This window comes from Protopterus annectens, chromosome 2.part1 (genome assembly GCF_019279795.1).
Source record: "Protopterus annectens isolate FY-2018-M chromosome 2.part1, PAN1.0, whole genome shotgun sequence".
Lineage (NCBI taxonomy): Eukaryota > Metazoa > Chordata > Ceratodontiformes > Protopteridae > Protopterus > Protopterus annectens.
Genome location: NC_056729.1, coordinates 229,959,373 through 230,103,551, shown reverse-complemented (window position 1 = coordinate 230,103,551; position 144,179 = coordinate 229,959,373).

Genomic DNA, 144,179 nt, shown 5'->3' with positions numbered 1-144,179 from the left:
AATGACTGAAACTTCATTTCATTGACACTTCATTTGACTGACAGTTCATTTGCCTGACAATTAGTACTGGCAGTGTCTAGAGCACTGCAAGGCAAGTAAAAGGAATGTGTCCTTTTCCCCACTGTAGTGCAACCCTGGAATTAGTATATATAGTTAGGGGGTGGGGGCACAGCCCCCCACAGTGGGGGGTGTTGGGTGTGCAGCCCCCTACTTACTTTGGTTTTACTAAACAATATAAAACCAAAAGCAGAGAATATAACATGAAACTAAGTGGGGGGCTATGCCCCCCCCACACTCCAGTGTGGGGGACTGTGCCCTCCACCCCCACAATTATATATACTAACTCCAGGGTCGCACTACAGTGGGGAAAAGGACATAGACACTGCCAGTACTAATTGTCAGTAAATTAACTGTCAGTCAAATGAAGTGTCAGTGAAATGAAGTTTCAGTCATTTGGTCTCAGTCAAATGAGTGTCAGTCAAATGAGGTTTCAGTCAAATGAAGGTAACCCACAGTAACACATTGCACTTTCCTCCCACTTTCAGCTGTCCATGTACTGTGGCAGTTATCCTGCAGCCAGTGCTGCAAGACATAGTCTGTAAGCATGTTTTTTACTTAGGACAAATGACAGACAACAAATGTTGTCCATAGTCCAGCACTAACACAGTGGTGTGGTTTGGACTTGTATATTGCCACATCATGTATGTGCAACAGAACAACATGTCATTACCAATGTGTTCTGGATGAGAGTTGTCATGATGTCTCATTGGCATGATGTAGTACTGTATGCCACACGCTGGCAGTTCTAATGCCATGTGGGATCATATACAGGTATAACATGTATGTGTGCAGTCCTCATTTTCTGACTGCATTAAAGAGCAATGTAGCATTAATCCATACAAAGTGGTACAGATAATTTAGTCTTTAACAGTGCAATACACCATGTTTGCTGTATCTTAAATTTCAAAATCCATTACTTATTCACATAACTTTACATCTTCCACAAACAGTTGCTGACATTAACTGATTGTACATGTCTACACATAGTCAGATCCATACTAACATACAATTGTACCTTAGACATGAGCATTTATTAACTTATGCTTGTGTGCTTTAAAGATGTGCACATGATTGTCCTTTCTCAGTATTGAGCAGGATGGGAGACATACACCTCCTTTTGTTTATTCAACATTTGATTGACAGTATATTTGTATGTGATGGAAATTCTTATCTTGCTTTCCTATGCATGTTGATGTTACGTAGTTAGCTGTGTATGTGTGTTTTATAAGTGGCCAGATCTGTAGACATCAGAAATTATTCTCCCCATGTGGCATACATTTTCCATTTGTTTAATTTAATTTGATTTGGTTTCTACTGCACCCTATGCACTGTACACATGCATCTGCGGTGTATCAACTTATCTTGCCTTTCTTTTCTATAATGTGGGCTCATGTTGTCCACATACCTTCCACCTTCATATTTCAGTATTATATTTTGCATTTATCTTTGCCTTGTTACAATTGTTGGTCTTCATCATGTATTAGTTTGCTGACATGTTGAACATGTGCCAGATATATGGCCATTTTATGATGTGATGCAGGACAGCTGCACACAAGTCACTGGCTACTGCTCACAATGCATCCTTGTCTCATTATACTTGTGTGTTTACCAGTGTACATTGTTTACATTCATGTGCACAGCCTGATATGTTTGTTAAGCTGTAGTGAAACATTTTTGGAGACATTCTTACATGCTATTGGTGTGTGCATATGCATTGACCTTGATTTCATGTATATTTCACTTAGGCCACTGACGGTCATACATACACATCTACATCTCTATATTGCCTTTGAAATGGCATATGTTTGTAACAGGATTATATTATTTTATCAAGTCTTTGGAAACTCAGACTGATATGTTTGAGACCATATGATCGAGTTTCCAAAAATTCACAAAGGAAAACAAAAAATCTACCCACACACCACCTGCAAATTATATATACCAAACTCTGAGATCACAATACAGTGGGGAAAAGGGTAAATTCCCCGATCCCCACTCTACTGGTGTTTACATAGAACTGCTTCAAAGGGAAACTACCCTTTTCCCACTTGGGTGCTATCTCAGTGTTTGTATATATAATTTGTAGTGGGTATGGGGGCACAGCCTCCAACATGGGAGAATGCAGGGGGACTTATCCCCCTACAGTACAGAAAAGTAGATTTGTTTTTGTTTTTCTTTTTTTTTTTTTTTTATTTTGAGTTTCTGAAAACTCAGAGAAATAATATAAACGTCTGTGTAACATATATGCATTCCATTACATATTTGTTTGGGTTGGGTATACCTATTTGTGTATGCAGTAGTCATTTTGTTGCTTTTTCTGCAGTACTTCAGTTTGGCACTCTGCTTGGCTGTTTGCCTTTCCATGCATGGTTGCAGGTTTGGTTCTGTCTTATGCTGGTATTATCTAGCATTGTTAGACCTGCATTTTCTCCTCTGTGATGGGCCATGGCTTACACCTGCACTGCTGACAGACTACTTGGATATGTGTTTATTTATCCAATGTGTACTGTGATCCCTATTTATTACCCTAAAACACACATCTACCATTAGTTGTACACATCCAGGTATGACTGTCACACAGTTTGCAACATGTGGTAGTGGATAGGTAGATATGCTTTTCTGTATTTCATCATGCAATGAGCCATATGTGAAACTTACCTACTCTTATTGTTTTTTTTTTCAACCTATGTCTGTCATGTGTTGTGATAGTTGTTCTATGAGTATTACTGCTGTGATGTCCTTCTACTCCTCTTTCCCTATTTTTACCTTTCCTTTGATTCTTAAAAAAACAAAACAAATGGGGCCTATTCCCACAAAAAAAATGCCCTTGCCCCTCTGACATTCGCTCACCTTTTCCTGTTCTAACATCCCTCTTGTGTGTTCCTCTTCTTCATTTATACTCAAATCTTTTCTATTTCCCACTTTCCTGGGATGTGTGCATTATTTGTATTCCCCACACGAGTCGCAAAACCACTGTTAACAAATTTTAGTTGCGGTGATGTGGCCGGAATTGCCCTTTACCTTTAATTTTTTTTTATTAGAAATTTTACGGACTTCATCAGAATGCTTAAGTGCAAGAAGGCATATTTCATTAGTATGCAAATTATGGTGACATCCGTAGTTGTCTCTGAGCTTACTACGCACTCGCGTACCTCTCAACTGTACAGATTTTTGCAGAATGCCCAGATTTTTGCCTCGTATTATGAGTCTGTTTCTCATAAATTTGTGGTTTTCTAGCAAATCATTGAGAGTTGAAGTCAGAAAATAATGACAGATATTTGAGTTTCAGACTTTCCACCCTTCAGAAAATTCATGCTAATAAAAATCCTGTTCTTCTATCAATTTTCTAAGTTTGTAAGGGCAATATTTAAAAAGTGTCACTATTTTTGGGCCTTTCTCCCCCTATTATTGATGTCTTTATCCAGATTTCTTTCTCTAAGAAGTTGAAAGGTATGCTACACAGATTGCTGATAATATGTATTACAAACAGCATAGACATTTGAAGCAAGTATATTTTGTTAGTAAATATGTTTTGGAAATATCAATAGTTGTTTGTAATGTTTCTGGACAACTGTCTGGAAATATGTATTATGAATGCCCTGCAGCTCACATTGGGATAGTTGGCATTTTTTTTTCATCATAATGGAGTCAGTTATATTCCATAGCTGTCCTTAACCTTACTGGACAGATTCTGCTATACATATACATATACATATACATATACACACACACACACACACACACACACACACACACACACACACACACACACACACACACACAGATATGTATATGTGTGTGTGTGTGTGTGTGTGTGTGTGTGTGTGTGTGTGTATATATATACATATATATATATATATATATATATATATATATATATATATATATATATATATATATATAAAGAGAGAGAGAGAGAGTTATAGATATAGATATGTAAATATATATGTATATTTTATGTATGTATAACTATAAATCTTCCTGTAACTTTGTTAATGTTCATTGAGCTTTGGCAACCATTTCTTATTACTTACAGATTACTTGCGGGTTTGTTTAGTGCACTTTTGCTACTGCAGTATCATTTGAGTGCTGAGCTATTTTGAGTTTATTGTAGTACTTTTACATATTATAACTTTGCTACTGTGATACTCACTTGTGTGCTGAGTATTCTGAATTTATTGTGGTATATTTACATATTACAATGCTACTGACAAGCTTTGTGCCGATATTGGTGTAATAAGCTGAAATCCATGAACTTTACAGAATCTGACCTATAGTGTCCACAATGTACTTAATGTGATACTGCTCTGAATAATGTCTGTCACATAAATGTGATAATACCATTCACATCAGCTATTAATAGTACCGATGCACTGCATGACTTTTGTAGACTATTTTCAGTATCCTCCAGAAAGTGAAATATTCAGAGAAATGAGAAAAGCATGCACCACTTATTGTAAATACATACATCTAAATACATAATAACTCACAAATCGTTATATTAACATAATTTCCCTCATTTTTCTTCTTTGGATTATCTTAACCAATAATCTACATTCCATTACTATACTAATATAAACTATTGGCAACAGATAAATTTAATGCATGAGTTTACACAATAGACACCCATAAAAAGTGTTTCCTATAAAGAAAGGATGTTTTTCTGTTGTTTATATATAAACATTGGAACATTATTTTGCTTATCACAGTGTGCATCTCATCAAAATTAAGAGGCTTAAGCCACCTCCATGAGATAATTGCTTATATTGAACCAAGAAGAATGTAATAATATTATATAACATTTTTTCTGCATAGGATCATAGGATCATAGGAGGTTACTAGGCTTTTGGCCCTGAGGCTCTTATGAACCTAGCCAAGAGTTTAGGCCCTGTTTAGACAAATCAGCACCTAATGTTCCTGTCCAGCAGGGACTCAGGTGGAATCTCAGGGGTATATTTTGTTTTTCCAATCCAGTTATCCAGGTTGTACTTAAAAAGGGATAATGAGGTACTCTGCTTGACGTGGAGAGGGAGTTTATTTCACAGATGGAAGAGTCTCTGGGACACAAATCTGTCCTGCCAACAAGTCCTATTGACATCACAGACCAAGTTGAGTTGTGCGTATGGGTTCCTCGAGTGAAGCTTGACTTATGGATATGCAGCAGTGCCATCAAGGTGGGGTCTTTGTTGCTTTGTATGCCAGACAGAGGGCACCTCTGAGGAGTCTTTATGAAACTGAGTAGAGGGACAGGGCTTGTAGCCTATCTGTGTAGGGTAGATGCTTGAGGCCCTGGATTCTCTTGTTGAGGAACCTCTGTGATCTCTCCAGCTGCTGCATGTGCTTTGCGAGGTACATGCTGAATGAGGCATTGTACTCAATAATTCGCCTTATAAGAGAAGAATACAGGGATGTTATGATTGCTTTGTTGCTGGATGAGATACCCTTACTTATGAGGTGGGTCATGTAGAAAGCTTTCAGTACAATGAAAGCAACATGGTCATCAAAACTCAGGTTGCTATCAACCTGGGTGCCCCAATCCCTCACTACTGATTGTGTACTTAGGACATTGTTACTAATGTGGTAATATGTGGGGATGTCACTCTCCCCAAAGTGTATGATGATGCATTTTTGGCATTCAGCTTGAGGCCATGTTATTGGCACCAATCATTCGTTTGGGTGAGACCCTCTTGGAGGACGTCCACATCACTTGGGGAATAGATGTCTGTGCCCAGCTTGCAGTCATCTGTAAACTTGGTCAGCCATAACCTACTGGTTTTGGCCTGCACCTCAGAGAAGTATATCTTGAATAACAGAGGCCCCAAGACCGACTCCTGGGGTACACCATTTTTTAAGGGTCTACGGCTTAAGGTGGCTTCCCCTATTTTGATTAGGTGGATTATAATAGTGAGACAGTTTGCTACCTATCTGATAACATATGGATGGATGTCTAGTTGAGAGAGTTTATCTACTTTGCCTGATTGGGGAATAGTGTCGGAGGCTTTGGCCAGGTCAAGGTAGGCAGTGTGCACTGTCTTCCCCTCGTCCATGGCTTTGGTGACTGTCTCAAAGAAGTTGACCAGATTTAACAGACATGACTTCCCCTTGATAAAGCCAAACTGTGTGGGGTTGAATGTTTGGAGGTTGTTAATATCCCTGTTAATGAGGTCCATGATAATCCATTCCTAGGCCTTGCAGATCAGGCTAGTTAGGCTGATGGGTCTATAATTTCCTGGATTGGTGGATGTTCCACCTTTGTCTAAAGGGATGACAGTGGCTATCCTCCACTTGGCTGGGACAAAGCTGTTATTCAGGCTCTGGTTGAATAGGGTGCCTAATGGTGCTGCAAGTTCCTGCCTGAGTTCATGTAGAATGCAGCCTGTGATGGTATCGGGTCCCATGGAGGCTGTATTTTTTGCCTTTGAGAGGGCAGTGATGACCTCATCCCTAGAGATAAGGGGTAGGGGCAGGTACTGGGGATGTCCTTATTTACTGATGGGGGAACAGAGGGGATAAGTTTTCACTGAATATGTCAGCCAATAGATTGGCTATATCTACAGCATTTGTGTATGCGGTGTCCTCTACCACCAGTTCTGAACAGATCTGGCTGCATCCTTTGAGATTGCGGTCATATGTGAAGAAGGCCTTATGATTGTCTCTAGTAGATGTGGCCAATTTGGACTCAAAGTTGGCTTTAGAGGATTTCACTAGTACTCTTATTTGCTTGCTCAGGCTAAGGAGAGATTGCTTCCAACTGGGCACCTGCTCCTTCTTGGTCCTGGATGGCATTTTTTTTTCCTTTTGTTATATAGTTTATTTATCACAGATGTCCACCAGATAGGTTTACTCTTCCTTGCGGAGGATGAATTTGTCCTGTCAGGTATTCCTGATTCCATGCATCTATATAAATACTCATATAGTACTTTGGTGTAGATTTGGACATAGGTGCCAGTTACTACAGTGGGATAGTGGGCTGTGAACCTGTTTATACCACCCTCAGGAGGTTGTAATCAGCTTTGGAGAAGTATTTTTGTTTGACCCTAGCTATGGGGGGGGGGGTCAGGGCAGATGGTGACTTTGAAAGTGACCACGTTGTGGTTGGATCTTACCAGGGAGAATGATACTGTAGGGGTGATGCAGTGGTTACTCATGTTGGTTAATGCCAAGTCCAAGATGTTATCACCTCTTGTGGGGGTATCGACTAGCTGTTCCAAGGCATTTGCACTGATAAAATCAAGGAATCTCTGGGCATTTGTGCTCTGGCATGAGTAATTTTTCCAGTCTATGGTTGGGTAATTAAAGTCACCCAGGATCAGGGTAAAGGGTTGAATCTTGATAGATGTGAAGAGGTTCAGATAGGTGGAGTGGGCATCTTGAGTCAAATTTGGGGGCCTGTACCTAGCTATAATTTGAATAAGGGTCTTGTCGATGGTTAACTGCACCTGGAGTGTTTCCTGTGCATCATACTGTTTGACCAGCCTGGGGTGTGTATTCCTTTAATATATATTGAAACTCCACCTCCTTTGGCTTTGCTGCACACAGTTTGGGGTCTGAATGTGTGACAGGATGAGTAACTAGGTAAGGCTGGGGTGCTCTCTGCAGCTTTGAACCAGGTTTCGGTGACTGCACAACTGTCAACATCATCCAGAGTTAAGAATCCTTGCAAAGAGCGCAGTTTCATGTTCAGACTCCTAGCGTTTAGCAGCATGATCTTTAATTAGTGTTTTGTTGAAATTTCTGTGTTGGCAGTATCATCCTCATGACTTTTCCTAAAAAAGGCACTATGAGGGAGGCAAGAGCCTTTGCCACAAGCCTGAAGCCCAGATGAGACAGATGAAGACCATCTCTGGCAAAGCATCATGGTCTGTCGATCATATCTTCCCAAGGATGTCAGGTACTGCATCCCCCTGGAATGACACCAGAAACTAAGCCAATTGTTAAAAGTCAATCATTTTCTGTTTGTATGGAGGCATCATTCTGGGTGACGGTAGAATGCTGCTTAAGGCTAGGGACATACCTGCCTGGGATACATATTCAGTGAGCTCAATCATGTCTTTCATCATATAATCTAGGTAGGTACGTTTCAAGTCATTCACGCCAACATGGACTATAACAGAGTCATAACAGTACCTGTTGTTGAAAGACCTGAGTACATGTGTAATATGGCAAATTCTGGCACCTGACAAACAACTAAGCATGACTTTCTCCTTATCCAGCCTGGTGAGAGGCACATCTGTGTGTCTCACAATGGAGTCTCCTATGACTAATATGTTGGGCCTTAGTGCTTGCAAGACACTGGTGTGTGGACTATGCATGGTATGTGGTGTGGAGGATTGTGGGGTTCTGATGTGTTTTTGCCTCTGAGGTGTCTTTTGTTTGGGTTTGATTTTCCTGAGAACCTCCAGATATGTGGGTGTGTGTTGTGTACTTGTGGATGGTGTTTGAGGTGTAGTGATTGTGTTGAGAACCTTCTCAGTGCCAGATATACTGGCTTATGAAGGAGAGACCATAGACTCTAGCTTCTTTATGTAATTGCATCTCCCACAAATTGTGTTCCTAGGTGGTAGTAGTAGATGGTTGTCCATGCACATGAGGCAGTTGCTATACTGTCTCAGGATGCCCATATCAATTGGGCTGGTAGGAGAAACAGTAGGAAATTGTCCATCCATATTTGTCAGAACCTGAGGAAGACAGGCTTGGAAGAGCTAAGGGGTAGGCCTAAAGCTTAAGTGCTTAAACCAAAACTAAGAGGCTTAGATTAACACTTAAAATGTAAATGGCTAAAAGCAAGCAGTAATAAATGCAGCAGAGAAGATACAATTAAACACTTTAAAGAAAAAGTAGCAGAAAAACCAAGATGAAGTAATAGAGTAGGAGGAGGAAACACAAATACTGTAAAAGCAGCTGAATAAAGTTTTTTTTTAGTAAAGTGGAAAGGGAGAAAGGAGGAACAGAAGATAATTCAAGGTTAAGAAAGTAAGGGGGTGGTCTTCCCAAATGTTCTCTCTGTATTAGGTAGAATGAACTAATGACACTGGACTGAGAGCAATGTCCCAGATCAAATTTACAGTAGGGGTGGGCAACTGCAAAGCCACCAAGTATAAGACAAAGACACCAATAGAGAGTGAGGTTTGAAAACTATGCTGCAGCTACTAGCTACACTATTTTAGGCCAAAAACACTACAGAAATGTTTAGCACAGCAGAAAAACAACAATGAGATACTAAATGAAAGTTTTAAACAGATAAAGGAGCAATGAGATTCTACAGAATGTTATTAATTGCAAACAAATCAGTTATATGATACACTCCTTGGCAAGAAATCAGGAACAAACAAACAGATGCTTAACAAATGGAAACAATTTCCATTTAATACCTTTCACAAAATGAAACTAACTAAAAAAAGCTTTACAAGCCATGTGACAGTAACAAAGTGATTTAACAGGCCCTGTGAGGCAGACAATTTCAGTACAACAGTACAGATTCATTTATAGCAATAAAATACAGTACAAAGTAAGCAGCAGACAATAAAAAGTGCTATAAATGGTTAGAGTAAACAATAACTAGTAAAAAGAAGCAAAAAAAAAAAAAAACAGGATACTTATTGTTATATATCACAGATGAGAGTTGTGGTCAGTGGCCCACCACTGTTCAGCTCAGTTTGAATAAACAGAAATCCTGTCAAAGGTAGGGCTTAAATACCAGAAGGTACAACCTAAAACAACTTAAAAAAAGCTCAGAAGAGCCAGCGAGTGCTTACTCCAAGCCTTAGACCAGACAATCTTTACCAGCCAGTGGCCAATCAACACATTCCTCTCTCTAAAGTGAAGAAAGGCTTCTGCTAATCCAAGATGGCCTGGAATATGTGCTCAGAACAAACAGCCACTGTAAACAAACAACCAGGCCCCGAGACAGCAAACCTGAACTGGGTTATGCTACAGCTACTAGCTACACTATTTTAGGCAGAAAACACTACAGAAATGTTTATCACAGCAGAGACACTAAATGAAAGTTTTAAACAGATAAAGGAGCAAGGAGACTCTAGAGAATGTTTTTACCTGTGAAAAAAATCAGTAATATGACATACTCCTTGTCAGGAAATCAGAACAAGCAATCAGATGCTTAACAAATGGAGAAATTTTCCAGTTAGTACCTTTCACACAGTAGTCGATCACACTTTGACATATCAAAATGTTTTGTATTAAAGACATATCTATCAAGAACAAATGGAAAAACTCAGAATCAAAATTAGCTGTAACCAACTTAGGGCCCAGAAGCTCTTGTGACTTCTTTCTCCACAAGCCAAGTTTGCTATAGGCAAAGACATCTTGCTTGCACAACTAGAATATGGCCTACCTTTGGTTACCACCATTTCTACAAAAAGCTCAACCACCCTAAAAGACCCTTCAAATAAAATGTTGTGGTTCATCACCAACTTCCCATCACATGAACATCACTACCTCACACTATGCTTACCAGTACAAGCCACAACCAATATCCTCCTAGATTGGTGTTCTGTACAAACTGCTCTACCATGACACCCATTCTGCAGTTACTATGAAATTTATCACAACCACCTAGTCTATAACTTCCAAAGTCAAGCTAGAAGTGGCCCCACACCCCAAGCTACAGCTGTCATACTGTGCAGTTTGATTACAGCTTCTGTAGTCTCTGTACTGAACTTTGGCAGTCTCTCCAGCTTGTTCTTAGTAAGATGATAAGATGTTCTATTTTCTGGCTGGAGTTTAAGGAGTATCTTAAAAACAATATAGATATATATATCTATCTATCTATCTATATATATATATATATATATATATATATATATACAAATGCATTAATGCAGGAAATATCACATAATCTAACAATTCCCCTCTCTTTGATAATCTTCTTTAAACATTGCTTCCTCTATTCCTCAGTCTATCTCTTGACTTTGCTTTTTGTCAATATGTATACAGCTTTATCAGCTGCATACATATTGTTTCCTTATCTTGTTAACCCCTGAGTACATGAAATCCCATTACAATACTTTGTTACTTATTCTTTTGAACTGTAGCCGTATTGCTTGTAACCCAAGCTGCCCCTGTAATTGTCCATGGTTTTAATCAGTATTCCACCCCTGTAGACAAAATATAGATAAAATAAAAAAATAACAATATAGAAAAACTGCATCATGTAACATACCTGCTGTAACAGCAGAAAATAAGAACAATGAAAATTGAATAGCCACAGTCAAAAATCAATGACCTCCATCAAAAAAAAAAAAAAAAAAAAAACTTTGTCAGAGTCAAACAAGTAACAGTCTAAGGCTCAGCTGAATATCAGTGCCTATGCTCTTGGAATAGTCAGGCAAAATTATTATTTATAATAATATATCTCAAAGTGACTAGCTCATTCCTAGTTTCTTCAGGAGTATCAGACAGTATTAGAGTATTGTTCCATACAATTTTGTGTTTAGTGAGAGAAAGAATAGATAGATAGATAGATAGATAGATAGATAGATAGATAGATAGATAGATAGATAGATAATCTTAACCACAAAACAATCTGTAATGGGTAAAATGTCTGCCTCCTCTTAAAACTTGCTTTAGGCAGATATACAGAACTAGAAACAGTGAAATCTTCTACATTAATCTTTTTTCACTTATCCACTTGAAATAAGTATTTCATTTGTGTTATTATATAAGAATAATATATCTCACTGGTGCAAAAATGAAATTTAATAAGGGCAACCCTCATTTTATCATACAATTGCCACTTACTTACCACATGTTGCCATACACTTAATGTATAGTGTTTCTTTCTATCTCAAACAGTAAATATGGTGGCTTTAAAAACAACTTCATGAATAAATAAAAGGACAACCTCAAGATTCTGGGATACCTATACATTTCAGATTCTTCTATCATGCCCTCACTTGAAGTCAAAAAGTTTCACTTTACAGGAATTACATTCTGTGTATAAAAATCTATAACAGAGTACGATCTTATATTATTTATGCATTTAAAGAATGAAAAAGCTGCTTTATTTCACGTTGTTGGGCAACAAACATTTTGTTCCAGGTCAGCAGTTGTTTGATCCTAGTCCACCACCGTACTCATTGAATTCTGCTGCTTATCAAGCTCAATGTCCAATAAATGGGGACCCTTTATCTTTTGTGTCAAAACACAGGCTCATCAGTGAATCTACCTGCGGTGGCTCACCTCGAGGCACAAGCCCAGCTTCAGAACTATTAGAAATAAAACTGTCATCAGATGAATAGTACAACATTTATTTAGAAACCAGAATGACGGTAGGTATCTTCACTCCTGTCACATTTCAGCCTGGTCTTTTGAAACTGAAATAACAAACTCATTAGAATAATCCTGAATCTGACCTCCTTCTCAAACTATAGACATCAGTAATTTTTGGTACATTATTTACATTTTCATCTTCAGCAACATCATCTATGGAGGCTGTTAGCATTTCAAGGAGCTTAATGATATCTGGAAAAATAAAGGTTTGCCTTTTAACTTCTACTGTCTATGGTGTTTCAAAGTATGAGCTCAAAGTTGACCAACAATGAACCTTCAGTCTCATGTAGTGCTACACAGCCACAATAGGTAGAATAGGTAGAATCAATTCAATGAAGCAAAATAAAATATAACAAACACAGCAATAGTAGATCTTAAAAAATGTCATGAACATGCACTGCTTTTTCTGCAGAATTAAACCAGACACCGGATCTATTCCCAACAATGCATGGCATGATGACTTACATGCCAAGCACGTGATCCCTGAATACTTTCTAAGTTAAATCTCCAGATTCGCTACCAAGGCAAAATCCTCCTCCCATCACTGCACCTCCCTACACTCTTTAAATTGGCTTGAACACCCTAATCAACTTGACTTCCTCCAAGTCATCACAGCCCACAAATTATTATTCCAACCTACTAGCTGTGTTGCATTACCTAATATCCTACAACCATATACCCCCCCTTAGACCCCTTAGATCTACTCACCAAAACCTTATAATCGTCCAAAAACCCAAGCGCCCAGCTGGTCAGTTTCTACTCTCCTTTTCCCTAGCCAAAAAATGGAATGTCCTGCCCTCTACTCTGAGGACCTGTGACAATCCACACACCTTCAAAACACAACTTCATTCTTACCTGTTTCTTCACAGGAAATGTAACTGCACTCTTCAACTCATACCTCCCAAGCTCTGCTCCTCCTTCTCTCCTGGCTAACCTTCATACCTTCCTAATTTCTCTCATATACTTAGATTATAAATGTAACTAAACAGTAACATCCAGCCATTATGCTGTATGCCTGTCTTTCTCTTGAAAAATGTTTAATAGTTTTGCTGTCTTTACTGGATGATACCTGTTTTGACTGTAATACTACCTGTTGATTGTTATACTACCTGTTGAGTGCAATGCAAATATTTTTCTTGTAATTCTCTATGTAATGTAACTTTGTATTGCGGAGCTTTTCTCCCCGGGCCTCCACTAAAAATGGGCTCTCGAGCCCAGTGGACCTCCCCGGTCACCAATCTGGAATAAATAATAAATAAATAAATAAATTGTACTATTAGACTGGTAGTATGCATGTTATTCTCTTTTTGACATGTAACCGTAAAATGCATGATTTGCTCCAGGACAAGTCACACACAATGTCTATTCTCTGTAATTATGTAATGTACCTGTACAAGCCATGCTTTACTATAACTATGATATGGTATGAATCCATAAGCACAAGCATCCTTCTGCTTCCTTTCATCATGGTGTGTGTGTGTGTGTGTGTGTGTGTGTGTGTGTGTGTGTGTGTGTGTGTGTGTGTGTGTGTGTGTCGCACTGTATGTGTAACACATTTTGTTTAAATTTTATGAACATCTCAAAACTCCAAAGAACTGCAGGATCTTAGGTCTTTTATGTTATGATGTGGCTTTTTCCACTTTCTTAAACCTGTGCTAAAGTCATTAACATCTTACCTGCATTTTGTGTCTCTGTCATACTTTGTATACATGCTGTCTTCCTGTCTGTCTGTCTTGCAGCTCTGTTGATTTTAGTCCAATTGTCACAGACCCATTCTTTCTGATGTTTTAATTTATTTTATTTATTTGACATTTGATTACCAGGAAAGACCAACTGGGCTGAGAAGCCTATTTTCAGTGGAGGCCCAGGGAGAAAAGCTCCAACACACAGAGAAAAAAGAAATGAACAAAAAATAAGCTTTTATATAATTAACAAAAGAAACAAAACACAAAAGGATTATTTTGCAATGATCAAAACCCATGTGCATACATTTTCCATGTGTAGGCATATCTAAGCATATAAAAAACAGAGACTTATACAGAGAGGATCAGCTTGAATGTTTACATGTACTACATGTTATGTTACATATCACTTTATTTCCTTTATAAGAAAACTTGTAGCACTTTCTGTTTTATTCTGTTTCGTATTGTAGAGTGAATCAAAGTTTTAGTGAAATTTCCCACATGCACTGCATGCCTACAACGCGGCACTTGGCAGATGGATATTGTTGTCACTTTTTTTTTAGTTTCTACTCCTTGTGATCCATTTATTTAATATTTATTTTGATCTTGCCCACTTCATTATGGTTTATGGTGATTTATCAAGGGTTAACCACAATGCTCATGAAACTGATGCAATTAAATATACCTTTGTGATTTGTTCATGATTGCTGTGATCTGCTGCTAAATTTAAATTTCTATTTGCTATCACCTGTATGATTTCCATGAATTTCCCCATATGAGATCTTCCAATGTATTAATTCTAATGTTCTTGCAAATATGGCTATGGCCTTAATTCTGTCCACCTCTTTATATTTTTATCAGTCTACTATCTACAACATTTTCTATGCTTATAATGCATTCTAAGCAGAAATCGAATTGCACTATCTTTTCTGCTTTGGCTGTTCTTAGATTTTGTGAGAAAATCAAGGTGCCTTGAATCCCCTAAACTTTGTTCTTGAGAAAACTATAACTCTTGCAATCAAGAAGACAAAAAATGAGTTTTGCATGCTAGTACAGAAAAGACTGTGGATCAAATTCAGAAAAGTTACAGTGAGATGTACAAGGGGTGTACACCTTATAGTAACGAGTTCCAGTTCAGAGACAGCTATGACCCAGCGCTTTAACAGAAAGATTTGCAGCATCACAATGGCTAGTCTCTGCAACTATGTTAAATGTTAATGAGGCATTGCAAGAGAGTGGCCAATGCTTTATCCCAGAAATGCCTGTGTTAAAGAATTTACATGACTGAGTGATTCATAGACTCACTTGGCTGTCTAAGGTATCTCATTTGCCCATTTTAATAAACACAGCCGAAAGCTCATATTTACCCTTCACATTAGAGGTAAGTGCCAGAAGTTTAGAGGATGGGTAGCATTAGGTGTCTGTGCACATGTGTGAGTGACGGGCTGCCTGAGATGTCGCAGGATGGTCGGGTTAGTTAGCTGGTAGGTTTGTTTTTTCTGTGTGCATGTGTATGTATATATTTATGCGTGTGTGTGTGTGTGTGTGTGTGTGTGTGTGTGTGTGTGTGTGTGTGTGTGTGTGTGTGTGTGAGTGCATATGCGTGTGAGTGCATATATATGTGTGTGTGCATGTGTGTGTCTGTTTGTGTGTATATGTGTGGGTGAATGATTGAACGTGTCTTTGAGTATGATGGGGGATGGGTGCCTGGGAATGTGTGTCTATGCATTAATGTCTGAATGTGTGTGTGTGTGTGTGTGTGTGTGTGTGTGTGTGTGTGTGTGTGTGTGTGTGTGTGTGTGTGTGTGTGTGTGTGTGTGTGTGTGAAAGATTGTGTCACTGAGTATGATGGGACATGAGGGGTTATGAATGTGTCTATGCATTAATGTGTGTGTGTGTATGTGCGTGTGTGTGTGTGTGTGTGTGTGTGTGTGTGTGTGTGTGTGTGTGTGTGTGTGTGTGTGTGAGTGAGTGTGTGTGTGTGTGAAAGATTGTGTCTTTGAGTATGATGGGAAATGAGGGGTTATGAATGTGTGTCTATGCATTAATGTGTGAATGTGTGTGAGTGTGTGTGTGTATATGTGTTTTTGTGTGTGTGTGTGTGTGTGTGTGTGTGTGTATGTGTGTGTGTTTGAGTGTGTGTGTGTCTGTGTGTGTGTGCATGTGTATTCATGTGTGTACGTGTAGGTAAAAGATCGTGTCCTTGAGTATAATGGGGGATCGGGGAGATATGAATATGTATCTATGCATTAATTTGTGAATGTGTGTGTGCGTGTGTATGTGAGTGAGTGTGTGTGTGTGTGTGTGTGTGTGTGTGTGTGTGTGTGTGTGTGTGTGTGTGTGTGTGTGTGTGTGTGTGTGTGTGTGATGGAGTGTAATTCTTCAATGCACTAAAATATTCAAATGGTGCACCCTTGCATCTTAAACAAGTATATTAGTCAACTACACCATAACAACAGACCGATAATCCTGTACATAATTTCCTAAGTCTTAAAAATATAATTAATTAAAAGGGGAAAACAGTTAAATTTAACTGGGAGGGGGCTTCAAAACCCTCCACCCTTGTCACAGAGAGCAGAGGCTAACCCCTACACTATCTCATCAGTTAGAAGATCAAATCTTTCTTATATAATAAGACAAATGAAACACTTATTTCTGTCATTATTCAATAACTACAACAGTTCATGACTAATGAGGGAAAGGGCACCTATAACAGGCAAAAGCACTAGAGTGCTGTAAAATCAGGGACACAGTTGAGAGGGACATGTGCGTCCTTGTGGGGGGAGGCTTCATGATAAAGCTAGGATGAGTAGTAGGGAAAACATGGGAGAATTTTTTTTTTTAATATGGCTTGTTGTCATTTAAAAAGTTAATAGAACAACGGACCTAGCATCACAAGGCAATTTATGAAAAGTAATGATAGTAAAGCTCTAATGTCTGGCATTCTTAACTAATTTTAATAATTTGAGATTTACATGTGCAGGGAAAAAGCATAAGAAGAGCATCAGAGACATTCTGTCAGCTAAAGAATAGGTAAGAGATATGCCGCTGTTGTTTGTGTTCGAATGTGTGTATGTGTGTGGGACAGTGAATGGAGGGATGCCTAAACCAACACAATGCATGGGCTGCCAGAGAGTACCACAGCAAAGTGATTATTACCACATGTGATAGTTAAAGACAACTCATAGGTGATGCGGCCTTTCCTCATTGCTACTAAAGTGTCTCTGATTCTCATGTTTCTGTATCATGTAAAAGGTCTCTTTGCCACCATTCTTACTACCAGCAGTGGAGTTCTTTCTGAATTCCTGGGTATATTTCTTTAAGTAAATGAAAGCTACACTTGCACTGAAAAATCTTATATTATTTTCTTTTCTTAAAACTGATACATTACTTTACTAATTGTTTAATTGAACAAATATATTACACTATCTGCTGTTCCAAAAATGGCAAACTTTTCAGTGTAGTATATTAAACATAAGCTTGTGCTTTTTGCTTTGCTTTTTTGATTAAACATGTTATTACTTTTTAAATTGTTTAGCTGAATGCATATATAACACTTCACAAAAAATCCGCTGGACCACTGAGTTTCTTTGCACGGAAAGATTTTATTCAGATGAAGCCAATTTATTAAATAAAAATGCTTTTCGTCCAACAGTATCGTTGGACTTCTTCAGACAAAAGAAAAACATTTGAAACCATTCAAATCACGTTTAAATAACCTTCCTCATGTCACATGATTAACAAAAACATTTTTTAAAGTCATAAATACTTAAAAATATTTGAACTATTAATATAAAACTTTATAATTTAAAAACCGAACATATTATGTCAGCAGCAGCCAATTATATCTATGTCTTACAAGCATAATTGTTACGCAAAATGTATAAGCACAAAAATTAGATATGAAAAAATTAAAAGTAAAACTTAATAATGAGTGATGAACAAAAAATGAGAAATCACCCATTCGCCCATCTCTAAACCTAAAAGTAAACTAACTTTTTGCTCATATTTACATATTAATTTTAAAAGTATTATTGATCAATACACATGCCCCGGGATTCATGAACCTTGCGCCAGGTGCCAGCATAGCGTCAGCGTTATAAAGCCAAATATGGCCACCGAGCGATTCAGGTATGAAGCAATCCCACGTGCACTACCGGTCGCGGACCTGCACCGCCCGGCGTAGGTATGCTAATCACACTGTGTGCGGTATTGCACCATGCAAATGAAGGCAAATAGCGATCCACGAAGTGTGGCATGCGTAAGCGTAAGAACGGCAATGTAAACCAAAAACGGTTTACATTTACCCAAACATGACCAAGGAGTAACGGAAGGCTGTCAACGTCAGGTATCATACAGGTGCAATATGCCAATGGCGAAAGGCACGAGAATGTCCAAAGAAAACATGCACAAACTGTAAATAATGACAAAATGTCGTATGCGTAGAAACCACAGCAGAACCCCGGATATGTGTACAGAAGGTGCAAAGCAATGAAATAATATGACAATGTCCTAAAAGAGCTGTATAATACACATCAGCTGTACAGCCACCACACACCATAGTATGTATGGAAAGCCTCAACCCCAGCGCAAGGGTTGTCAAGGAGTGGTGGCAGTGTTCGCCGTAACCATGTATTAGTAGTCAATGCCATGCAAATGAGGCAGATAATAGTGAATCGCAAAAGCTGGCGCCGGTGTAAGGATGGAGCAAACGGCGCAGCGGGACTACACCGAGGAGTGGCCTACATGAGATACATGTCAATCGCAGAGGGGTGTGCCACTGTAGGAGGAAGCATATTGGAGGCCAGCAAACCTGGGCTGTACAATGCACATCACAGCAGCAGGACCGGCGTGTGAGGAAATAGATGCGCTGAGAGTACATAATGCGCGCACCGATGCATGTGCACGAGGATGACTACGTTCCCCAACCCAGTCATGTGATGGCCTCCCCGTCAACAACCACGGATATAGGAAGGTAATGCGGAGAATATGAGGAAATGCGGAAGCAGTATAATTGGAGCCGTAATGAGCAATCAACACCAATCAATCCAGGAAGGGCAAACGGCGGCAGTTGACAACTCTGCATGCAGACTCCTGCATAATGGGAAAGGGGAGGCATATGAATGCAAAGATAGTAGGGGATGTAGTAGAAATGCAAAGAGCAAAGAACCGAAATAGCACAGCCAAGTACAGAGGTAGCATAACTGCGGCTGCAGATAAAATGCATCATATGCCATGTGCCTGCAGGATGCAGTAATGTAAGATGCAAAGCTAAGCCAATGCAGGCAACTGTAATGTAACACTAAAGGCAATACCATTGCAGTTGCAACCGTAAAACACCGAAAATAATCCATGGATACGGCTGCACAGACACACCCAAAGACATCACCGGGTATACAGCACAACAGTATAAAGTGTGAATGCACACAACACACAGCGCGATTTCCCAAACACCGCACCGTAGGGTGTAAACACACGGGGAACTTTTAATATGCATATGGTGGGTGCAGCCGTGGCCGTGATGCATAGGTATGTGGCAGAGACAGATGGAGTTGCGGAGGACGGTGCCAACAACTACCGTAGGCCTCACAGGAGAAGGAGAGTGTTCAGACCAAGGGTGACCTACCAGGGGCTGCAAGACCTGGAGATAGTAGAGCACTACAGGGTGGACAGGGACACGTTACAGCAAATAGTGGAGCTGTGCCGGCCACGCCTGAGAACAAGAGACAACAGAGGGAGCCCATCCCAGTGGACACAAAGGTATGTGTGAGCTTGCGAATACTGGCTACAGGTACCTTTCAAAGGCCAACCGGGGATATAATGGGTATCTCACAGGCATCAGCATCTAGGGTACTACACCAGTTCCTGGATGCCATGTTACGACATGCCCATGAGTATATAAACTTCCCCAGATCTCAGGAGGAGTTGGCTAGCAATATGCGCCGCTTCCACCGTGTGGCACAATACCGGAGGTACTGGGTGCGATCGACTGTATGCACATAGAAATCAAGTCACCGCCCGGGAGCAGGGTAGACGCTACATAAACCACAAGGGATACCTCCATCAATTGCCAGGTCGTGTGCAATGCGCAGGGCATTATCATGGATGTGTGTGCTGGCAGCCCTGGAAGCTACCACGACTCCCATATCTGGCATGTCTCACAGCTGTATCAGATATTCGCCAGGGGACATCACACAAGGTCACCTTGTGGGGGATGCTGGCTATGCACTGGAGCCGTGGCTGATGACACCCATCAGAAATGCACACACACACATGCAAGAACGCCATAATGAGGCACACGCACAAACCAGAATAATCATAGAGCGTGTGTTTGGGATGTTGAAATCACAGTTCTGGTGCTTGGATACATCCGGTGGAGCCTTGCAGTACTCTCCAGGCACATGTGCCCACATATTCATAGTATGTTGTATGCTACACAATATGATTCTGTGGAAACAGCTGCTGCAGGGACATAATGGTGTAGGGCCACCAAGCCCGCCACAACTGCCAAGGCAAGCACAGGCACAGGGCGTTCAGTGCCATGAACACGCTATGCCAGCCCCAGTAGGTAGACAGAGGCGTACCCAATATGCCTACGCCCTGGCAAAGAGGGAACGCATAGCACATACTTTGACAGCGTAGGCCCCATGGACTGACACCTCCTTACCTGCACACACAGTGAAATGGACGCCACACAAACATGTCCGCCCGTAATGTGTACTGTATGGCCGGACCAATGTGTGACTCCAACAAAGGCACCACCCAAACACTGCACACCCAATAGCCAGCAGAGCATGGAACGCCAACACCTCATCACACGCCGGTTCTACAGCACACGGCGTAGCCGTATGCTGCCACTATCGCCGCAAGTCGACCACATATGTACTTATGTGCATACACAGATATGGAAATAGATATCAGTACACATGTAGAAATATATGTACACATACACAGATATAAAGTACAACAGGTTAATATGGAACCCAGGGATGCAAGTTCACAGATAAGCAAGGCGAAATCTCCACATAGTAAACATAGTGACCGACAACCCGATCATCCGGGAGGGTGGGCAGAGCAGGGAACGCCAGCCATGGAAATGTCAACCTGCATCAATACATATCCGCGTGTCGGGATGATCACCAGTCCACGGTACAGTAACGGGATATGTGCGTGTCATATCCATAGGATATGAGTGTGGACATGCGCCCGCCCGGCGATGCCAACGTAGGTATTGTGTGCAACCGTCGGTGCGAAAGCGGCAAGCATACCTGTTAAGTGTATATCATTATGAGGAACGTACCCCATTTGGGGTCTAAAACAGTTCATGTTCCTCGCAGTTCCTCAAAGTTCCACATTGCAAATGTCTGTCAAACATTCATTGTTAGGAATGTATTTAAATGACATCCTGGTAAATAGAAATTAATCATAGTAATTCATTAAAGGTTCTTCATTGTAAGTAAATCAGCATATTTTAACCATCCTATGACCTACTTAGCTGAAGTTGTTAGTATGCCATTAGTATGTGTTCCACATTATGCCCATTTGTTCCACATTAGTAATGTGTGTGTTCCTCATTTTGGAAATGGAAGGTTGAGAGCCATGGCGGCAATATGTGTATGTGTGAGGTGAGGTTGTCGTGTGCTCCGCTGTGTGTGTGTAATGTGTGTGCCACTGTAAAATGTGTATGTAGGTGACATGTCACAGGCGGAGTGTAATAACATGCGTAGGCATACAGTACATGAACCATAGGCGTATGTACAGCAGTACCCACAAAGTAGTACTGACATCTCCTCAGTGGCTATGCGCGTGGCGACGTAAAACGATGCAAAGCGGAAATGTCCCAGAATGTACCACAGGGCCATAGCCGACAGGAGATGCAAAGGACGCATGTACAAACCATGACCGTATGTATGGCGGCCATATGGTAGACTCAACACGATACGTCGGCAACGTTACACAGCATCAGGCATGTACGGCGAAAATCTGAATGTGCTATCCGGCACCGATCGTGAACACTTACGGTCCGTAAATACCGCTGTGTGTTCCACGACCGTTAAGTAAGCAAGCGGCACCGCGAATAGGAGGCTACGGTAGCATACAGGCCATCCCAAGTATAGGACCACAATCACCGTAACTATCAGTGACAAAATGCCAATGGATAGTAGGCACGGACGAACATCCGCAGATATATAACCGATATGAAGGAGGAATACGTGCAGGAAGCACACATGCAGGCGATACCGACACCACACGACATCAACAAAACAAACATTCCCAGAACAACAGACAGGTAACCTGCAGCTCCCAACCAGGGATGGAGGACACACACAAGCATATCTTGTATGTATAAATGCAAGACTCACACCCCGTACCTGTCACCCACATCCGCAGATATACCCCATCGCACATATCAAAGGGATAACAGCTAAAACCGTAGCAAAAACATACAGGCAGTCAATGACAGCGGCATACCCGCAACAAGCCGCATGGGAAACACTAGCAGCAGCTGATGCATCCTTGCATCCGTTGTGTACAGGAATATAACAGCTATGTTACACATCTGAATGCACAATGCCATCGACAGATGCCGCCAGGACACGGACACCCACATGTCGAACAGAATACCATACCCAACACACACAATCCACGGCTAACACCACAGCGTAATGTACCTGACACCACACATAGCGTATGCAGTCACACAAACATTATACAATACATACCATCCCCACGAAGGTAGTGCAAATAACTAACGGCCACACGAGGAATGAACCACGGCCTAGTTTCCTGGGTAACGTACGAATGGAGGAGGATCACCAGTGATATGCGCATAAGTACACACCGAGGAACAGCTATTGGCGTGATGAACCCACATGCCTCAGGTGACGACGAATACAAGGAAGACTCCCTGGATATTCAAACCGTATGTTCATAATGAACACAAACGCTATTGAAAGGAAATACTGAGAGGAAGATATTGACGAATACAGAAGCGAAAGCCGGAAAGGTATGTCGAACCCACGAGATGTACTGATGTGTAACGCATGATACGTATGACTAATCTGCACTGTATGTGAACGATGTGTGTAAGTAAAGATACCTGTCCATTAGGCAGAGAGTGGTGAAAGGTGGTTATGTAATGCTAAGCGGAGCATACCAACGACTGTGGACAACGTGTGCACAGCAGTGGGACAACATGTACACAGGCGCGATAACCCAAGGTCCGCCATAGGGATTCCAAACACAGAACAATGCCACCACCCGCCGATGCTGTCAGTGGATATCGAACAATGAAGCCCCAAAGCAGGGGATAGGCCATGTATGTATAGTGTCACAGCACACATGTGCATGGGCATATACCGTCGATGTCATACGGAATGTGCATGCGGCGTGCGTATCCACGCAGTAGGGTGACTATGTCAATTATGTGTAATGCAAAGCTGTCATGATGGATATGTTCAGAAATCATAGACAGTATCACAGGCATAGCATGCATGATGGAGGGATGGCCTAATGTTATGTACATAAACAAGATATGTATGGCCTGCACATATGGGACAGTGTAGTAGCAGAATAGGTACCCGAAATGGAGGAAACAGCAAGTAACCATGTCCAAACATTCTGTAGCAGGTGCAATGTGTGCCACAATGATGTCCGGCAGGGCCGTGTGTAAACACATGTGCAATGTACACAGTAGTGTCACCCCCCCATGGTAGTGTCCACTGAACGGCAGAAGTGGATGTCAACTGTATGTCTATACAGTACTTCCGCTGTGGTGGGACCATGGGTCTGTGTCACCCTACCAGCAAGGGAGCTATCACATGACTAGTGACACAGTGTGCCCCTGTGGGATGTGCACAGGACCTATGTCCCACAGCACGGTGTGTGTCCAGTCTGTGGATGTCACACAGACGCCCGGGCTGAGCAATGACATGCAGGATTGCTCCTCCCACCCTGCCCACTGCAAATGCCATGTAGGAGTACTACATGCATCAGTAATGCGGAGAACATGGCCCATGGCACAGTAGATTACACCCCTGTGTTAGTGGTATGCAGGTGAGTACAGATGTGTTACATGACTGTCATTTGCATATGTAAACTGTCTGAGTCGGGTAGACATCACAGCATGTCTATACTGAGACATGTAACGTTGTATCCATTGTGTAAGGTACACCACATATGTGTTATTGTAACACTGCCCGCGTGTACATGTGTGTATGGCACAGGTACAAGGGCACCCAAGGTATCAGCTAGACATACGGTCCAGAAATGCGTGGTCCTGCACATGTGTACCCACGCCATGGTGGAATATGGCAAGCACAGCACCATGTGGGGCATGTGTGTGTACAGCTACCATGTACAACGTGATATGCATGTATAGGGACAGTATCCATGTGATACACACTGCATGACTGTCACTATGCAAAGGTGATGTGTATGCACGATGTGTGATGTAACTGATGCAATGATATCAACATGATATATCTGCCACACTGACACCTGTATGGTCATTAGCAATATGAGTAGGATGAGCTAGAATGCTGCCAGGTATGTAGATGTGGTATATGTAGGCATGGACAATACTCTGTGACAGCAGGTAGTGTACGTATGCAAATAGTGAGCATGAGGGGCCACATGACTGAGGACTGTGCAATGTCACATGTCCCTGACTTGTAGTTAGCATGATATGCCTGCACCACTGTGTGACCTGTACAGGAGGCACATGGCGTAACATCCTGAGACATAGGGTACGATGTGATGCTGGATGTGTACTTTGGCAATAGCATAAAGTGGAATGGCGCTGAAGGGCAAAGAGCGGATCATGTCTGACGTGATACCCTCTGTACCACCCCAACCACCCATGCAATAGTATGACAGGGGGCCAGCATGGGATGTGGTGTGCTGTGGCACACAGAAGCCCAACAAGGGTGCCAGTAAAGGCATGCAGGTAGTCAATGAGTGTGTGAAGCATGTATGTCAGGATGTGGCCCAGTGCCATACTGAATGGCCCAGTCATGGGTGTACAAATGCAGCCCCATACGTGCAATGCAGTACCACCCATGTGTAGTGTGATAGATGTGGTAGTGTGGTGGTCAGGGTACACAACGTACATGAATGGGCTAGCAGTCAATGCAGTGTGCTGCTGCAGAGACATGTAACAGCCAGGTTGGCGGGATACAGCAACTACGGAGATTGGAGGTGACATTGGGACTGTGTTCCCGGACATAATATGTGCATGGCAGTACTATGTATGTGTCCACAGGGTTAATACAATGTCCAGCCAAGGATTGGAACCCTGTAGTGAGTGAGAGTGTGTATTGTTGGTAGGTACCCCATTGGCAGGCACGATGCCAGCAACATCTGTGTTGGCAATGCCTGCATGACTGTGGTATGCTGCATTGAATGTGGATGTAGTCAAACAGCAGAGACATACCACCACACTGCGTGAGGGCCCACACTGCAATGTCTGGCAGTCATGTGTAGGTAGCTAGCTGTGGAGTATGTGATGCACCATGAGGACACACCATGACTGTCAAGTGACACACCACACACAGGTGAACATAACTACCGTGCAACAGCCTGCACATGTGCCCATACAGCACGTGTGCATGAAACAGGAATACCACTGTGGCATCTGTGAAAAGGCCAGTACCACCATGTCTCTGTGTGGAATAGCATGGTCCCTACCAGTGTGTAAATGTAGCAGAAGTGCACTGTGATCAGTGTTGGCATAGGCACGTAGACTGTCCATCGTACGGGGTGCCATGCCATCAACTACCTCTGTCAGTGGATATCAGTAATACCGGCTGTAGAGTGTATGTACCATGCATGCTGCTATGGTTGTGTGTTTAGGGTGTGGCTAGCAGGGCTGAGAAGCATGGATGTTCAGCAAACAGAGGGTGTGTAGGCATAGCACACAGACACATGGAGGTTTGGTGCATGCCGAGGGTAGTGTAGGTATGGTATGTGTTGTGTAATGTGTCACCCAGCTATGCGTACTGCATGGCCAAGCATGTGTGGGTACATGGGAGTCCATACTAGGGAAGGGCGTGTTGCTGTCAATACATAGCAGTAGCAACTGTCCTAGGTGCAATGTACAGTATGCCAACACGACCAGCATGTAACCTGTGGTGTACAGTGTATTCACTGTCGCGTGTCACAATGTGCGTAGCGGTCACGAACATGGGTATCTGAACATGGATTACCTATGATGCAATGTGTCTTGGGAATATACAGTATGTGTGTAAATCACTGTGTGGTGTGGGAACCACCCACCCGTGTGTGTTGCAGTCCAGGTATGTGCCTGGGAGGTATGATCTGTGTACAATCAGGACTGGCAGATGTGCCGTGTAGGGCATGGAGGCAGGTCCCAGGCACTGCAGATAAATGACATGTGTGCTGTACTGTGTGTGCAGTGCTTGTGTACAGCACAGTGGAGGGTGTAAGCATTGTCACACATCACTGCATGCTGTGCCTACCTGTGACAGCCCTGCCGGAGACAGACATGTGACACCGCTGCACAGGCAGCATAGCATGTGAAGATGTACATGTGGGCTGCACACCTTAGGCAGATGTCCACAGGCCATGTGTGCCACGGTAGTGTGGTTGAACATGGCTATCAGACTGGACAAACACCACATGCCTGCATAACTACAGTATGACCATAGTCAACAGTCCCAGTGACAGAGTAGGCCAATGTACACTATCCCTGTGTGCAGACCACTGGCTACTGGACACCTGGCTAGACACACACCCGGAGGGTTAATTCACCATTGACCCATCACATGTCCCAGTCCATGTGGGCCGTACAATGTCATCACAGGGTGGTCACAATAGCAGGTGGCAAGGCAGACACGGTGTACCAGGTGATGTGTCATGTGCATATGTCGACTAGCACAGCCGTTCACATGTCTGCAACATACTGGTGCCGCGATGTATACTGTTACATGATGTATGGAACTGCACTGTCACCCACTACAGGGCCATCTGACACAGGTGTGTTGTGACAGGTGTAACCCATGTTTGCACAGGATACACACGCTGTTGTAGGCAGCCATGCTGGTGGCTACCAGTGATATATGCAGTGGTCATACAGACATACCGTACACAGTGTTCATGCAGGAATGTCCATTGTCGTGGATGATGTGCTGCTATGTGAATGTAGGTGTGTGTTGTGAATGTTACACATCCAGAAGACACCATCTGGTGCAGTCATGGTTGTCAACACCAGTACACACATCCACAGCAGTCAGAACCCAGTCCTGACAATGTGTGTCAGTCACCCTCGTACTGTGTGACATATGTGCACATGGCGGAACACCTCCCACTGTCATCTAAGCTGGCTACATGATGGCTGGAATGTGCTGTAGAAATGTACAATGCTGGTAGCCCATTGAAGTACCTGGAATCAGACACAGTACGCTATGTCAGCCATGTAAACCATGCACAACAATGACCGCCAACAGACACAAACAATGCATTGACACATGGAACATGTGCACATGACAACCCCAATGAGTTATGTTGCACATATTGATGTACAATTGTCATCTATGGCCATAGCATGGATGCAGACACACATACTCCACAGGTAGTACCATGTGATGTAGGTAGGGGGGCATTGCTCATGTACATGTCACAGTAGCTGTACAGACACATGTCCTGCATAGCCGTCATGTAGGGGTAGCTGTGGTATGTGACTGCTGGACATGCCCGTACAAATGACCATGTCTCACAGGAGATGTGTTATGTGTGTACCACATGTGACGTGCTGACAACAAGCTGTGATGTGTACGGCTGCTGGTGTACCTGTGTGACATTGTCTGTGATGGGTGCAAAGGCATATAGTATCGTACTGCATGCCCACAAGCCCCACATAGGTGCATAGCCTGAACATACAATACAAGGAGTGTGTGAGATGATAGCAACCCACAGGAGGAGATGGGTATGGACGGCAGCCCACAACCACATGTGTGTGTACAGTGTTCACGTCCACAACACATGAGCATCTGAGAGGCTAGTGTTACAGCTGTACAGGGTTGCATGCATATATGTTCAGCAACATCCCTGTGTGTCCCACCACTGGCCCGTGGACCAATGGACACCAACCAAATGTGCAGATATGAGATGTGCACAGCACATCACAGATGCCTACTGTAGAACAGGCTTACCGTGTAGACATGTGCACAGTAGGTCTCGCCAGCTGCAGTCAAACATGTAATGTGCTGAACCACACCAATAGTCCAGGCCATGCCACAGATGGACGTGCATGCATCTGTGTATGTATGGCTGTGAATGTCTCCGGCATAGCAATATAGCTGTGTCACCATTGTGAACAACAATATGAATGGGTTATATGTGTGAGGGGTGCGTCATACGTGTATGGTCTGATCGACGATACCATCAGTGACCCTGCTATGTGAACATCCCTGTCCCCATACATGGATACCTATGCTGTGCCCAACACCACATTCACAGAGGGAGGGATGGCGGTGTGTAGTGCAGCAGCAGACATGGGGGTGGCAGCAGGCACTGGATGTACACATATGTGGTACCCACATCAGTGCAGGTAACCATCCATGTGCATGGGATAGTGGTGTGTGTCCACATACAGCACTGTGTTGATCAATATCCCAGCACATAGCACCTGCCAGGGTTACAGTGTATGCATGGATGTGTGATACCTGCATGCACCAGACACACCCTCAGCAAGCAGCGTGCAGCATACCTCGCTTGAGGCCAGTGTCCACACCATGGCGATGGACATGTTGAATGTCCATATACACATAGCAATGACATATGGAATGGACAGCCACCCTGCCAATATCGTAAACCCCCAGGTGGATCACAACCCAGTGGCATGTATGTGGCATACCCTGCCATACCATGCAGACCTGCCCAGCAAGGCTGCATGAGCTATCACAGTCCTACATGGTGCAATGGACAAAAGGCACTCTCACTATCAACCATACACAGCAGTAATGTGGCGGTGATGCACCCTGTGGTGTCACAGGTGCTGTGTGATGCTCTGGACAATGTGTGTGTGTACATGCTATGCATGGCCTGTCCTGCTAATGTGTCATGGTTACACATTGCCCTATGTCTATCACATGTGCAACACAGGTGAGCTGTGGCAAGTTGTCCAACACCCGTACAGTGCTGTGTGGATGTACATGGCACAACACATGCATGTGCAGGTGTCCATGTGTATGTGTACAGTGCCACTGCTGACGTTCACAATGGCTACAGACGTGATGTGTACTGACATATACACAGCGTCCAGGTGAACAGCAGCACCGACGTAACATGGGGAGCTATGCCAGTGATATGGACACAGGTGCAGCCAGGTACACATGTCCACAGCTGGCTAACATCTACATGGTGCGTGTACAGTGTGATGGGGTGGAAAACAGATATGATGTGACACCCACTGCTCAATGGTGTGAAGCCAACACATCGGCTGTGTCACTGCCACGATGCCTTTCACAGATTACTGTGCAGATGTCATACTTGTCATAGCAATGTATCTCCAACAGTATGCCAGCACAGCAGTGTAAATGTGACCTGCCACCATCATTATGTCTTACAGATAATGCCACGATCGGCTTCCTGCATTCAGTCGACAGGAGGAGGAGGTGATCATACCATACCTCCATACTAATCATGACATGTTTAGTCATGTGCCACAGCAGGCACAGGAACGACAGGAGATGTGGGAGGAGATGTGCAGGAGGGTGAACAGCCTGGGCGGATACAACCGCACTTATCAGCAGATCCGCAGGCACTGCACAGACCTGATCCAGCATGCAAGACAGCGTGCTGCTGCAATCACCAGACAACAACGTGGGACAGGTGGTGGGCCACCAACCCAGCCCCCACTCACAGCCACGGAGGAGCTCCTGGCCAGTCTGGGGACACCCATGGAACAACACGCAGAAACCCATGCGTCCATCGTGGAGGTGGGTGTCTCCCGAACTATGAGCTTGGAGCTGCATGGTAAGTCAGGGTTGCATGTTTGTATGATAAGTGATGTGGGGGTGGGTGTCATAGTACAACACATAATATAGCAATACATGCCAGGTATATGGCCACACAAGACGCATACTACAGTATGCTATGTTGTGTTAGCAGACATGTGCATAGCACATGCTAACTCACAGATGCATGATGTGACATGCACACTGCTGACTGTGGCGATAGTAATGGATAATGTGTATACCTTTGTGTCATCCCTTTACAGGTACGTCTGGCGTGCCGCAAACACAAAGGTCTATTGCAGGTAAGTCTGTTGCTAGTCAAAGGCATGATATGGTGTATTGATATTCCCCATGTGTCCAGGCATGACATGCACACCTGTGTGTGCCCCAGTCACGGTATACAGGTTGCACCACCCGACACACACACCACCCATGTACAGTAGATACAACCGTTAGCGTAGAGTGGCATGACACCACACGACCTATTGGTGTGTTACGTGCATTCAGCTATGCATACAATGGTGTAGGTGTTCCACAATGGCTGCATGTGTAGTATGCATCGGTATGCCTCTGCAGTATGCACACAGTACCACATAGTGAGCTGTGATCTTGCCAGAGCACAGGTGTTACCAATGTGACCTATGCACCTGCATCGGGTGCACACGTTGTGACATGGCACATGCCATGTCCCATGCACGTGGATGTCTGGCTGCAACAGTTTCACACCATGACATGACCTATGCGTGACATAGCAGACATCCACACTGTCTGCATATCTGTAGGGAATGTGACACCTTACACTAGTATGGTTGTATGTCACATGGGCCACCACAGGGCCATGTGCACGATGTCCACCACACACAATTGTCAATGACCCAGACAGACAAGGCCATGGTTGATACCTACAGGCATGTTGCCACACAGTACATCCACAGTGGGTAGTCACCGTTGCACCCTGTACACACATAGTGGGCTCATCACTGTAGTGGCCCCCCTGGACATCCGATGTAGTACACCACTGACATGGAATGCCTCTCCACAGCTACTACAGGTGCCTCCAATATCCACCACATACGTGCTGCTGAGCGGCTGAACTGACTTACAGACATGGCAATGTGTCCAGGTCACGCATCACACAGAAACATAACTGTGTCCTGCTACTGTGCAGTGGCACAGTGCCCGCACTCCGCACTGTACAGCTATGTACACAGCTCACACCAACCGCACCTGCACAGACATCCCTGTTACCCATACATTGTATCTGTAGACTGTACACATAACACTGCACCATGACAGCCATAGTGATGTGGTGCATGCGGTGGGACACCATCGTCACATGTCCACATGATACCACACATGTATGCGGTGTACATGACATTGTGTCGGCAGACATGTGTACTGTCAACTCCGTGCCATACGGTGTATCACGGTGATGCATGCAAACTACCATGAATGTGTGTACTGCATGCCTACTAAAAGACACCTGCCTGTTGTACTGTTCCCACCAGGGCAGTGTGCATACTGCCACTAGGAATGTCTGGTCTACATTCACTGGTCTGTGGTGTGTGAATGCTGCATGCCACCTGCTTTATCACATGCATGATGTCTGTGTGTGTGTGTGTGTGTGTGTGTGTGTGTGTGTGTGTGTGTGTGTGTGTGTGTGTATTGTTACTGACGGTATGCCTTTGTATTGACAGGTGCTGTAGGTGAGTTCCCCTCCTGCGGTCCAGCTGATGCTAGTGTCCCCACAGATACTAGTGGTGATGACCATGTGCATGAGGCACAGGCAGGGTCGTCACAGGCACACACTGTGCCATTGGAGAACATCACACTTACGTCCCCTTCATCCCTGAACACAGTTCGGATGCCGACACATACCCCAACACCGTTGCCCATAGATGACGGTCAGTCAGCGTCTGTTGGCACCGAGCAGGAATGTGTGGTGGCTGCAGAAGGTGTGGGTACACACGATGTTGCCAGTGTAATGACTGGTGCAGTGCCACGCAGGCATGTGGCAGGTGCTGCTCGTAGGGGGAGCACCGCTAGACATACACCTGCCGTACAGGGTGCAGCAGCTGGTATAACCAGACGCATGTTCCAGACTGTAATGGCGGCGCAGGCATGTGCCGAACGGCAGAACCAGGAAGGGCAGAGGCTGCAGAGGTCTGCAATCCATTCCTTGAATGACAACATCCAGGCATTGGCGAATGCCCAAGAGCATCTTGCCGATGTTCTGGATAGGAGATTGGGTGAGATGGCTGGTATCCTCGACCGAGGCATGGCCATCCTTGAGCGTGGGCTGTCCATGCAGAAAAACCAGGTAGGGTGAGGCATAGGGCACGTGGGCGTAGGCCAGCAACACCACTTGGTGCAGGTCAGTGTGTGCGTGCCACCTCCCATGCCCACCCACACAGTGCTGGTAGCAGCAGCAGTGCAGCTGCTACTACACCGACCACACCAGGACAGAGCAGGCCACGTGGATGTGGCCCTGGACGGCCCCGGCGTGGGCACGTTTCCAGCGGACATGTGACATCGGAGAGTGGACTGTCTGTACCTACACCCGGTCGTGCCCGTGCGACCCCAGGCAGGCACGGGTCACGTCGCGCCAGGTGGACACAGTGAGCCATAACACCTGCACTGTACAGTCTGGGGCTGCCAAGCATACCCCGTGTAGGCATCACAGATGACTGAACTGTGTACACACAAACCCACACACATCAAACACGACTGTAGGGCTCCACCACACCCACATGCAATCTACACAGTCATGCCCACTCACTGCACAGGCCCTTACACACACACATGATGTCATCCATTGGTACAGCCCATGCCTGTGGCACACATATCACCCTGTGCATATGATGAAGTCTCTGACACATAACTGTGAGCTACACCATCAGTGCATGGTTATGCAAACATATTCTGATGCACAGGGTGGACAAGATAGTGAGAGGTGTATGTGATACCAGTGTCCGCATAGTACGTGATGTGTATGTTGTGGTGTGTGTGTATGGCTGGTGACAGGTGTGTATGTGATGTGGGTTGTGCACTGACATCATGCAGCAGACATACCATGCAGGACAGGTGCAGCATTCATTGATCTGTGTACACAGTATGCGTGGTGGTTACATGTGTAGCACCATGTTGGTTCAGTTAACCCGTATGACACTCGTGGTGTACTTGCATGTGCCTACTGGGAGCACAGTAATTAGTTCCCCATGCGTAGTCGTGGGGTACCCACAGGCATGTCTGGCAACATCAGCATAGCACAGGTACCCGCACCCGGCATGGACCCCTACATAGGAACATAGGCGCACATGTACATAATAGGGTATGTGCCCTACGACATGTGTGGACCTAGCATGACTGTGTGTGGCTGCTAACACCCCTCAGGATGGGGATGCCACATCCATCAGTCCCCAGTCCCTCGTCCAGCACTGACACACAGATGATGCCTGGCGCATAACTATATCCACACATCCACACGTCATTATTACTCCTGGATGAAGGCAGTCAGGGACTTTCCTTCACATGGGCTGGCACTCCTCTACGTGTTGTAGGGGGTCTCCGGCCATTGACCCTGTTCCCCCAGCACGTCACACTCATCTTTGTGGTGATGTGTGTGACAGTCGCTTCTGTGCCCGTGTTTGCCTGGAGCCTAGGAAGTGGAATATGCCCATGTCTCCCAGGTCAGACATGGCCGTGTATGCCAGGCACAGATCACCACAGAGCAGATGTGCTGTGAAGGTTTACAGCCGGAGTCCCCTTGGTCGTGCAGCTTGTGACACATGTCCTAGCACCGTCATCCCCGCCTTGTGTAACGTTTGCGGTCCTTCCGAGTGCTGCAGGCGTCATGTTAGCTACAGGCCAGATGTGCCATTGTACGCAGTCATTGCTCTGGTGTGTGATGTGTACAGGGGTACAATGAACACCCCTGATGTCGATGCAATTCCTTCCAGACCAGGAGGCCACAGTGGAATGTCTTCACACCCACATTGCCATTGTGTGTGTTGACAGAGGTTAACGACAGGTGTCATAGCCATTTCCATGAACATGTCCACCATCTGGAATGGCTTACCACCTACATGTGACATTGGGCCGAACATGTCCTTCACACTGGGTAGGTCTGCACCTTCTCTGGCATGTAGTAGCAGGCCATGGCTCTGGCACCAGTTATCCATGTCTATGATGCCCTAGGTGGATGTCCGTGTCACATGGGGTGTTGGGTATGGTGGCCGGTGCGTAGTCATCTGCATACCTTGTATGCCACAATCCCCCTATGATTGCATGCACATTGGAAGGTCGAATGCCATATGGCAGGGGGCCCAGGACTGAGCCCTGTGGGCCTCCACTGGAGACCAGATATGAGTGTGACAAGGCACCAGGAACAACAACCCTGTGTGGTGTGACCTCCAACCTTTCTGAGAAGCATCGGGTGACATATGTCCCCACATGTATGCTGGCGAGCCTTTCCATGATTCCCATGTGGAGTGTGCTCTGAACACTCCCACCAGGTCAGGGTACTGTGTGCAAACCCGCGTATCCCCATCAATGGCCTTGGTGACCACTCCAGACAGGACGAGCAGGTTCGGGAGGCAGGATCCGCCCTTGACTAAGTTGTTGTGGGTATGTTCCGGTATTGGCTGTCTGTATCCATGGGCACCTGTATGGACCTCCCCACAGCTTTGCAGACAAGGCTTGTCAAGCGGATAGGGTGTGGCTGTCTACAGTCCATAAGAGCACTACCCTGGCATAGTGGGACCACAGATGCCATATGCCATCCATTGGGGACATAGCCCATAGTAAGGCTAACATGACACAGTGGCCGCATGTGTGAGCCGAGGGCCTCAATGAGGATGGGTAGCACACAGCCAGGGACACCATCGGTGCCCATTGGTGCTGTGTCAACCGCCATAGAGATATGGGATCATTCCAGGCCATATGAGATGTTTGGGAGGCTACACTCTGGTGGGATGGATATGTCCCCTCTTGGGGGGGGTGGGATGTATGCATGGAACATGTCCGCTGGTTTGCAGACAATGTCTGTGGGTGCAGTGACCGTTGTACCATTCTGGACCATTTCCAGCCAAGTCTGTGTGCCCTCAACCATGTCCTTACCACAGTTAGGGAAGGCCCTATGGTTGTCTCATCTGCCCTCTGCAGTACCACTCCCAGCGGCCGTGGATGATTGTATGTGTGGCCGTATGGTGACGCCGGTATGAATGGGAGATGGTTTCCCTGGTACTGACATTGCTCTGTCATGGATTAGCTCCAACTGTTGATGTACAGCTAGTCAGTGGCTGGGGTCCACCACACCATGTGCCTACCTGTGGTGGACAAGGTCCTGATGTTATCATGTTTGCCTGTTGCAGACATGCATGTGGGTGCTCAGAGAAGGCATTCGTTAGGCGTTTGCTGGTCTGGCCTGTGTTCAACACTGGCATGGAGGACTTGTAGGGTACCACACTGGTCGTATGATGTGTGTGGTTTGTTGTGGAGAGGTCATCACTTAGGTCCCCCATGCCGGTGTTGCTTACAGGATGTGGATGACCACTGGATCCACTATACGGTCTGGCATCACCATTGAGGGCTGTACATCCTGTGTGGGGCATATCCTCACCATGTGTGATGGGCAGAACTGTCAGACATCCCCCCCTAGTATGTATGGTGCATGGCTGTTTAACAGTGGCCAGGTGTGAGAACACCTGGGACCGGTGGCGTAGTGTGTTGTGCCATGGGTAATGTTCCCAGTCTATGTATGGGTGGTTCATGTCACCCAATACGGTGCTGTTGTGAGAGCATGCCCACTCACCAGTGTCCTCAGGACATCTGTGCAGGTAGCCTGTGTTTGGGAGGGTTGTCTGTAGCATGCAACAAACTGTAGGCCAGTCCTACACATGGTTAATTGCACCTAGATATTTCCCGCTGCAACCATGTCTGTGGCATGGCCAGGTTGCTGTTGTGTGGCTGGACACACCGCGATCCACATTCCGCCACCCATGCCGTCGCACCATGTGTATGCATGTCTGCTCTGTGCCGACTCTAAGTGTCTGAGCATGGCCAGTAGGCAGCTGGCGGCCCACGTCTGTGGCATGGCCAGGTTTGTGTTGTGTGGCTGGACACACGACTGATTCCCGCCACCCATGCCGTCGCACCATGTGTATGCATGTCTGCTCTGTGCCGAGTCTAAGTGTCTGAGCATGCCCAGTAGGCAGTGATGTACTGATCAGTAGTTACTTGGTATTCCGACTGCAGCACTAACGTGTTACTGTACGGCGACCTTGGGATGGTAACAGGCTGCGTGACTGCGCACTCTGACCTAACTCCCGATCGGGCGCATTGCCTCTGCAAATGATACCACCCACGTAGGGGTATGCCTCCTGACAGCGCTCTGCTCAGTAAACTCGGTAGCGCGTTCTGTAAATGCTTCATACTGTAGTGTGTTCATGTAGATAGGCGTAGGTTCGACTCCCATCCCTTCCGTGTGTGTGTGTGTGTGTGTGTGTGTCTGTGTGTGCATGTGTCTCTGTGTGTGTGTGTTTCCAGCTGCCTCTGCGAATGAACATGCTTTTAGACGCTCCGCAACACATACCTTGGCTATTGCCAACTATTGTCTTGCGGGTGATGTCACCAGCCTACAAGTATGCCTCTGACAGCGCTCTGTTCAGTAAACTTGGTAGCGCGTTCTGTAAATGCTTCATACTGTAGTGAGTTCATGTAGATAGGCGTAGGTTCGTCTCCCATCCCTTCCGTGTGTGTGTGTGTGTTTCCAGCTGCCTCTGCGAATGAACATGCTTTTAGACGCTTCATAACACATACCTTGGCTATTGCCAACTATTGTCTTCGGGTGATGTCACCAGCCTACAAGTATGCCTCTGACAGCACTCTGTTCAGTAAACTCGGTAGCACGTTCTGTAAATGCTTCATACTGTAGTGAGTTCATGTAGATAGGCGTAGGTTAGTCTCCCGTCCCTTCCGTGTGTGTGTGTGTGTGTGTGTGTTTCCAGCTGCCTCTGCGAATGAACATGCTTTTAGGCTCCGCACATACCTTGGCTATTGCCAACTATTGTCTTCGGGTGATGTTACCAGCCTACAGTATGCCTCTGACAGCTCTGTTCAGTAAACTTCGGTAGCGTTCTGTAAATGCTTCATACTGTAGTGAGTTCATGTAGATAGGCGTAGGTTCGTCTCCCGTCCCTTCCATGTGTGTGTGTGTGTGTGTGTGTGTTTCCAGCTGCCTCTGTGAATGAACATGCTTTTAGACGCTCCGTAACACATACCTTGGCTATTGCCAACTATTGTCTTGCGGGTGATGTCACCAGCCTACAAGTATGCCTCTGACAGCGCTCTGTTCAGTAAACTCAGTAGAGCGTTCTGTAAATGCTTCATACTGTAGTGAGTTCATGTAGATAGGCATAGGTTCGTCTCCCGTCCCTTCCGTGTGTGTGTGTGTGTTTCCAGCTGCCTCTGCGAATGAACATGCTTTTAGGCTCCATAACACATACCCGTTCTGTAAATGCTTCATACTGTAGTGAGTTCATGTAGAAAGTAGGATTGTCTCCGTGTGTGTGTGTGTGTGTGTGTGTGTGTGTGTGTGTGTGTGTGTGTGTGTTTCCAACTGCCCCTGCGAATGAACATGCTTTTAGGCGCTCCAACACATACCTTGGCTATGCCAACTATTGTCTGCGGGTGATGTCACCAGCCTACAAGTATGCCTCTGACAGCTCTGTTCAGTAAACTCGGTAGCGTTCTGTAAATGCTTCATACTGTAGTGAGTTCATGTAGATAGGCGTAGGTTCGTCTCCCGTCCCTTCCGTGTGTGTGTGTGTGTGTTTCCAGCTGCCTCTGCGAATGAACATGCTTTTAGACACTCCGCAACACATACCTTGGCTGTTGCCAACTATTGTCTTGCGGGTGATGTCACCAGCCTACAAGTATGCCTCTGACAGTGCTCTGTTCAGTAAACTCGGTAGCGCGTTCTGTAAATGCTTCATACCGTATTGAGTTCATGTAGATAGGCGTAGGTTCGTCTCCCGTCCCTTCCGTGTGTGTGTGTGTGTTTCCATTGCTTTCACAACTTCTTCTGAAAAAGCAAAATCTTAAACTGTTCACAATCAACAATGTGATATTTAAAATCTTGTTAAGACTCACATTGTTGATTGTGAACATTCTTTTGCTTTTTCTGCAAACGTTAATGGAAACAACGTTGCATGTTTTAATAAACTGTTTAAATGTTACGATGACTTGTGTTGTGTTGAACTACGGGGACTATTCTTGCCGCAGGTTGCTGGTTTGTTTGTGTTTCATAGTACAATATCATGTAATACGTGTGTTCATAGTATGCTTTCTGTGATGTTGACGTGTGCGTTTCGTTAGCAGTGCGTCTGTGCTTTCTCTGCTGTGGCTACATGTTCATTGTTCGCATAGAAAGTGACAAATGGAAGTGTAAGGGTGGACATTTAAAGCTTGGATACCTCCATGTTATGTGTAAGTCTCACGGGGCCTACGGGTGATAGCGCATACATGTCTATGAAGAACCTTTGGATACCATATGTGACGTGTCGTGGACGAAATGTTTAAGTTGACTGTTCCATCTACCTATATGTGACATGGTTTGTGGCCATAGGGTGCCAGCAAGTCTTTCCTGTTCATTGGGTGTTTGCCATGGTCTATTGACATCAATCCTATTAATTCACCGAAGGATGTCTTTCATTGGTGGGAACGCCATTGTTTGACCATCGTATGTCATTCCCAGCCGACGTTGAGATTGTGCCATTGGTATGTTTACACAGGTCACCCATCTGTTCCACTGTATGGGCGTGTGATCCCCATTGATGTGCTGGCAGATTGAGTGCTGTATGCGCGGTATCTGCCCAGCGGTCTGGCTTTGTATGGGAGTGTCTACTGTAGTCCCTATCTGTATTTCCTGGGTTATGCCTTGCAACAGCTGTGGGATTCCCCAGGTTTGCAGCTATGGGTGCCATCTTGGCGTCGTTTGTCCATCCATGGGAACTGCCTACTGGACACTAGTATAGGGCTGTACACATTTCACAGCTGCATTCTGCATTTCCGGTGGATGATCGGCATTAGTGTGGAGTAACGTATGCCATGGCCACGTCCGCACATGGGGGACAACGAATCATCTGCCAATCCACACCGAGACCCATTTTGCATACCCACAATCCCATGTCTGCAACCCTCGACAGTACCCTTGCACCCTTCATGTGTGCGGAAATGGGATGTGACGCCGCGTGTATGGACGCAGCAACCTGGGGAGTCCTATTCATATGTCCTGCATTTCATGGACGGTTGTCATCACCCTTGAAGATGCTTGTGGTGCATATATCTACCTGTGCGTAGTCACGGCTGTCACCTCTTCTGGTTCACACGATCGCGGTATGCTGCCCACACTTATAAGGAGAAATTTTTGGGTCCTGCAATGGACACAGATGTGCATATGTAAAGTGTAGAACATGTTGGACTGTGTCCATTCGGCCAGTGGTTTTGACAGCCGTATGTTCCCCAGTCCCGGATGTCTGTCTGCCTACCCATATTATGTAGTGCTACGGAACCCGTGTCCTTCCACAAATTACCCATATGGTGTTACTGTAGTACTGCAGGTTGGCAACTGCTTTAAGTAATCCTCAGAGGTACCATTGTGAACTATCCGCCACTATATTGTCATTATAACACAGCCGGTACATGTAGAACCTATTTATTCATGACAGCATGTTATTTATGTGGGAACACCATATTTTAACCATAGTATGACCTTCTAGTTGGCGTTGTTGGTGTGCCATTAATATGTGTTCCACGGGTCGCCCGTTTGTTCCAGGGTGGGGAAGGGGGTGATCCCCACATATGCTAGCACCTTGGCTGCTGTATGCGCCGGGATTCGCGGCAGGATGGATGTCTACGGGTGTGTCTACTGTTGTTTCCATCTGTATTTCCTGTGTTATGCCTTACTACGGCTGTGTGATTCCACCAGGTTTGCTATTATGGGTGCCATCTTGTCCGTACATTTGTCCATCCTTGGGAAATGCCTACTGGACACTGGTGTAGGGCTGTACCCATTTCACAGCTGCATGTAGCATTCTCCGGTGGATGATTGTCAGTATTGGTGGGTGGTAAGGCATGTTCTGTACCCACATCCCTCCCACGGGGCGGGACAATGGATCATCTGCCAATCATCTCCAACACCCATTTCTGCATACCCACGATCCCATGGCTGCAACCCTCGACAGTACCCATAGCAAATCCTCCATGTGTGCTGGAATGGGATGTGGACGCACATCTGTGGACTCGACAATCTGTGGATTTCTGTGCATATGTCCCGCATTTCATGGACAGTTGTCATCAACCTTGAACACGCTGGCGGTGCATATGTAGCTGTGCCATAGTCACGGCTGTAGTTCATCTTGCTCTTCCGCTTGCACCCAGTTGGCGTTGCAAAAGGATAAATTTGTGGGTCCTACAATGGACACAAATGTGCATATGTAAAATGTAGAACATGTTGGGCTGTGTCCATCTGGCCAGTGGTTGTGACCGCTGCTGTATGTTCCCCACTCGCGGATGTCTGTTTGACTACACATATTATGTTGTGCTACGAAACCCATGTTCTACTACGATTAACCCAAATGGTATTGATGTAATGCTGCAGGTTGGCAAGTGCTTTAAGTAATCCTCAGAAGGCCCAGTAGGACATATATGCCACTGTATTGTCAATATAAAACAGACAGAACATGCATACCCTATTTATTCATTGAAGCATGTTCGTTATATGCGGGAACGCTAGTGTTGAAACATCGTATGACCTTCGTAGTTGAGGTTGTTAGTATGCCATTAGTATGTGTTCCACAGGTCGCCCATTTGTTCTGCAGTATGGAAGCGAGTGATCCTCATGTTGTTGCTGGCAGATCGAGTGCTGTATGCGGTATTCGCGGCGGTCTGACTTTGTATGGGGAGTGTCTACTGTAGTCCCTATATGTATTTCCTGTGTTATGCCTTACCGCAGCTGTGTAATTCCACCAGGTGTCCAGTTATAGGTGCCATCTTGATCGTACACTTGTCCATCCATGGGAATTGCCTACTGGACACTGATGTAGGGCTGAACACATTTCACACCTGCTTTTAGCATTACCCAGTGGATGCTTTGCATCCTTAGTGGGGACTAAGGCACGTGCTATACCCACAGCCCTCCCACGGGGCAGGACAACGGATTATCTGCCAAACAACACCGAGCCCCATTTTGCATACCCAGGATCCCATGGCTGCAACCCCCCGATGCGCGTTACACATCCTTCATGTGCGGGACTGGGATGTGGACGCACTTCTATGGACACGACAATCTGGGGATTTCTGTTCATATGTCCTGCATTTCATGAACAGGTATCATCAACCTTAAACACGCTGGTGGTGCATATGTCTAGCTGTGCCGTAGTCACGGCTGACACTCTGTCTGGTCGATCACAACGGGTCGAAGGTGTAAACGCAACTATTTTTGAGTCCTACAATGGACACCGATGTGCATATGTAAAGTGTAGAACGTGTTGGACTGTCACCATCTGGCCAGTGGTTTTGACTTCCGCTGTATGTTCCCCAATCGTGGATGTCTGCTTGACTACCCATATTATGTATTACTTGGCCTATCTATATCCACGTGCCAGTAAGCGGAAATACAGCAAACCTTGCATCCTGCCCATCTTTATAAACGACATTATTGAACATATATCGGCCAAAACAGACAATGACAAAAACGATAGACACCACAGTCAAACGATACTGAGCTCTTTCACCTACTAACATGGGGCATCGTCGGAGCACGAAATGCATTACATAGTTATACACTTCCTTCAGAGTCAGTTTAAAGTCAAATAATCAATAAACCTGCTCATAGTTAAGTGGACAGTGCTACAAGTCTTGATTATAACGTGACATATACAAATCAGTGTTGCATACATTACTTCATGGAAACAATAATACGACAACAATGTGTTAATATAAATACAATATTGGTCAATACAATCAGTATCTTGAAACATAGTTGATAATTGTTGTGAGTAAACTTTAGAATGTAGTGTGTTGATCAGGATATTTTATATCAATGTGTATAATTGTAGCATTACGATTCCAAAGCATGGAATCAGTAAGTACTATTTAAGCATATATTTTACAATTATGAATGTAAATGAGTGGAGGACACATCCTTAACCTTCCCTGCTTCCAGTGGATCACACACGCACGCACTTTTCGCATTTCTAATTGTGGGTTACGCAGGCGCATATGCATATCCGTATTCTGTTTATATATGTTTACTGGGTCTGTCTGGTTATGTGTTTTGTGTTAGTTGTGACTATTCCGGTAACATATGTCTGATCCGGTTGACGGACATGTGCAGAACGGACATACAACTTTATACATGAAACAGTCTTTGCAGCATGGACGCATTACGTACGTTCACATCTATATGTTCTATAGTCGTAATTCAAACGTGACTGCATTCACGTTTGCCAGTTACTGTGACCACTACACGTTAGCTGTTCGGTGTCATTAATATGCATACCCATGGTACTTAGGTACATTTACATATCCCCGCACTCACGCACGTCACAGGCATCCATTCTCCTGCTGGGAAAGGTGCGGTACTGCATGTTAAACATTCCTTATTCTCCCTCGCTCATGGCCCAGGATGCATATGTCGTGACCGCAGGGATGTTCAGATGACAGGTGCTTATATCCCCTACGCCAGGCCGATTGTCAGGGTGTTGCTGTGGTGCTTTGGGTTTGGTCTTGTCCGCCCAGTGTCGGAACTGCCCTGACCGTGTCGAATGTTAGATGAGTCACATGGGCATGTTTTGTCCGTGTCTATGATACCATGTCACCCCAATTATTCATAACCGTTAATCGATTGGCGGTGTACCCATTGTAGATCTTGTTATACTAATTGCACACGGTCTGGTCGAACGGACCTATTTCCATTACTAACCCTCGGTATGTATGACCTGTGTCGCAATATTACATGGGTTTACCATTGCGTGGCGGCTTTCACTGAGCCACAGACATGTCCGTTGCTTGGTTTGGCCGGTTCTGCTGTGCTACACACATTTAACATGGCGGAACAGGTTGAACAGCTCAGCCACGGGGACATCGGGTTCTCCGTCGCTGTTTAGTATTGAATCGCTATGTGGAGTTTGTTTCACAAAGCGAGACAATGTCGACATTAATGCGGACATCTCGCGCGATGCGTCCGCGCACCGCTTGGTGGCGGTATGTCTGTGTTTGGGCGGACAGGCATTATGCTGTGCCATTATGTCTGGGAATATATGGTTTCTTGCCATAGATGATATGCCATACTAGCAATGACCTGCGTCTGGGTGTGGGTACTGCTGTATTACCCACGGGAAGAGTGGCCTTAGGTTAAGTGGTGCCCTAGGCAGAAGTTGCCACTGCAACATCACCCGCTACCCTCCTGGTCTACCTACACCAAACAAAGTCTGGAAAGGTGCCCGAGTAGAGCAACGCCCTAGGCGGCTGCCTACTTGGCCTATGCCTAAGGCCGGCTATGTGTGTGGTCCCTCGGGCATCGGACTCGAGGAGCGCCCGTCTGCCGTGGGTATGTCCAGCATTACCCACATCCAGCCGTGGTGTATTGCCATGATGTTCCATGTGTACAGTGGTGCGGTTACCATACATATGCCTTTCTCAAAAGCCGATTTCACACTTCTGAACACTACTGTGGTCTCCTTTAAGGCCTCTGAGCCAGTGGTGAAAATCACTCAAACCGCTGAATCACGTACATATGCCTTCCACCAGCACCTACAGGACTGCATGGATCAGGCAATCCCATACAAAACTGAGACTCTTTGTACCACAGACAAGCAGCCAGTCTGGTGGACCCCAGCCATGAACAAGCTCTACAACGACAGGAGGTAGATACTACAAGTTAAAGCGGAATACTTGTAAGGTAACACACCCTTGCTCATTATATGTGAAGAACTACAAGCTGTCATGACATCATCCAGGGGAAATTCAACAGAGAAATTCACAAGGACTCAACAGACATTCATAAGTCCATTTTTAGCTATGTTGGACACCTGGGAGGACACTCCCAGATATGCTCAAACCGGGTTCACAATGATGTGAAGATGACTGAACCTACACACATTGCCAGCATACTGGCTGACATGTTCAGTGCTAACATTTCCCCCCTCCCCCCTACATGGAGAGATATCTATACCAGAGACTTGTAGATCCTGGAACATCTGTAGCACAAGTGGGAAATGCTGTGTCCAAGGCAGTCAACACAGCATCCATGGGACCAGATGGTGTCCCAGCTGTGTATTCCATGAACTCTATGGGGAATTAAACCCACACTTAGGACAGCTGTTTAATCTTAGCCTCACCTCAGGATATTACCGAGTAGTAGCACAAGGCGACTGTAGTCACACTTCACATAGATGGTGCCTCCACTGACCCTGGTTATTACCATCCCATTAGCTTGACAAGCCTTATCTGCAAAGCCATGGAGAAGGATCATAATGGAACTCATAGATAACGACATAGGGGACTCGCATACTTTGGATACAACCCAGTTTAGCTTGGTCAAAGTCAGATCATGCTTTTACACGTGTTTGACTTTGTAGGATCAGTCATCAAGGCCATTGATGACGGTAAAGCAGTCCATACAGCCTACCTCAACCTGGCAAAGGCCTTGACACAATACCCCCTCGGGTATCATTGATAAACCGTCATCTTGAGCGTATATCCATACATGCCATATGGGTTGCAAACTGGCTAAGTCACAGAACACACATGGTCATAGTTGCTGGCGCCATGTCATACTCACAGCCAGTCACAGGTGGTGTCCCATGGGGCTCAGTCCTGGGTCCACTATTTTTCAGCATCTACGTTTCCAAAGTACAAGCAAACACAGGGAGGTTATGGGTGACAATGTTTGCAGATGACTGCAAACTGGGTGCCATAGTCAGACACACATCTGACACAGATATCCTTCAGGAGTGCCTCACAGATGTGGATAAGAGGTGCCAGAGACATGGCCTACAGCTAAATGCCAGGAAATGCATAGTCATACCCTTCGGGAAGAACAAGGTTACCTAGCTACCATATAGGTGGCAATCCACTGAGCACAGAGGGAGTTACCAGGGATCTGGGGACCGGGTTGTTGTTAACCGTTTGTTAGACACACACGTTGCTAACGTAGGTTGGTAGACCTTCCACATTGCCCACATCATCATGAAGGGATTCACATTTAGATCAGGGGAGGTCATTGTCCCTTGTACTCATCACTCATTAGACCTATGATTGGGTACAATGCCCGTTCAGAATGTATCTGACCCGACACCTGCAGCAGCTGGAAAGGCACCAACAGTTCATCGACAAACAGATGCAGGGTCTCAGGAATATGTGTTATACTGACCGACTGAAAGAATTCCAGATGTATACAGTTGCATACCACTTGCCCAGAGGTGACCTGTGCCTGGCATACAAGGCCATGTCGAACCCAGATCCGATGACTATGCTTCACCTAAAGAAGTTAGATCCCTCAGAACCACAAGGGCAGGTGGCGTACCTTGACACTGTCATTAATAGAACGTGTTGGTGGGACAGATTCATCACCCAGACACTCACTATGCTGTGGAACAGCATCCCAGTACATGTGAGGGCAAGCACCTCGCTGGCCTTGTGTTAGTATTTTGACATGGATGTCTGAATTGATTTATTTAAGTAACCTTCTAAATGAATATTTACATTACCACATTGTGAATCTTTACATTTCGTTGGTCTATTTTACATTAGTCATAATCATACGGTTTATCTGTATATATTATGGTTCATTTATATTACTAGGTGTCTGCAGTTCTTTTAATATATTGGCACAATCCGTAGAACATATATATGTAGCTTACACAGTCAGACATTTGGAAAACATTATGTTGGTTCATCTTTCATATATATACATATATTTCTATTTCTCTATGAAAAATGTACCTTTCGAAGCAATGTCTGATGTCCTCACTGTGTGGAATCTGTAACCCAAGTAAAGTTTGTTTGCTTGTTTGCCTTTAAGGCATGTAATTAATACCTAGCACATCTAATTTACTGACCAATTAAGGGTTTTACATGTAGTAGGTTGGACTGCATTGTATGTATTCTGAATGAGTCTACTTATGAAGCAGACGAAAAGAGCTTCAATAAACTATGGTGACTGCATTTAATTCCTGGTGTGCTCTGAGTGGTCACTGACGGTGTCTACAGTACCTCGTCTTTGCTTTGGACTTCATCGGCTGGTTGTCTGTGTTTGTTGTATGGGGAATGTCAAGTGTAGTCCCTATGTGTATTACTTGTGTAATGCCTTACTACGGCAGTGTAATTCCACCGGGTTTGCAGTTATGGGTGCCATCTTAGTCATACGCTTGTCCATCCATGTGAATTGCCTACTGGACACTGGTATAGGGCTGTACACATTTCACACCTGCATTTTGCATTCTCTGGTAGATGGTTTGCATTATTAGCGGAGAGTAAGGCAGGTGCTACGCACACATCCCTCCCACGGGGCGGGACAAAGGATTGCCTGCGAAACAACACCGAGGCCAGATTCTACATACCCAGACTCCCTTGACTGCAACAGTCGACAGTACCCATTACACATCCTTCATGTGTGCGGGACTGTGATGTGGACGCAGTTCTATGGACCTAGTACCCTGGGTATTTCTGTGCATGTGTGCTGCATTTCATGGACAGCTATCATCAACATTGAACACGCTTGCGGTGCATATGTGTACCTGTGACATGGTGACGACAATGAGATCACGTGAGTAATGCAGGAAGCTAGCAGGCATTCCATGAATGGAATTTTTGGGTCCTACAATGGACACCGATGTGCATATGTCAAGTTAGATGTTGCTGGACTGTGTCCACCTGCCCAGTGCTTTTCACTGCTGGTGTATGTTCCCCAATCGCGGATGTCTGTTTGACTACCCATTCTACATGGTGCTACATAACCAGGTGATTTAGTACTGTGAACAAATGACATACATCCAAAGATGCTGGTTAGCAACTGCTTCATATAAACCTCAGACATCCCAATGGGACATATCCATCACTGTATTTCCAATATAACACCACCGGAACATGTTGATTACCTATGTATTCATTTAACCATGTTGTCTTCATAGGTGGGAATGCCATAGTTTACATATCCTACTTGACGTTGTGTGTGTGCCATTGGTATGTGTTCCACAGGTCGCACATCTGTTCCGCTGTATGGTAGCGGGTGCTCCTCATTCTGTTGCTAGCAGATTGAGTGATGTGTACGCCGGTGTTGGCACGACGGTCCGGCTTTGTATGTGGAATGTCAACTGTAGTCCCTATGTGTATTTCCTGTGTTATGCCTTACCGAGGCTGTGTAATTTACCCGGGTTTGCAGTTGTGGGTGCCATCTTGGCCATACGGTTATCCATCCATGACAATTGCCTACTGGACACTAGTATAGGGCTGTACACATTTCACACCTGCATTTATCATTCTCCGGTGGATGGTTTGCATTATTAGCGGAGAGTAAGGCAGGTGCTACGCACATCCCTCCCACGGGCGGGACAAAGGATTGCCTCTTGAAACAACACCGAGCCCAGAGTCTACATACCCAGAATCCCTTGACTGCAACAATTGACAGTACCCATTACACATCCTTCATGTGTGCGGGACTGTGATGTGGACGCAGTTCTATGGATCCGGTACCCTGGGGATTTCTGTGCATCTGTGCTGCATTACATGGGCAGCTATCAGCAACATTAAACATGGTTGCGGTGCATATGTGTACCTGTGACGACAATGAGTTCAGGTGCGCATTGAAATAAGACATCATTCTTTTCTTTAGACAATTTTGGGTCCTACAATGGACACCACTGTGCATATGTAAAGTGTAGAGCTTGTCGGACTGTGTCCTTGTGAGCAGTGGGTTTCACTGATGCTGTGTGTTCAGCAATGGCGGATGTCTGCTTGACTAACCATACTGTGTAGTGCTACAGGAACCATGTCTTCCGACACCAGAACCCAATGGTGTACATCCAATGTTGCAGGTTAACAACCACTTTCATACCCAGAGGTCACGATTGGGAGGTATTGCCACATTATTATCGCAACAACACCTCCAGACTGTGTACATCACGGGAACTTTAGGCCAGTCTTACCGGCCATTTGCAATTGTAATTAGCAGGCACGTGTCAATACATGTATGATAAGACATATTGTCATGCAGAAGTTAATCTATGTTATTTGGACATTGGCTTCTGCTATTGGCATCCGTTGCTGTGAGTGTTGCCAGTTACCATACACATTGCTTGCTCAGAGGCAGACTACACAATTCTGCACACTACTGTGGTCTCCTTTAAGGACCCTGAGCCAGTGGTCGACAGTACTGCAGCCACTGCATCAATCACATTTGCCATCTACCAGTACCTACAGGACTGCATGAACCAGGCATTCACTTACCCAACTGTGGTTCATTGTACCAATGCCAAGCATCCAGTGTGGTGTACCCCAGCCATACACAGGATGTACAACACGAGGAGGTGGCTACTACAAGGTGGAGCAGACACCTTGTGAGGTATGACACCCTTGGTCATCATATGTGTAGAGTTACACACTGTCATGCCATGGTCCAGGGCACATTCCACAGATATACCTACATGGACCTGGCTGACAATCATACCACCTTCAGTTGCTATGCTCAACACCTGGGAGGTCACTCCCACATATGCTCTGACTGGGTTCACAAAGAGGTGGAGTTTACTCAACATACACGCATTGCCAACATACAGGCTGACAAGTCCAGTAAGGACATCTCCACACCCTCCCCACACATGAGGAGATGTCTGTACCAGCGGTTTGTGGTCACCAAATGTTCTGTGACACACAGGTGGGACATGCTCTCTCCAGGGTAGTGGACATAGCATCCATGAGACCAGCTGGTGACCCCACTGTGTACTCCACTATCTCATTGAGGAATTAGACCCACAGTTAGGACAGCTATTTCTTTGTAGCCTCACCTCAGGTAAGGTACCCAGGTTGTGTCGCATGGCAACTGTAGTCCCACGTCACAGGGCCAATGCCTCCACTGAGCCTGGTTATTACTGTCCCATTACCATGAGGAGACCTATCTGCAAAGACATGGGGAGGGATCATACTGCGGCTCGTATATGACTGCATAGGGGACATACATACTTTGCATCCAACACGGTTTGTCTTGTTCAGGGGCGGTTCATGCCTTTAAAGCATGGTTGACATTTTCGGGACAGTCACCGAGGCCATTGATGGGGGTGTTGCAGTCCATACAGCCTACCTTGACCTGGCAAAGGCCTTCATCACATTACCCCCCTCAGGTATCATTGATAAACCCATTAGCTGGGATGTGAACACGTACATCACAGAATGTGTTGTAAACTGTCTATGTGACACAACCCACATGGTCATAGTTGCTGGCAGCATGTCAGACCTACTGCCTGTCGCAAGTGGTGTCCCATGGGGCCCTTCCGTGGGTCCACTCCTGTCATACATCTACATTTCCATGGTACAGGCACACACAGGGGTTTTATGGGCAACATTGTTTGTAGATGACTGCAACACAGGTGCCATATTGGGACGGACATCTGACACAGATATCCTTCGAAGGGGCCTCCCAGATATGCATATCTGCTGTCAGGGACATGTCCCACAGCTAAATGCTAAGTAATGCAACATCATACCTGTGGAGATCTACTAGGTCACCCCTGTCCAGCATATAGGTGGCTGTCCACTCAGCACAGGGGTGATTACCAGGGATCAGGGGACAGAGTTTGTCGGGCACCATTCATTCAACACACACGTTGCTATCGTGGTTGTGTGGGACTTCTACATTGCCCACCTGTTTGTGCAGGGATTCACATCTACATCAGGCTAGGTCATTGTCTCCTTGTACCCATTACGTGTTACACCTAGGATTTACTACATTGCCCCATTCAGACTGTATCTGACCATACACCTACAGCAGCTGGGAAGCCCTCATAGGTTAATTGTTGTACAGATGCAGGATGACATCATTCTGTGTAATGCTGCCCCACTTGTAGGACCCTGCCACATTACGTCACATACCTGCTGTTTAGTGTTGACCTGTGCCTGACATACGAGGCCATGTCAACCCATATGTCATGTGTATGCTTCACCTACTGTATCTGCATCCCTCAGAACCACTAGGGCAGGTGACATTTACCTTGTCACAGTCATTAATGGGATGTGTTTGAGTGACACATATATCACCCAGACACTCATAATGCTGTGGATCTACATCACAGTACATGTGAGACAGAGATCCTTCCTAGCCTTGTTCACGGGTATGTTGTCCATTGGATGGAGAATTGCAAGTATAGGCCAGGGATTACATCATTATCACTGCTTGACGGAGGTACAGCAATATCATGAGTATTTTATCTGAAGCACAGAAGGTTGGCAAAGTCATCCTAACTATGGTGTAGTGTTATGGCTGAGCCTGGGACGATGGCCTACACTGTACCTATGGACGTATGAATCTATATTCATAGTTTGTCACATTTACAATTGTCTATCCCCTATACTCTTTCTCCAGTGTATATTTCTGTGGCACATGATTGTCCTCTGTATTACATGCAGGTATGCTGTGTACAGTGCACATACGTCACAGTTGATGACAGTGTATCTGTGTCCCTAACACTGTGATACTGAGGACTACCACACATCCTTCACAACATTACATGCATATGTCCATTCTATTCTTCTTTGGCCTATGGGGGTGTGTTAAGGCAAACATTACACAAGTTCCCGTTTGTGCATGCTTCATGTTGGTGTTTGACCAGGCTCCGTTGCAGTCGTGTGTTGGACAGTAGTGTTTCTGTGTGTTTGCCATGTGTTTTATTGCGGTACATCTGTGGGAGGTGTGGTTGGCACATGTTCCTCTTTGCAGGGACACCCATCCTGGGGTTTGTGTCATGCATCTGCACTTGGCGTGCCATATGTCCTGTACTATTCCCACAGTCGTGTATGCCTTCATGCACTACTACTGCGTGTTACTGGCTGTTTGTATGTGGTACACATGGACATTGTGATGGTTGGCTTGACCTATTCCCATGCTAGAACGTACACATCTGTCAATTGAGTTGTTTAAATCAAACTGTAACACTCATTCGTATTTTCAAAATGACAGTCAATGACACAGGAAGCTGAGATTAATAACGTTTTACTACTGTGCAGCAGGAGGCAAAGAACTATGCAGTAAAAGTTTAGACATTTGTTTTACTCTATACATGTTACAGCTGTATGAGCATTGTGTAGACTATCATCTTTTGCACACATTAATGATGTGGTCAGTCACAAGGCATTTACATCGCTAGAGTCCACAATAGTCTATACATACGTGGGTGCTGGGGTCGTGCTTTTAAAATGTTTTCCCATGAGAATAACACAGCCTTGCAAGGCACCTTGTCAATTACAGTGTCCTTCTGTGATTGTAGCTGTTTCAAGGACCCTAGACTGTTCCAATACAGTAGTCAGTTAATTTCTTAATCGTTGCTTTGTCTCTCTGGTAAGGAGTTGTACTGTTATCTTCGATAGAGCTCACAAGGCCATCCTCCTCAGGGGAAGGGGTGATGTTATGCATGTACATACATTTATTGTTCTGTAACCCAGCAGATAATTAATACTGACAGACATAAGCCTGCTGTACTGGTTACTGCCAGGATCAGAATTCCATCACACTACAGCTTAGCTTCACCAATTACATGCAGGCTTAGTTCTACTGCCATATTGCGGTACAATTCAATGCATTATATAGTATTTCGAGTCTAAACTGGCACTTCATATGTGTTTCTATATATATTTTTCGAACAACATCCATCCGGCCATATGCATGTTGTTCCGTCCTTAACCTTGACCGTGTGTATTTGGCCGTCCGGCAATGCTACTCTCCACATGTGATGTCCCACCTTCCCCTTCTTTGCCTGTAGCACCCTGTTAGGACGTCCTGTTTGGTAGGCACGTGTTCCGCTATATGTGATCGACTTCACTGCATAGCTGATCATCGATGCGGTGGTTCAACAACCCGACTTGTCCACATGTGTACAGTTATGTGCACCGTGTCGTATGCAAACCTATATGGTTTCGACGGGTACATACACATTCTGCAGACACATTCACATGCAGCCATTTACATATCTGTACCTGAGGTGGGTTGGTGACATGTGGGGTACGTATTTGCCCGCGTGGCATTGCCTAACACAAACATCTTACCACATTTCAGGTATGCACATTGTGTGTGGGTGTATAGCTGCACACGGATGCTAGCAGGTTAGGGTGCACAGGTGTACATGGGTGGGACTGACATGTACAATGAGGCTATTGTGTATTACATCTGAATGCATGGGTTCTGCTTCTGGATATTACATTTCAACATACGCCATCCAGTGTATGCGACAGAGACGTTGCTGGGTGTGGGATATGTTGCTATGCACATGTTTGCCTGTGTTTAAGGTATCTTGATTCCTTACTGTTGTTATGTCGACACAGCTACCCGGCTATGTACTCTCACTACTGCTTGTGACCATTATGGTTGGCACCTTATCCAATGCCCATAGTGGGGCATGTTATGTGGAAACTTCGGAATTTGCAGGACTACACATACCCACGGCAAGTGCAGTTGACAGAACTTCACTTGTTTGCCATACTATAAGCTTATTCTGTAAGCATTTGGATTCCTTATTCATTTTCTTATGCCATGTATGTGTTTCATATACAAATGTATATGTTTTATACTACTATTACATGTATATTGCGGGAATATTTTTGGCAGGGGATCTGAGGTCATTTTCCATTTTTCTGATTGTTGCAGGGACACAACTGTCCAATCAGGGACTGTCCATGGCACATTGGGACAGCTGGTAACCCTGGTGACCATGCCCATGTCGCTACTGGGGTTGCCACCTTTTCCAGTTTCCAAGATGGGATATTTCCGGGACTCACATCTGACTTTACAGGCCGACACATACACACGGTCACTATATAGCATATAACTTCACTTGTTTGCCTAAATAACAGCTTATTGTTGTGGCAGTTTGCTTGCTTATTCTGTTTCTTGTGACATTTAGGTATTTCAGTTACAGAAATAACCAATTCATGCTACCATTACATTAAATACGGGATATCATTATGTCCTACAATCTTAGCACATTTGCCATTTTTAATACATTTTTTTGGGACACAACTGCCCATAGTGAGACTGCCCCACCCAGAGTGGGACAGGTGGTGATCTTAGTCGCTGCTCCTGTGTCGGTGCGGCGCGCTGACATGCTGCTGTACACCTTCTCTGAGTGTAACCACTGATGGTGCATTGCGGGACAAACGTGGTCTTATGCGTATCCTTTGCTCCTTGGACGGGTACACTTAAGCCTTCGTGGCTTGTATTTGCTTCTCCGTTTATTTGGGACGGGTACTATGTTGCATACTCTACATGCATTTCATTCTGCACGGGACCTGGCTGCTGCCATTACTATTATGGGCGGACCGTGGCTGTCAGCACATTAGGTTGCTCACCTCCTACCGGCTTAGACACGCCTCCAGACGCATCCTACCTGGGCTCGCTCACGTACACTACGCATGTGTCTGTGGTTGCGGTGCACTCTCATTAATATGCATATGGCGCTACTGCGCCGGCTATTCACTGCACCACCGGCGCAGACCTTACGCCAGCCTTGCGCCGAGCTTCATGAATCCCGGGGTTCATCTTTCCAAACTTTTCAGTTTCAATAAACACATTATTGAACATTTTTCATTTAAGCCCGGGTCCATATAGGCATTCAACCTAATTTGCCACATTAGTTCCATTTTTTCCAATATTAAATTTGATGGCCCACTCCTCATATCTTGATAAACCTGATCTATTACTTTGAATTTGAATCTAAGATCGGGGTATATTAATACGTGCCTTGCTAAAGCATTTTCTTCCTTATGTTGGGTTATGCTTCTGAGATGTTCATAAACCCTATCCCTCAGTCTCCGGTCCACCTTACCTATATAAAAAGAGGGGCATGCTTGGCATTTAGCCACATACACCACACCTTTAGAGTTACAATTAAACCTATTTTTACAATTTAGTCTAAAACCATTAATATCGGTTGTGATTCCCACTTCCATTGCAAAACAATATGGACAATTCCCATACTGCATCATGCCCAAATTCCTCATTTTTGGGTTTATTTGTTTCTGCAATAAATTTTTAAAACTCAATCCTTTTCTCCATACTATTTTGGGCAACATTCCTACTTTTGAGATTATAATATTATCATCTTTCAATAGACCCCAATTTTTTATTATTATTTCTCTATTCTTCTTAAAATCTAAAGAAAGTGTCAAGATGCATGCCAAGTTGAATTCTGGTGCATCCCGTTATTGTGAAGGTTTCATATGATTAATGCTAATTTCTTGTTCTCCAAGACTAATATCTGTACAGTTCTTTAGTAATGGTTTGTATAAACCATTAGTCCTTGTGTATGAAACTTCATAAATTAATTCTTCTATTAATTCTAAAGGATATTCCCTACTTAAGAACATATGTTTTAAATTTAAACATTCCTTTAGACCTTTATTTTGGGGCTAATGCAAGCGCCAAATTTGAAAGACTGGTTAGTAACTCCAATAGGATTGTCTGTAGCTAATAATCATACTAATGGGCAAACAACAGAAGAGACAGTTAATCTATCACCATCGGAACTATTAAATCAACTAGATCGGAACATGTTAAAATATAAAAAGCTGTGTTTAGAGGTAGAATATTTTCAAGAATGCCTGAAATTGGAAATAGTACCTAAGGGGCTGAGGAGTTGGCGATATCCCACAGGCTTGATCTCAGGTTCCAAATTTCATAAAGACTTGATAAAATTGTTTAATCAGCAGGGACTACAATTACTTTAGATGATGGTAAAAATTATACCATTATCATAAAAGAACTTGGTGAACAGGCTGAACAACTTGATGGGCAGATTAAACAACATAATGACGTTGGAAGGTATAAATATGATTATTTGCACTCTTTTCAAAGTATTGAACAACATTTGGCCAAAATCAGGCAAAGCAAAATAAGAAAGCTTGAAAGAGATCAGTCACAATATTCTAGAGGGTCAGCCAACCCCCCCACCCCCACCATTTCAAGTATGGTTAAACCAATAGACACCTAATTTAGAGCATAGAGGGAATATTTCACAAGGGGTCACTCCCCATTGCCATCAACATTGGTACAACAACAAGCGGGACTTGTGAACAATTTTACAGATGGTGATTTTGATGGTGAGAATGTAAAAAAGAGTGAACATATCAGAGATCATAACGTTAATAATAATGAAACAAGAAATAATAATAATCAACACTCAGTGGCCTCAAATAACAAACAGGGTTTTATGGGGGCCAAGCAACGAAAACATTGGAACAAGAGGAGGAACAACAACAACAGGAGGTGATATTAGAGACCCACTATAGAGAGACTCCTGATATAATAAAAAATAAGCAGGGAGACTTTATCGTGTACAATTTTTCATCTTTTCAAGTTTCTGAGCATTTAGTGGATATTCTGTCTAAAGGCTTGACATTTGTCCCTACACACAAAATGGACCTAGCACAAACTATATGCAATCTCAAATTGTTTGTGAGAAAATTAAACTTAAAACAACTTTTAGGGTGTCAAAATGTTATGAGCAATCAACTTAGAGTTTTAAGTTGTTTTAACCCACCATTGCATAATTTGCTATATGTGTTTGAAAAAGTCTGTGAATTAGACTTGAGGAAACTAAATGAAATGAAACCTGAGTATATGTATAATATTAATAGGGATGAAAGGCAAATCCTTGAAATTCTTTTGGCTGCTAAAGTACGAGTGATGAATCCAGATAAGGGAGGGGGTCTTGTTTTTATGGATATAGAGGATTATGAAGGTAAAATAAAAGACATATTAAGCACTGATACGTATGAATTAGCATCCCTTAATTAGTATAATAGGTCAAATCAGCTTATTAAGAGCATATTAAATTACCTATTTATAGAAGCAAGAATTGACTTGCATACATTTAACTATTTGCAGATTTTATCACGAAGAGTACCCTGTATATTTGGGGTACCTAAGATCCATAAAAGCTTGAGTAACTCCCCACTAAGAGCAACAGTAGATGTGAGAAGATCATCTACTTATGCTTATGCAAAATATGCTGATTCTGTAATGAAAAAATATGTGTCAAGAGAAGAAAAGATTTCAAAGGATTCTTGGGCATTCTTAGAAAAATTGAATAAATTAGAATATAAACAAGAACACAATTTCCTTACAGTTGATGTGAAGGAATTGTATACTAGTATACCTCATCAACAAGGTATAGAATGGGCAACTTCAAGAATGAGGCAAAAGGGTGCGCCGGAAAAAGAGACTTCTTTAGTGCAGGAGTTGTTGGACATAATTTTATCATATAATTATATTTTGTCAAACAACCAATATTACATCCAAAAAAAAGGTGTAGCAATGGGCTGTCTGTACGGCTCTAGTTACGCTAATTTAGTAATGGCCTTTTGGGAACACACGTATGTACTAAATAATGATCAATTCAGAAAAATAATCAAGTTTTACACAAGGTTTTTAGACAATATTTTTATGGTGATCCAAGGTGATGAAAGAATTGCTTCAAATTTGGTAGAAGCATTAAATAACACATCTAAATTTTTACAATTGACACACCTTTTTCACACTAAATCTATAGCCTACCTGGATGTGGAACTTATTAAAAATGAACAACAAAAAAAGATATGAAGCTAGAATATACAGGAACCTACTTATTCTAATAAATTCTTGCACTATTCAAGTGCTCACCCATTCCATCAGAAAAGGTCTGTAGTGAAAGGCCAGTTAGTTTGAGCAGCACGGATGAACACTACAGAAGAAAGTTTTACAGAGGAATGTTTAAATTTAAAACATATGTTCTTAAGTAGGGAATATCCTTTAGAATTAATAGAAGAATTAATTCATGAAGTTTCATACAAAAGGACTAATGGTTTATACAAACCATTACTAAAGAACTGTACAGATAGAGTTATTAGTCTTGGGGAACAAGAAATTAACATCAATCATATGAAACCTTCACAACAACGGGAGGCACCAGAATTCAACTTGGCATGCATCTTGACTTTTTCTTTAGATTTTAAGAAGATTAGAGAAATAATAATAAAAAATTGGGGTCTATTGAAAGATGATAATATTATAATCTCAAAAGTAGGAATGTTGTCCAAAATAGTATGGAGAAAAGGATTGAGTTTTAAAAATTTATTGCAGAAACAAATAAACCCAAAAATGAGGAATTTGGGCATGATGCAGTGTGGGAATTGTCCATATTGTTTTGCAATGGAAGTGGTAATCACGACCAATATTAATGGTTTTAGAATAAATTGTAAAAATAGGTTTAATTGTAACTCTAAATGTGTGGTGTATGTGACTAAATGCCAAGCCTGCCCCTCTTTTTATATAGGTAAGGTGGACTGGAGACTGAGGGGATAGGGTTTATGAACATCTCAGAAGCATAACCCAACATAAGGAGGAAAATGATTTAGCAAGACACGTATCAATATACCCCAATCATAGATTCAAATGCAAAGTGATAGATCAGGTTTATCAAGATATGAGGGGTGGTCCATCAAATTTAATATTGGAAAAAATGGAACTAATGTGGCAAATTAGGTTGAATGCCTATATGGACCCGGGCTAATGTGTTTATTGAAACTGAAAAGTTTGGAAAGATGAAGGGCAGGATTCACGAAGGCTTGCATGGAGTCTAAGAGTAGTGTAAGACTCCATGCAGCCTTCGCGATCCAGGAACAGCCCTAAAGTCCGTGTAAGAGACCAGCTAAACGTCTCTTACACGGAGTGGGCGTGGATATGCTAATCACCTCACTTGCAGCCGAATAGCATGCAAATGAGGTAGATTAGCGATCCAGAAGCAAAGCAGCCCGTGTAAGAGCCGTTTTAGCTGCAGAAATGTACTCAGTTGACAACTGAGTACGTTTCTGCAAAAAACACAATGGAGCCATGTCAGCTCCAAATAAAGGGTGCATATGTGTCAGGCAGCATGCCAATGGCCAAATATGTGGCCATTGGCAAGGTACCCCGATGCAAATATTAAAAAAAATATATATATTTTTTTGGCAATCGCCGATGGTTAAACCCAGCGCAGCCCCGCGCAAATGGGCTGCGCTGTATAAAACATAAAAATAAAGGTTATAAACCCACAAATGTGGGTTTTATGCAATACATGGGTTTACAATGCAAGGACCAGCAGACCAGAAACAGCATGGCCACCATTTAGTGGTTGCTAAGGGGGGAAACTGAGTCTAAGTCATGTAACTAAGCATTAGTAGGCAATCTGATGCAAATGAGTGTTAGGATACTGAATTCCACTGTCACATAGCAAATGAGCACATTCTGAGTAGTGTAAGAGTTATATAAGGGGGAGGAACAGAGTAGGAGATAGGTGACATCACAGGGGGGAATGGCAGAAAGAAATGCAGTTCATTGGAGGTCAGTGTTACATGACAGATGTCAGACACATATCATGGAAAGAGGAGTGCCACAACATAAGCATGGGAAATTCAAGAAATGGAAGGTGTACACTGTTGCCTACACCAAAGTTTCTTGCTGGGCGTGCATGCGCACGTGTGCGTGCCATGAAGCGCGAGTAGGACAGTATGCACACGTGTAAGGAAGACTGAGCATGTGGGAGCGTGTTGGTAGATGTTTAACACTGTTTGCGCTGGTGTGCACGCGTGTAGGGCAGACTGAGCATGTTGGAGCCTGTTGACAGACTTGTAACACTGTTTGCGCTGGTGTGCGCGCGTTTTAACCCGAATAAGCAGATTCTGAACCGTGTAAGCATGTGTGCACGCGTGTAAGCCACTGTGAGTGTGTTTCTGCTGGTATGCACACTGCTCCCCCCTGAGGAAACAGAAAGGAAAAAGGAAGCAACAGAATTCGTAGGAAGCTAGCAGGGAATACTGCTGGAGCTAGCAGGTGAAAACAATTAGAAGCAGGCAATTACACAGGCGGTGATCATGTATATTTCCCCAATGTCCGTGAGGTATTGGCCAGCAATATGCGTCTCTTCCAGCAAATAGCAGAATACCCTGAGGTAGTGGGTGCAATAGACTGCATGCACATATGCATCAAAGCACCAGCCGGTGAGCGGGGTAGGGCCTACATTAACCGCAAGGGCTTCCCCTCCATCAACTGCCATGTCGTGTGTGATGCCCAGGGCATAATAATGAATGTGTGTGCTGGCTGCCCTGGGAGCTACCATGATTCCCACATCTGGCATTTGACGCAGCTGTACCAGACATTTGCCAATGGGGACATCCCACATGGACACCTAGTGGGGGATGCAGGTTATGCACTGGAGAAGTGGCTGATGACACCCATCAGAAACGCACACACACCTGAACAGGAACGCCATAATGAGGCACATGCACAAACACATAATGTAATAGAGCATGTGTTTGGGCTGCTCAAGTCACGGTTCCGGTGTCTGGACACATCTGGTGGAGCCTTGCAGTACACACCAACTACATGTACCCAAATTGTCATGGTATGTGCTATGCTACATAATATGATCTTGCAAAAACAGCTGCAGCAGGACCAGCATAGGGCTGGGCCAAACAGCCCCCCACCATTGCCAAGGCCATCACAGGCAGAGCGTGACTCAGGGGAGGAACAACCTGAGCCTGCCCCAGTAGGCAGAAGGAGGCATGCCCAGTATGCCCTGGCCTTGGCAAAGAGGCAACGCATAGCACATACACTGGCTCAGTAGGAACCCTGGGAATGATACCCCCCTGATTCACTCAAATAATAACAGGGATGCCTAAAATGACATGACCTGCTCACAAACATGTACAGGGAGTGTAATATGTGCATCCAACAGAGGCAGCCCTGCAGCACCACCTGAGGCATGAATGCCATGTGTTAAGTAATGTAATACCATGTACTATATGCACACCTGAGGACCGTGACTAACATCCTACCCTCACCAAGCATCATGCCACAATATGACAATGAGATGATCAATTGCAATAATTGGCTGAAGTATTGCAGTTAGTCAAAGGGGATCCAATGTGTGCCAGCCTGGGATGACATGCTGAGCATGACATGATGCTCCACCTGCTAGGACTGGCGTGCACCTATCAGTGCAGGCCGTATGGATACTGGCAAAGGCTGTTGTTACCCACAGTGTGCCCTGAATAGGTAGGGCTCAAAACACAAACCTACCTCCATAGGTATCAGAAGGGATAAGAACCTAGATGTATTGCTACCCAATGCCAGAAGTCTAAACAGCAAGATGCATGCAGTCTAAACTCACCCAGTATGGAGAATGTTGATATCTGTGCTGTAACAGAAAACTGGGTCAAGGCTCACAACAGCACCCTAACACTACCTGGTTACACCTCATACTGTGCTGTACAGCCTCAAAACATGGAACAAGCTACAAAAGGAGGGTGACTAGCAATAATTGTCAAGGATAACCACACCCCCATGTTGGTACCACAACAAGAAGCAGCATGGACTAGCCATGGTCAAGTAACAGTGGCTAAAACTGCCTCACAGTTTATAGCCTGCTACAGACTACCATCACAACACCAGGAACTGCACCTGGCCTATGTTGGAATACATGAATATATCAAGTCCTCCAAACCACATTATATTGGGTGACTGAAAATACCCAGACACAGACTGGGAGCATTATACTAGCTCCAACACTGTAGGACAAAAGTTCATAGAATCCATAAACCAAAATACCCAGGAACAACATACTACTCCCACAAGAGGGGTAAGCATACTGGATGTGATAATCAGCAACATGGGTACTGGGTGGCAAGATGAGAAGTGTATTGCTCACTGGTAAGACCAGACCATAGAGTAATCACACTGGATATACACATCCTGACCACAGTCCCTGGCCAGAAAACCACAGTGAAAAACATGTGTAAAGCAAAAGTTGCATTCCTCCAAACTGATGTGGAATCCATTAAAGGCCCTGTGCAGGTGCAAAATATGGGCCACACCTCAGAACCTGTTATACAGGCATTCCATGAACACTGCCAGGAATGCTTGGATTATGCAATCCTAAATTAAAACAAGACACAATGCCATACATGCAGGCATCTGGCATGGTGGACTCCAGCCATTACCAAACCATGCAAGAGAATGAGGAAGCTACTACATGATAGAGCAAACATAAAAAAGAAGTAATCACTGATCAGTAGTATGGCAATAAAATATGTCCACACATACAATCCACTAAGGCCAGCTACAACAGGTTGAATCTGTGAATCTTGAGGCAATGTTACACCTGCCCCAAGTACACAGACAACTCTCAACTCCCCCCAAGAAATACAAATATATGTGAGAGATGCAACCATTTATCCAAACTGGAGGCTGAGCTCCTTCAACTCAGTACTCCCAAAACTAGTCAGGAGGACAAGGTAACCACACACACCACAAACCCAGTCCCACATGGACCTATGACAACTGCAAACCAAAGACATAAACACAGAAAAACATTCCCGGAGGCCCGAATTACAAACACATCACACCAACAGAGGCCTCCAAAGCAGACACCCAATCAAACAACCTCCAAACATAGCACATGCAACACATAGTACACAAAGCTGGTGTGCCAAACAGTCACAGGCCAGAAGGAGAAACAACGTGTCTGATACAGTTGTAATAGGTGACTCCATAGTGAGACACGCTGCTGTCCCGCACACCAGACTGAACAAGGGAAAGGGTGCAGTAAGCTGCCTGTAGGCTGCTACAATACGCCACATAACACAAGTATGCAGGTCACCCCAAAGCAAGTAGAAATATGATGCAGTCATAATCCATGCTGGTATGAATGACCTGAGATGTACCTCCCCGGACTACATGATAAGAGACATAGATGAGCTCTCCGATTATGTAGTCCAGGCCGGTATGACACTGACCATTCCTACCCTCACCAAGAATGATGCCACAGTACAAACACAGAATGATCAGTTATAACAAGTGGCGCAATTACTGGTGTCATTCCAAGGGGATCCAATGTCTGTCTGCTTGGGATGTCATGCTTGACAAGCCACGCAGCTGTTCCAGGGATGGCTTGCACCTGTTACCCCTGGGCGTCTGGATATTGGATAAGGCTTTTGCCACCTCCATAGAGCCTTTTGTAGGCAAGGCTGAAAAGACTAACCCACCATCCTAGAAAACATAAGTGGAAAGAAACATAAGGGTAATGCTGACCAATGCCAGATGTGTAAACCTCAATATGCATGCTCCCGAAGCCCACCCGGTATGGAGAACATCGATGTTTGTGCAGTGACAGAAACCTGCTGCAAGCCTCCTGACAGCACACCAGCACTACCAGGTTATACCACATATCATGTGTTATGGCCCTAAAACCTGGAACAAAACATAAAAGGAGGGTGAGTATCCATATTCAGCACAGACACCCATACGTCCAGGTAACTGACAATGCACAAGGCATTGGAGTCCACCCATGTGCAACTAACCATAGGCAAGACTGCTGTACAGTCTGTAGCATGCGACAGACCACACTCTCACACACAGGAACCCCACACAGCCATCCTGAAGACACTGGACAGTATGAATATCCCACCTAATACCAAACAAGGTACTCACAAATTACCACATAGGTGGTAAACCGTTATGTATGGAAGGAGTAATCAGGGACCTAGGGACACAAGTGGACAGTAACCTGTTATGTGACACTCACATTGCCAATCTGGCTAGGAAGACTGTCTATATTGGACACCGTATCATGAAAGGATTCACATCTACGTCAACAGAGGTCATTGTGCCCCTATACTGTTCTCTTATCAGACCCATAATCTAGTACAATGCCTCATTTGGGATGTACCTTACCTGACACCTGCAGCAGTTAGAAAGACCTCAAAGGTACCTCACCAAGAGGATAAAGGGTCTCAAATATATGTCATATGCTGCCTGGCTGTAGACACCCCAGCTGAATGCAGTCACATACTGCCTACACAGAGGCATTGTATGTCTGTTGTACAAGGCCATGTCCAACACAGGAGTAATGGACATGCTCCACCCCAGAAAACTCAAAGCCATCGGAGCTGTGAGAGTGAGAGATGTCAACCTCAACACATAATGAAATAGGATGTGATGGAGGGACAGATACATAACCCAGAGGCTCCCCACACCCTGGAACAGAATCCCACTCCATGTTAGGCAGAGCCCCTCACTGACACTCTTCAACAGGAATCTTGCCAAGTGGATGGATGATCGTAGATTTACACTGAGGGTCTTCACTGTGTCATGTCCAGACAGAGGCACAGCAAAGCAAATCATAAATGGCCATAATATTCACATAGCAAGGGGTGGCGAAAGCCACACACACTCTGGCTAGGCTTACAAATGCACTAGGGTGGATAGCCTAGTATGAACCTATGAACCTATGAAGATACAAATTGTACAGGACATTAAGGATAATCCCAAGGCTTCCTCAACTGATGGTAGGAACCGTGTTGGGAATTCACAGATATGCTCTGAATCACACAAATATTACAAACAACATACCAAACACACACACATATTGCCAACATACATCCTGACAGGTGCAATGCAAACCCCCCCCAATGCAAAATATCTATCCCAGCAGACTGCTGGCCCCCTGACATTGCAGATGCTGAGGTAACAGCCAGCATCTACAAAGCAAAACACACAGCAGCAATGGTATGAGATGGTGTCCTGGGCTGAGTCCAACATGGACTCCAAGAAGAATGGAATGCCAAATCACACTACTGCTCAATGTCAGCCTTACCACAGGATATGTACCCAAAGAGCAGTGTACAACAACAGTGGTCGTACTCAACAAAGGTGTTGCCTGAATGGATACTGAAAACTACCACCCCAGAATCCTGAGAAGCTTGGTCTGCAGAGCTATGGAAAGGATCAGCATGTACCGCAGACATAAAGATATTGGGGACCTACTGACACCGGACCCTACCCAGTGTGGCTTTCTTAAGTGCAGATCCTGCCCCTAAACATGTTTGACTCATTTAAAACAGTCATTAAGGTCACTGATGAGGGCAATGTGGTCCACACAGCGTAGCTGGACCTTGCAAAGGCTTCCATACAATACCCTATGTGTTCATTATAGATATGCTCACCAGCTTAAATATAAACCCCTATGTCAGTAGAGGGGTTGCAAACCAGACCAAGGACAGAACTGACATGGTCAGACATGCTGCAGCCATGTCAGACTACAAACCAGATATAACTGGCATCCCACAAGGCTTGGTCCTGGGACCTCCCTCGTTTGGTAGATATGTCCCATAGGTACAGGCCAACATGGAAGGACTGTGTCTGAACATGTTTGCAGAGGACTACAAACTGCCCACCATATCTGACCCTCCAGCTGACACAAGCATCCCACAAAAGGGCCACATAGAAACAGACAACTGGTGCCATAGCCATGTCAGCAAGCTAATTGCAGAAAAGTGTATAGTCAACCCCCGTGGATATACAGTAAGTGCCCACCAATTACCACATAGGTGTTAACCCATTACATACTTAACATGTAATGAGAGACCTGGGGACACAAGGTGATAGATATCCTGCATTGGACAAACATGTGGCTGTACTTTTTACAGAAACATGCCATATGCCCACCTAATCATGAAGGTTGTCAGATCTAGATAAGGGGAGGTCATTGTGGCTCTGCAGTCATCCTTCATCAGCGTTACAATTGACTACAATACCCCTGTGGGATGAACCTCAGCAGAAACCTCCATCAACTGTAAAGTCCCCAACAAGACCTCACCAGGAGTATCAAAGAGCTTGAACAGATGCCATGTGTTGCCTGATTAAACAAACTGCAGCTACACACACTGCCATACTGCCCACCCAGAGGCAAGCTGTGCCTGATGTATAAAGCCATGTCCAAGCTGGAATCAATAAACATGCTGCACCTTGTACAATCTGAATGGCAGTGAGCTATGCACATGAGAGACCTGAACCCCAGCACTGACATACATAGGACAAGCTGTACTGCATGATCCATAACACAGAAGCCACTCCCACTCATGAGTAAACTCCCAGTACAGGTTATCCATAGAGTCACTCATCTATTCTCCTCAAGAGGAATCTTGATGAGTGGATGGGAGATGGTAGGTTTACCCTGGGTATCACTGTTATGTCACAGGTAGACGGAGGCACAATATACTAACCAAGACATATGTCATGGCAAACTCCACTTACAATGTGTGTCGAAGGACAAACACACTCTCTGACTAGCATTAGAAATGGCCTAAGGCATATCGCTAGTGTTTGCAAATGTACACCTATGTTGTGGAATACACTACCAATGTTGGACAAGCCTGGTTTAAGTAGTTCATATCTGAACATAATGCAACATGGTCAGATGTGCACAACTGGCCCCTAACCAGGCTGTTGTGCTCACTATGGAACTGTAAAGCAGTGATAGGACTAAAGCCCAGGATACTGTCCACCACAGTGAAAGTACTGAACCAGTACACTATACGGTACTACAGTGTTAGGTCAGTATGAAAGGATGTTGACAACTGTATGCAAAGTATCCCATGCAAACCCTGCAGGCACAGTATAATCCCTGTTGTGTTCACACACAAAGCAGTTGGACAGTAACTACACAACATGACACACAACACACACCCATAAACGGGAGATATTTGTTGAAGTTCACACTCATCCACAAATGTGGTGGGCTGCAGAGTTCAACATATGGAAAGCTCACACTGGGCATGCTCGCACACTTTGATAAATGAGACATATGTCAGACAACATGCCATGGGAAGGCTGAACTGGGCATGCTCACACACTTAGACCAAATCTCAGTTTAGCGGTTGGCCACACATATCTGGTATTTGTACGTGTTATTCCATGAACCAACCACATTACAGCAATCTGCCCACTGCACACAGTTAAATGACTACAGAGACATACGTGATATAGTGGATCCCTCCCATATGCAAACATCTTCCACAGATACACAAGTTGTTCATACAAACAGGGAATGCTATGGCAATAAAGACCTGCAAACAGTCTATCAGCAACAAATAATGTGCATCTGACAATTAAACATATGGGTGTAGAGGTCAACACTAGGCTGTTTGCCCTAGGGAATGACAGCTTAGCCAGAGTGTGCTTGGCGTCTGCCTCCCCAGTACAGTAGGCTACTGTGCCACTGTAAAGTAGGTCACATAAGGCACCGTGTGAGGTTAGTGTGCTGTGCCTCTGTCAAGCAGGGACACAGTGGAGATCCCAGGGTTTGAATTTGCTAAGCCACAGCCATGTTGTTGGTGTGTGCTGGAAGAGGGTTGCTGAGGACCTCTAACAGTAAGTGGGCGTCAATAACAGACTGAGGGGAGCCTTATCTGCATTGTCTGGACAATTTCACTGTCAACACTGTGTCGTGATGATTATGAGGGATTGAAGTGTCATGCCGGTACTGTTCAGAGATGTCCTCCCTCTGTGGGCTACTGCTCTGCAATGTATTAGCTCACTCTGTCTGTTGGACAGCTCATATATGGCTGGTGTACATCTGACAGGTGTCCTGTTGTGGAGCAGTCATGGGTATATTTGGGATAGCATGATCAATGCAAACCTTCCACATGCTCATAGAATGCAATTGTCAGGGATTATGCAGAGTGGCCTGTATACTCCCCCAGCATGGGTCCTTTGAAGTCTTCAACCCCAGTCTTCACAAGTGTAAAGTCTGCTTTTGATAAATACAGTTTGTTTGCAGTGACAACCTTGCCTGGGGGTGGGGATGGGATATGGATGGCCAGGGAAAGGTGGGTATAGTCAGATATCAACAATGGTGGTCTACCTCTGGCGTGGAACAGTGAGTACCCATGTTGTAAATGGTCAGGTGCAATATGTATTCCCCCTTGTGGCTGTGGTGAGTGGTTCTGCCATAGCACATGGACTCACAAATTGTAGTGGCTGTAGGGTAATGTTGTAGAGGCCTGAGTAGTTCCCACACACAATATGCCTGTACCTGACGTTAACAACTGGAATGGTGTATGTGAACACCTGCATATCTTGGCACTGTTCCCAGGGAAGCAAAGTGTGTGTCCTGGATGTGGGAGGGGTGGTCAGGACTGGTTGTGTTGTGTGTTACAGGTCCTGTGGTCACGAAGCATGGTATAAAACATAACCTGCCAGTGCAATGTGCATATCTGACCCTGACATAGGTGGCTGCAAATGCATATATATGCTATCCCCCACCTGACAGGTAGTACTAGATGTACATACCTCTGTAGAAATAATGATGTCAGCACCCTATAAATACTGCAGGTGCAGAACAGAGGCCCAGTAATTCGGATAGCAAGCTCTGCTAATGCGTCTCCCTGTAGTGTCATAATATAGTTAGGTAGGGGTTTGAATCCTGCAATTGCTCAGTGTGCGTGTGAAAGTCTGTGTGAGGGAATTGTCCCTTTGGGCAACTAGGAGAACACACTAAAGGATGCACATTCCCCTTTCTAAACACTGATGATGTCAGCACCCTATAAGTACAGCAGGAGAAGGGAAACCTCCCAGTAATGCTAATAGCGCGCTCCACTAATGCGTCCGTCTCCAGTGTCATAACATAGTTAGGTAGGGGTTTGAATCCTGCAAATGCTCAATGTGTGTCGAGAGGATTAATGTGTGTGCAAGTCTGTATGAAAAAAATATCCCTTTTGGCAACTAGGAGAACACACTACATGATGCACATTCCCCTTTCTAAACACTGATGATGTCAGCACCCTATAAGTATAGCAGGAGAAGGGAAACCTCCCAGTAATGCGAATAGCACGCTGTGCTAATGCGTCCATCTGGAATGTCATAACATAGTTAGGTAGGGATTTGAATCCTGCAAATGCTCAGTGTGTGTGGAGGGTGTTAGTGTGTGTGTAAGTCTGTATGAAAGAAATATCCCCTTTGGCATCTAGGAGAACACACTACACGATGCACATTCCCCTTTCTAAACACTGATGATGTCAGCACCCTATAAGTACAGCAGGAGAAGGGAAACCTCCCACTAATGCGAATAGCACGCTCTGCTAATGCGTCCATCTCACGTTTCATAACATAGTTAGGTAGGGGTTTGAATCCTGCAAATGCTCAGTGTGTGTGGAGGAGGTTAGTGTGTGTGCAAATCTGTATGAAAGAAATATCTCTTTTGGCAACTAGGAGAACACACTACAGGATGCACATTCCCCTTTCTAAACACTGATGATGTCAGCACCCTATAAGTACAGCAGGAGAAGAGAAACCTCCCAGTAAAGCGAATAGCGTGCTCTGCTAATGCGTCTGTCTCGAGTATCATAACATAGTTAGATAGGGGTTTGAATCCTGAAAATGCTCAGTGTGTGTAGAGGGGGTTCGTGTGTGTGCAAGTCTGTACAAAAGAAATATTCCTTTCAGCAACTAGGAAAACACAGTACAGGATGCGCATTCCCCTTTCTAAACACTGATGATGTTAGTACCCTATAAATACAGCAGGAGTAGAGAAACCTCTCAGTAATGCAAATGGCATGCTCTGCTAATGCATCCATCTTGAGTGTCATAACATAGTTAGGTAGGGGTTTGAATCTTACAAATAGCAAATGTGTGTGGAAGAGGGTGAAAGTAGTGTGTGTGCAATTACGTGTGAGAGAACTCACCCTTTTGCCAACCAGTACAACACACCAGCTGCTGCATATTCCAATCTCTACACAGAGATGATGTCAGCACCCTACAAGTACAGCGGAAGAGGGCAAATTTCCCAGTAATGCAAATAGTATACTCTGCTACTGCGTCTCTCACTACTGTCATAGCACAGTTAGTTATGGCATTGGATTCCAGACATGCCACGTGTTTTTGTCACACAGAATGCCCATGTGTGTGGGTTGTTGTTCACAATAATGCATGACATCAATTAAACCAGTAATGGCAATGGACACAGATGATGTATGTGTGTGCCAAATACACATATGTACCTGTGACCTTCAATAGTTACCATGTCTGACGCCTGCCACATGTGAATACATGGTATTTGCACTGGATAACATTATGACTGTGGTCTTCTGTGCGGGTGCTGCATGTGGTATGTGTATATACAGTGTGATATGTAGATGCTATCAACCTAGCAGCGAGGGATACACATCTGGTCTGGCGCATATAGTCTACATGTTGTTGATGAACAGGTTCTGCATGTTTTCACCTGTTGTGGGAGTGGTAACAAGTTGTTCCATAGCAATGCAGTGACTACATGTTAGGAACCTTTCAGCTAGGGTGTTGTAGCTACAGTAATTCATCAGCATTCTGTAGTACATCAGCATTCCTGGTGACGGTATGATGCCAACCAAGGTCAGGGTCATACCAGCCTGTGGCACATGCTCAGAGAGCCCTTCCATGTTCCCTATCATGTAGTCCAGGGAGGTACATCACAGGTCAGCCATAGTGGCATGGACAATGACTGAGTCATATGTGTCCATGCCTCTGACTGACCTGTATGCTTGTGTTATGTGGTGGACCATAGTGCCCCATGGGCATATCAATGTGACCTTCACCTTGTCCAGCCTGGTGAGCATGACCTCACTGTACTGGACAATAAAGGTACCTAACACAACTGTAGCAGATGTGTTGTCTAGCCGTACAGGCTGTGACTGTTTGGCACACAGGATTTGTGTGCTATGTGTTATGCGTGATGTGTTCTGGCATAGCGTATGCCTGTATGTCAGCTGCAGAGGTGTCTGCCGCTCAGGCAGGATGCTATTCTTAGGCTCCACGAATGGCCCAGTGTGTTCACGTGCTTATATTGCTGTCAGTGTAGGTCTACATCAGACTGGTATTGTAGTCACTGTAGTATTTCATGCCACCTGACAGGTTATGCCAGTACTGGGTTCAGAGTGCTTAGTCCCCAGTTTGGCTATGTGGTTCCATCTCATACATGTGTTGTACGTCCATGTGTAGGGGAGAGGGTTGACTGTGTACATGTGGCAGCTGTGACATTGCCACATGACCCACATATTCCACAACAGTACCATAGAGGTGACTGACAACTGACCTTTGCACATGCTACCATAGTATTGTGATTGCCATGGTGATTAACAGCACATAGGGCCAATGGGGAACAAGGTACATAGGTTCATAGGTTCATAGGTTCATACTAGGCTATCTGCCCTAGGGCATTTATAAACCTAGCCAGAATGTGTTTGGCTGTCGCCATCCATTGTAAATTTATCTTGCTATGCCCTTTTTCGAGGTTAGTATACTGTGCCTCTGTCTAACAGTGACACAGAAGTGATACCCAGGGTAAACCTACGATGTCCCATCCACTCATCAAGATTCCTCTTGAAGAGAGTCAATGAGGGACTCTGCCTAACCTGGACTGGGATTTTATTCCAGAGTGAAGGGAGCATCTGGGTTATGAAGCTGTCCCTCCAGCATGTCCTATATTTATTTCAGTGCTGAGGTTCAAGTCTCTCGAGCATGTAGCTCGATGGGATTTGGATATTCTGAGGTGCAGCATGCCCATTAATTTTGAGTTTGACATGGCTTTATACATCAGGCACAGATCGCCTCTGAACAGGCGGTATGCCACTGAGTAGAGCTGGAGTTTCTTTAACCGGTCAGCATATGGCATCTGTTTGAGCACTTTGATCTTCTTGGTGAGGTACTTTTGGGGTCTTTCCAGTTGCTGCAGGTGTCTGGTAAGGTACATCCCAACAGGGGCATTGTACTCAATTATGGGCCTGACGAGGGATGAGTAAAGAGGCACGATGTCCTCCCCTGATCTAGATGTGAATCCCTTCATGATGAGGTGGGCTATATAAAATGTTTTTCTAACCACTTTGGCCACGTGGTTGTCAAATGAGAGAGTGCTATCAACTTGGGTCCCCAGGTCCCTAATTACTTCTTCTGTACTTAATGGAGTACCACCTATGTGGTACTTTGTGGGCACTTTGTTTTTGTCAAAGGGGATGACTATACACTTTTTGGCATTCAGCTTGAGGCCATGGCTCTGGCACAAGTTGTCTGTTTCTATGAGGCCCTTTTGGAGGATGCTTGTGTTGGCTGGAGAGTCGATTATCGCGGCCAGTTTGCAGTCATCTGCGAATTTGGTCAGCCACAGTCCTTCCACGTTGGCCTGTACCTCCAATAAATATATACCGAACGAGAGAGGTCCCAGGACTGAGCCTTGTGGGACACCACTTGTAACTGGTTTGGAGTCTGGCATGGCTCCAGCAATTCTAACCATGTGGGTTCTGTCCTTGAGCCAGTGTGCAATCCATCTAGTGACATAGGGGTTTATATTTAAGCTGGTGAGCTTCTCTAGAATGCCTGAGTGGGGTATTGTATCAAAGGCTTTTGCGAGGTCCAGGTAGGCTGTGTGGACCACCTTCCCCTCGTCAATGGCCTTGGTGACTGTTTCAAAGAAATCAACCAGGTTTGAGAGGCAGGATCTGCCCTTAACAAAGCCAAACTGGGTATGATCCAGTGTCTGTAGGTCCCCAATATCTTTATTTATGAGGTCCATGATGATCCTTTCCATAGCTTTGCAGACCAAGCTAGTCAGGCTTATGGGGCAATAGTGTCCAGGATCCGTTGAGGCACCACCTTTCTGTAGAGGGACCAGTGTTGCTGTATGCCACTCTTTGGCCACATATCCTGTAGTAAGGCTGGGATTGAACAGTAGTTTTATGTTTGGGTGTATCTCTTCTTGGAGTTCATGGAGGACACAGCCCAGGACACTGTCTGGTCCCATTGATGCAGTGTTTATTGCTTTGGAGAGGGCGGCTCTTACCTGAGCATCTGAGATGTCAGAGGGGCAGCACTCTGCTGGGATAAATATTTGCCCTTTCGGTGTGGAGAGGGAGAAGTTTGCTGAACCTGTCAGCTAGGATGTTGGCAATGTCTGTGGGTTTGGTGTTTCTATTGACATTTTGGACTACCTCTGAGCATATCTGGGAATTACCACCCAGGTTCCTAACATAACTAAAGAAAGCCTTGTGATGATGCTTAGTGTCCTGTGCAATTTTCTCTCGAAGCTGGCCTTAGACAATCTTATGAGTGCCCGTAGTTTTTTGCTAATACTGATCAGTGATGCCTTCCCTTTTTGGGATGTTGCTGTATCATTTAGTAGCTTCATCCTTCTATTGTATAGTTTGTTTATGGATGGGGTCCACCAGACAGGACGTATGCCTTTGGAGGATTGGGTCTTGGTTTTATTCGGGATCGCATGATCCATGCATTCCTGAAGGTGTCCATAGAATGCGTTTATAGAGGAATCTGCGGTCTGGTCCGTATTTTCCACAGGCCCAGGGGCTTTGAAGGTTTCCACCTCAGTTTTGAGGAGTGTGAATTTGCTTTAGAGAAGTTGTTCACTGTGGTTTTCTGGGCAGGGGGTGGGGTCAGGATGTGAATATCCAGTGAGATTAGTTTATGGTCTGATCTTACCAGTGAGGGATACACTTCTGGTCTGGAGCATAGAGTCCCCATGTTGGTGATGATCAGGTCCAGTATGTTTTCCCTTCTTGTGGGAGTGGTAACAAGTTGTTCCATAGCATTTGAGTTCATATATTCTAGGAATCTTTGGGCTAGGGTGTTGGAGCTAGAGTCATGCTCCCAGTCTATGGGTAGTTGAAGTTGCCCAATATAATGGTGTTTGGAGAGACATTCATATTTTCCACTGTTCTCAGGAAGGCCGAGTGCGGTTCTTGGGTTTGGGAGGGTGGTCTGTAGCAGGCTATAACCTGGAAGGCAGTTTTACCCATTGTTAGTTGCACATGGATAGTCTCTGATGCTTGGTGCTTTGCCACCAACCTGGAGGTGTGGGTATCTTTGATGAATATCAATACTCCCCCTCCTTTTGTGGTTCGGTCCAAGTTTTGGGGCTGAAAAGCATGGTATGAGGTATAACCTGGTAGTGCTGGGGTGCTCTCAGTAGCCCTGAACCAGGTATCTGTTACTGCACAGATATCGATGTTCTCCATGCTAAGGAGAGTTTTGAGTGCATGCATCTTGAGGTTTAGACTTCTGGTGTTGAGTAGCATTACTCTTAGTTTCTTATCCCTTGTGATACCTATGAAGGTGGGTTTGTCATTTGAACCTTGCCTAACAAAGGCAATATGGGGGTAGCAAGAGCCTTTGCCTATATCCAAAAGCCCAGGGGTGACAGGTGCAAGCCGTCCCTAGCAAAGCAGGTGGTTCAACAGAAGATGAGTATGTGAGGGTGTAGTGCCTGTGATTAGTTAGCAGTGGCATATATGACTGCTCACGTGGACAAATGCCAGGTAAGTCATATGCAATGTGTCACAGGTAATGTACATGTGAACAGGACAAACAGTGACGTTCTGTCAAGTGAGACATGGACATACATATAGTAAGCTATGCAGATGTCACTAGGAGTCCACAGAAGCTCTGTAACTATGCATTGCAGGTGGGATCAGTATTCCAGGGTAATTGCAAGCAAACATGCATGCAAACAAAGCTACAGTAAGCAGGGCTGCATGTAGTCCATTGTACAACAAACAAGCTGTACAACTTCCAGTAGGTAACACTGCAAATATGCAGGCACTATGCACATGTACATGGAAATACACAGGTCAGATGGCTAGGGTCCAGTCTCAGCGCACACAAGTGTACAGACCATGTACCGTCAGGATGTACAATAACCAGATGGAAACCCATGTGCTCATACCTGCAGTAATACACATGTCATATAACAGACACTGAGCCTTCACTCAGTGGTTCCATACTTAGTAGGATGTATGCTACCTGGCCTGCCACCACAGTATCCCTGACATGTATGGGGACTCTCCCTCCTGTGGCAGTTAGTTTTGTGTGTTGGGGCTGTCTAGCATGGTATGAGATGTGAGCTTGCAGTGCTAGGGTGCTCCTGTGTGTCCTGTACCAGTCGTGTAGTACTGCACACATATCAACATCCTCAAACATCCACATTGCAGAGTCCAGTGTGGGCAACATGCCACTTGCAGTTTACATGTCCATCATTGCGTATTAATACTTTCATTACCTTATCCCCTGTGCTACCTATGTATGTAGCCTTCTGTTGACATCCTTACCACCAGTATGCCAACATGTGCAGATGATACACTATGGTACTTACCATGGGTGTAGACAACAGTACATGACAATCATACCCTTACTGCATCAGGCATGCTGTGATATACCCACAATTATTTCAGCACACCGTACTGTTAACAACATGATACTATTACTACACGTCTATGTAGTCACCCTGTGCATCAGCAACATGTTAACCTGTACCTGCACTGATGTTACAGATTGCAGGAGGTGGCACAGTTTCATCATATGCACAAGGTGTGAACTTGGTATGCCTGAGTCAGCCACCGATACCACCAATTGACATGTATGTGTATGTGTGTTGGTGAGGGTCAGCAGTACAAGGTGGGGCAATGTTGATGCAGTGTGTGCGTGTATGCAGTAGCCCTAGGTGTTGCCAATTTGCATGTGTGTATGGATGCACACAGTTCCAACTCATGGCTGCCATATACTGGTGTTTGTGGACAGCCACAGACTGTACCTGCCAGGTCATACAGATCAGTGTCTCTGGCCACGGACACGGTACCTGTGTCTTGCAGGGGTGCTACGGACCGTATCCGGTACCAACCCAGACTGGGTACTGTCATCAGAAGCAGGTGTTCGTTGACTGGACACAGATCCCTGTCGGGCCTGGCCAGAGCCATGTGCACGTGGTCTCCTGGGGCGGTCTGATGACAGCACAGACCCAGCATTGCTGGGGCTGCTGCTGGCACTATGGGGGCGGCTGCGGCCCTGTTGTCATCCGCAACGACTGCCAGCTGCTGCTGTTGCTGGCATACACCCACGTCGACGCCTCAACCGTCCACCATCGCCCTGGCTCATGGACATGTAGTTGTGGAACCGGTCTAATATGTCCCCACAACGTCTGTCTATGACATCGTTGAAATTACGGATGGCAGCCGCAATGTCACGCATACTGTCAGTCATGGCTGTGCAACATGCTGTCAGCTCCCTCAGACCCTGTCTGGTGTACCGTTCCATACGTGACTGTGCCTGCATGACAACCCGAAACATAGCTGAGGTTATAAGACCTCTGTGGGCACGTCTGACAGGGGCAGTACACCCACGGATGCTCCCACGAGAACCCCTGGACATCTGTCTGTGTGGTACCATCTCAGGGCCATGCCCATGGCTGCTCTGTGGGGAGGCATGTGCCACAGATACCACATTACCCTGGTCAATGCCCACTGTATGCTGTCCATCACCTAGGGACAGTGGTGACAAAGGGTTTATTGGCAGGATAACTGTACGCATTGATGGGGTTGACAGCTGTGTACTGTCAATCGGCTGACCAATGATTGACCCTGGCATACCTTCCTGTGCCATTACACAGATGTCATCATTATCAGTACCCATTGCACCTGCTTCAGATTCCCTTCTACATGACACCAGAGCAGCACCAGCACCTGTGGGAGGGAAACAGGAAACACAGATTACAATGTCTACACAATATTACCAGTGATGCACACATCCACACATGCACAGGTGCATACATGCACACATGCAAACATGCACCCATGCGCACATGCACAGGTGCACACATGTACACATGCATACATGCACACATGCGCACGTGCGCACACGTGCACACGTACACATGCACACAGTTGCAGACAGTTGCACACAGTTGTACACTACTCAGTATGCGAGATATCAACACACAGACACAGACACACCTGCATGCATACACAGAGCACTACTAAGTGAGCCTAATATTACTATTACTATCAAGACTATTAAAGGTATTGTTAATACACACTCACCAGCATGGATAGGCTGCATTGCTGTTACACCAGAGGGACCTGCAGAAGTGAGGAAACTAATGTCAGTGGGCACAACTGTGCCATTGTTACTGAGTATGATACAGGTCAGTAGTACAACAGTCACCTTTCACAGGTCAGCTGCTGATATTGATGATATCACACTTTTACATTAAATACTGTGATGACAGCTACAAACCAAGGACACACCTCACACATGCATTAACTACCAGTGTACACAACAGTCAACTATACATATGGCATATTACCTGCACGCTCATAGTCTTGCTGCTGCATGGCTCCAGCCTCCATCATAATGCATGTCTGCTGCTGTTGTTGTTGTTGGCATACTGGAGCCACTACTCTCATGAGTAGTCCCTCCAGTCTGGTGAGTGGGGGATGTGTAGCCACCCCTCCACCTGTGATGACCTGTTGCCTGTGGATATCCGACGCATGCTGATGGACATTTCTGATTAAATAACTGCAGTGATGTCGTACCTGCTCATATGTCCTATTATGCATGCCTATGTCATTTACCCGACGGACCAGGTCTTGCCGCAGTGCAGCCCTCTCCTGCTGATTCTGGCTGGTGCGGGAAAAGAGTATTGCATAATCCTGCACCAGGCTCTGGTGTATCTCCTCATCCTCAGCTGTGGAGTAAGCTGGATTTCGTGGGTGAGCCATGTTCCTGAAAAAGGAAATAACCTGATATCAGCAATATATGTCAGCAGAATTTGGCACACATACTACACATGCTACTCGACTGTTATGATACGACATATCTCACATATATAGCATCTGTCTGTCTATTGGTGGATACACATGTAAATGGCCAGGTATCAGTGCTCAGCCAGCAACTGTGCAACAGTACCTGGCACACTCCATATGACATACAACCAAACCCCAGCAGTCAGAACACTGATTCAGGTCCAGAGCACCTCCTCACTCTGGGGGTTTGTATCTAGGTACTGTATGGGCTACATCATCAACTACTGTGAGCTGACCACAAACTAATTGCCCTGGATATACATATCCCACCTCCACTACCAGCACAAACGACTATAGTGAATAACATTGCACATGCAAACTTTACACTTTGTAACAGTGACATGGTATGCTTTCAGCCCACTGGGCCAGTGGAAAACACAACCCACAATGCTGACCCCTTCACAAATGCTTTCTACGGACATCTCCAACAATGCATGGATCATGCAGTCCCATATATGGCCAAGACACTCTCCACAAAGGGACAGCATCCTGTCTGGTGGACCCCAGCCATAGGCAGATTGTATTACAAAAGATGGAAGCTACTGCAAGACAGAGCATAATTCCATAAAGGGAAGGCATGTCTGAGCAGCACTAGTAAGGATCTATTTTCCCTCATACAAACATCCATGGGCAACTTTGAGAGGGAAATCAAGAGGGACACTACAGATAACCACAAGGCCTTCTTCAGTTATGTTAGCAACCTGGTCAGAATCCCTCCACTATGCTCATAGTTAGTACACAACAACAAATAATTCACTGAAACCACAGATATTGACAACATTTTGGCAGACAGGTTCAGTGCATGTTTCACCCCTCCCTCTCCCCCAAAATAAGACATAGTTATCCCAGCTGACTGTAACCTCCCTGTCATCACAGATGTCCAGGTGAGAGCCGCCCTCAGGAAAGCAGAATACACAACATGAATGGGACCTGATTGTATCCCCGGTTGCATGCTTCATGAACTCCGACAGGAGCTAAACACACATATAGAAGTGTTATGTAACACTAGCCTGACTATAGGATATGTACCTGTACACTGGTGCACAGCAGCAGTGGTTCCACTCCACGAAGGAGGCACCTCAACATACCAATACAATACAATACAATACAATACAGTACAATACAATACTATACAATATGCTATTGCCCCTGGGACTACAGCAGCATACTGTTCTGCTACCCTGACCATTGTGACACATGTGGTGTGATGGTACCTGCTGCTGTCAAACAGTTACACAGGGTGACTCATATGGCATATTACCTATCTGACTAGCATTCAGCAGGGGTATGTGTGACATGTACTCATGGGGAGTCTTGCTTCTTAACACTGTGTGGTTTATTGCAGGGTATGTCTTATCTGTGGGTAGGAACCTTTACCTCCACATGTGCTCTCTATTGCAGTGGCATGGATGACACACAGCAGTCATTTAGGTTGTGGATGGTGTGAGGTGTTACTATGGTTGTTGGACATCTGTCATGGGTGTGACTTAAGTATGTAAATCCAGGAGTGGTAACCTCTATGTGGGTAGTATGTGTGTACTCTGTGGTGTTGTCAGTCACTGTGCATTGGTAATGTGTTTGAGTGCATTGTCACAGTGTTGTACATGTCACTGTCTCCTTCTCCATATCTGTAGCTGTCATGTGAGGTACATACCATGGCAGCCATTATGTGGTGTGGAGGGGTACACTGACCTACATGTCCATAGCTGACACACCATGTCTGCTGACACATACCATGTGTAGGTATTCCAGGAATAGTGTGTCACTGTGAATATCATTGGGGGGACTATTGTACACATGTATCACCCTGTTCACCCCTGACACATGCAGTGGTGGGCAACCAATCACATATCTGGTGGTTACTGGTGTAGGTGATTTGAAATGGGGTATGGTACTCCAGTTATGACACTGGTGTTCACTCCATGCCTTTGTCACCAGGCACCTGTTGCAATACATCTGTACACATGTGCCTCACTCAGAATATATATACATCTCTCTCTCTCTCTCTCTATATATATATATATATATATATATGTGTATATAGATATATCTATATGTATGTATATATATATATATATATATATATATATATATATATATATATATATATATATATATGTCTGTATACATATACACATATATATATATTGATGTACATATATTGCTATAGATATGGAGAGGGGGGTGTGACAGAGAGGGGGTGAGAGTGACAGAGGGGGTGGGACAGGGGGTGTTGAGGTCATATACATTCATACCTGTAGATAGTCAGATCTGTCTGTCTATATATTGATGTACATATATTGCTATAGATATGGAGAGGGAGGGGGGTGTGACAGAGAGGGGTGAGAGTGACAGAAGGGGTGGGACAGGGGGTGTTGAGTTCGTTATATACAGTCATACCTGTAGATAGTCAGATCTGTCTGTCTATATATTGATGTACATATATTGCTATAGATATGGAGGGGGGGTGTGACAGAGGGGGTGAGAGTGACAGAGGGGGGGACAGGGGTGTTGAGGTCGTCATATACAGTCATACCTGTAGATAGTCAGATCTGTCTGTCTATATATTGATGTACATATATTGCTATAGATATGGAGAGGGGGTGTGTGACAGAGAGGGGGTGAGAGTGACAGAGGGGGTGGGACAGGGGGTGTTGAGGTCATCATATACAGTCATACCTGTAGATAGTCATATCTGTCTGTCTATGTATATGTATCTACATATATCTATATCTGTATGTGTGTATTACATACTGTACATATTCTATCTATCTACATCTGTCTATGTATTCCTACATCTCTCTCTATGTATGTATACATATATGCATATTATACATATATATATCTATATATATATATATATATATATATATATATATATATATATATATATATATATATATATATATATATATATATATATACATACATATTTTGACATACATACGTATCCATATGATAGATACATATCAACATATTTGTTTACCATACTGTATACACACACTAACATACTGCTAAACATACATAACTGTGAAACCTACTTTGTACATTGCACTACAACCTACATTCAACCTACATTGATATGTGCACATAGATGCTCTCACATACAAATGTATGTACAGCCTTCACTGATAGTTGCTGTATGTCCCCTGCCCTTTGCACATCTTCATATACATATGGATATAGAGCAATGACACATATGGAGGTTTCACAGTATGTAGACCTTTATAGTATTACTTTACATTACCTGTGTTTGTCACAGCTGCTTGTGTTGCCGTTTGGTTTTGTGTCCTGCTGCTCCACTTGCCAGTTGTCAGCTTTCAGGTGGCTGTTGCTGACCAGTTTTGTTTGTGTATGTTTAATTTTGTTTTTCTCTGTCTCTGTCTCTCTCTCTCTCTCTCTCTCTCTGTCTCTCACTTCCTCCTCAGGGTGCAATAAAAGTATTGCATGTGTGGACTGGGAGTACAGCATGCTTTTGTAGGTATCTGCATATGTCCACGTGATGGCCTCTGCACCAATTGTTAGCCAGCATTTGCTAATTGCATGCAGCCAGTTGTGTACTGATTGCAGTTCTCACTGTGATTTCAGAACAGTGCTATAAAAAGGTATGTGAGATAGGCGTAGCCCTTTCAGATTTAAGGGTGGGGACCATGCTGGTATGCTGTGGACAATGTTCTGTGAGTGTAAAGGTTGGTATCTCTCTCATATTTCCAGCTGTGTTGTAGAGTAACATTTCTCCATTCATTTCTCCAGTTTCCTGTACTAACTGTGTGTGTACACTGACACCTACGACTACTACTACTGTTAATGTGTGTGTGCTTTCCTGTGGGACATGTGGTGTAACTGGTGTATAGCAGTGGCTCTTGCACTTTGTTGCTATGGCTTCAATATTTGCCCTTTACAGTCACTACTTGCATGCCTGCTAGGTGTCCTGACTGTAGTGTGCTGCTGTGGCTTTCCTATTTTCCATGTACATTCACACCTTGGAATGCTTGCTATATCTGCTAGGGTGTTACAGCATGCAGTGTGGTCTGGCCATGGTGTGGGCCTTGACATCTATTAGGGTATTTGAGTATGCTGCTAAGCAGGCCCCAGACACTCTCAGGTGCATCTGTTATCTGCATCATGGAATGGTACATATCAGTGGGGTACACCCATTAAATTGTCTGGTATGCTGCAGTTGTGACTGTGGGATAGCATGAGCATATGTATTACTACACTTTTTCTGCCATGCAAGTGGTGCATACTTTCAGGACTTCATAGTTACCATTGCATGTGTTGTAACACCTTTCTGACTCCTGTTTGTACATTTCACATGGAGTCTGTGGGGCATTCCTGTAACTCAGTCACTGTTGCTATGTCTATGCTCTTAACTATTCAAATATGGTGGTGTCAAACCTCTCATGTGTACAAATATTTGCAGGTTGTCCACATTTCTGCCTCATATTTTGGTCAATATCTCATGCACAGCTTTTTCTTTCAAATCACTCTGGGCTCAAGTCAGAATATAGTGACAAACATTTAAGTTTCAGACTTCATACCCTTCCAAACATCCCACAAAATGCAGAACCTGTTACTCTCTGAACTGTCTAAGTTTGTTGTAACATTATTTGTAATTTGTCCCTGGTTTTGGCCCTTTGCTCCACATATTTTATTACTTGATCCGGATGTGTTCCTGTAACAGGTTGTGGGGTATGGGCAGTGATTATCCTGCTGTGAGTATGTGTGTGGCTTGCAAGGTGCTACAGTGACATTATTACCTACTAGCTACCAACTAGCATGGCTGTTTCTGTTCACACACTACTATCATAGATATCCACTAGATTTGACAGTAAATATACATGACATGCTTTGTGTACTACACATCCTATATTCCCTTTACATTCATTCCTACTATTACATGATATATTTATTTTAGCACAATGTTCTTGTATAACAGTCATGGCTTAGTGGTAAGTCATGCAGACTAGAGTTCCCAAGGTCTTGCGTTCGGGACTGACAGTGGGATTTTATTTTGCTTTTGAACTGACTACTGGACCTGTCAATCAGAGTGACTAAGGCACTTTTAAGCAGTTGTAACCGGGTTAGCGCTGGTTTGCACAGAGCTCACGCATGCGCACTGGCGTTCAGCTCCGCGCACACACACGCACACACGCTTACAACTGCTTAAACGTGCTTACTCTTGCGCACACCCGCACTATTTTCTTTGAAAGAAATGAAAATGGGGAGACAGGAAAGTGGTGAAAAAGGGGTCACAAAGAGGATAAGACAGTAGGGAAACAAGCTCAGGTTTTGCAGGAGGGATGTAGGTAAGGCCCATAGCTGCCCATTTCTTCATCAGCAACAGCTGTGCATATGTATGTAATTTGGTGTGACATTTGAAACCTTCCACCCCTGAGAGAGGTGTCAGGACAACAATAATACTTGTTGTACAGCCAATTGTAATTGATAGTTTCCATGTCCAGCAGACGTATGTGCAGAATGGGCAGCTATGTATGGGGCGTAATTTTTTTGTGGGTACAGAGTGCCCTTTTTTTTTTTTTTTTTCAGGTGAGAGTGGTATGTCAGGTGAAGGAAGTCGGTATAGCTGGGAAGGTAGGTTGGGTAGGTCAACAGACAAGACAAACAAGACGCATACAGTGGTGGTGTATGACACATGTGGGGGGGTTACACAATTGACGGGGACGGAGGTTTGGATATCCAGAGCCCATGAGCCCACAGATGGCAACAGTGGAACTGATATCCCCACCCATGGGCAGTTGCCACTGTTCTTTCACTGCCCAGGACAGGGCTGTGCTGGGGGCTGTGTAGGCTGGGCAACAGGCATGCCCATAAGTTGTGCCACCTGTGCCTCAAGCTGGCATAGGGGCCCAAGAACAGAGTCCTGGATCTCCCTACGCATCACAGTCCGGACGCTACGGAGGGTGAGTGGTGGTTCTCCTCCAGCCACACTTGCAGAGGGGGGACGGGCCCCATCCCCTGCAGCTCTTCCACCTGCAGGTGGCACAGGGCCACCGGAGGAGGGTCCAGACAGGGCACTAGTGCCAGGTGCACTCGGCAGCTGAGGTGGGAGAGGTGGGTCCGCAGGAACCCGCCTTCCCTGTCATCCTATGTTTTGCATTATGTCATGACAGTTTGGGTTAGTAACATACAATACCATTTGCAATTAGTTGTAACAGCATGCATTAGTATTCCCATTAACCAAACACCCAGATATTCACACCATTGAACAGCAAGCATAACACATGCATAATTGGAACAGCAATACACAGTCCAACAACATGCAGGGTTGATTGATGGCAACAGGCCATCAGGTTTGGATGTATGAACAGGGCAGATGCATCAACGTACATGCAAATATTTATGACCCAACAGGACAAATGTCCAGGGGTGTTAATTGTGATTGCACATACCAGTTTCACGTGGAATGGATTATATGTGGTTATAGGGTGGGGTGAAGAAAATAATATTAACACCTTCGAATACCAATACATATGCTGTACATTTCTAATAGCTACAGATATATACACACTACTGTTCTAAATACAGTTTCCTGTATGATAACTACTTCAATTTGGTGATAGGACTGTTACTGCTACATCAATATACATTTTATTGTTATTCATACACGTTCATACCTGGCTTTGTTCAGCTACATCATCCTGCTACATTTGCTTTATATAGCTATAGACAACTGTGGATGTTTGATATTTCAGACAATCATACTATCTGCATATTGCAGACTGAGAGCAACATATCCAGATTTTGGGATACACATTCCAGCTGCAGCAACACTTTGAACACATTTCGCAGTTTGGTTCTACTTGTCACATTCATTTCATTCTGTACTGACTGCAGTATACTTTATACAGGGGTTATTACTACTTTATTGGTGGATTCATAACTCTTTCTCACACTCTCTCACTTGTTTTCATTTTACTATTCAGGATGGTACTTACTTCTAGGCTTTATTGACATGTTTTACCTGTAGTTATTACAATCCTTTCCAGCAGTCTCACTTCTGTCATGTTTCAGTATTTCAACAGGGATATATTTCACACATGTGATTTGCTCATCTTCTGCAGCTGTACTTTTCAGCCTGCTGCAGGTTGTGTACTATTATATTACAGGTGGGGCATCTTTATTTCAGACATTTTCATTTTTCTGTTTGGATTACAGACTGCAACACACTTTTGTAATCAAGCAATACTTGCAAACACTTTTACACTGTTACTTGCACATTTTATTACTTAGTGACTACACTGCAATCTTTTGCTAACTGTTATACTTCTATATTTCTTTACAGTTACTGGGAGTGGATTACTGACCTGCCTGGTGGCACAACCGCACCAGCCTATCGCCATAGGCTCTGCGGTTCGCAGAACGGACACCTGCAGCTGTAATATAAATGAAGTAATATTGGAATACACATCTCCATAATATCAGCTAATTTAATTTCTTACATACATAATTAAATGTAACTTACTCAGTAGCGGGGCGTTGGGCATTTGCTGGGCCTCCTGGATCCAAAGGTTCAATTGGTCCTGCTTGCGTCTCTTCAGGTCCGCATGGTGGTGACGGACCTGCTCACCAGTCCTTGGAATCCCTGTGGCACTGGTGAGATCATGAGCCAACCGGTCCCACGCCTCAGCCCTACATGCTCCCCACAGGACCTGGCCCTGCATGAGTTGGGCCTTATGATTGTGGACTAGGAGCCAGACCATGTATCGACTCCTCAACGCCCCACCTCTGTGCTCGAAAGCAACTACCCTCTCCTACTCCTGACATTCTGGCTGCAAGTCAGTTCTACAATCGTTTATGCTGTGTATTCCCGTCTATGGGGCTTATATATGCTGTTTTTCCCGCACTTATCTGTGATTGGACATTTTGGAATTGTATCAACTTCACAAAACCTGCTTTGTCATGCTCGACTTTCTATTCATTCCTATATATTTGCTATTACTGCGTTTCTGTGTACAATTGTTGTGGCTTAGTGGTTCAGTACCTTGACTATGGTGCATAGTATCCTGGGTTTGAACTTGGCCACTGCTTTTTATATTTAATGACTGTTTAGACAGGCTAGGGGGTGTGTCTGTGTAAAGGCAGTTTTGTTACAGCTTGCTCAACGTTGCCCGTCGGTTAGCTTGTTAGCGTGCTGTGCAGCTCTGCACAAACGGGGTATGCTGGTTTACGCCTTATTTGGCTGTTAGCACGCATATTACGCTCAGCTCAGCTAGGGGCACACAGTTTCAGCGTGTTAAACCACTGCTCACCTATGGGCATTCATTTTGCACCTGTTAAACCACTGCTCACCTACGGGCACTCATTTTGCACCTGTTAAACCACTGCTCACCTACGGGCAGATGCACTCACCTTGTTAAACTGTAGCTCAGCTATAGTCACATCTCGCATTTTTTATTGTTTTCTTATCTCACATTTCTTCAAAATAAATGGACTATTTCATTACATTTAACATAAAATATAATTTTATATGTGTACATATTTGTCAGGGACTTGTTTCGTGCTTATTTTACTAAAAATAAAAATTGATGTTGTGGGGGTTTGAACCATGAATGCCTACTTTTCAGTCGACGTCTCTACCGCTACGCTATTGTTTCTTGGCTTACTTTGCATATTTAGTTCTTATATCCTTTTCCACTGACTGCTAACTGTGGCTAAGCTACGGGCACGCCCGCGCAAACGAGCGCACTCACAGGCAAACATCTTTACGATTTAAAAAAAATATATAACATGTTCATTTATATATTTTATGTTCATAGTCTGTGGGGGCATGTGTTGTGTTGTGTTTATTCACATTTCCATGGCCTCTGTCGTGGGTGTTTACTTTGGGCACTTTTACTCTTCTGGGGGTGTGTCCGCTTGCAGGGCTCGGCCTACGGACACACCCCCTACTGTCTTCCATGGACCGTGTTAGCCTTAGGTGTGATTCAGCATGCTCTCATGAATATGCAGAGCATGCTGACATCACTCCGTTTAACTGCAGCCTCCGTGTAAGAGTTATAACTCTTACACGGAGGCTTCTTGAATCCTGCCCGAAGTGTATTGATCAATAATACTTTTAAAATTAATATGTAAATATGAGCAAAAAGTTAGTTTCCTTTTAGTTTTAGAGATGAGTGAATGGGTGATTTCTCATTTTTTGTTCACTCATTATTAAGTTTTACTTTTTATTTTTTCATATCTAATTTTTGTGCTTATACATTTTGTGTAACTATTATGCTTGTAAGATATAGATATAATTGGCTGCTGCTGACATAATATGTTCGTTTTTTAAATTATAAAGTTTTATATTAATAGTTCAAATATTTTTAAGTATTTATGACTAAAATTTTTTTTTGTTAATCATGTGACATGAGGAAGGTTATTTAAACGTGATTTGAATGGTTTCAAACGTTTTTCTTTTATCTGAAGAAGTCCAACGATACTGTTGGACGAAAAGTGTTTTTATTTAATAAACTGGCTTCATCTGAATAAAATCTTTCTGTGCAAAGAAACTCAGTGGTCCAGCGGATTTTTTGTGGATTAGTTGGTGATTGGAGATTCGTGGTTTGTGCTGACATACATAACACTGTCTGCACTTCCTGAAAAATAGCAAACACTCTGTTATAGTATATTAAACATAAGATTTAATGTAGAGGAAACTGTTAGATGCAAAATGACAAGCTAGGTAATTACATTGTTTCATGCAGTGTATGTCAGGTTTGGAAATATTTTTTCAAACAAAAAAATGAATTTCATGGTGGAGATTTAACCAATTGTGAGCATTAAGCAATGTTTTCATGAAGCCATTTTTTTTTTCATTTAATGCATCCCCATACAATTGTTTTCATTATATATGTAATTACTGCATTTTATATCGTTTCTTGATTTTAAGATCTAATAACTCATTCAAACTTCATTATTAGGAAAGAAGGTGTAATTACTTATTTTTCAATTAACAGTATTCATCAAATTACATATTTAAAAAATAATTTTCATTCAAAGTAATGTTTTGAATGTTATGTGTAATCACTTGCTTACATAAAGGAAACCAGTGTAAGTTAAGCATCAAAGTATATTTTCAAGAAAATCTTAATCAGTGCATGAGGGCTATCAAGTTATTGTGAGTAACACAAAGAATGCCACTATTACAGCAGCAAGAGCTGCCATATTCTGCTTAGTAGGAGATTATCACTGCATTTTGGTAGGCTGCATCAGGAAGCATACATTACCATAAAAAGAATGCTTGAGTGCCATCTGTGCATAGCATTCCCAATCCAAAAAGGATGCCACTGGATTTAAAAAAAAGTAATTGTATTTAAGAAACACATTTTAAATTTCTTCATGCAATACTTATCACTGCCATCATTATGCCAGTGACTCAAACACAATTTTTCCCATGATGCTCTGTCAGTATAGTCTGTAGAATTTGTATGTTGGATATGTCAAAACAATATTGAATGAATATGATCCTGCATTCTTGACAATAAATATCTCAAATTTTATAATTTTAAGAAGACATTCTAATGGTAGTGCTAAGGCCTTAATAATTACTGATTTCACCTAATGGTAAGCAGTAGCACTGGCACACTAATTATGTCAGCAATTTAAAAGCCTAGAATTTTAAAGAATGTAATATTTTTAGAATGTTTCTCTACTGGAATGGGGTAAAACTGAATTACTCACTGTGGTCAGTACTAGCCAGACTGACACAAGTAAGGTCATATTCTATGTAGATAGCATGTCTGAGCAGTGCTTAATGTTATTGCTTCTCTGTCAAAAGGCTTAGGACGTGATACCCTTTGTGGAATAATGTATCACTATTGTTCGTATATTCTCAGTGTTTATAAACTGGATATCTTTTAATTCTTAATTTTTTCTTGTGCTATGAAATGCATGCTGGATATGATGTTGACTGTTTCATAAGAAGAAATCATATTCTTTCCCTTGTGCTTTATGAAGTGATTTGAATGATATTTCCCACATTTGCACTACAAATTATTCATTGGATTGATTGAATTATTCATTTATTTATTCATTTATTTATTTAGTTATTTTAACATTTGCAAACCGGGTTAATCCGTCTTTTTTCAGCGGAGACCCGAGAAGTTTGAATAAGTTATTAGATCTTAAAATCAAGAAACAATATAAAATGCAATAATTACATATATAATGAAAACAATTGTATGGGGATACATTAAATGAAAAAATGGCTTCATGAAAAAACAGCTCCAACTACAAGTGTCACAATAAATAAGGGTACATTATGCTGTTGACTGAAGTGAAATAATAATTAAATAAATAAGCAGGAATATAACTAAACAAACAACTAAATTATCAGACAATATTCATCATATGACTGTACAGGAAGAGCAGGCATGACTATAATACAATTTCCTCAAACAAGAAAACAAGAATGACATACCTCTACATACAAGAGGTTACATGTCTTTATGAATTCCCAGAGTTGGCTGGTCTGCTAAAAAATATAGGCTAATTATATGCAAAAGATAAATCTCTAGACTATGATATATGCATATTTTTCACATCTGTCAAACACTAGCCCATCAGTATCTGCAATATTGGACACACACTGACATAAAACCTTTCTCAAAAATGTGCTCAGAACTGTTTAGAACTGAAACTTAGAAAACATCATATGGTATTTCTTCATAATGATTAGCAGTTTCAGCTCATTGTAGACATGAATTTCTGTCTCCTTTTAAAAACCTTTATAAACAGGTAGCTATCTATTTTCTTCTATTGTATTACATAATTCTATACACAAACACATGAGCTAGCACTCCTTACACTATGGTGAATAGGTAATTAATAAATAGCAATTCCTTACTAAGCAAACATAAATTTATTCTGCCACAACAGCATAATTAGCCTTCATCAGTGCTTCAGTCAAGTTAAAGCACTGATGAAGGCTAATAATGCTGTTATGGCAGAATAAAGTTATGTTTGCTTAGTAAGGAATTGTGCTACTAATTATCTGTCACCATAGTGTGAGGAGTGCTGGCTCGTGTGTTGGTGTATATCTATTGTTTTTTTTGTCATACAACTGGCCTTAATTTCATGAATTGTTGGTAGTTCATTACATAATTCTTTGCAAGAATTTCTGTATGTAGAACCTTCATTGGTGCACCATGGGAATATAAAGAAAAATCTTAATGGCCTACACTAGAGATGTGTGTGACCACATGAGAAATGTTAAGCACTTGGAATCTCATTTCTCACTGCTAACAGTGTTAATTAGAAAAACTCCCCTAATCCTTATAGCATTCCTCCGGCAAACTCACCAGAAAATGTACATAGAAGGTGCTCATGTGGGAATCAAATTCAAATAGTCAAAAAGAAAAAAAAAACAAAACAATGAATAAAACATTTATTCATGAAACACGTTCACCAAAAATGCATACAATACAGTACGGAGTAAACCACAGTACTCCTTGTTAATGCCACCATCACCACCACCACCACCCCACCCCCCCCACACACACACACAAAAGGGACACAAAACACCACAAAGTCATAACCATCACCCTAAACCTAAATGTTACCAATGCATCAAACCAAAAGCTAATCCTAAACCTGAACTAATTCAAACAATACCACAGCATTAAATTAACCTAAGCATAATGTTGCCATAACCAGAATAGAAACATGATCAGAAACTATAATCTAACATAAACATAACCTTAAAAGTTACAAAAATAAAGCTTCACAAGCAGCTCAACAAAAACTTCAACTCTGATATTAAAGTAACTGATTTGTATAAATAGCATATTCACAGTATTTAATTAAATGCCATGTAATTTAAAATGCAATATTTACAGAAATCCTATTTAACCAAAAGGGCACAGTCAGACTGCCTTGGATCAAATTGCTACTTAGAATGACAGACATGTAAGACTAAAAAGAAACGTGATCTTGCTTATTTATTATTGTAGAAGATCATAATGTTAATTAACACAAACCTGATATTTTACTGTCTCTAAATGTGGATTCAGTGCTGGTTATTATAAAACAAGAAGCAGGAAAACGTTAGATGTTTGATCTGGTTTGGTTTTTCAGTCCAATAGCATTACCATAATTCATTGAAAGTCCTTTGTATTAGAACAGATTTAGTGATTAATTTGTCCTTAGGTTTGTCTGATCATTTAGTAGTCATCATGTGCATTTTGTATGTGTAAATTCTTGAAGAAACTGTTGTAACCTTGTTGGAGCTTTTCTCCCTGGGCCTCCGCTGAAAATGGACATATATCCAGTCGGACTATCCCGGTAATGTAAAATAAATAAATAAATAAATAAAATTTTGGGAGATTTATGGAAGTCAGAGCTAGCATGATTAATGAATGTTTCTTGCTTGCAAAAACAGACCCAAGATAAGCACCACACTAGCACATACTGTACCCCAAAGATAATCTGTACCACCTACATATTAATAAGTACCCCAACCCCCCTAAATAAAAAAATAGATTCTTCCAGCTAATCCAGGTACACCTTCTGCACCACTTCTATAATTAAGCAACACTAACTTACCAGTGCAACTTGTCTTTTCAATTTCTGCCCAGCACGGATACAAATATCTAGTAATACCCTACCCAGTATAATGTAATAAGACTTTTCCAAACCAACCAATACTCTTATAAAATACTGGCTGACCTTAATTACTGTGTTTTATAAAATGCAGCTTTAATAAATCTAATTTTAACTATAGTAACATGAGATATATAGAATGTTCACTGACTATCCCCCAGATTTACTATTCTTGCTTAGTCCTGCACGGAGGCAGCCATTTAGGAGCAGGACGGCAGGGCACCATGCATATTAATGAGGTGTGCTGCCTGAGCTCCTAATATTACACGGAGCATGTAAGAGTGCAGGAGGCAATCTGAGGGCAGAGCTCTCAGAATATACATGTCCCTGCAATGAAGGACAGCAGAAAGGGCTAAGAAATGAGCGAGAGCACTCATAGGTGTCCACATATCCCCACCAACATTCCCCCTGGTGTACAACAGCAAGTAAATACAAATAAAATGAACAAACCTTTTGTTTTATTTTTTTTTTAAAATCCAATTAAAGCTAACCGTAGGTGCGTGGGTATGCCCATCTCTTAGCTATGGTTAATGCAGCTTAAATGGCTGAAGAGGATAACAAGGAAGATATATGCAAATGAAACAGCATAGCAATAGTGTAGTAGGCAGAACATTCTCTTTCTGAGCAGGCATTCCTGGTTTGAGTCCCACTGCAGCACATGCCATTTTCCATGGCAAAGCACATTATGACCAATATTTTTGTTGCATAACCCAGTAATAACATATATTTATGAACTGGAGTAATGCACATGTGAGGTATCAATGTCATAATGAATAAAGCACTAGTAAGCAGGTTTAAGCACCAATAGGCAGTAGTAAGCATATTTAAGCAGTAGTAAGTGAGTTTAAGCCCATTTCCATGGGAGTAAGCATTGCACACACAGGTTAAGCAATTCTGAAGCTAACTCTCTGTAAGCATATTTAACCAAAGGTTAGCATAGCTTACCCTCGCACATACTCGCTTACAGCTGCTCAAAAGTGCCTTAATCACTCTGTTTCCAATGGCCCTTGTTCTGCCCATTAACAAAATAAACAGCCTTGCAGGTCTTGAACCCAGGACCCTATACACTATAGTCACCGCAATTAACCACCAAGCCATCACAGCAGTACAGAAGACTGAGGTATCAGCAAACAAGCCTTCACTAAAGTAAATTCAAACTGAACCTGTGAAAGGAATCATTATACAGACATATGTTCCATAACCCACTACATAACATAAATATGTGAACTGGAGTACAGCAGTAAGCCCAGAAGTCAGGTGTAATTGTAAAAGAGTGTTGAAGTCCCCAATAAAACACAAGGACCCCATACAGTGTATGTACACATGAATCATGGATACCAAGCATACATATAAGATGTAATGAACAGTAAATCAATGCCAAAAAGGAAATATAATGCAAAGTCAAATGTAAGCAATGCTAAGCATTGCACAGGCCAGCTTAGGAGGTGTAAGCAATGTGTAGGCCAGCTAATTCAATGTGCCTAGTGTTATATCCCTTTAAACAATGCCAACCTTAGGTAAGCAGGTTTGCCCACTGCTTAGCCTTTTCAAAACTGGCCAATCACAAAAAAGTGTGAGAAATCAGTTCTACTTAAACCCAAGAGTCGGGAATACATCTCATAACTGGATGTAGCTAACCCTTGCAGGCACTAGGTCTGGAAAGGGAGATGGTGTGCACTTTTGGGTGCAGTGCTGGTACATCCAGGAGTCCAGAGTTATGGCAGGACTTCTTGTCAAAGAACATGACCAGAGACTGCTGCAGGGCCAGTACTAGCCTTCCCAATATAAGGCGGAAGCCTGTACCATCTCGCCCATGACCTCACCAGTGCCACTGGCATACCCTGAACTGGTGAGCAGGTCAGGCATCACTATGCTGACCCAAAGTGGCTTAAGGGGGACCTCTTGGACGAGTGGATCCAAGAGGCTAGAACAGCAGGAGCTGTACCAGCTGTGTGTAAGTATCACCCCGCTATGTGTGTATTAATTGCCAGCTCATGTATATCATGGATAGGTTTGACTAAATATTCCTCTTATGTCCTCCACAGCTGCAAGTGAGTGGGCTGCGAACCAGGAGGCCCATGGAAGTCACCTGGAGAGGTTGCAACACAAGGCAGGTCAGTAATACTCTTGCATTTACTGTCATAGGAAATAAATCTAAAAGTATTAGTAAAGTAATTTCCTGTATAAAACCTGCATTGTATAAGGCAAGTACTGCATACACTGGAGAATATGGCATGAAGAGTCTCATATAGTTTGTGTGTAAATAAAGCGTAATAGGCTGACAATAAAGGTCTAACTGCTGGACTGCATGTATATACACTGGTGTCATATGGTAATGTAGATTTGCAATCATGTAATAGTACTGTTGTACTGAGTATTACCCACACCGTGCACCATAAATAGAATGTGTAGGAATGCCTGTATATTACTGGTGTAATCCCCAGAGGCCATTTAGTACAACTGAGAGACACATAGAAAGCAGGGAAAATGCAGACAACAAAACCCGAATAGCACATGCAACTGAGATGTGAACTGTTGTTTTTTAGCACACACAGCCATGGTTCGAATCCTGGCAGTGGTAGTAGCCTGCATAGAGAATCATACCACACAACTGTATAGATATGTCCAGAATGTCCAGTAAAGTGGCCCATATCTGTTGCCTGTCAACCTCTCCCCCTGGGAAATCAGTGGGATGATCCCAGACGTATAGGCAGCAAACAGGAAATACAACTGATTGACACACATCTATGAGAGTAAAACTGGCACACTAGCAACTCCCCAAAACCTTATGAGACTAAGAATCCAGGTATGTCCCATTTACACCCCCATCTTGTCAAACAGTGGCCAGAGTGTGTACAGTAACAGAGTGAGATGTATGTGCATAATACTAATGTGTAATCTGGAACTTTGTGCGGCAACATTCAGTTAGTGCTAACAAACATTGCTCCCACAGGTACGTTGGATACAAACACTGTGATGAGAAATAAAAAAACATTATACCCTGTACTGGTACTGTTTACTCTGGTTTGTTTGTGTCTTTCGGCTTATCCCGGTTAGGGGTCGCCACAGCGGAACTCCGGTCTGCTAATGATTGGTAGAAGATTTTTACGTGCCGAGTTACCAGCCCTGATGCACAGCTTTCAATGAAGGTACGCCTCTTCACACCTGTCTCCCCACAGAAGACGCTTTAGCTGAGAATCGAAGGAAAACATCTTGCTGTGAGTCAACAATGCTACCGCAGCACCACCATACTGTTTACTCTGGTATTGTAGGAAATTGTGAGTGTTGCAGTTTCTCTGAATAATAAAGTGTTACTGATCACTGTCATCCACACTGTGCTACATAATATAACTGTGTAGGAAACCATGTAAATGTGTGTGTCAAGTCACTAAAGGTTGAAGAGGGCGATATTCCAGATATGTCCTGGTACACCTGCATATGGTCAACACATAGCCAGAGTCTGTGCAGAAAGAGTTGGATAGCTATGTATACAACATCAACCCTGAATCTGGGAGTATGTGTAGAAACGTTAGTTAGTGTTAACATACATTCCCTCCACAGGTATACCAGGTAAGAGGTATATACTGCAGGTAAAACCAGTTCATGTATAAGAATTATGACAGCCATATCACTGTCCAAACTAAGGCTATAGAGTAGTGTAGTAAGATATGTAAGGTACAGATAACAGCACTGACTAGGAAAGTAATGTGGACTACAGAAATATACTAGTTGATAATTGACATCTCCCCCCCAACATATCTCCAACAATAAACAACATACCCACCCCAACTGGTATGCAATGACTCCATTGTTCTGATAATGCCCTATTGTTTGATGAATATTTTAATTGTTCCCATTCATGTGCTATTTTGAATTATTCCAACATTGGTGGCATGGTGCCATCAATGTACCTACATGCTATTCCTAATACCACTGTGGTCCCATATATGCATGTGTTCTGTTTGCAACTGTTCCGTATCTGATGTCTGGGTTAATGGGAATATCTATGCATGCTGTTATACCTAACCTTGGAATGTATTGACTAATACTAACCCACATATGATGATAAACTCTAAACACTATAGCACATTTGGGAAGGTCGGTCCCAGTGAATCCACCTGTCCCACCTCAGCTGGCCATGGCACCGGGCCCAAGCATGTCTGGGGCCCAACCCAGGACCTCCCTGTCCATTGGTGGAACTGCCTCAGGGGATGGTGCTTGCCCACCCCTGGGAGCGGGCATGGACAGGATCCTGTCACCCATCGCCAGGTCCGGGTCGTGGTGTGTAGTGAGCTCAACCAGCGGCTTGGTGATCTGCTACACCAGCTTGAGGGCTGTGTGTCATGACTAGAGGGTCAGGCTGACTCTGTGACTCAGCCCCCAGCACAGCCACCTTTGAGGCTGTGAAGGTGCAGTGGTGACTGCCTATTGGTGGGGACCTCAGTCACACTGTTTCCACTAGGTGGCTCATGGGCTTCCGATTTCCCAACACCCCTCCCCATCAAGGTGTTTACCTCCCACATGTGTCACATTCCACCCCTGTATGCATCTTGTTTGTCTTGTCTGTTAATCTACCCAACCTACCTCCCCAAATATACCTACTATCCTTCCCCAACATCCCACTCTCACCTGAAAAACAAAAGAAAAAAAGGGCAATCTGTTCCCCAAAAAATCTCACCCCATACATAGCTGTCCATTTCGCACACATGTCCACTGGACACATGTAATCAGGTGTAATTGGCATCACAACTTATTATTGTTGTCCTTACCCCTCTCCCAAGGATTTGAGTGTCCAAATCTACCTCCAAATCCAGTGCTTATGCACAGCTGTTGCTGTAGAAGAAATGGGCAGCTATGGACCTTCCCCACACTCTTCCTGCACATCCCTAGCTATTTTCCCTATTGTCTTTCCCTCTTTGTGCCCCTTTTTCACCACTTTCCTATCAACCCTTTTTCTTTTCTTTTAAATAAATTAGTGCAGGGGTAAGTGGGACTAAGCATGTTTAAGCATCAGTAAGCGGGTTTAAGCCTGCTTGCACAGGGGTAAGCAATGCCTACACAGGTTAAGCAATTTAGAAGCTAACTGAGTATAAGAAACAGTAACCGGAAGTTAGCAGTGCTTACCTCCGCACAAACCCGCGCAAACCCTCTTACAACTCCTCAAAAGTGCCTTAATGACTCTGTATCCAACTGCCCAGCAACAAACTAAACAGTTTCTGCAAGGCTTGAACCCAGGACGCTGCACACCATAGCCAAAGTGATTTACCACTAAACTATGTCAGATATACATAGCCCTGATGTTTATACAAACATATCATCCAGCCCAGTCATTCAACAGTACAGGGAATATATTCCAACATGTAGATGTGTGTGTGTGTGTGTGTGTGTGTGTGTGTGTTTATTAATATCTAAACAGATAAAACATATCTATATATGTATATATATGTATATATATATATATATATATATATATATATATATATATATATATATATATATATAAACATATATACATACAAACCCATACATCTATAGATATATATGTCTACATCTATATGTATATAAATATATATATATATATATATATATATATATATATATATATATATATATATATATATATATATATCTACAGCAAGTTATATATATGTAAGCAGATATACATGTCTATATAGGTATATACGGACATACATCTGTAGATAACAATGGGAACATAAAAACATATATGTCCACATGCACCGTTAATGGGGTTGAGAGGCTCCAATCAACATATAGGTATACCCCCCACAGCCAAACATGTCTACCCGGCAATACACTACCAACTGTTGCAGATCCCATAACCAGGCCCTGACACGACATGGGCACTAAGATGTTTAAATTACTCCATCCCACCTGTATGATGCCAGGCTGGTATCAGTAACATATCATGCAGTGCAGTCTGACTCCCATAGGGAATGTACAATGTGGAAGCTATCAACATCCCTAGGATACATATACACAGACACATATATGCAGATACAGATATACATATATATATATATATATATATATATATATATATATATATATATATATATATATATGTATCTACACATACACACACAGAGATATGTATAGTAAAATACATATGTAGAAGGTGCACACAATATGGAACAGCCACTATGCCTACAGTTACCACTTTAACAACTGGACACTGTATGAGCCACCCATACAAATGACAATCGTTGCCTGCAAAATATTCCCACAGAAAGGTCAAAGGATATAACACCACACACAGGTTTGCATAAATGGGGAAGCTTTATTTGTGTACTATTAAAGTTGTGTATGCCATGTCACATAGCTGTTTAGACACTGACATCCATATAAACAGAATAATGCAACCGTGAAACAGTTATGCTAATACAGTAGTCCGGAAAGGTTTACAAATGTTGCTGTCCAGGCCAAGGCCTTCAAGTAGTACAATAGTAAAGACAGACTGGGACACAGGATACCAAACAATCAACAGTAAGTAATGCAGATGTATAGTTCAGCAGCCTCTATCTACACTCTGTACACAGTCCCTCTGGGGTAAATAACTCAGCTGACACAATGGGATGTAACTATTACATAACAAGGCATAACTGGCACCATCACAAGCACACTGACAGACAGAACAGTCTGTATGGCAAGAGGCAGTAGGCCTGCATTTACCCAAGGTGGATTGTATGGTAATGTACATCCATATACCTTAAGGCAGTGTAGACATGGTGTGTGTGGGTGGTCACATCTGCTTTTATCATGTGCACCATTTGCTACTGACAGACATCCTAAGGACATCATAAGACAGTACCACTGCTAGCAAGTAATGCTCCTATGGACTACAGCAGAGATATTGGCCCATATATGTGGACAATCTGACACACTCTGTACAGTCCAGAGGTATACACAGAGCCCCTTAGTGCAAGACATGTGGACCAAGCCTGACAATGTGGATGTTAACAGCCATGTAGATGGGCATAACACGTAACTACTGGTACACAGTGGCACCCAAAGGTTCTACATTCACACACCCCTGTCTATCCTGACACATGATAACTGCTGGTACGGAGGTGCCATGGCCACATACTAGCCACTTGATATTGACATACATCTGTACAGCATCCCACTGCTCTGTCTGACATACATGACGTTATGGTGGCCCGGCAGCAGTACATCTGGCAATTATCTGGACATGACATCTCACTGGGTAAGTACACTAAGCTGCTAGATATGTAACAACACACTGTGTAGGCTACAGGCAGACTGGCTCAACACTGGCCTATACTTCCTATGGGGGAATGCACATGTACCAGCATGTATAGCAGGCTGTACAGGCATGTCACAGCACAGAGTATGATATTCCTCTGTGAATGTGCATAACTGCAACCAATGTGAACATAGCAACAGCAGCATATGGTAAGCTAGCATAATATTACAGTATATGGACTATCTGTGCAACACCATCCTCATATGTGCCACTCACACACTAACCCTACATATATTGATCCGCTCCACAGTGTTGTCTGAAGCCTGTCTGTGTTATGGGACATGTGTGTGTATGGCCCTACAAACGTGTAAGTTGATAGGGTAACATACAGTGGAGCAGCATATAACGTCAGATAGAACAGGACCACGAACAATGACATCTACCACAGTCTGTACACAGGCCAAAGTACATATGAACAATACACACAGTGTCAGCAATCACCATGAGTACACAGACCTCAATACTGTACTCACAACCACGGAATGTCCAGGTTATGTCATAAATTGTAACTCCTACTACACATAACATGTGCAGCAGTCTGATATCTCACTGGCTTGTTATCAGAAATGATAACACTAATAATGGTGTACAGCACATATGCACCTCTTACTGCATGGCATATATACAAAGGTTGACAGATTTGTGGCTGGAGGCACATACACAGGGCCACTATTGACATGTTGCTGGGATACCCTAATACATTTACTGTTGTAAAAGGGTTTGTTGCAACATATGCCCTATGAGGGATATGAAGTCAGTAACTCTCATGGCTGTCACCATCTACAGATTGCAGTCCTCACACTACCTTCTGCAGTTCACAGACAGATGCTCTGTGGGTAGCACATGAAACAAAAGGCACCATACACTGCCCAGTCTGCAGAAGACCCTATAGATGGGGGTTTCCTCATAAGCATAGCACTGACATGGCAGCTATTAAAACATGCAGGACAGCCATATCCACCCACACCTTATTAAACCAACATTACTCCAAATGCAGTATAGCAGCACTTACAGTCTGTAGTCAGGTCAGGCACATCACCCTCCTGTGTGTTGACCTGTTTCCACAGTGTATGTTGTTAGAGGTAGATCCCCAATCCATCTGAGATGCTGTTTGCCATAAAATGGATCAAGTCCCTGCTCACAGTGAATGTAAATGCCCAACACCAACATTATGTTCGTAGATATTGGAGTGTGTTTCCATGCAATTGTCTATGGGAATGTCACACCAGTTGTTCCACATGCAATCAGCTAGAGGAGGGCTGCAATTCGTAGAGAGGCCATCAGCTGATCATGAGCAACACTTAAAATACACATGCTGCTGCCTAAGCACAGCAGGTATAAATCTCCACATACACCAGAGAGGGGGTGAGAGAGGCAGACAGAGGCAAAGAATAGTCAGGGAGGGGTGGGAAAGTAAAAAATCAGCATGTTTGTGTCACACACCTACCAGTACAGGGTATCAAACACCTGACGACTATGTAGTGCCTTCACATGTCTATGCAGTTATTGGATGCACCACATAGGTTACTTGTTGAGGAGCCCTCAAAATGTATATGTGAAGAGGAGTGACATTTGCAACAGGGATATGGTAGCTATATGGTAGGTGTACTACACATGCCTGTCCACATGAACAGGTGCCAGTGTTAACACAGCCACACTCTCAAAGTGATGCACACACATTGACACACTTGGCAGGGCCAGGAATACAAATCATCACTAGTGAGATTGCCACAACACATTAGAGTGCAGGTATCACATGCACCACAGGGGTCATACGGAGGTTATATGGGCAAAGGGTATGTGGAGGTGTCTGACATCAGGCATCATGCTTCAGTATGCCAATGAGGGTTGTAGTGAGTGTGAATGTGGTCATATATATCATACAACACACACACAGACACAGGGTGCCTGTACTGACATGCGTGGGTGCATTTCTGCTTGGGTACATCATGGTCGACTGTGCCAGATGCCTATACAAGGCTAGATGATGGGTATACCTTGGCATCAGGTCAAATGACAATGGTCTTCATTGTGGCTCAGGGGTGTAGTGTCTGGATCTGACCACACAGGTGGGTATTGTATTCACCATCCAGTCACCTGGATGACTATTGCATGTGGTCAATGCTGTGCATTGCTTGCCATGTATGTGTTCCTTAGTCCATGACATGGACAGTGTCTGGGATCTGCCCACCTCCCACATGCATGTACAGTGACATGTGTAACTGTACCTGGGGTGCCTGGCCCTTGTTGTGTACAGATTATCATCATATGTGCCAGTCCTGGCCTCATGTGGCGGGAACTGTTAATGGACAGCAGATTGACCCAGCACCTACATTGATAGCATGGTACTGGTATTCCCTGATGTCAGTGGCATCTGTCCATACAGGGTGTGTTTTTAGGCATGGTATGTCCTTTATGGGTCACAGTTGAAGGCATCACAGGTGTTGCAGGTGTCCAGTGGGGAACATGGGGAAGGTGCACTGTCAGCATGTACATGCCTATTGGGCTGATGGTCAGGGTGCCATGCCCACTGTAGCCCACTGCAATCACACCATGGTTACTATCAGTGGACAATATGCAGGGTACTACCAACATAGCGGCTGTTGTCTAAGCAAGTGTGTGTGTGTGTGTGTGTGTGTGTGTGTGTGTGTGTGTGTGTGTGTGTATGAGACAAGGATTGAGAGTGTTATCTGGGTAATACTAGGTTCGCTCACTTTGTTCGCCTGGCGCTCATGTCAAATGTAGGGTATGGATATGCACCCTAGCCCCTCAGCTATTTCACATCTGTTATCCCTGTATGGTCGACATTGTGATATATACTAGGGCCACCTTATTAGAAATTTGCAAAACCTGCTCACCATTGACTCCAGTTGTTACACACTCACACCCACCTCCACACAGGATACGAATTACACACACACACGCACACACACGCACACACACGCACACTCACATACACACACACACACACACACACACACGCACACACACACACACACACACACACACACACACACACACACACACACACACACACACACACACACACAGACACACACACACCTGTCATGTCTGGGATTTGAACTCCTACCTAACTAGTTTATTACACTGCAGCAATACACAGTTATAGGATGCGCCATGGAGATTACTGGAGCATTTCCTTCTAAAAAGTTGTATTTAACAGTGAATGACATCAGCAGGATTGCCAAAGTAGGGAGTTTGAAGTGCAGTGAGTGTGAGTAGCCTAAAATGCATTGCTCCCTACACAGACATAGAAAGACATACAAAACATCCAGAACTGCCATGTGTGCAGATAGAACCCCTACCAGAGTTTTATATCACCCTTCAGCATAAAGCAGTCATAGGACGCACCATGGGGATAACTGGAGTATTCCTTCCCCAAAGGTGTATATCACAGTGAATGACATCAGCAGGATTGCCAAAGTAGGGCATTTGAAGTGTAGTGAGTGTGACTAACCTAAAATGCATTGCTCCCTGCACAGACATAGAAACACACAAGAAAACATCAACAACTGCCATGTGTGGGGATAGAACCCCTACCAGAGTTCTATATCACAATACAGCATGAAGCAGTTATAGGATGCACCACAGGGATAACGGGAGTACTCTTTCCCCAAAGGTGTATTTCACAGTGAATGACATCAACAGGATTGCCAACGTAGGGCATTTAAAGTGTAGTGAGTGTGACTAGCCTAAAAAGGCATTGCTCTTTACACCGACACACACACAGTTGCCAAGACTGGGATTAGAACTCCTACCTAACTATTTTATCACACTACAGAAGTACACAGTTATAGGACATGCCATAGAGATTACTGGGCTACAGCCTTCCCAAAGGTGTATTTCAAGGTGGATGACATCAGTAGTCTTGCCAAAGTAGGGCATTTGAATTGTAGGGAGCGTGGCTAGCCTATAAAGCATTGCTCTCTACACAGACAGAGACAGACACACACACACACACACATTTGCCAAGTATGGGATTAGAACTCCTACCTACCTATTTTATCACACTACAGCAGTACACAGTTATAGGATGCACCATGGAGATTAATGGGCTACAACCTTCCCAAAGGTGTATTTCAAGGTGGATGACATCAGCCGCCTTGCCAAAATAGGACATTTGAATTGAAGGGAGTGTGACTAGCCTAAAAGACATTGCTGTCTACACACACACACACACACACACACACACACACACACACACACACACACACACACACACACACACACACACTCACACACATACAGTTGCCAAGTCTGGGATTAGAACTCCTACCTAACTATTTTATCACAATACAGCAGTACACAGTTATAGGACATGCCACGGAGATTACTGGGCTACAATCTTCCCAAAGCTGTATTTCACAGTGGATGACCTCAGCAGGCTTGTCATAGTAGGGCTATGGGGAGGCCAGTGTGTGCACATGGGCCGTAACCCATTCATCTATGGGTTGACACACTACATGCAGGCACACGCAGGGCCATATTTCACAGGTACATGTATACAGCTGTTAGATTACTACTTCCTTCTACAGTTACATTGCACAGCTAGCACTTGCGTCACATAGTCAGTACTGCTGACAGATACTGTTGGCTAGTATCTATAGTGAGTGACATCTGAACCTCATGTGGTTGTAGCCATTTGGCTGTGTGCTGGGTGGGACAGGCCTGGATCGCTCCTTGTCACAGTTGCTCTCTTCCACACATCTATGTACGTCTATGTTTGGCTTATTATACTGTGTTGTCCTTGGATAGATGTCTGTATTCCTATCCACTGTGTGTGCAAAGCATGAGTGGTTCATACTGAGGAGTGTCTGCACTAACATCTGCAACTGCCAGATATGTCTGGTCCACTGTTGTTTGCAGATATGGGCTTCATGTGTGTAAGTGTGTGAGCATGCCCAATATGACCTTTCAGTATGTGTGTATGTGTGTGAGCATGCTCAGTATGACCTTTCAGTATGTTGTTGTCTGACATTACCTTCATTTCTCTAAGTGTGTGAGTATGCTCAGTATGCCCTTCTGTATTGCATGTGTGGATCAATTCCAGGTAGTTTGTACTCCAGTGCAGACCTTTGTGTTGTACACCTACAGGTATCAAACAGTTTCTGCAAGGTATCCATCGATCATTTGGCAATATGGGGACAATGTATGCAGGGGATAGTGTGTACTGTAGGTGAGTGTGTCTATGCTGCTTCAGATACATGGTACTGCTGTTAGCAGAGATATTCAGATATGTGTACTGTTATACACTGTGATGTTTTCTGTCTTCATGTACTGTCAGGTGGACATTCCTGCTTACAGTGATGTCTTGGGGGACAAGAGTGACTGCAGCTGTGTGCAGTATTGTGGGCAGATGCCTACATATTCATGGTAGGTTATTCCATCCTGAAGGAGGTGCTGCAGACACTTGCTGCTAGGTCTGTGTATCTGGTTCAGCACATTGGTACAGTACTGGGAGGGGAACCCATACATGTACATCCATCAACATGATAGTATGGCCTTATATTGCTATGGTAATACAGTTGTACAGATTTGCACAGGTTACCCAGAGGCAGGGGCCATGAGTCAGGACATTACCCCTATTGTGGTGTACTGGCAGGTATGTAGGCACCCATTTATGTGTTTACAGCCAGGGATAGTATATGCACACAGCTTTGTGTTGGACCTTGCACACTCCATGCTGCCCACGTGCCCACCCCCCTCAGTTATTCTCTCCTCTTCCTTACATTATGCATACATTCTCTGATACTTTCCCTATGGTTATCACCCCATCACAGCTGTGCATCAGTGTTGGTTGACAGTTCATGCAGTGAGACATGGTGGACATGTTACTGTGGTTTGTCCACATGGCCTTGCATATGGCATATGTAGAGTGTGTAGTTAATTGGATGTCCATGACATAACATGCATTGGCAGTATGTGTGAGACACAAGCCCTTGGCAGAGGCCTGTGGGTCATTAGCTGTTGATACAAGCCAGATGTGGTAGGCCAATGTATTCTGTCTGTCCTACAGTCTCAGACCGCCATACAGTATATTCCCCTGGGGTGACAGGGTAGGTGTGTTAGGTGTTCATGCCACTACCTTCTATCAGCCTTGATCGGTGGTGTGGATGCTGGCAGGGTGCTACTTACAGCTGGTGACACACCTGCATGGGACACCTAAACTGCATTCTGCAATCTTTCACTATTGTCATATACAGCTGGGGTCATATTGTACCCATTCCTCACAACAGGGGTACAACCAGAGAGGTACATGTAGGTGGTGTTTGTGTGAGCTGGGTGCATGTGTGCTATGGACACTACTTGCATCTGACACACAGATATGCATTGGGCATTCCAGTTATGCTTGCATGTGCAGGTACATCAGCTGTTTCCTAATATATTAGTCCTACCTCTTTTGTGATCTGCTAGTGTTTAGGTAGATAACATCGGTATCCCCTACTACAGGACCAGATAATGTGATGCATACCTGTTTGTACTATTCCAAGGGTGTGTCCATTTCACAGTGACACAATATATACTGTATGTCTGGGGTTCTTTCCCCTGTGTACTGCTTGTATATCTAGCCCAACAGCCATGCCATGTCAGTCTTTCAGATGGTGACACATATTACCACCATACATTTTCAATGGCTTACTGCAAGCTTGTGTTATACTGGTGGGTATTGTGTTTGGCACTGCAGTTGTGAGGACTTGTCCCTGTCATCAGCGGTAGTGGGCAATGACCACCAGGTCTTACCTCAACATGCATGCATACTGACCAATCTCACACAATATGAAATACACACCAACCTAACACACACATATCTGCATATTGTGCAGATGCTACAACCTATCCTGCTAACTTGGCCACCTCTGTGCATCTGTGCTCCACTGGTATTATACCTACACATACATGTTCCTACATTTCTACATAGGGTTCTGGGATGGGCACACCTGTCTGTTACGGCATGTGTACATCAGATTTGGGGGGGCACACCAAACCATTATTACATACATACGTAGGGTTGGGGGGTGCACACCTGACTGTTCTGCATTCCTACAGAGGACTGGGGGGCACACCTGACCATTTCTACGTTTCTACACAGGATTGGGGGGTCACATCTGACTGTTTCTACATTTCTACACAGGATTGGGGGGCACACCTGGCTGTTTGTACATCTCTACACAGGATTGGGGGGGCACACCTGACTGTTACTACATTTCTGCACAGGATTGCGGGGGGCACACCTGACTGTTATTACATTTCTATGTAGGATGGGGGGCACACCTGACCTTTGTACACATTTGCTATGACTGTACTGATAAGTCAGGTACTCCATTTAATTCTGTATTCTAATCTATCATGCTGACTAGAGGCATATCAGTGTACTACGGGTCTTAGCTTTGAGTGACCTACATATTAGTTTCTGACTTCCTAGCCTTCAGAACTAAGATCCCACTGCCTGACTTGCTGTAGTCTGTCTGTGTAGGCCTGGGGGGAGGTTACCCATAAGCATCATTCAGAGGCTTTAGCACAGCCTTTGTTTGTGTTTGTCTACACCTGTCCTGCTGGCTGTGACTGTTGTTGGGTATGTATACCCCCCTGACTGGCATGTGTGAGTCACTTACCTTGTGGGTGTCCCAGCATTGAGGCTGGTGCTGCAGGGCTGCCTATGTCGGATGCACATAGTATACTCCCTACACATGGTTGAGTACAGGTAGTGTCATGTTTCGCATCCCTATTACTGTATGTGAGAGTCAGAGAGAGGTGTTATTCCCTGGGTCCCTCCTGTGTCAGTGTATGTGCTATGCGTTGCCTCTTTGCCAAGGCCACGGCATACTGGACACAAATCCTTCTGCCTACTGCAGCAGGCTCTGGTTGTTCCTCCTAAGAGTGACTCTGTGCCTGTGCAAGCCTTGGCAATGGTAGGGGGCTGTGTGGCCTTGCCTCATGCTGTTCCTGCTGCAGCTGTTTCCACAGGATCGTATTGTGTAGCATGGCACATACGATGACAATTTGGGTACTTGTAGCTGTTGAGTACTGCAAGGCTCCACTGGATGTGTCCAGGCACCGGAACCTTGACATGAGCATCCCAAACACATGCTCTATTATAATTCGTGTCTGTGCGTGTGCCTCATTATGGAGTTCTTGTTCGAGTGTGTGTGCATTTCTGATGGGTGTCATCAACCACGACTCCAGTGCATATCCAGCATCCCCCACTAGGTGACCGGGAGGGATGTCCCCATCGGCATATCTCTGGTACATCTGTGTCAGATACCAGATGTGGGAATCGTGATGGCTTCCAGGGCATCCAGACACACATTCATTATTATGCCCTGGGCATCGCACATGACCTGGCAGTTGATGGAAGGGAAGCCCTTGCTGTTGATGTAGACCCTACCCTACACACTGGGTGGTGCTTTGATGCATATGTGCATGCAGTCTGAAGCACCCAGTACCTCAGGGTATTCTGCTATTTGGTGGAACAGTTGCATATTGCTGGCCAATGCCTCACGGGTGTTGGGAAAATATATGTGTTCACAGGAATGTGCTGACATGGCATCCAGGAACTGGTGGAGTACCCTGGATGCTGATGCCTGTGAGATCCCCATCATATCCCCAGTTGGCCTTTAGAAGGTACCTGTAGCTAGTATTCTTAGGCCTACACATACCTTGGTATCCACTGAGATGAGTTCTACTCTGTTAGCTCTGTGTGTCAGGCATGGCCGGCACAGCTCAATGATTTGCTGTAGGAGGTCCCTGTCCACCCTATAGTGTTTCACTATCTCCAGCTCATGTAGCCCCTGGTAAGTTACCCTGTGTCTGCACACTCTTCTCCATCTCCTCATTGTCGGTTGGTCAACAACATTCACATCCTCACCACCCTCAGCCTCTTCCACAAATTGTTGTATGATAGCTATTGCAGCCCCAATCATTTTGTTGTTTTGTCTGTTAAAACTTCCCCGCTTGTATACACCGGTGGTGTAGAGTATGGGAAAAACCAGAGTGGAAGGTGTTTGCATAGTTTATAGTAGTGTTCTGGGCTGGGCTGGTCTGCTGCCTCTGTAATTGTTTGATTCTGATTCATTTCACCTGCCAGCTATGCTAGTTCTCCTTTATTAACTTCCTACTACTGTTTTCCCTTCCGATTGCCTTCCTGTTTAAGCCCAGGGGCACACCACACAGACACAGTGCTCAAATGTGCACAGAGCTGCTATTTCCTGATTTACTTTTTTTTTTCCTTTCAAACCCATGCATGGTGTGCACACCCACTTAGGTAATGTAAAGAGTGCTAGGCAGACTCAGACACACCCCCTTGCCTAGCTGTGCTTAGCTAGGAGCACACCTGAGCCACAGGGCTCCAATCCGCTTATAGTATGCCTGACACACACCCCTATGATATCAGCTAACTCCTAGGCTTGCACCAAGCTAGTCCTGCTCTTACACTGTTGGGAGCTGACTAGCATGCTGGGGAAATCTGGAATTGATTATCATTCTCCTCCTTTGCATAGGATTGCCTGTGAATGCATAGATACATGTCTCAAACTGAGCCTCCCTCCTTAGCAGCCACTACTCAATGGCCATGTTGACTTCTGCCTTCTATTGACTTTAATGGCAAAATAGTGATTTTAGTTAGAATGCTGAATTTAGGTTTCTTTTCTTACCCCCCCCCCCCGATCTCGTTTGCACGATGCTGCCCTACGCTTAAACAGCCGGGATCAGCTAAAAACAATTAAAAGTTGATTTTGTTTTATTTTTTAAGCTGTTTTTAATGCCAATGGCCTTATACTTGGCCATTTGTATGCTTCCTGAATGATATGCACCCTTTATTTGGAGCTGTCACGGCTCCATTTTGGAATTTGCAGAAATGTACTTGGTTACTAACCAAGTACATTTGTGCAGATTACACTAGTCCTGCATGGCCGGTTTCCAGCTTCCTGGATCACAAATTCACCTAATTTGCATAGATTTCTCCTGCAAATTGGGTAATTTGCATACAGGGACTGAGTCCGTGCAGGACTAGTGCAGGAGCACTCATGCTCGCCCCTGCAGGCTATTCTTGGAACGCACGGCAGACATATTGCCTGCTAGAGCTCCTGCACTAATCCTGCACACTGTGCAAGGCTTACAGAATCCGTCTTCAGTTGATTAGACAGATTTGACTTCTGTTTACACCACAAAACAGCAAATGTTAATGGCAAGATTGCTTAATTGATAGGGTAGGAAAGAATACCTCTCAATCTCATAGTGAAATAAATCTGGACAAAGCTTAACATAATGGGGGAACACAGGCCCAAAAAATAGGGTCAGATTTAAAATTTTGCTCTTAGAAACTTAGAAAGTTGCTAGAATAACAAGATGTCTGTTACAATGGATTTTGTGAAGGATATGAAGTCTGAAACTAAAATGTATGGTGTTATTTACTGACTTCAGTCCTCAGATCATCCTAGTGATTTGCCAAAAAAAATCACAAAATTTATGAGAAACAGACAAAAAACATAAGGCAAAAATCTGGGCATTCTACAAAAATCTGGACAGGTGAGGGCTTTTACGGAAGTTTCTCTTTACATCAAAGGCAACGATCTCTTTGTTAGTATATTTAGAGATGTATGGGGAATGATTGTGCAAAGGGTTATACACCCCTGTGAAATATAGTTTTTTTCTCTCTTGTCAAAGGCTGATGTTGTACATTACTGCTTTTTTTAATTGAAAACCACAGCAACAAGGATGCATTTTTTGCAGGAACAACTTACTAATGAAACAGCAAACAATAACATTATAAGTGTAAAAATAAGACACCGCAGAGACAAGTTAAGAATAAATAAATAAATAAAGGAAATAAAGATATTCCTACTCTAAAATAGAAGTATGTGTCAAGTAGTCACATAGCAGCTCAATGTTTTACTTTTAATCCTCAACACTCCATTACCCCTTGTCTGAATGAACACAAATTACAAGAAGTCTTTATCTGATTCTCTGACACATGATGTTTCAAAAAGTTTCTATATGTTATCATGATGATTTGTATTCTGTTGGTTTACCTGTATTTATATATTTTATGTTCTCAAATATTTGATGTATCTGTACATTCCTGTGGAGTTTTTCCCCCCGGGCCTCCTGTGAAAAAGAACTTGTGTCCAGTTGGACTTTCCCGGTTTACAAACGTAAAATAAAATAAATAAAAAATAAATGTTCAAAAGGCTATACCAAGCTGTGCATGGTTGGGATGAGTGCAGCTACTCACAGGTATTAGTTGATTTTAACAGGGTAGTGAATTTCATCCAAAAAGGTTTAGTAAGACAGTCCTCAGAAAGATCCCTGGCATGGGGATCATGCCATGAAGTAACATTTAAACAATATCATGCGTACACCTACTGTAGATTGTCCATGTTCTTCAGGTACAATGATTAGGCATCTTTCCACTGAGAGGTTATCAAAAAAACGTACAAAAGCAGCAAACTGTTCTATCCATAGTCTCTGTTTCTTTGGTTATTTTTTAACTCTTTTATCAAGCTGCATTAGCCAGAGACAATGCATATCAAGGCTTTACATAAGATCCCTTTTGCTAACAGTGTGACTTTGGATGACAGTTACTGTACCCTATAGCTTTCCCGAATCAATGCAACATATCTGTTTTTTATGTAGCACACACTGAGAATAACAACATAGCAGTAAAGCCCTTACCAAAGCTTGTGTCAACCTTGATGAACAAATAAAAAACATTTTTTCATAGTAGTAAGAGTAAGCTTTCAGGATGTGTAAAATGTGGATACAATGTACCAAAATGTCCTGTCTCTTCACATCAAAAGGTTCTGTACAGCTTAACATTTGACATTTTACTACTTACTCACAGTATAATTTAAAAAAGGTCCATATATATTTGTCCCCTGCAATCAAGAAACTATTTTTTTACTCTTTGTATCAGGGTGGCATTACCTCCTTTATTTGACTGACTGAGCTTTACTTGATGAATGCATCTTGGAGGTGCAGGTAAACCCTTTGGACCTGCAACACTGCACCACATTTAGTTGAAGAAACCAAAAGGATGTTAATACTGGCTTGTTTCTTCTTTAAGCATTTATCTCTCCATTGTGTTCAATTGAGATACCTTCCTTCTATTACCAAAATGGTATCATTTAACAGTCTGTAACAGTGATATAAAATCTCCCATAACTGCTATACTCACTTCTATCCTTTTCCATAGGTGTGGGTAATCCCCATCTTATTTTCTTATTTCCATAACTTAAACCATCCTCAATCTGTCTCTTCTGTCATTATATATTCACTGGTATCCACTCCCCTTTTTCCTTCTAATCATCACCCATCTAACTTCCTATCAGTCATGCACTCTGTCATACCTTTTTATCGCTTCATCCTGTACCTGACTAACACAGCCAATAAACTCACACCTGACCTCACCAGACATAGCTCCCACTTCAATCCCTGTCAGAACTGTAGACTTCATTAAGTATTATATAAACCATCACATCCCATAATCAACGAACTCGGCCTGAAGCCAGAAAAAAAATGAAATGGTAGACAATCTATCACTACATCTCCCAAAAATGTAAAATGCAGTGCCCTGACCCAACCTCTACCCCTTACTCATTCCATTCTTCTACCTCTTATTGATCCCATCTGTCCAATATAATACTCCAAAATCTCCTCTTCTCTGCTTATAATCCATATTAACATTAAAAGCATCTTTAACAAGCTACCAGAATTCTATGGATGGCTTGCTTACATTTACCTGACATCGTAGTAATAACAGGGACATGGCTAAAAACACATGAAACAAAAGATAATAAAACTCCCACTTGATTATAACATACTCAGCACAGACAGAAAACATAAGAGAGCTGATGGAGTTGCAATACAGCTCACCAAATCACTTCTACCCCAGTTTGAAAATACTGAACTCCTCATATCTACTCTCAACATCAATCAATACATATCTTTGTGCATAATAGGAACTTATATTCCAGCTGGAAACAATCAGCACAGCAGATGATCTCTTCTGCTGGGTAGCATCCAACATCACCCACAAGAAAACTTCTATTAAGTGAATTCAATACCGAGTGTCTCTCTCCATTAAAAATCCCACCCCACCCATATCATGCATTTATACAGACTAACACAACTGATCACCATGGCCACTCACTTCAGTAATAAAAATAGTGGTACAATAAACTGAATATTCACTGCTATGCCAGGTAAAATCTCTAACTCTGGGACCCTATTAGACTCTTTTAGTGACCAAAATCCAGAATGAACATCACTTTGATGTGACTTATAACCTCACAAATTTCCACAACGACATATTCCTGTCATACCTAAAGCAGTATACCTGGTCTATCCCAAATCACCTACCACAAGATGACACTGTATTTCACTTCAGCAATATATTCCTAAAAATCTTAAATAAACTGGCTCCACTTAGCAAAAAAATAAATAAATAAGTTAGGTCAAATCATGCACCCTGGTTATATAGAAGCACAAAACATATCATGAAACTTAGAGATGCTGCCTGGAAAACTTGTGCCACAATCAAAACTCAAGACAGATTATAAGAACTTCAGAAAGCATAGAAACTGAGCCAACTACTATACTAAATTAAATAAAAACATACTATATTAGCATTCAAAAATAAAATTATCAACTCCCCAAATTATTTTGATTTTCCATAAACCAGCCTTTTAATTCCGGCACTGAATACAGCCTTCACTTACAGTCAAATCTAATAACTCAGCTGACATGACACGGTTACTAAATTTAACTTTGACTTTATTAAAGCAGTCTCTTCCTTACTCAGCACCTCTACACAGAACAATGCCATCAACACTTCACAAAATCTGATAACTCCCCTACTCTGTCTCTTCAGCCAGTCCCTACTGCTGTTATTAAATAACTTCTATTTAAACTAAAATGCACCTCCCTAGCACCAGACAATCTACCTGATGAATATATAAAAATGTCAGTAGAGGCCATAGCTTAACATGTCTCATTTCTAGTAAACAACTCTATCAGTTAATCGTATGTACCTTTACTATGGAAAAAATGTTACATCCTCCCCATCAACAAGGGTGGTCATTCTACCAAACTCAACAATTGCTTTCCTCTCTCCCCTATCAAAAATACTTAAGAAGTACATTCAGACCCAAGTTCTATACTGTCCCACAATGTCCTGTTCTCTCCTTCACAGCATGGTTTTCACCCCCCCCCCTTTTCCCAGTACCTCCACTGCCTCCTTTATTTCACTAATACTGTTAACACAAAGAGAAAGTGTTATAAACTTGTATCTGCTCTCTTTTGTGTTCTGTTCAAAACTTTCAGCACTGTCTCCTACCCTATGCTCTTTAAAGAATTTACAGTCTAGGCCTTGACAATTACTCTGTATCCGTTTTTTTTAGTTAGTTCTCTATCAGACGTCAGGCAATAAAATGGCTTACTGACATCTTATTCTTTCTCCGGCTGCATTTGGGGCCCTACAAGGATCCATACTGGAACCTGTCTTGTTCAATATCTTTGTTATTGACCATGATCTGACCAGTATGAATGCTACCTTATTACATTATGCAGATGATTCTACCATCATCTGCACAGCAGACAACCTTAATTTCCTATGAAAAGTGACCCATAAATTCTTCACTTCTATAGAAAACTGGCTGACTGCCTCCCAGCTATTTCTGGACCCTAACAAAACAAAACTAATTTTCTTCACTCCCAAACACTGCATAGTAAAGAAGGCATCATTCATTATTACCTCTTCAAACAAAACCAAAATGGAATTTGTCACACAAGCTAAATTACTAGGAGTTTACATAGATGAAGACCTAAAGTTTGACTTCTGCAGGAATTCTCAACCTTTCAACAAGGATCAGCAATCACTGTCCATGATCCTTACCTCATTAAGGAAAACATTATAATGAATTTGGCAGAAATATGGTGCTTCATGGATGTGGATCGTCAGGGAGCAAAGGACCTGCATTGGCAGTGTGTGGTAAGTGTTCACCTAATAATCCTAAATACAATCTTGGGATAAGTGGGATAAGTGGATAGTGGGCTTTATACATTTTATGTCCATTACTATTGAGAAGAGTACTTCCAAGCTTTACCATTCCTCAAGGGCTTTTAATTATCATGGAAGTCCATTCCTTTGGGGAGGGGCATACTTCTGATGGTTTATCAGCAATTCAGGAAGCAGAAGGCAGTGTACAAGCAGCCCAGGTTGGATGAAAAGCATTCTGACGTGTGGCTAGTTGTTAGTATAGATAGGCCAAGAATGCCTTTCCATAGTACTGATGATTCATCTTGGTTGGGCTTTTAATACAGGTAAATGTACTTGGCCTTTGTGCAAATTCAAAAATGTTTGTTTTCAATTATGGGGGCAGGCAAGAGACTGCCAAATGTTGGTTTAATGCAGGTGGGACAGTTTGTAATAGTGTAGTTTCACCAGAGGAGAGGGATTGGGGATAGCTAGACTCTGAATTTGCACATAATTAGAAAATTTTTGTGGAGTTAAGAGAGGTGATTTGCCTCAGGACTTTAGTCTCAGGTACTACTCCCCCATTAAAGTTGGTGCCCACTCTGAATTTTGAAAAGTTTATCCAGATCAACAGATCTATAGTGATTTAATTCAAGGATTCAATGTAGGCCCTCACATGGAATCTCATGCCTTAGTTAGGTCTTTCCTTAGAGGCAAAGAGGCCAGTGTAAAGGATTTGCAGCATGAAGAGATGATTAAAGGTAGAATTACAGACCCATTTCATCCACCACCTTTTAAACCATTTAAAATATCCCCATTAAGCCTACTGCCAAAAAGGGAGAAATTGCATTCTGCTTAATTCGTGATCTATCTTACCCAGAAGGGTCATCTGTCAACAATGACATCAGATATAAGGATGCTAGAATTCAATACTTTTCATTAATTGACACCTCCCACATTATCCACCAATTTATATATCCCTGGCTGGCTAAGCTGGATAGTTGTAATAAACACTCTCCAAACTAAGTCCATGAGTGATAAAATAAAATATTTAATGAGTCCTGAATGATAGCATTAGGATGCCGAATGAAAACAAACAATGGACATCAGCAATGGGCAAGAAGTTTTGGAGGATTTTATTGTATTAAAAGAATTATACATAATAACTGGAAAATTATATCAGCATATGACATTTTAGCTTCTAGATTGGTGGTTTCTCCTAAGACTGTTATCAAAAGGGGAAAAATGTTAAATAGATATTTGAAAGGCATAATACTATTGGGATGAAACCTGACAGAGTGGGAACTTAGGTATGAGAATTGTTCCTACTACAGTGTAGACACATAGCTCACACCCTAAATTGTTTTTTTTTTCTTTTAACATGTCTTGATAAAGCTGTAACTTTCTCTGTTTTTTATATGCATGGAATTTTAATTTTGTTATATATGTTGCAGTCTGCAGCATATGTGAAAAACATCCAGATCATTACAAATAATAATATATGAATGTATTGATAAGCAATTCCTTTAATGCGTTGGATGAATACAACATTGTTTCTAGTAGAGTTCTTTTTTTTATTTTTGTTTTTTTTTAGAGGGTAGACAGAATAAAGCTATTTATGATGGTGAAAGAAAATTTATTAGAAGTAAAGGATTTAAAACAGCAACTCAGGTTGAATGCCCTGGAATTTCCAGGGTTAGATGGCTCTTTAAATTGTAAATGTATTTTTAAAAATGAAGAGCTTGATCAATATTACAGTCATTTGTTTGTTTATTGGTTGAGTAATGTGGACATGTGACTTAGTGTTATGTTGTAGGAATTGCTATTGTAATGCACTGCCACAGTCTGATGAAGTTACTGACATACATCTGTGTGACTTACTGTTAGTCATTAAACATTTTATCATTTTCCAACTTAGTTGGGAACATTTTTCTTACTATTTCATTTTGTTTGGAATGTACGTTGGATATTAGATTGATATCTGGTTTATCGTAGTTGCTCCAAATGATAGGTGCCCATATATATATATATATATATATATATATATATATATATATATATATATATATATATGTGTATATATACTTGCTGGTTTGTACTTCTTTGACATGGTCTTACCAATGGAGTGTGAGGTGAAATGTGACACCTTCATACATTTTATTCAGCTCTGCAATAGTATTGAGAGTAGATGTCATCTGACCAACATGCAGCTCACTATGTGGGCAATTTCTTGATTGTAGGTGAAGGTGTGCAGAGTGAGAGGGCAGGTTTAACATCATTTCAGGACCTTTGTCAACAGCTGGGTGTGACTTTAGCTCCAAAAAGATGACGGCCCTTTGAAGCATATCACATTTTTAGGCATTGACATTGATGTTGTTTTGGCATCTTTAGATTGTTCCAGGACATGCTTGAAGATTTGAATTGTCACACTCAATGACTTTTGTTGGCCAAAACAGTCAAGGTAGGTGAGTCCAAAGAATTGTGTGAGGTATTGTAGGGTAATAGCCCCAGGCAGGACATTTATGAGATCATTAATGAACTTACTGTTGGAGTCCATGAAGGAAACACCACAGGATTAGGGTAACCCAGAAAGTTAAATCACACCTTGAGTTATGGTCTTTAATTCTTTCTAACTTTAATGACTGGTTGTTTTGACAGGAGTACTTGGTGACAGTGATACATTGCAGTTGTTCACTGATGTTGCTGTGGAGTATGGGGTGGGAATATATTTTAAGGGGCAATGGTTCTCAGCTCCATGGCCCCCATTTTGGCAAGCAGATTGGAGATAGGACATCACCTTCCTAGAAATGATGCCCATCAGGGTTACCATCATACCTCTCAACCTCTTTCTGTTTTCTGGATGATGGGGTATACCTGCCTGATATAGGTTTGGATTTATTTAATCTCATTCTGGCTTGCTGTTCAATTAAACGTTATCTCTGTAATCCTTTGTTTTAAAAAAGTGTGCAATTTTAAAAAGTTTTGCAGAGCTAGTTTAAAAATGTATTAAGCTTTGCTTGGAATTGTTAAATGCTGCTTGGCATGTGTTGTTTATTATGACCAGAAAAGTGAGGAGGGGGTAGGCTGCATAAGTGCAGCCTAGTGGACAGTCACTGAAAAATATTTCCTTTTTTCACTCCCATGTCCCTTTTCTTGGTCACTCCAACTTCAGGACAGAGAAATGTAAGCTGTAGGCAATAGCAAGTTTCTCAAGTTGGCATGGTAAGGAGGCCACTTAGCTGAAAAAGAGGCAGGCTGGACCAGCAGACCTCTCTATCATGTGACCCTGTAAGTACAGCCTTGTTAGAAACATGGTTTATGCTTCTTCTGAGTTATGTGTTCTATTTGTTTAGATGAAGTTTAATTCTTGGAAATGTATTGTATTATAGTAATAAACTGGTAGCAAAGTCAGTGATTGTGTTTGTTATTTTGTTGGGGGAATGTGGGGTAGAAAAGAAGAACTGAGACTTCTGCTACAAACTATTTTTTTCCATCTGCCTCATGGGGGTGAGGTGGCATGCAGCTTGTGATAGAGCTGTATATCATGACCATGTCCAGTACTCCCACCATCATTTCAGCAGGAAGCAACAGAGTTTCACCCCTCCACTCCCCTCCTTCCCTTCCTTTTTTAGGGGGGGGTCACTCACTGTGCAACCTTCCCTCTTGTTCAGTTTTGCTATCCCTTACTTGGGTCACTCCAGCTTCAGAACAAGGAACTGTGATCTGTATCCGACGCTGCGTGTGCATAAAGGCAAGTTTCACTGATGATCATAGTGAGGTGACCTTTTGGCTGAAAAGGAGGGCAGGCAGTCTGGCAGAGCTTTCTGTCATGTGACCCTGTCAGTATGGCCTTGATAGTAACATGAGTTTATGCTGTTTCTGAGTTTTATGGTCTATAATTTTATTTGAAGTTTCATTCTTGGAGAAGTGTCATATTATAGCAATAAATTGGTTAGCAAGTCCATAATTGCTTCTCTTATTTTTTGGGAAATGCAGAGCAGAATGGGATAATGCATCAAAGAATTAGGAAGCAGTACCTATTCTAGACTACCAGGGTCATAAGTTAACATAGAAAGATAGCATATAAAATCCAGATCGTATTTAGACATGCTATGCTACCTTACATGTTATGTTGTAGTAAAAATGAGCTAACATAATCTGGAAAGAACACAGCATGATTCAGCTCTACCAAAAGTAAAATGCCCCTACAGAGAAAAAAGAAAACAGAGTAAGGGTTGTACTTCCAAACAAACACACAAGTACAGCTTTAGGAATCCTACTATTCCAGCACTCATTGACTCACAAAACCAATATTTTAAATGCTAGCCAAAGAAACCTTAAACTGAATAAATAAGTATGCATAGAACCAGACACCTGAGACAGCTGTAACTAGTTCACTAACAAGCTACAGCAGACCCACTCATTTCTAGCCTGCACCTCACACGCTCGCTTGCATATAGAACAGTCTATTCACTTAGCATTACTCAACACAAAACCTAACCATTATGTGATCTGCTGCACACAAATATAATGGTATCAACCACCTTTCGACCTGACAACGTTAATTGACTGGATTTCTTTCTACGATATGTTCTTCAGCAAATAAAGCCACTAAGCTGCTCAAAAGAGGTAATCTGTTCTTTTATTAAAAAGCATTTGCAAAAGATTCACATACATAACTATTTTTGCATTTTACATTAAAGCCAAAAGACGCAACAACAACAACATTACTCAGTAGAACTTATGCAAGTTTTTCCCTCAGGCACACTGCTGAAATTAATACAAATAGTATTTCAAATATCTCTGAGTATGTGAGTATTATACAGAAACATTTGAAAAGGTATCCTGATGTGCCTTATTGCACTAATTCGTCTCAAACCTACTCTGTCCTGTTACTGTGCTTCTACTGTAGTTTGGCCCATGTTTGGTTAAGTAAAGATGACAGTCTTAAAAGTCCTGTCCTAAAATCACATATTCACATGGAAACTATTTTTGAAACTCCTTCCAACTGCCCCCTCTCTTGAATCTGCACAACCTCTGACTGTTCTTCCTGATTTTCCTTCACTAGGGTAACACTCAAGTACCATAGCTGTTTTTTTACATGTATACACACATCTTGAGTGAGTAAGTTATAGGGAAAGGAATGATACTTGTGTAACTCTGGCCTGCAGAACAACACTCCTAGATTTCTTATTGCTGTAAAAGTGGTATTTTCACAAATATTCAAATGTAAAGTGATTTTATACAGTGAATTATTAGACATTGTGCTCTATGACTAAGATTTTTCAGCATAGTTATATATTTACAGTGTTTCATTGTCATAAAAAATTGCATTATAACTAATCAGTCAGATTGATGGGCTCATTTCTGCTATTTTTGAAATTGTGATAAGTTATGAAAGCTGACCCTGTCTAAACCTGTACTATACTATGTATGTAAATTTGTCAAGTACAATCTTTTTGACATGTACATTTAATAGCTGCATGGCTTCATGAACTGGAAAGTGATGATTTCTCATTATTAAGGCTTGCAGCTTGATGAGGAAAAAATACACAGCATGTTAATAAGTAAATTCAGCTTTGATTTGATCTTAATCAATAATACTAACAAAGTGCCAGGATAACAAATAAACAGTGACACTCTTGCTGAATTGCCTTTCTGTTTCTATATTATGTAGTATGTTGCCTGCAGCTGAGACAATAAAAAAATCAAACACAAAACATGAATACAGAAGCTAGGATACTGTATCATGTAGCACTGCCACTTACATTATTATTCATATTCAATTACTTTACCAACAGTCAAAGAAATGTTATGCATTCAATTAATTATTTCTGACATAATTTGAACATAATGCTGAATTCATCACAAAATTAAGCCATGTCACAGATCTGATTCTAGCTACTGTAAAAGCTTATGCTCATATAGCATCATTAATTTAGGCAGTATTAAACAAATTTAAAAGTTATCATTTATTTCTGTCTCAGTGAAATCAGTTATGCATTTGTTAATACAAAATTAAATCCAAAACACTCGTGGCACTCAAGTAAACTTATATCATTTAACAAAAACAATAATCACCTTAATGAATTTATGGCTATATTATTGGTACATTAGAATTTTCCTTTCCATAGAGGAATTATTGCTCCCAATTTAGTCTAGGTTGAGATCCATTTTGTATGGTGTTTGTGGGCCAGATTCCAAAAGAGTTGTTCTTATTGTAAGTCTGCCCTGAATCCAAAAGACTTGCTCTCAGAGTAAGTGACTTAGTTCAGTGTAAAGCCGAACTATAAACAGACTGATCCTGTGGGCCATATTCCAAAGGACCTGTTCTCCAGTGAAAGTATTCACTTACACTTAGAGCAAGTCTTTTGGAACTGGGCCCTGTACGCTCCTTCTCTACCTGGGTCTCTTATTTCTTTGTTCTTCCCAAAGCCATACCATAGGTGAAATGATCACCCAACCAGTAAATATGCATGTTGTGTGTGTGTATGTGTGCACATGTACATTTGTGTGCACGCACACACACACACACACACACACACACACACACACACACACACACACACACACACACACACACACACACACACACACACACACACACACACACACACACACACACACACACACACACACACACACACACACGCAGTGTCATGTGTAGAATCCTGCCCAGGATTATGTTCACTGCTTGTTCTACTAAGTGGCACATTATGCTCTATCTTCCCCACAGTCCTGAACTGGCTAAGGCAGACAATCAGATAAAAGGATTATAGCCCGTATTGGTTATCAACTATAGTTACTGTTTTGTATTATTATTTTGGCTGCTCACATGCTCATTCTTCTGTCCATCATGTTTTTCAAGTCACATTTGGTTGCAATAGCAAATCCATGAATAGCCATCACCATTGGAAGGGTATCATAAAAACACCACATACACTCACACATACACATACACACACTCACACACATACACACACACACACACACACACACACACACACACACACACACACACACACACACACACACACACACACACTGATGGGCAATTTTATTCTTGATAATCCTTTACTGAATGTATTTGGGAGGTGGGAGTTAACCAGGTTACCTGAAGAAAGCTCTCATAAACTCAGAGATTATATTATAGAATCCACAAAAAAAGCAACCCAGCTAAAACTGAATCCGAGTTCCATTTACTGTTGTTAACAGGACTACTTACTACAAAACTGTGCCAACCCACATGTTCTTCACAAAAGTTAAAAACAGGAGAAACAAAATGTCTGTCTGTCAGCCTATGCATCTATTTATCTATCTATATAATGCAACCTGCAAAGCTAAAATATTATTATTTTTAAATTAATAATTAATGCAATATAATGTAATATATGTTTTTAATATATGAAAGGTGCAGACTCATAAAACCTCATGTGATATCGGTCTGAAAAATTACAGCTGTAAACCGGAAACTGTGCATAAACAAACTTGAACTCTTACCTCTGAAGCTCAAACTTCTATATCTTTTAGTGCAATGATTCCTTTACTTATTTATTTTGCATATGTGAACTTTTGTACCATGTATCAGAAACAAACAATGTGTGTGACTAGCAAGCTCTGGCCAGATTACAGATACAAATAACACACTTGCACTACAGGTAAAATAATGCTGTGAGCATCATATGTAAATGAGCATATAATGATTATGTCTAAATGAGTAGCATTATACCACTTAGAGCAACTGCAAATAAGATAAACAATGCAAAGTGATTTAGAAATAATATATGAATGTGTCCACATGATCAGTGATGAATGGAAGTAAATGCACCAGGTTGTTACAAACAGCATTTGCAACAGTTGGACAGCATATTCTAGGGGACATAATCACAGCATGTGTAAATAATGATGCATGTTGTTACACTCCACACTGCAGATTAATCCACCTGCACCTAACATATCATCACCTCAATGAGAGGGACATTATTGACTACTATCATACGGACAGTTGGTGGACGTACCATCTCACATAGAGTACTGAGGGATGTATGGGCAATAAGGTATGTGTAGCATTGACCATCCTTGCTATGGAGGCCTTCCAGCAGCCATCAGGAGAGATGATGGGAATATCACAGGCCTCAGCCTCAAGAATACTATACCAGTTCCATGATGTCATGCTGTAACATGTGAAGGAGAATGGGATTCCCATTGACCACAGAGGAGAGAAACACTACTATATGGGTGGTCTATAAAAATTATATTTCCATGAGGTTGTAGAGTCTTTTGACTGAATCAGCATAATTATCAAAGCCCTTCCTGATCCACATGGTTACCATTACCTAAAATGAAACGATTTCCACTTCACTATCTTCCAGGTCATGTGCATTGCCCAGGTTATCATTTACAGTGTGTTTCTTTGCTGTACAGGCAGTTCCAATGATTCCCAAATCCACAGTGAGCTTTGGAGACCTGCCCCAAGATAACTGTTATCTGCAATACTATAGAACATGGTGGTGTGCAGATAGCTAAAACAAGGTCTATCATCATAAGAACAAACAGACACATAATGGTAGAAGGGAATGCACTGGCTGAGGAGCCATTAGAGAAACCAACTACTTCTGTAACTTAGAGATGGCTGAGACACTAGCAAAGAGTGCCTGATCATCAATTATCTGTTAGAGACAATAGAAAATTGTGAAAGTGATGCATGCAGTACATCCAGGCTATGCACCACAGTGAAATGAATGCCAGTGCTGCACATCAGACATAACCGAACCCAAGCAACACAGCGTGGTGAACAGGACACAGCTGTCATCATTTGTACAACTGCAGTAGAACACACTGACAAGGCTCAGTAATGGTTACAAAGGTGGATTGGAGATGGTTTATAGAAGGGGGGATGTGAGTTTGTTACATGGTTGTGTATTTGAGGGAAGCTGGTGTATTGTGCAGTGAGTGGTTGGTGCTTACTAACAGAGGCAGGCAGGTTGATATTATGAGAGTTTGCACAGTACTGGTATGAGACACATCTTTACCAGATAATGTAACTACATGGGTATGAATGTGACAGGAGCTGAATGTCTTAGGTATGAATGATGCAGACAGTGAACAGCTTTAGGCTTGGGGGCATCTTATTCTAAAAATGGTACTGCCAGCAACACCTGCCAGCCAGGATGATGTGGAACTGACTGACTGTGACTACCTGGCCATGCCATGTGGATGACCCCTGCATCACTCCCTTATGCTCAGCATTGATCAGGTCAGTAAGCATGTACTTCACCTCTTTTGAGATGCATCTTACTAAATGTATCAAACAATGATTGCGACCCAAAAGTTCCTAACCAAAAAATCAGAAGCATAAAGTCCCTGAACTACTAAGAGAAGCTGGAATTTATATCCCTTTATTGAGTGGCTAACAGAATTTTGAAGGAGAATCTCTATCTCCCCTACCTTACCACTGGAAATCCAATTGTCCTAGAGGTCATTATTTTCTGCAAGTCTAATATCTCTTATAATACTAGAACCAGGCACATATATCTTCATCAGCAGAAAAAAATATTTACACCATGTAGGGACAGGTTTATAATCCAGCACCTTGCACACCTCTGAATTAAACTTCCCCTTTATGTTAAGCAGTGTGACTCACAATCTTCCTTTAAACATAAACTAGATGGCTGGCCAGGTATCCACACATTTACTTTGGGATTAACTGGTATGGCCTTCCTAGAGAAAGGAGGTGTGGTCTGATTGAGCTTACTGGCATGGTGTGAATGGTCATGAGACTCAGTGTCCTTGGAATGTCTACAAATCTATGAATCTATAGGTTAAATCTGTGAGGGTGGCCCTGTCCAGCCATATCAGGCTCACCACTGGTAGGTGTTGTAGAGGAGATGGTAATATTTTAGCACAGAGTAACTTCCCTGTGGGCATTGATCCTGGAACACAGAGCCAGAAGAGCCCATGGAGGCACCAATGGTCACCATTCATCTGTGCATTGTTCCAAGCAGGCAATTCCAGCAATGCATGCTTCATATTTGTCATCAGGCATGATGTGGAGTATTCTAATTATTAGTGCAATGGCACTGGGAGCTTCCTCTCATGTCTGTATCACTGCTATGCAAGTCCATCGGTTACTGTCCAGTGTGACTTGTAGGTCAGATAATGAGAGACTAATTGGTGCTGATGGTTACTGCCATGGCAGTCCCTTGTTATTTCACCATATTCTGTGTTGGAACCACTGCCCACCACATGAGTCAGTATAAGGGTACTGCCTCTGCTAGGTTACCAATCATGGCTTGTCTTTCCATTTGCAGAGGAGATGTGGGGACTGGCTATACAGGCAGCACAAGTGTGTTAGTGGATGTATGTGGTTCTCTGCCTTCTACAATGATCATTGTTATCAGTGGCAGTGTGCTCCTAGACTGTGACAGTGTTAGGCAACCATGATTGTCAAATTCTGATTCTGCACTGACATCTCTCAGGGCATTGTTCCTCTGAGGAAGACCCCACAATTGTTGCATCTGTGAAAGTAGGCAGACAACCGCCCATGTGAATAACTTTAGATATGTGACAGATAAATATCCTAGTGCTCAGTACCTTTGCTGGTAATATATTGTGTACTAGCTAAATGAAAACATATATTGTTATTGGATCCCATTCAGAAGCTCAAAATTTCAAAATTTTGAACTTCAAAAGGCCAAGACCATAAGATCAAAGTTGTGAAATTTTGAACGTTTTGAATAGAGATCACCATACAGCGCGGTACAGGACAATCACCGCTTATCTCACTGTAGTGCAATCTTGGAGTAGGTATATTTGCTTAGCAGGGGGTGTGAGGATACAGGGGGGCTTGCCACCCTGCAAAAGTGTAAGACAAATTTGTTTTTATTTTTTTTTTATTACGTTTTCGAAGTTTCAAAACTTTGATCTTATGGTCTTGGTTTTGAAACTTCGAGCTTCTGAAGTAGAGCCATTGTTATCATATAATTCTGTCTGTGTATCTAAGATGTATCTGCAAGAGAAATATAGTGGTGGCCAGGTGACCACCATTCATACACACACACACACACACACACACACACACACACACACACACACACACACACACACACACACACACACACACACACACACACACACACACACACACACACACACACACACACACACACACACACAACACACACACACAAATGCACGCACACATGCACGCACGCACACACACATACACACTCACACACACACATACACACATACAGAAATAACACTGACACACCAGAAGGCCTTGAAAGTGACCTAATGCGATACAAAACTGGCACATCACCAACAGAAACAAGACATGCTGTGATCAGTTTAGCCCTTACATCCAGACCTCTACCAGGTATCAAAATCCTTTTACTGTTCCTGGATCGGGATATCAAAAACTCCACCATGTCAGTAAGGGTGGTTTGTAATGGAGGAATCCCCCAGCCCCTTGTGGCCATTACTTCCTGTGCAATTGCCTGGACCTTCATGTGGGCATGTAGTATCATATCTGCCATGTAAGAGACCTGTTGTGCATGATAGTTTGCATCCACCTACAACACGGACACCTGCAACAAACTGCCACCAACCATGCTCACAGAAGGCCCTGACAGCTTTACCAGTATATAGAATATATGACTCATGTACACATAGAGTCTCAGTGATACCTTGGTCTCTGCAGGGGACAATTTTCCGAGACACTGATGCTGCTTTGATGCCACTGAAGTTTCTGCACATGGAGACATAAATGTATGATCTTTTGCTTGGCCTCTGGTATGTGTAGAATTTGCTGTGCAATTCTTGCACCCATGTGGTAGCACATCCACTTACTGACTGTTATCCCCTGATACATCCCCAAAAAGTCCATTAGGGACGGCCTTTAAAAATACTATGTTGTAACATGCAACTGTACCGACTGACGTGCTCATACAACAAATATGCACCCCACAGCTGCATCTGCAGCCTAACTACATAGCAGATCTTGTCCCACACATCCCATTTTCTGTGTATGTCAGTGAAATAAGTATAATTGAGGGTGTACAGTCCAGTTTGGTTATTACTGCACTTCTTGTTTGTCAGCCATTCATAAGAAGGACAAAAGACTTATGGTGTTTTACCGTCTGAACACTTTCCCCAATTTCAACACCCTTGCATCATCTACTGTGCTGTCTTTAGGTTAGTGTTGAACAATACCCCTCAGAAATGTAAATATTTCTGTCCACCATCCATACCTGCCCATAGCCTGTGTACCCCTAACCACAGCTACTGTGGAGAAAAATGTGTACTTTGTAGGTCAGTCCAGTGTACTCCTATGAAAATATTGTTGCTATTTTGTACAAAACACAGTAGTGCAATTAGACCCGTAATGGTTATCATCATTGGAATTATCCAACTTTACCCCATTTGGTACATGAGTTTTGGGTGTCACAGCAACATTGACCAGCACCTAGGACCAGTGTTTACACAGCGAGGTGACTAGCCCCGTGTTTGTTTATATTGCACTAATACTAGACTTGCAGTATAGTACTTACATTAGTGAGGCAAGTTAGGTTACATTTTCTGAGTAGATAAAGGAGCACACAGTGTGTATCTAGCCCAGTAGTAGGTAATGCCTGTGCAGAAGCATTGAAAAGCAGTCTATGCATGCCCGGGCAGTTCTGTTACTTCTACATGCTTATGGACTTTTGTATTCTTCTCTGCTGGTTATAGGTGTGTGATGTTACTGCTGTGTATGTGTGATATGTCTCACATTGGCATGCTGGTTTATTAGGCACATGATGGCAGATGCATGGCATTAAGTGTAATGGATGTTCATCTTTCCCATTCCCCAAGTACATGTCCATTATAGTCATGATGTCTGCAGTGGCAATGGCATTGAGCTACATTGTGCTGCCCTACTTCCCATCTATGCATGTCATGTGGTTTCTACAACAGGTGCCTATATGCATCTATTACTGTTTCCATCCTGTCCACCTGGAAAGTAGCTATCATTTCCTTAAAGAAGAAAAACATGGTTCTCCACCTCCTGCATCTATATCAGCAGGAGAACATGAGTATAGCCTAAATGCCTGGCACTGCTTTTCAGGGCATAGGGTGATACTATGAGCATCACTTACTCTGGTGGACAGTGCACCCACAGATAGGAAGAAGAGGTAGAGAGAAGAAGCTTCATTTCTACTGTAAGTGTACCTACCTGATAATTGATTTTAAAAAAGCTGGCTTTATTGTATACCCATATGCAGTTGTTGAAATACATAGGCATGGTAGCTTTTTTTTTCTGTTTTTCAATGGGTGAAGAAATACAGGAAAATTGGCTGATCTGCCAGAGGAGCAACATATTCCTGTTCTGGTGTTGGTGATACATATATGAGATCACTTGTATACCTGTATATCTGTGAATATTGCTAATTAATCTCACCATTGTTTGTGGCTTTGCTGTGTTTTATGTGTCATATCAGTTGTCATTATAGGTGTAGCAGTGCTAATGCCCTCCCTGTATTCTTTACTTCTCCAAATAACTGTGTTTCTGACTTAATAGTCCAACTTTCAAACAATGTATGTGCATACTTTAACCATATTGTCATGTACATTAATGAACCGCATATGAATATTTCTTCTTTTTGTATTGCTAAATCTTGTATATATATTTTTAAACTTTTCTCCCCAGGCATTTGCTGAAAATGGATCTTGCGTGGCTTAGTCAGATCATCCTGGTAACCAAATACAATAAATAAATAAAATAATGCCCTTTCTCCTACAGGATATTGATATTCCAAATTATGGCTGGGTATAGCAGAATGGGCTGACTGTGGGTGTGACACTGTCATTAATTATGTAGCTTCCTGCTTTGGTGCATGTGCAATTAGCATAGTTAAGTGCCACATACCTATCTGTCTACCAATCAAGTAATGCACAGTGCCTCTATCAGTCTGATATGGTGCATTGCTTGACTGCCTATGATTATGTGAATATCAGCCTGACATGTACTAATGCACATGGACTCATGATTGTGAAGGTACAGTATTAATGTAGAGTTTATATATCCAATATTTATATTTTTTACCATTCTGAGATGGCATAAACGTGGTTTGGAGCCAATAAGTGACCTTCCTCAGTATTTGCCACTGGTTCACAGCATCTTCAGGGTTGTACACTTCATTTGTGCAGTGTGGTAGTTTCTGCACATCTTTGATGCCCCTTACATTCACACTAACTAGCATTCATGCACTATGCCACTGTCCTACCCTCTAGTGACAGGGTACCTCCCATCATATCCCACTTGTAGATGCAGATAGATCTGAAACAAGTGTGTCTTTAATTGGTATTTTGCTTTTTGTGTTGCTATTGTGTACCAGACTGTGTTTGGCAACTTCTAAGGTCTGTGCTATAAACCAATGAAGCAGAGCCTAGTGATCATTGCTTCTGCTTAAGTTTTGTCTTTATTACTGTCACTTTCGCACTAATATTACTGTCCTTTGCTGATTTTTGCTCATCACTGTGTAACTTGGCAGACAGTCTTCACCCCACACTACCCTATCTCCCATCATACTGTTCCTTTTGCTTCTGTGATAGTGCCCTCTCCATAAATGTGCTTATAAGGAGGAAATAATGCATGCCATCATTTGATGGCATATACCAATTTCTTCCTAGAGATCGATCGTGGATTGTAGCATGACTGCAGATAAGCACAGCAAAGGCTATTTCTTTGTGTTTGCATAAGTGTGTGCATGTCTGCATGTGTGCAAGTGTTTGAATTCAACTGAATGGATGTATGAGTGTGTGTGTGTGTGTGTGTGTGTGTGTGTGTGTGTGTGTGTGTGTGTGTGTGTGTGTGTGTGTGTGTGTGTGTGTGTGTGTGCGTGCATGCGTGCGTGTGTGTGTATCTAAGGGGGGTATGTACATGCAGTATGCAGTGGGAGATGTCTGTGCAACCACAATGCATGGACTGGTATGGGGAACACTAGATTGGTCAGGTCTGGTCTGACAGTGCAACGTTCAGCTCAGAGACATGATAATTAGATGTCAGTGCTTTATTTCTCAGTGTAACTTTAACTTGTCCTCAAATCAGAGATTATAGCCACTGCATTTATTGACAGACCTGCATTGCCCAATTTGTACTGGTGGTGATAATCATTATGAATCCCATGGAAAGCTTCTAGTATTCTGATGCTTTGAATTTTCTAAATATTTAAACTATATCATTTATAAGACAAAGTCATCAGGCAATACAGCATGAAATACTGAACAGAAATACAAATATGGCCATGAATTCTGTAATGATATTTATTTATTTATGTATTTGTTTACTATTTCACAGTATGTGACTTTGTACCAAAACCCATTTTCAGGAATCAGTAAGGACATGGCTACAAAACTACAAGTCCTGGTTTAAAAACATCCATATTTATATTACACTTTAAGATTAAGAGATGCTTGGATACACATCTTTCATCTTTCCCTGATTTTGACTCATATTTTAACCCTGTCCTTTATAAAATGTTTGCTTTTCTGGTAAATCACAGAGGATTGCAATGCATCAATAATGTGAGGCATCATGGTTCAGAGGCATATCTGGCTTTATCAGTGCCCTGGGCTGGTTCCTGAACTGGAGCCCCACCCCCTTGATTAAATAGAAGAACAAAAAAAGGCATCTCTGATAAACTGCTTGTTTATGACAGTCTGAATCACACACTCCCTCCAAGATATGTGTCCCCTCCCTACCAAAGCTCCTCATGGAAAAAGCCAAAAAAAAAAAAGCATTTTTCCAATAGATTGCTCACTTTAGTCGAAAGATCACACCCACTCCTAGACACTCACCGCTCCAAGACACAGGCTCCCCCCTGTTATAACTCTTCAATGGAAGCGACAGAATAGCACAGTAACTTTGCATTAAGGCATAGACAAATCCCAACTGTCTGTCATTAACGATGATGCAATTATAAATACAGGAGAAATTTTTTTGTGTGCAGGTTATTTAAAAAGAATACAAAGGGGTGGAAGAACAGCAATTAAAAGAGAAAGCATTATTAGCCTTGAAACTTCTCATTATTTTCAGAAAATCTATAATAAGACTATTGGTTATTTTCTGCTATTTTTGTTGTTCATATATAAATACCTTTGGTTCAGCAACACTTTTTTCATGAAACATACATGAAATATCACTGACCTAACAGGGTATAAAGCAATTTTAGAATAGGTTCCTATCTACAAAGGAAAATGAACATTCCTGAATTCTGATTCTTAATAAAACAATCATTTTTGTGCCATTTTATGCCTCAACATGTACAAAACAAAAAGGTCATAATTTCAAAGAAATATGGGCTTCTTAGGTTGCAAATCACAATAAAAACATTGTATTATTAATGATTTAATTGGCACTTCTACAGGTAGCTGGATGAAATTTCCCATGCATGAGATATTCAGAGCATAAGATGCTGCAAAACACACTAGCGATCATGGTTTTCTGTAGGAAATTACTCTCAATGTCGTTTCTAGGTGTAAACAGGCAATGATTCCATTGTTTTCAGAGTTTATGTGATCATGGAGTTGATAAATCAAAATTTGTGGAATGTTGGGGGCTTGCCCCTATAACAGTGTGCAGACAGGCTTGCCCTCCTGAAATAAAAAAAAAAAAAAACACTAGATGTTACCTTTTTTGCCCTCATGTGTTTTGGGCAATTTTTCTCTTTTCTTTTTTTTTTTTGCATTTCTGATATATTGAGATTTGCCAGTCAGTGTACTGCAATAGAAACATGTTCATGACTTGTATTAATTTTACTCTGAAAATACGAATTATATTTTTATTTTCAACTAAAGGCATTGCAGATCTTGTAATCTGCATTTTTTAAAGGCTATCCTGACCATAATTTTAACACAGATTCAAATGGGAATGTCTTATGCTGTTTCTGGACATTTTTAGAAAAATGTTTTGAGAAACAGACCCAATGAAAGTGCTAATTTTACAGTGTATAACATAACCTAAAAGATCTTAAGGAAAGCAGATAATTTAATCTCTAGTTTTAATTCTAATGAAAAGAAAACTATATATTATATAAGGTTTGTCCACCTGGAAACATGCAAACTGTTCACCTTTCTTAGGAACCAAATAACAAAAAAGAAGAGCATGCATCTAACTGTAAAACCTTCTAGTAGCAGCACCTATCATCATATGATATTATCGTTGCAACCATGTGAAATATTACAGCAAATTTGAGTTACATGTCATTACCCCAGCTATAGAAAGTAGTCAGCTGGTACCACCAAGTTTAAGGATGTATACGTAATTTTATTTCCATGTGATTTCTGTTACCACACATTAGCCTAAATGGGGGTGAGATCATTATTACACACACACACGCACGCACACACATGCACACACGCACACACTAACAATGTTTGTATTATCTGTCATATTTATATTTATCGATCTTTCTCTCTCTTGCTATCTATTAATCTGTCTGACTCAAAATCAATGTCAGGATCTATTTCTTAGCCTTCAATTCACACTGCACTCACCAGTTTCTTGGCATCTATTTGTCAAATATAAAACAACTTAATTGTAATCATAGACATGATCATAATCCTCTGTGTCATGCACTTACCTTTAAAGAATATCATTAATTTGCATCTCATGTAGGTTTTGTATTCTGTCACCAATTTGACCATATGATGCTGTTTTGACAAAAAAGGCCTTATACGTGATATACTTTTGTCAGGAGATATGCATACAAAGAGACTCTCTATCACACACACACACACACACACACACACACACACACACACACACACACACACACACCTGATCCAACCTACCTTACCATTTTGTTATGGTAACAGTCTAATGGATTAGTGTAAAAAGAAGAAATGTGACATAGTAGCAAAATAGATCTTGTAACTATTGATGGTTTCATGTCATGTATCCTCATTCTGCCTTTAGCAGAAAATAATGAATTTCTAAAAGTGCATAAAGTACAGTGGGGAACAAATCACATACAATGTTCTGCATTCCTGAAAAAACTCATTACTCTAATGCCCCTGAGTGAACTAATTTGCCATGTTCACACTGTCAGTGTTCAACAGCAGTATTATCATATGATATTTAACGACTGTATTTTTCCGTTATCGGGGGGAACACTTTCAACGCCATTGTTCAGCTGTAATCTAGTTCCTTAATACATCTGTTAACCAGATTTGTGTGTAGAAAATTGTTCTTTTAAAGATACATGTAAAAAAACTAAATTATCTTTACACATATCTGGTTAAAAGATATGTTAAGGAAGTAATAACAGCTAAACGATCACGTTGAAACTGTTGACCCGATAAACTACACAGACGAAAATGAAAAAAAATAAGTTAGAAAACAGCTTCTACAAAAATATCTCTCCAAACCACCAGTTTGTATGATAATCAGTCACTAAAGAGTTTGAACAGACAGGCCAGTAATCCATTTCAATTTCTCGTATACCCAATACCTTAATGAGTCTAAAAGGCTAATGGAATGCTGTTTATATAACCTGAAAATTGCAATCTTCATTTTTTTTATTTTCATGAAGTGCTTAGAAAACAAAACATTTGGGATTGGGCTTAGACTTTTAATAAAATGTTTACTAACTTTGTAAAATACAATATACATGGATTTCTATACAGCGGTTGTTTCCATTGTCAAGGAATCCTTTTTAAAGCAGTACATGATGCTTTAAAAAAAAATGCGTAGTACCCAACAGCTGTTTCCAGGATGACGGCTGCATCTTTTGAGCTATCTTTATGGTTCAGTGACTGTATGTGCACACTATGTGTTTTTGTACATTTGTATTTTGTGTGTATGGAGAACAGGTTTGACATTCTTAAGAATTTTTTTTAACTAGTCTTTTAACGGCCAATGTAAATGTGGTTGATGAGCTCTAAACACAGTGTCTACATTCGGAGCTATCCAACAGCATTTAAACTGTTGCCCTGCTAACAGAAAAGTACCTTAAAGATAAACAAGCTAAAGTAACCAAAAATGTAAATGTTTAGCTGCAATATCCTCCACAATAGGGAGATGCCCCACATCACACTTGTGTACATAAAACACATTAAAACAATGTTAGCAACTGTAATTCTAGAAAGTAAAATTTGATATAAATGAACATTTTAGAATTTAACTCATAATTAAGGAGACAGAAACATCCCTCTAGAAACAGAGGAAGCAGTCACCTGATATAAAAGTCATCCACAAACTTTTTGTGGGGAGGGCCACTACATGAATTCTTAATGCATCTGTGGGCCACCTCAAAACATAGTACGTCATTACACGTTAACAACAGGCACAGCTGACTGGCATTTTTACTTAAGACAGCAGTCATGAAATTGCCTGTTTTCTACATCAACTTTGCATTTTACTTTATTCTGGCTTGTAGACATGACTTATTACAAACCCTTGCAGGAAATTACTACTGTTTACAGACTACAAGTTATAAGCAACAAAGCATAGTTACTTCCACAGATAAAATTAGAGGTGTGCGCAACTACAGTCAATTAGGTAAGTAAGCACATGCTGGAATGTTTGCATGACTGGAGTAAGGCATAGCATTTTTTTCACTTTTTAAAAAAAAATTGGTTACTCTCTGGAGGTCGGATGATGTTGCTTCGAGGGCCGGATTTGGCCCCGGGGCCAGATGTTGTGCACCACTGTGATATAGCATTTTGTTATTTATCACTTAAACCTATTAATATATTGTAAAATACTCCACATTAAAGAACTAAGAATAAGTATTGCAAATTTTAAAATAAACAACAAAATGTTATATCAGAGATATCATGTTTACAACATGGCTACCAGGCCAATACTTGAAGCAACCTCTTCTACAAGCATAGCAAAATAAGCCATATTCATTTCAAATTAATGGAAAGAATGTTCAGTGAATTCAAAAAACTCTATGTAGGCTTTGCACAGAGCCTGCACAGACTGTTACCATAGATGTTGCTTGACAATGTTGCTTTACACTAATTAAATGTAGATTTGATGTACTATCTATAGAGTTAATCTGCCCTCCCGTGTGAGCGTTCTAGTAGCCTACCGCATACCATTTGCCCTCTCCCCCTCCTGTTATCACTACCCTAGAATATATTTAAACCTAAGACTGGTCCAACTATCCCTGCTGTTTGCTATCCCCTTCTACCATTAGGTAGCAGCGTCTACCAATATAAATCCTAGATATTCTTTATAATCCCAACAAGTTTTATTTTTTCACAAACAGTTGGTTATGAGTTAATATCCTTAGACTGTACATATCTTCTCCCCTCTGCTAAACCACCCTCTGTAAAGGCAACCTTCTTTTTCTGGCTGGAAATATTTAGCTCATATCTTCCAACTACAGCCTTTAAACTGCTCTTTGCTGATACTTTTTCTGCCATACTCGCCTCTAGTGTTCTTTCCCGCTCCGTTCGCCCTACGGGCTCACTCTGCTCCCCATACCCTGCCCCCAATTCCCACCCGCCCCTAGTACTTCTAGCTTTATTTCTATCTTACCCCAACCTCTCAGCCTAATTACGCAATGCCAGCTCCCCCCTCATTACTCCTCCCACCTATAGCCATCCGTCTTAAACTCTGTAATCTGTACTCCACAAAATAATTATAGTCCCCTCCTCTTTCCTTAAATCTCTAGAATACCTCCATCACTTTTTAAACCCTTTCTTCTTCATAGCCTTCTCTATTTTCCTAACCACTCATACCACTCTCACTTTGCTCCAACATGCTCTCCTCAAGTTATCACACCCTCCAGTCCCCCAGCCTCCTCTTTCTGTTCCTACTTCCCTTATACTATGCTACCTCATATTCCACCTATGCTTGTCCAATACCACCTACAAAGACAAGTACCATACAAATCCACATTCCCCCTCATTCTTACTCCCATTTCCACTCTATCTCCTCTTCTCTCATTCAGCCCAACCCTCTGCACCTATTCCACCCTAAACTCTTCTCCTCTAAAATCAAGATACTATCACCTGCTCCAATCTACAATCTACCAAAATGCATGCCTGGCAGACCAATATGGCTAAAGGATATCTCCTTCAACAACCTAGTCCAAGCTGGTGATATCCATCCTACCCCGGTCCTACATCCTTTATTAACAACCCTCATCTGTTACCCTCTTCCTCCTATCTCAACACCCTAAATATTTTTACAATTAATGCACAAAGTCTAAACAACAAAGTACACCAATTTCAAGCTTGGTTAAGCCATAACCAACCAGATATCTTAGCCATCTCTGAAACCTGGCTCAAGCCCTTTATCTCCAACTCTGAGATTCTGACCCCAGGATTTTATCGTCTCAGAAATGACCGACTAAATAAAAAAGGTGGCGGCACTGCCCTAGTCTACTCCAACCTTCTTACCTTAATTCACCTCCAAATTCTAATTCCTCAATTCCAGAACACTGAACTAACTGCTGAAATTCTAAAACTAAATAAACATAAAAATATCTGCATCATTGCCCTATATATCTCACCTGGTAACAATATCTCTACACTTGAAAATATTCTCCTATGGGCTCTACTGAAATTAACTATGAAACTTATATCATTGGTGATGTGAATATTGACTGGAATAAAATCAATTTCCCCTCTCCCTCCCTATCCATTAACCTCTATAACTTCACTCAAATAATCCTCTCCAACACTCAACCTAACAAAATAAACCCTCCCGGATCCACTATAGATTGGATCCTAGTCTCACATCCAAATAAAATAACCAATTCTGGCACAATTCCTGATACCTTTAGTGACCACCTCCCAGCCTTCATGCATCGCTCAACTAGTTCCTCCCCACACTAGCATCAGTACATTCAAACTCGTACCCTCAGTAGCTTCAACCCAACTACTTTCTCAGTTACTTTCAAACAAATGAACTGGCAAATTCTAAGCATCCTTCCTCTTGACAAGGCTATAGAATATGTCAACTCTGTCTTCCTTGATACTTTAAACTCACTAGCACCACCAAGAAACAAAAGGATAAAAACTAAAACTGCTCATTGGCTATCCAATGAGACAGAACAGATTATGCACCACAGAGACAAACTATGGAAGCCTTACCAAAACTATAAACTGGACAATACCTTGCTCCAATATAAACAGTTCTGCAACCGTGCAAAACAACTAATCACCAAAGACAAAAAATCTTACTATATCAAACTTTAGTCCAATAACAATAACCCCTCCCCCAAATAAAATAATTCTGGAACTCAGTAAACTCACTCCTCAATCCAGGTTCCAAGAATAATCCCTGTCCTGACCCAAGTAAATCTGATCTTGAACTAGGCTCTGAATTTAACTCATTTTTCATAGACACTATTACTACCCTCACCAAGACATTCCCAATAATAACCCAACTGCTCTACACTCTCCCCCTTCTAACTCACCTCATCTGTTTGAACTCAAACCCATCTCCATTAACTTTATAAAAAAATCTTTTGCCCAAACTTAATACTTGCTCTAATGCTCCTGACAATATTCCCTCTTCCTTCCTAAAATATGCTGCTGATGGCATTGCACTCCCAATCAGCATCATTATCAACCGATCCATAAAATAATCATACGTCCCCAAACTCTGGCGCTTAGCTTATATTCTTCCTCTTCATAAAGGAGGCAAAAATACCAGCATATCATACTTTCACCCCATTGCTTTGCTCTCGCCAATCTCCAAAATCCTAGAAAAATGCATCCACTTCCAACTTATGCCTTTCCTGACCCAAAACAATCTTCTCACTCCTACCCAGCATGGCTTCCATCCAGGCCATAGCACAATAACCACTCTACTCTCTTTCCTGGAAACTGTCAATCAAGCCCGAGATTCAGGCCACTTAGTTTCTACTGTTTTACTGGATCTGTCCAAAGCCTTTGATACTGTTTCCCACAAGCACCTTCTCTGCCATCTCTCAAACCTTAATCTCTCACATAATGCTTTATCCTGGTTCTCCAGCTATCTATCAGACAGATCACAGGCAGTCAAATGGAAGAACTCCATATCTTCCTTCCTACCTACCCCAAATGGTGTACCACAGGGTTCCAACCTTGGGCCAATGCTTTTTAACATCTTCATCAATAACTTTCACACTGCTGTTCCTGGTGCTAAAATCATGCAATGCGCAGATGATTCAACCTTAGTCTGCTCTGTCTCAAACCTCTCTGAATTGCTGACAAAAACCCAAACTGCCTTCTCAACAACTGAAAACTGGATGCACCAAAACCACCTCTCTCTCAATGCAAATAAATCAAAATTCTACTATTCTATCCCACAAAGACCCTCTCCTACGATAAAAACAACTTCAAAGTCTATAGTCAAACCAACTCACCTATAGAAGTAGTCCCCTCTGCCAAATTATTTGGCATTACTGTAGATGAACACCTCAAGTTTGATATTCATATTCAACAAAATATTAAGAAAACCCACCAAAAGCTAGGTATGCTGTATAGGAATAATAGCTTTCTCTCCAACTCTGCCAGGCAAACTCTGGCCTCAACTTATCTTCTTCCTTCCTTATTATAAAATATAAATAAACTAGAAAACTGCTACAACAAAATCTCTAAATCTAAAAATACCACCCATCACTGATTAACCCTACAATCCCTGAACTGGCTTGAACTCACAAACTACCTAAACTATCTCCAACTCACTACTGCACATTGACTCATATTTCACACAGCAAAATGTGCCCCACTCTAACTAACATCCTTCCCCCTTATACACCCAAGAGAGCTCTCAGATTTGAAAATCAGAACTTAATTACTATCCATAAACCTAAACGTCCTGCTGGCCAACTTCTCCTATCTTTCTCATTAGGCAAAAAATGGAATTCCCTTCCCTCCACACTAAGAACCATACCAAACTCAGAAAACTTCAAAACCTAACTATTCAAACACCTGTTTACTAAATGGAAATGTATCTGCCTTCACCCAACCTAATCCAAGGGGGTTCTCGCTCTGGTTCCCAAGCATTACAACTCTCATAGTTATCTTCCTATGAGCCTATCTAAGCAATCAACAATTTCTATAGCTTCTCTCTAAGCTCTCACCTCCTAAAGCTACCCTCACACAGCCCAACCTTGTAAATATTGTAAATAGCATTCTACTGTTGATGTGTGTATGTAAAGTGTATTTACATTTTCTTAAAATATTTGTATGTAAACTGTTTCCACACCTAACCCATATCTGTTTTTCTCAAATGAAACTGTGTGATCCCTACCTTCAAGCTTAATGAATTTGTTAACTATGCATGATATTGAATGGATTTATGAGTAACTATTCTACATAAGATCTTTAATATTAACTATCATTTGTATCTAAATTGTATAATGCATTTTGGAGCTTTTCTACTCAGGCCTTCACTGAAAATGTGTCAGTTCGGCCCAGTGGATTTCCCCAGTAATCAAATTGCAAATAAATAATAATTAAATAAATAAATAAATAAATGTGATGTTGCTTATTGCGTGGCTTCGCACAATGCATATTAATGAAGTTTGGCAGACTTAAGCAAGGTTTCATGGCTCATAGCAGTGTTGCTGGCTGTGAAACCTCTTAGGTGAATGCAGATAGCATTTCTGTGTATGGTTGCTGGCCGTGAAAGTTTGCAAGTGAATGTGGATAGCAATTCTGTGTAAGTCAAAGCAGTTCCGATATGCGAATTTGTGCGAAATGTCACTATGACGCCAGGACTACACATATCATACCTCTCAATTGTACCCATTATGAGGAACGTACCTCATTTGGGGTCTTAAAACATTCATATTGCATGAAGTTCCACATTAAAAGGGTCTGTTACATATCCAGTGTTATGAAATTTTTCATTGATATCCAGGCTAAATAGAAATGAATCGCATTAATTCGTTAAAAGGTCTTTTATGTAAATAAAGCTAACACATTTTAACAATCATATAATCTTCCTAGTTTCAGATGTTAGTAAGCCATTAGTATGTTTTCCACATTTTTCCCATTTGTTCCATATTATAAGGGCTACTGTTCCTCATTTTGGAGATGGAAGGTTGAGAGCTATAACATACATAGCATTGATTCTGATCAAGGATTGTATGACAGCATGACATTTGCTTTTCCCTTTCTTTAGTTCTCTTCATTTACATTTTTTTGGCCACTGCCTGTGTGGTGTGCCACATAGCACAAACACTGGAAGTGGAGAACCTAGATCAAAAAAATAGTAAAATAAGGGTATCATGTAATTTGTCCATTGGAAGTGTATTGCTGCTATATGGACTGGCATGGCCATCACTTATGCCTAAAACATATACACAAAGACCTGTAAAGCCAATAAACCTGAAATTGCATTGCTAGCCAATGTTGCTCACCATTCCGCACTCCCAAGCATCATGTTTGAGCGATGGTAAGCATCGCACATTTTCAAACATTGTGCACACACTTAGTAAGCTTGCAAGAACTGGAATTGGCATCAAAACATTAGCATACAAAATACAACTGGTAGGAAAACCTCTTCCTACATTGGGATTGATTTCTGGTAGTCATGGCTGGTGTTTGTGGGGAGTGAGCATGCTTCCAAGCTCAGAGGCAAAATGTCTAGGAGTCCAAAGTGTTTGTTAGACTCCGACTTAAGCATCATGGGCCTTGGTTTCTGCAGAAGGACTACTCAGGATCAGAATACAAATAAGAAGCATGGAATAGTGTTGGCAGGGCTTTGACCAGTGCTACAGGTATCCTTCGCACTGGTGATCAGTGTTTACACCATTTCAGTTACCTCAGGAGGAGGAAGAGAGATAGCCTCTACCCTGTATCAGAGAATTTATGACTGGGGACACCCCACAAATGTGTAAGTATCAATTACAGTGACTACTTGTAAGAGTTAAAAGCTGATTATAGTCAAGAATGGTATTCATAATGGTACTCTGCTCTGTCCTGTTTTTTCCAAAGCTGCCACGGAGAGAACTTTGAATGTGAGGACCCATGCCACAAGATTGGGAAGGATGAGAGAAGTATGTGGTATGTATGTATCCAAACAGTACTGTTATTGGAGCATTAAAAGTTAAAGATCACTAATTTGGTATGTAATATGGTTGTTTCAAATTGAGCATGCATATCTCAACTGTAAAAGAAAGTATGCACGCCTTAGTCTGTAGCACAAAGCAACAGTTCCATATTCTCAAATAACAGTGAGCATGCCTCTCTGAACTGTAAAAGGAAACTATGCATGCATTAGTCTGTAGGACAAAATAAAAGTACAGCATTAGTGAGTAGTCTGAGGTTGTGTGTTCAAAATCATATTTCCCAAATATACAATACTGTTAAGTTTTCATCATTTTTGCAATATAACTTCAGGCCTTTATACTAGTGACACAAATGGCCTGCTGTAAACTGTAATCAGTTTAATGTTGACTCCATATGTGCAATATATGCACACATCGAGAATGCTTTATGCAATATGCACTATAGTGTATATCTGTTATAAACTGCTTAGTCTTAAAAGTAACAAATACATTTGTTAGGAGTGTGTAGTCTTAAAAGTAAAGGTAACAGAATAGAGTAAAATAATTGTATCAGTGATTTGTATATCCCACATATGAAGTTACTAATGTTAGCCCTTTTTTCTCTCACCCCAACCTTATCTATTTTTTATTTGTTTTGCTTTGTTTCTTTTTCCTTTATTTTTGTTTTACTCACCACACAGCAGGGTAGGCCTGTCCCACAGGATCCTCCTACGCCTACTCCACCAGTTACAGCACTGCTGCTCAACACATCTGTGGCACCCCCTCTGTTGACCCTGCACTACCTGGGCCATCAGGTAGTACTGCTCCAGAGGATTGGCCAGTGGTTCTATCCAGGAGCAGTAGTGGAGGTGGTGAATTTATCACCTGTGAAGAACTACCAGAGTTGGTGCATAGGATTGTGCATTGCACTGTTGGTGCACACCTATGCAAGATGGAGTGCCTGCTCTCTAACCTTCTGCAAAATACCAGGAGAAGATGCAGATGTCAGTCGCTGAAGCCATTGGCGCAGTGAGGTGACAATGATGACAGTACAGTGGGTGAGGAATCAATTCTCACTGTCACCCAGCTTGACGTCCATGGATCGTTGTTGTCCCCACCCTCACCCCAACCATGGTGTTCACCCACCTCTTGTGTCCTTCACCATCCCTTTATCTTGTATGTCTTGTAGGTGGGGACATTGAGAACCCATGGATGTTAAGCTGAGTGACAGTGAGGATTGAGTCCTCGCCTACTGGACTGTCACTGCTGTCATGTCACTGCACCAGTGGCTGCAGTGCCTTTCATCTGCATTTCCTTCTTGTAAAATTAAGTACAATGATGGAGAGTGGTGTTTCCATCTAGTGTAGGTATACACCAACAGTGCAGGGCACAGTCCTACACACCAACCGTGGCAGTTCTTCATGGGTGATAAAATCACCACCACTGACACTTGCTCCCGGAGGGAACCACTGGCCTATCCTGTGGGGCAGCACTATCTGACTGCAGCAGAGGAGGTGCTGTCAGTTTGTCTCCCAGTCATGCAGGGCAGCAGTGCTGTATCTGGTGGGGTGTAGGAAGGAGGATCCTGTTGGACAGGCCTACCCCCGCAGTGCTGTGGGAAAATAAAAACATAAAAAAATAAATAAATAAATAAATAAATAAAACATTTAAAAAAAGAGAAGATGAGTTCAAGATGGCCACTGTTCTGTGAGCACTGCTAATGCCTAGCTCTCTGAAATACACTGGATTAAATAAATCCATAAGACAACGCAGAACACAAAAAACACAAAAATAAGACTTAATATCTATTTCTGATAACAAACAGAAATCAAAGGAAGGAAAAAAAAGCAACAGATTCCTTTTAAAAATGACAGGATTAACCAAGATTTTGTCAGACAACTAGAACCATTTGATGATACTGAGGCTCTGCTGTTACACATAAAATCTGAAAACTCTCCTAGTTGCAAGATGTCGAAAGAAGAAAATAATATGGAGAATCTGACAACTAAGACCAAATTCTCAGTCCTAACCTCACCAGATAAGGACACAACTCCAAAGAGACAAAGGACAAATAAACAGCCAGATAATATTACATCTACAAGTAAAACCAGAACAAACCAGCCAGCTAGCCTGGAAGACATTAAAACAGCCTTACTACCTATGCAGCAAGCAATACAGGATCTAACCTTACAATTTCAAACATTCGGGCATTCACTTAATCAAATATTAATCAGAGTTGAAAAATCAAAGGCAAAAATACTTGAAAGCGAAATAAAAATGGACTCTAGTGCAGAGAACTGGTTCCCATGACAAAGAACTGAAAAGTATACAAGCAAAAATAATAGACCTTAAAGCAGCAGCTCGGAGAAACAATGTTATCATAAGGGGAATACCTGAAAGTGTGACTCATAACAACTTAATACCAACTATTAAAAACATCTTTAAATCCCTGCTAGATGATCCTGAAGAAACACAACATGTGATAAAAGAGAGAGCTCATAGAGCTCTGACAGAAATGCAATCTCCTCAAGACCAAGACCTGTCTTTATTAAAATCTTAAACTACTAGGATGTAAATAAAATACTTTTTGCAGCTAAAAAGAAAGGGACACTCACCTGGAATGGTAATACATTTTTCTTGGCTCAAAACCTGCCCATCCTGGTAAGGCAAGCAAGACAACGTCTGTCTCCATACTGCAAGTTTCTAATAGAAAAGAAAATTAAATTCCAGATGAAATACCCAAACCTTCTCACTTTCACTGTAAAAGAGATTAAATACATGGTTGCTGACTCCAAAAAAGCAAAACAAACATTTATAGCCATTTATAAGCAGATTCCACCTTCAGAAATGAAATAAAACATCCAGAAACTGAAAACAACTCGAGTGAAAAATCAGCCAAATTTTGAGTGTTTTGGATGGGATACCAACTCTGAGAGCCTCCCCTTGCTTCCTAGGCCCTTAAAACAATGATGGGAGCCATGAGGAACACTGTGGAGATGCAAAAGAAAACCGGGTAGGAACTAAACTACAATTGCCATTTCCGATGCACGCCTTATAAATGAATTCCACTTCCTGAGACTCTGGTATATAAATTCATTCTCCCTTCGAGCTCAAAAGGCTCCATGACAAATCCAAAACAACCTGAAATGAAGCCACAGCAAGGCTAGGAAATGAATATTGTATTAGAAATGCAAAAATTGATTAAAACCAACTAAAAAGATAAAATCTGACTGAGAAGATGACCAGAAACCTGCATAACAAGAATCTGATGTCTAAGGTACTGTTTCATTAAAACAATTACTGAGTCTTTGACTCTCTTATTAAGACTAATTATGCAGAATCCAGCCTTAACTACTGGATGAGACACTGTCTGAATCTGCTTTCTTAAAGGCTGTATGACAGAAATACTGTTGTCTGAGTAAGATAACTGAGAGAATGACAAAAACACTTCAGAAAAGGGAGAATACCTGATCATACTAATAGTGACTTTTTTCTTTTTGTTTAACTGCAGAAAGCATGATTATAACCTAAATATGTACACATTCTTACTTCTATCTATAGGTGCCAACAACATAAATTGTGTGCATATCAGGCTGTTACAAAAATCCATATAACAACTAAAATAGGAACGTTCTTTAGTATAACAGATAGCAGGAGAGAAAGAGAAATACAGGAAGAAGAAATGTGTGACCATGACAACCCTGGTTTAAAAGGCATGGTATATTGTAAATATGTGACCAGGACAACCCTGGTTTAAAAGGCATGGTATATTGTAAATATGTGACCAGGACAACCCTGGTTTAAAAGGCATGGTATATTGTAAATATGTGACCAGGACAACCCTGGTTTAAAAGGCATGGTATATTGTAATTATGTGACAAGGACAACCCTGGTTTAAAAGGCATGGTATATTGTAAATACGTGATCAGGACAACCCTGGTTTAAAAGGCATGGTATATTGTTGTGTGTCTTGTTTTATCTAACCGATAATTTGAATACCCTGGTTTAAAAGGCATGGTATATTGTTATGTGTCTTGTTTTATCTAACCAAGGATTTGAATACTAACACGCTATTTACAAAATGTTTTATCAGAAGGTTTAAGTCATAAACGGAAAAGATATAAGCTATATTTACACATTACTATAATTGTATATAGGTTAAAGCAAGAGACTAGGGATATGATGCAGCAGTGCTTTTTTAGGGAACTAGTTTGGTAAGCTTTGTCCATATTGTATATAGTAATGTAAGCGGGATACCATGTTTTATACCTACACACAAAGAGAATACACAACTTAAAAACAGAGGGAAATTTATAGTATACAAAAAATTCTCATTATATTTCCCCAGTTATTCCTGGTCCAGGGATATGGTGGTTAGGCACAGGGAGGGGACAGGAATAATTTGATGCTTTCCAAAAATACTCTACAGCAACACATACAAAAATCATAAATACAAGTTAACACATACATCAGGCAAAGCAAACATTTTTAACACCTAGATGAGGGAAATTGAGACATGGAATGTTAAAGGGCTCCAAAATAAATAAAAAAGGATATTGTTTCTGCACTTTACCTTGAAATCCAAAGCCAATTTTATACTGATACAAGAAATGCATTTAACTACAGAGTAATGGTCAGATATTGGAAAAAAGAAGTGAATAAGACTAATTATAGCATCAGAGGGTAAGACTAACAGTGCTGGTGTAGCCATAATAATCAAAAATCAATTTCAAGATAAAATACTTGAAACTAAGAGTGATAAAGACGGAAGGTGCTGTTTTATGTAACTTTCGCCAACCCAGTATTACCAAATCCCATAAATGGTGCTTAATATATACGCACCCTGTAAAAACCAACATCACTTTATTATGTCACTTTACCCAGTCTTAAACCAAATTAAAGATCACTATATAATAATTGGAGGTGACTGGAACACATATCAAAACCCAGAAAAGCACAAATCTAATCCGGACAAATCTCATAATAAACAAGCTACAATAGCTCTAAATGAATTTAAAGAAGATTTTAAACTGTATGACCTCTTCAAGTATGGGAATAATGGCAATACAACTGGGAAGTTCACATTCTATTCCAAATGCCACAAGATGTGGTCGAGAATAGACTGCTTTTTAATTTCAGTCATACTTATCAACATAGATCCCTCAATAGTCATACACACCAGATTTTTCTCTGACTATTCCAAAGTTACATTGAATATCAACTGGGACAAAAGAAGGTACCTAGCAGATAGAGGTCACAGCTGGTCATTAAATCCTAATCTGCTTACCAAAACAGATATAACAAAATAAATTAAGGACATATTAAAAACATCCATTGCAAAATGTCCCCACCTCACAAGTCCCAATGGACATAGAATGGGCAGCGGCCAAAGAGCAACTCAGAGGACTACTCATCAAAAAAGCAGTATATTATAAAAAATGCAACTAAAAAAGGAACACACCTTAAAAGAGAAGATAGAACACCTTGAAAGAGAATTACTAAATAACCCTAATAATCAAATGGAAGTTGATCTCCTAAAACACAAGACCTGTATATGTTAGAGAACAGAAATCT